This window comes from Myotis yumanensis, unplaced genomic scaffold, assembly GCF_028538775.1.
Source record: "Myotis yumanensis isolate MYYU_CA2020_CCGP unplaced genomic scaffold, mMyoYum1.0.hap1 SCAF_2, whole genome shotgun sequence".
In the NCBI taxonomy this organism is placed as follows: domain Eukaryota; kingdom Metazoa; phylum Chordata; class Mammalia; order Chiroptera; family Vespertilionidae; genus Myotis; species Myotis yumanensis.
This window is the reverse complement of record NW_027223753.1, coordinates 130348106-130492284: the sequence shown is the minus strand read 5'-3', so window position 1 is coordinate 130492284 and position 144179 is coordinate 130348106. Positions and strand designations below refer to the sequence as shown.

Genomic DNA, 144179 nt, shown 5'->3' with positions numbered 1-144179 from the left:
TCGGTATTTTGTGGAAGAGCCATACTCAAGGGGCCAAAGAGCCGCATATGGCTCACGATCCGCAGTTTGCTGACCACTGGTCTATGCCATACCTACCCATGTCTGCCTACATCACAAAAGCAGTTAATAAACTTTCTGTTGGAAGAACGCCACACTCTTTGTGAAGCAGTTTCACCAAGAAAATGTCATATAATCCAACCACTGCTTCACAGGAAATGCAAAGACAGGAATCAAGAGGTAATAAAACTCACCAACAAAATCTAAACTGTAGGAAACTCTATGGACAAATAATGAAGTTATTTTCAATAAAGAGATTGCAGGCGGGATATAGGAGGACATTGAAAGAGAGAAAACTTCTAGATTAAAAGAGAAGTAAGAAATTTATCAAACAGTTATACATCTTATTTAAATATTGGTTTAAACGAGAAAGAAATGACATTCATGAATAAATTGGTCATTTAAATCCTGACTGGATATTTGCTATATTAACAAATTTTAACTTTTTCTTTTCCAGTTGTTTTTTGGGGGTGAGGGAAGGAGTAAGGAAAGGTTTATTGATTGAGAAGATTGAAGACTTAGTGGTACCTACAATCCATCTTTAAAAAGTACAGAATTCAGGTTCTTTTATGTCATGGGACGGAGCAAGAGGTAATTGATCATTTGGGTACCAGCAGGGGTCTGAGGAGGGCTGTGTTAGTTGATATGAGTCAGGTTGCAAGGTTCTGAAAATCTTTGATAAGCAATACATACATCCCTTATTCTAAGCTGCATGCTAATAACTTCTGCTTAGTCATCCATGTAGACATGCTAATCATTAGAAGAATTCTTTTCCAGTTTTACTGAGAAATGATTGACATATATCACTATATCTATAAGTTTAATGCATATAGCATGTTGGTTTGATTTATATGTACAGACAGTTCCTGACTTATAGTTGTTTGATTTAGGATTTTTCAACTTAGTGATGGTACAAATGCAATTCATATTCACTAGAAACCATACTTCAAATTTTGAATTTTGACCTTTTCCTGGGCTAGTAATATGTGGTACAATATTCTCTTGTGATGCTGGGCATCAGCAGTAAGATAATTTTGGCTAGTGTAGGTGTTCTGAGCATACTTAAGTTAGGCTAGGTCCGTGGTTGGCAAACCGTGGCTCGAGAGCCACATGCGGCTCTTTGGTCCCTTCAGTGTGGCTCTTCCACAAAATACCACGTGCGGGTGCGCACGTACAGTGCAATTGAAACTTTGTGGCCCACGCGAAGAAGTCGGTATTTTGTGGAAGAGCCACACTCAAGGGGCCAAAGAGCCGCATGTGGCTCACTAGCCGCAATTTGTTGAGCCACAGTTTGCCGACCACTGGGCTAGATTAAGCTATGATGTTAAGTATGCTATGTATATTTTATGCATTTCGACTTACAATATTTTCAACTACCAATTGGTTTATCAGGACATAACCCCATCTTATGTTGAGGAGCATTTGATGCTGACCTGATTACCACAAGTGGTTCAGCTAACATTCATCTTCTCATATAGATACAATTAAAAAAAAAAAAAGAAAAACATTTCTCTTTGTGATGAGAACTCTTAGGATTTACTCTCTTAATAACTTTCTTATGTATTATGCAGCAATTACAGTCATCATATTGAACATTACATCCCTACTACTAATTTATGTTATAACTAGAAGTTTGTATCTTTTGACCACCTTTCTCCAATTTTCCCTCCCTTTACCTCCTGCCTCTGGTAATCACAAGTTTGACCCTTTCTTCTGAAGGTTTTTTAAAAATTTATTATTCTAGATCATACAGTATATATATCTTTCTCTAGGTGACTTATTTCACTTAGCAATATGCCTTCAAGGTCCATCCAGGTTATTGCATATGGTAGGATTTCCTCATTTTTATGGATGAATAATATTTTATTATATATATACTAGAGGCCCGGGGCACAAAAATTTGTGCACTCGGGGGGCGGGGGGGAGGGGGGTCCCCCAGCCCGGCCTGTGCCCTCTCGCAGTCTGGGACCCCTCGGGAGATAACGACCTCCTGGCTTAGGCCTGCTTCCCGGTGGCAGAGGGCAGGCCCAATCCCTAGGTACAGCCCCTGGTCAGGCTCAGAGCAGGGCCGATTGGGGAGTTGGGGTGCCGCCCTGTCATGCACAGAGCAGGGTGGATCGGGAGGTTGCGATGCCACTCTCAGTCATGCTCAGGGTAGGGTCGATTGGGGGATTGGGGCACCGCCCCCTGTCACACTCAAGGCAGGGTCGATGGGGAGGTTGCAGTGCCAACCCCTGTCATGCACAGAGCAGGGCCGATCAGGAGGTTGGGGCGCTGCCGCGTGTCACTCACAGAGCAGGGCCCATCAGGGGGGTTGGGGCTCCGTACCCTGTCACACACAGAGCAGGGTCAATCAGGGGGTTGGGGAGCTCCCCCCTGTCACGCACAGAGCAGGGCCGATCAGGGGGTTGAGGAGCTCCCCCCTGTCACTCACAGAGTAGGGCCGATAGGGGAGTTGGGGCACCGCCCCCTGTCACACACAGAGCAGGGGGGATCAGGGGGTTGGTGCGCTGCACCCTGTCAAACACAGAGCCGCAGGGCAATCAGGGGATTGGGGAGCTCCCCCCTATCAGGCACAGAGCAGGGCTGATCAGGGGGTTGAGGAGCTCCCCTCTGTCACTCACAGAGCAGGGCCAATAGGGGAGTTGGGGTGCTGCACCCTGTCACACTCAGGGCAGGGCCAATGGGGAGGTTATGGCTCTACCCTGTCACACACAGAGCAAGGCCCCTGGAGGGGGGTTGGGGCGCCACCCTCTATCACCCACAGAGCAGGGCTGATCAGGGGGTTGAGGCGTCGCCACTGTCACACTCGGGGCAGGGCCGATGGAGAGGTTATGGCTCTACCCTGTCACACACAGAGCAGGGCAATCAGGGGATTGGGGAGCTCCCCCCTATCAGGCACAGAGCAGGGCTGATCAGGGGGTTGGGGTGCCTTCCCCTGTCACGAACAGAGCAGGGCGGATAGGGAGGTTGTGGCCCCACCCCCTGTCACACACAGAGCCGCAGGGCGATCAGGGGGTTTGGGCACTGCCCCCTGTCACGCTGATCCCGGTGCTGGGAGTAATATTACCCTTTTACTATATAGGATAGAGGCCTGGGGCACAGGTGGGGGCTGGCCGGTTTGCCCTGAAGGGTGTCCTGGATCAGGGTGGGGGGTCCCCACTGGGGTGCCTGGCCAGTCTGGGTGAGTGGCTGAGGGCTGTTTTCCCGCTGGCTGTTGACTAAAAGCTCCCAACCACTCCTTGTTTTCTTTTTTTTTTTTTTTTTAATCTGGGCCAACTTGAGCTCTGAGGCCTCGCTGCTGAAAACATCGATACAATGTTGCGGTCTGGGGCTGACTGACAGCCGGTTTCTGGTTTTTTTTTTTAGCTTCTTATTTGCAACATAGTACATAGTTGCTTAGAGTTGCAGCTCAGAGGCCGGCAGTGAGGCGGGGAACGTTGGAGTCCGCAGTCACTGAAGCAAGCAAGCCTCATGTTCGCTTCCAGCTGCCTGGCTGCCGGCCGCCATCTTGGCTGACAGTTAATTTGCATATACTCACTGATTAGCCAATGAAAAGGGTAGCGGTCGTACGCTAATTACCATGTTTCTCTTTTATTAGTGTAGATATACACACACACATATATATATATATATACTGTGTCTATATATATCAAGAACTATCTACACTAATAAAAGAGAAACATGGTAATTGGCGTACAACCGCTACCCTTCCCATTGGCTAATCAGCGTATCCTTATGCAAATTAACTGTCAGCCAAGATGGCGGCCAGCAGCCAGGCAGCTGGAAGCGAACGTGAGGCTTGCTTCCTCCAGGGACTGTAGACTGCAACGTTCCCCGCCTGACTTCCCGGCCTCTGAGCTGGCAGTTTGAAACATTCTAACAAATATAGCCGGCTGGGATCTCAGAGCTGAAGTTATACATTGTTTTGATTATAGAACGGCAAACAAACCAGCAGCGGAAGCCTCAGAGCTAGAGCCAGAGCTAAAGCTGGCCCAGAAGAAAAAAAGAAAAGAAAAAAAGGAGTGGTTGGGAGCTTCCCGCCAGCCTGAAAGCAGCCTTCAGCCCCTCACCCAGACTGGCCAGGCACCCCAGTGGGGCCCCCCACCCTGAAGGGTGTGTGACCAGCTGCAAACAGCCATCATCCCCTCATCCAGGCTGGCCAGGCACCCCAGTGGGGACCCCCACCCTGATCCAGGACACCCTTCAGGGCAAACCAGCCGCCCCCCAGGCCTCTATCCTATATAGTAAAAGGGTAATATGCCTCCCAGCACCGGGATCAGCGGAGCCGCAAGGCCTCCTGGCACCAGATCAGCATGACAGGGTGCAGCGCCCAAACCCCCTGATCATCCTGCGGCTCTGTGTGTGACAGGGTGTGGCGTCCCAACCCCCTGATCAGCCCTGCTCTGTGTGTGAAAGGGGGTGGCGCCCCAACCCCCCCCCCCACGGGCCCTGCTCTGTGTGTGAAGGGGTAGAGCCATAACCTCCCCATCGGCCCTGCCCTGAGTGTGACAGTGGCATCGCCCCAACCCCCTGATCGGCCCTGCTCTGTGGGTGATAGAGGGCGGCACCCCAACCCCCTGATCCGCCCTGTTGTGTGTGTGACAGGGGGCGGTGCCCTAACTCCCCTATCGGCCCTACTCTGTGAGTGACAGGGGTAGCTCCCCAACCCCCTGATGGGCCCTGCTCTGTACGTGACGCGGGGGGGGGGGGGCACTGCCCCAACCCCCTGATTGGCCCTGCTCTGTGTGTGACAGGGGGCAGCGCCCCAACCCCCTGATTGGCCCTGCTCTGTGCATCACAGGGGGTGGCGCCGCAACCTCCCTATTGACCCTGCCTTGAGTGTGATGGGGGTGGTGCCCCAACCCCCCAATCAGCCCTATCCTGAGCATGACTGAGGGTGGCATCGCAACCTCCCAATCCGCCCTGCTCTGTGCATTACAGGGCGGCGCCCCAACTCCCCAATCAGCCCTGCTCTGAGCCCCACCAGGGGCTGCACCTAGGGATTGGGCCTGCCCTCTGCCACCCAGGAGCAGGCCTAAGCCAGCAGGTCATTATCTCCTGAGGGGTCCCAGACTGCGAGAGGGCACAGGCCGGGCTGAGGGACCCCCCCTTCCCCCCCGAGTGCACAAATTTTTGTGCACCGGGCCTCTAGTTATATATATATTTAGTTGTGACAATGGTTTTATAACCAAAGAAGTATTTATCTTGTAAAGATATATATGAAATATTTATGGATGAGGAGATATGATATCTGGGAAACACTTCAAAATAGTATGGGAGGGAAAAATGGGTGTGGATCTAGATAAAAGAACTTTAACTATGAGTTTAATAACTGTAGAAGCTGTTTTGTCTACTTTCATATATCTGAAGTTTCCTGTAATAAAATTAAAAAGAGGATAACATCAGGAAAGTGACAGTGTAATAATGAGTACTGTTTTATTAGAGGCATCTTAGCAGGAGATTATTGAGAAATATTGATGAAAATTACATAGCAAAGTGAGGATTAAAATAAGTCTATAGGATTTTTCAGTTGGGAAGTAGTATGTGGAAGATGAAGTTTGAGAACTGGCCGAAATGAGTAAGAGGAGTCAGCGTTATTCTTTCCTGTAGCCCACTGTAGAGGGAAGAGGAGAGAGAGTAGCATCTCTCTTCCTTCAGTAGAGCAGGACACTATGCCTATCTGAAACAATACAGGATTTTTTAAGGCTTTGCTTGAAATTACCACCTATTAGCTCCTGTCCTGGGCCCTCTTTTTCTGACCCTATTTCCTTTTGGCTTCATGATCATTTTTTCCCTGCCTAGCTGTCCTCATTGGCTCTATACAATTTCTTTAAAGAACTGCCTCTAAGTCCCATGTCACAAGCCAGGTGCCACATAGGGGGGATTGCCCGATTATGCTGCCGGAGGCTATTATTTCTTCTGACTTCATTCTTCACTTTCCATTTTCAACTTTGCCTTGCCTTTTTTTTTTTTTTTTTTTACTAGATTTTCAACATTATTCGCTTATCCATCATCTTGTTTACCTGTTTATCAAGAGTTAGATCCTTCCTAGACACTGCCGTGAACTGCTTATCTCAACCCAGCCCCGGGACCTATATGCTGTTTACTGAAGGGGTAGCAGTGAAGACCACACATTAGGTTGTTAACCGATGGTCTGGATAACCTCCTGGGTAAAGCCATGGCCATTTCATGTCCAAATTAAAACCTTCATGGCCAGCCAACCTGGCACTGGAGGAACACTAATCTAGCAACTGGAACCCCTGTGCTCCTTAACCATTAACAGAGACCAGGGCAGAACTGCTGACTCTGCATTCAGAGGCCCAACCCCTACAGCTCCGGAAGCTCGCAGAATTCTGTGCTTTATTCCAAAGCATCTGCGGAAGCATTTTCCCAGCAGTTCAGGCCTGCTCCTTTCTAATGTTTTGTGTATTGTATGCACAAACTACTTTTGCTGAATTATGAAGAACTGTGATGATTATCTTGAGAAAAGCACTTGGGCTCTAGTTTCAACTGCAAACTAAAGTAGCTGCTGCTCTTCATGGAATGCAATTTTTACTTGTGTCACTCAGCCACAATCCCTGCTGACTTAATGGAAGCCCTACAACTGGAGAAGTAAGAAGAAAGCACATTGAGACTGGAAGGAGGGGCGGAGGCACTGAACAGTCTGGTCCGACACCTACATGTGCTGTTTTTTAATCGGGAGGGAGAATGGCTCTGCAGAAGCCGCCCTTGAGGAGCTAGGGGTCCAAAACCCCCCAGCACAGGGTTCCAGAGCTGGGAAGAGAAGTCCCTGTAACTACAGGCTGGAAGACAAATCCTGGTCATTCAGATGTGGGCATTTTGCAGATGTTTTCTCAAAAATGAATGAAAGAAGCTTTTCACTTCAAGGAAATCAACTGATAGTATTTGTGCCAATGATAACTTTCAAGTGTTCAAGCAAGGGAGAGCACCTTATCCATGTGGAGTTTGTTTTTATTATTTTTTTCTACTTAACTTTCTTTCAATAATCCAAATCAAAGGCCAGAAAACAGCTGTCTTCAGTTAAGTGATTCTTCCCATATGATATTCAGTATTTGAGAAAATTCACTTGTGTAACTTATATTCCATTTGTGGTGAAGGAACAATTTCCTGTAAAATAGGATTTCAGTGCCAAGAACTATACTTTTAAAAAGTAACTTAGCAATTTCATTATCTTACCAGCAAGGGGCAGCAAACAACAATGTTTATTTGAAACACTAAGCTGTTACCTTAAGTTAGTTTAGAACTTGTCCTCTTATTATTTTGTTTAATGAATACATCTCTGATCCCTTTCCCACTCCTTTTAGTGATGCAAAGCTACAAAGACAGAACGAGAGGGACATCCAAAAGAGAAAAGAGAAAATTGTAACATTTAAAATATAATTCTAAGAAAAGGATAATATCTGCAAGTCCTTTGTGTTGACAAGTGGTAAGTCTCTTATAATTTCTAAGTTGAGTCCTAGTAACTCCCACTAATTAAGTATATCCACAGAAATTATTCACAGTGTGTTAATGAGAAGGAAAGGGTAAAGGTACTATCTTGTCATAAGTCTACATTTCTCACAAAATACAGGTTTCTCATCTGGGCTTTAATCATCTAGTGTATTTATTTATTTCATTTTAATAAGTAATTTTTGAGCATGTACCACAGGCCAGAAGCCATCCATATTGCAAATGCGCACTCTAAAATAGAAAATTCTCTACTGGAAGACAAATGATGAAATTGATAAAATATCTGTCCTCCCTGCTTCTTCTTCTTCTTTTTTTTAAGCTGGGGAAAATTATCTAAACTAAAAAAAGAGCTAGAGATAGAACAGGAGAAATTCGGAACAACAAGCATGAACAGAGAGTAAGATGCTAGTGAAGGTATGGAGAAATGTCAAGTCCTAACACTGGTGGTTTTTCTTCAGAAACTTCTTTTAAAATTTTCACTGTTGTTTTTTTTTTTTCCAATCATAAATGATGGTGTGAAAAAATATAACTGTTTTTCTTATAACTGGATGAAATATCTGTCTTAAGACTCGACTCTGCCTAAAGGATAGAGCTCAATTATTTCCAATAAACTTCATTGTTGTGGGGATTTCTGAGTATTTCATGTCTATTTCAAATTCAGAATCTGCTCTCAACACTGTTTCTTGCTAGGTTTGGGAAAATACATCTACCACTGATGTTTGCTCTGTCTCAATGCTGTGTTGTAATCTTTGAGATGTAACTCATTTGACATGGCACTCACGTGTTCCGTTTCTGTGCTGCCATCAACATCAAGATGTGATTCAACCAAGATGTGATCTGCTGTCTGTCTTCTTGTGCTCCTAACGTCCCCTGCAGGGCAGCTGGCTCTCTCTCTTACTCACCCATGATCTCTCTCATGCTCTCTCTCTCTCTCAACTTCTGCATCTTATTTGGGATCTTTGAGGAGCACTCTCATGTCACCACAGGCCATAGGATTCTCACTGGGCTCATTTATGCCCCCATATCCCATGTAATTATCTCTCTATATAAAAGCCTAAGTGACCATCCGACTATCCGACTGGTAGCTATGACATGGACTGACCACCAGGGGGCAGACATTCAATGCAGGAGCTGCAGAGCTGCGGTGACTTGGCAGCTGGGGTTCTTGGGTGACACACCTAGACCAGAGAGGAAGGAGCCTGATTCCAAGGTGCATCACCCAAGAACCACCCTCTCACAATCTGGGACACCTTGGGGGATGTCAGAGAGCCAGTTTCGGCCCAATTCCCACAGGCCAGGCCGAGAAACCCCACCAGTGCACAAATCTAGTATTTAACATATTGCAACTGCACACTCCAAAATAGAAAATTCTGTGGGAACTGTTAGATCAGGGTCTCAGAAGGAAAGCAAACTCAGAATCCTTCACTTTCAGAGTTCCCTCAATAAATTCTTGGCTGCAATTTTGGCTTCAGTTCTATTACCCACAAAGATACTTTGCAACTTAATCATTGGAGGGACTGAATGAAACAAATACCTTTTAAAATTTCTTCTGTTATACTTGTATCATGGCTTCTGAACTTAAAGGTCAATAATCAGCATTTATTCCAGAGAAATTTCCTTGAATATGGGAGGTTCAATTAATAAAGAAAATCCCTCGGGGGGGGGGGGGGTATCAAGTAATGTTTCACATAATGACCCATATGCTCGACTACACTGTTATTTAAAACAAACCCAAACCAACATAAAACTTCTACCTCAAGAATATCTTTTTCCTTTTAATGCTAAGCTCCTCAAAAGAGGTCTCCATTTCTCAATCATCTAACAACTAATGTAGTTCAGAGTCATATGGCATCTATGCATCAGAAAAAAATACTCTGAGATTTTATGAGCATTCGCATTTCAAATTCACTAATGTACATCTATATTGGAATTGTCCAACATAAACAAAAGTTAATTATGTATTCTGCCATGAAAGAATTTTTTTTTTTTTCAGAAAAAGAAGAGATTGCGATCTGGATCGTGCAGACATGTCAAGCCATGTGCATGAAAACAGGCCACGAAGAAAACAGGAGTCCTTTTTATAGAGAGGAAGAGGAAGTTAAGGCGAGAGGCTGTTACAGCCATTGAGCTTGTTGTAAACATAGAGTTCTTCTTGTAGGGCTTTTGTAACTGACTTAAAGTGTGAGAGCTCCTCCAAAGGCCCTTCCAATTCCTAACTATGTTATGTCTCTCATAAATGTTGGTAGAATACAGGGTGTTTATTTTCAGAATTCCAATAATTCCTGTGAGTTTTAAGTTAGCCAGCAGAGGGCAGCAAATAGTAGTGCAAAACCTCAAGCTTGTAGTAGCCGCTGATTATGAATAAAGCATGAGGGTTAGGTGACATTAGAGTCAATACATAAAGATTTTCTTGACACAAGGAAGATTTTTGGTGCTACTTCAAAAATAAAAATAAGTGATTTTTGGGAGAGAACCAAGATGGTGGCATAGGTAAACGCTGGTACTCACTGCCACCCACAACCACATCAAAATTACAACTAAAATACAGAACAGCCATTATTCAGAACTGCCTGAAAGCTGGCTGAATGAGTCCTACAACTAGAGAGACAAAGAAGAAAATACATCAATACTGGTAAGAGGGGCAGAGGCACGGAACGGGCTGGTCCAACACCCATGTGTGTTTTTAATCAAGAGGGATATCTTCATTGTGGAGCCCTTCTGTGAGAAGCAAGGGGTCTCAGCCCCACACCAGACCCCTTGTGTAGGGTTTCAGAGTTGGAAAGAGAAGTCCTCATAACTTCAGGCTGTAAAAACCAGTGGGGATTGTGGCTGAGTGACACAGAGGCTGCTAGAGATTCAGGCAGTCCCTCTTAAAGGGCCAGCACATGAACTTACATGATCCCACTCTCTCTGAGCTTCAGTGCTGGGTGGCAGCAGGGCAGAGTAATTGGGAGAACCAGGGACATATAGGTAAGAACTGGATTGCCTGGCATGGGGGTGGCTTTCTCCCAGATGGGGGTACTTGCAGGGGTCACTGTTCCTGTGCTGGGACCTCCCCACATTGCAGAGCTGTCTGGCAGGCATATCTGAGTTTCCATCAGCATGGCTCAGACTGTTTGTTCCACCCTGGTGATTCCCTGAGGCCCTGCCCCATCCAACTTTCAGTCCCACCCAAGCTGTTTGAAGGAGCTTTCCCATATGAATGGCCTGTCCTGGATCAGGTTACAGACTTTCCTAAACTCTCTTAAACAAGCAGCAACTGGTGTTAGTGTGCCCCATACCAATCAATTAAAAGGCCCAAGACTCAGCACTTGCACCAGCCTGCCTTGCTTCTCAGCTTGGCCACCGCTTCCAAGCCCAATACAAATAGCAGCCATTTGCAGATCACTCAGTAGCTCCCGCTGGGTGGCCCCAGGCAGTGGCTCACTTTGCACCTCCCAGGAGTCCCCAGAGCCAGTGCACCCAGTGTATAGTTTCAGACCATACCAGATTACAACTCTACACATCCACAAGTGACACACTGAAGGGGCAGACTCAGTGAGAACCAAAGCCCCACTGAAGCAAGTCCTACTCCATAGGGGTGTTTCCTGCACAGTAGCTCTCCCACTGTAGTTGCAGCTGGATCTCATAGCCAATTGGCCTGGAGGTAAATTCCTCCCAGTGATGCCAACAACAATCGAGGTTCAACTCTAACAACACTGTTGTGTTCTAGAATGCCCAGCTCAGGTGACTGCGGAGGCTGAGCCACTGGGCCCTACAGGACACCTACTACACAAGGCTACTCTACCAATTCCAGAAGACATAGTAGCTGCTGCTTGTTTAAGAGAGTTTAGGAAAGTCTGAAGCCTGATCCAGGACAGGCCATTCATATGGAATACATAGTAAAAAACACAAGGAAGCAGCCAAAATGTGGACACAAAGAAACATGTGTCCCTCTACCTGGCCTGTGTCCTCTCACAATCCAGGACCCCTCGGGGGATGTCAGAGAGTTGTTTCAGCCTGATCCTGCAGGCCAGGCTGAGGGACCCCACTGGTGCATGAATTCATGCACTGGGCCTCCAGTTAGAGTTATATTTGCATAAGTATGGCAAGTAGAATAGATAGTATTTAAACTTTTAGATTGATAGGAAAAATATAATAGAAAAGAAAATCAAGCTTAACACAAAAACTCATTTCTGAAACATCAACATAAATGAAAACATCAGATAAAATTTACCTTTTAGCCCTGGCTGGTGTGGCTCAGTTGGTTGAAATGTAGTCCCATACACTGAAAGATTACAGGTTTGATTCCGAATCAAGGCACATACATAGGTTGCAGGTTCAACTCCCCAGTTGGGGCACATATGGAAGGCAACCAATTGATGTTTTTTCTCACATTGATTTCTCTCTCTCTCTCTTTCTCTTTCCCTTCTCCTCTCTCTAAAATCAATAAGCAAATCCTTGGGTGAAGATTAAAAACACACACACACACATCTTTTATTCCCTTTTAAAAAAATATATGTAATTAGAACCTGAGTTTGTGGATGAAAGGACAACCATGACAGACAGTCTCTGTGGAGAACAAGCTCTGTTTGGTAGCCAGAGCTTATATACTCTGTTCCTCAACATCAGAGTAATTCTTGGGTTCTTGCTATAGAGTTGGGCAGCTTTAAAGAGTTGACATGCCTATGTTTGGTTAACTTAAGAGTACCTGAGCCACAATTATATAGAATGGTGAAGTTGGTGTGGGCTCCAATTACTTATTACCTCTTTCAGATGCTTGAGCTGAGGGAATATATTAAGAAATGCCGTTTCTCCATTTTTGGAAATATTTCTAGAGTTCTCCAGGAATTAAGAACTGTTTCTTTGTAGCTGAGAGATGTACTGCATTTTCTACTTCACTGCAGAGATATTTCCTACTCAAAAGTGCTATCCTTTTTTCATCCACATACAGATTGTGGAACAGAGAGGGACAAATCAGGGCAGGTGTATGAAAAGGAAGCCAATAGCTGAATTTTAATATGATCAAGTTTATTTATTTAGATCTATTTTAGAATAGTAATAAAAATATTGTCTTTAGAAGTAGGCAATTTAAAGAATTTTTATATAGTGCATAGAAGATTTATAATGTAAAACTACAAACAATTTATTGAAATTTATCATTATGCATAGATTTTTACAAAAAATTAATGTTTTATGAATTTCATGTATTTTATTGCCAATAAGATATTCCTTAATCATTGAAAAATAAGGACTAATTTTATTTTATTTTTTAAAGCTTTTTTAAAAATAATTTTTTTAAATTAAAGTTGACATATATTATATTAGTTTTAGGTGTACATCCCAGTAATTGGACATTATATAACTTACTAAATAATCATCCTGATATATCTCACACCCATTTGGCATCATACATAGTTATTAGAATATTACTCACTATATTTCTCATGCTGTACTTTACATCCCTATGAATATTCTGTAACTATCTATTTGTGCTTCTTAATCCTTTCATCTTTTTCACCCATCACCCTACCTCCCTCCCATCTGGCAACCATCAAAATGTTCTCCGTATCTATGAGTCTGTTTTTGTTCTGCTTGTTTATTTTGTTTTTTAGATTCAATTGTTGATAGATATGTATTTATTGCCATTTTATTGTTCATATTCTTAATCTTTTTTTGGTAAATATCTTTTTATTGATTTCAGAGAGAAGAAGGGAGAATGAGAGAGCAGTAGAAACATCAGTGATGACAGAGAATCATTGATTGGCTGCCTCCTGCATACCCTCTACTGGGGATCATGGCCACAACCAAGGCATGTGCCCTGACCAGGAATTGAATTGTGATTTTCTGGTTCATGAGTCAATGCTCAATCACTGAGCAACACTGGCTGCCTGCTGCTTTTTCCTCTTCTTAAAGACAACCCTTTAATATTTTATGTAACACTGGTTTGTTGATGATGAGCTCTTAGGTCTGGAAAGCTCTTTATCTGTCTTTTGATTCTAAATGATTGCTTTGCTGGGTAGAGTAATTTTGGTTGTAGGTCCTAGCTTTTCATCACTTGAATATTTCTTGCCATTCCTTCCTGGTCTGCAAAGTTTTTGTTGAGAAATCAGCTGACAGTCTTATGGGAGCTCCTGTGTAAGCCATCAACTGCTTTTACCTTGCTGCTTTTAAAATTACCTCTTTGTTTTTAATCCTTGGCATTTTAATTATGATGTATCTTGGTGTGGGCATCTTTGGGTTCAGCATCTTTGGGGCTCTCTGTGCTTCCTGGAATTGTGTGTCTATTTCTTTCACCAAATTAATGAAGTTTTCTGTCATTATATTTTCAAATAGGTTTTCAATTTCTTGCTCTCTCTGTTTCTTCTTCCAGCACCGCCAATGATGTGAATGTTGGTAGAGCTAAAGTTGTCTCAGAGGCTCCTTACACTATCCTAATTTTTTAAATTAATTTTTCTTTTTGATGTTCTAATTGGGTATTTTTTGCTTCCTTAAAATACAATTTGATTATCAGCTTCATCAATTCTACTGTTGATTTTCTATAAATTATTCTTCATTTCAGTTAGTGTATCCTTCATTTCTGACTGATTCTTTTTTATGGGTTTCATGTCCTTTTTAGTTTTCTATTTTTAACAAAGCACATATTCCTTTCTGATTACAATTCACATGTATTTCTTTTTATTAAATTTAGGAATAAAGATAAATCAACTATAGCTATATTTAAGTTACTAAGACATAGTAAAATGAACCAGGCTCACTCAGAATTCAAAAATATTTAAGATAGGTATGGAAGTAATGTAAATAAACAATCATATGTTCTTTGAGTAGCTTTCATTATTACTTTTAGTTGCTGTGAAACCAATCAATCAAGAAGGACTTAGTGATATTAAAAACAAATGAAGAATTACAGAAAATAATATTGTATCTTCACAATATTGAAACTGAATAAAAATTTAGTTTTAAGAAGGAAGTAGAATTTAAACTGTGCTTTTTAATATGTTGTGCCTTTAAACATCTAGGAAGTGGGAGGAAAAAACTAAAAGCAAAAAGAGCAGTGGAGACAAGAATGAGCAAGGCACATGTGAAGATAGTGATAGAGGGACCAGATTGGAGAAGAGAGCATTGTTGGGGCTGGGGCATAGTGAGAAATAAGATCTTTCAGCAAGTGCTATCTTTTGTTATTAATATTAAGACCCTAAAGTCAGGCAAGAGAGTTTGTGATGTAATAGGGGGCCATTATTGAGTAGTTTCTTTAAATTTTAATATTCTTGTACAAATTAGTAGTGTTTTTTCTTGCACTCAGTGGAACTGAAAATTACATCTTCTGACTTATTTTCATCAGGTGAGAATTCTAATTTTAAATGAAAATTTCCCCTTTAGTATATAAAGAATTAAAATAAAACCATAATCCTAAAACATAAGAGAAATTATCTCTGAATATTTTTATAGATGAAATTAATGCTGAAATAATTGCAGTTATAATTTTAATAGGGAAGAAGGATAGCATTGCATAGGGATGGAAGGATAGAGCAAAGGAAGAGACTGGCAAGTGCCCAAAAGGGTGGCATTTCTGTAGTTGTTGGTAGGATTGTTGGGAGTTACTGCTCACCTAGGATAGCGCTTACAGGGAGAGCCAGAAACAGGATGCCATTAACAACTTGATTCTCTTCAGACTCAGAAATAGGCAGTGCATTATGCAGAATACGAGGTTCCATTTCAATTGTCCTCTGACTCATTCCAGCCCTACCATAGTGAATAATAACAACAAAAATGCTAATTTATTTTGGATAGTCCTTTAGTGTTTTTCATATATATATTGATTTCAGAGAGGGAGAGGCAGGGAGAGAGAGATAGAAGCATCAATGATGAGAGAGAATCATTGATTGGCTGTCTCCTGCACACCCCCCACTGGGGATTGAGCTCATAACCCAGGCATGTGCCCTGCCCCAGAATCAAACTATGACCTCCTGGTTCATAGGTTGGCACTCATTCACTGAGCACACCAGCCAGGCTACTTTAGTGTTTTTCAAGAGTTTTTGCTTCATATCATTTTATCTCCTTAATCTTCGAACTGTAATCTAAAGAAAGCAGGATAGATAAAATTTGTTCAGCATTAAGTAATGACTAGCAGAATCAGGACTTTCACTAAGCCTTTTCTGATTTCAAATCTAGAAAGTTCTTCCTATGTGATGAAAAACATTTATTCCTTGCCCTAGCAAAGCTTAAATAATATGCTGATTGAAAATAGATTTTAATAGTTGTTTACTTCTTTCTGAATGTTTATAATCCACTCATTAATGTTGATGTGATTTTTACTTCTGTTCAATTTTGCATTAGGCACTTTTCATGTAGCAGCAAATACTTTTATGGATTCTGAACAACTTACTAGTGGAATGGTGGTGAAATTTCATTTTCAGTGCTAGAACTGTGTCCCACAAAACACTTAAATAGCTGACTGGGAGTTTTCCGTGGTCTCTAGAAAAGCTCTAAGCTCCACCTTCATTGGAAAACAGAACCTGGCTGAAGACAGATTCTTTGTCTCCACTCTGGACTTAGAGATTTAGAATCTTTGGAATCTGCCTTTGTAACCAGTAAGTATCTCAGGTGACTCTTCAGGTGATTTTAGTTTTAAAAATCTGAAACTTTAATTACTCCTCCTTTTTCTTGTTGAAGAAATATCCATCCATTCTTCCTCCATCTTAAAGTTCAACAGTGTGTGGTGCTAAAAAGACCCCCCCCCCCACCAATTCAGTGCTTAATATCTGCAAAATGAAACATACACACACACAATTTTTATGATTTCTAACCTAACCAGGGAGTATAAATTCTTTGAAAATTTTTAATTTTTTCCAGGTGGATTTCAAGTACTCTCATGTTTTGCACAGAGAATATATTCTATATCAATAACCAAACATCTATATATATAAAAGCCCAGCAACCAGAATGGCAGAACGACTAGAACAACCGGAATGACGTGGCTATGATGTGCACTGCAGCAGCCAACCAGCCTGATTTAGGCCCCAATTGCTCCCCCTGCCCCCAATTGGTCCCCAACACCCCAATAGGGGGTGGGGATGACTGGCTAACTGCCTTCAGGCCCCCCCCCCCCCCCCACTGGCTGGTGGGCTGGCCAGACCCCACCTGTGCACGAATTCATGCACCGGGCCTCTAGTTTATTATAATGTTTGGAAATATTTCTTCCAACAGGTTCCTCATTTTAACTAATGGGAGAAACCATATTGATTCACATGACCAAAAAAATTAATCACAATATTATAAGAAAACTTTTAATTTATTCATGACAGAAATATTAACTTGTCTTTAGAAATATTTTCTGACAAAATAAAAGTCTGAATATAACCATTGTAAGTTATTAGGAACATATTAGAAACACATTTTCTAAAACAAAATTAAGCAGACACATTTTGAATTGAGCAGAATTATTTTTTGAAAAACTTTAGATAAGAAAAAATCCTTCAAGTTTTCTTTCTACTAAAACTGATTCTCTGACTGTAAGTCAAATGAGGTCTTGTATAACTTCATGAGGAAACTGTTCACTCCTTGAAGTAGAGGAAAGCATGTCAACAAGAAGCATATGACCACCCCCACTTTCATAACATTTGGTAGAACAAGTCAATACATTTACTAGTAATGGGTTTCTAATTAATGCTCCATTTCTTTTTTTTCAATTAAAATATTTTTTTTCAATTACCGTTAACATACAGTATTATATTAGTTTTAGGTGTACAATGTAGTGATTAGTCATTATATAACTGACTAGGTGATCACCCCAATAAGTCTAGAACCCACCTGATACCACACATAGTTATTATATTATTGATTATATTTCCTATGCTGTACTTTACATCTCCATGATTGTTTTTATAACTGGCAATTTGTACATCTTTACTTTTTAAATTTGTATTAACTTTATTGGGGTGACACTGGTTTATAAAATTATATAGGTTTCAGGTGTACAATTGACAATTTATGTATCTAAACTATTATTGAAAGTATTACATATGTCCCCCCTACCCCTCATTGACCCCTTCTAGCCCACTCCCACCCTCTGCCTTCCACCCTAGGCCTTCACCACCCTATTGTTTGTGTCCATGGGTTATGCATATATGCATACAAGTTCTTTGCTTGATATCTTCTCACCTACCCACTCATCCCCACCTTCCCTCTGAGATTCGGCAGTCTGTTCCATGCTTCTGTATCACTGGATCTATTTTGTTCAACAGTTTATTTTGTTCATTAGATTCCACATCTGAATAAGATCATGTGATACTTCTCTTTCTCTGACTGGCTTATTTTGTTTAGCACATCTCCAGGTCCCTCCATGCTGTCTCAAAGGGTAAGAGATCTTTCTTTTATATTGTTGTATAGTATCCCATGGTGTATATGTACCACAGTTTTTTTTATCCATTCATCTACTGATGGGCACTTGGACTGTTTCCAGATCTTAGCTATTGTACACAAAACTCTTGGATATAGAGGGGCAAGTTTAAGATCGACCCTGTGCATGTGGGAATTATGCTCTGCTAAGGGAATTTTTTAATTTGGAGCTTACATAGCTGATATAATAAATAATGTAGAAATGGGTCCCAAAGAAGCTTTTATTCACTTGCAAGCAGGCACCCTAGAACACTTGCACCCTAGAGCACATGTGGGGTTGGAAGGAGGGAGAAGATCAAATTCACCATAATAGGGGAAGGAAGATTAGAGATTCAAAATGAAAATGGTCCTATATAAGGATTGATCCATCAAATGCCTGTACCTGGATAAACTGTTTATGCTATGGATTTGACTTCATGGATTTATTGTGAAACAAAACAAACTATTGATGTAGGCAATCCATAAGCTTACACCAGTTTTATAATAAAGACTAGGGGCCTGGTGCATGAATTCATGCATGGATGGGGCCCCTCGGCGTGGCCTGCAGAGATTGGGCTGAAACCAGCAGTCCAATGCCGCCTGCCACTCCCGCTCATCCCGGCCCTGCTGGGTCTGCCGCAGGCTCGTGTCCAGTCAGCCCTGATTGGGAGAGGCTCACGCCACTGCAGCACTGCTCTCCAGCCATGAGCCCTGCATCTGGTGCCCGTTCCAAGGGGGGGGGGGGGGTTGGAGGGTAGGGGCTGCAGGAGGTTGGCCGGCCCATGGAGGGCTGTGGGAGGTTGGCTGTCCCGATTGGGGCCATCAGGCTAGCTGGACAGGGGGTGAGGGCTCATGGGAGGTTGGCTGTGGGAGCATACTGACCACAAGGGGGCAGCTCTTGTGGTGAGTGTCTGCGCCCTGGTGGTTAGTGTGCATCATAGCAACTGGTCATTTGGTTGTTCGATCATTAGGTCACGTAGGCTTTTATATATATAGACTAGAGGCCCAGTGCACAAAATTCGTGCACAGGTAGGATCCCTAGGCCTGGCCAGAGATCAGGGCTGATCTGTGGGGTGACCAGTGGGGTGATCGGGGGGCGCCCCGCTGGCACCCACCTTGGCTGGCCTATAGGCTGGGAGCAGCTCCTGCATTGAGCATCTGACCCCTGGTGGTCAGTGTAAGTCATAGCAACCGGTCATTCTGCCGTTTGGCTGATTTGCATATTAGGATTTTATTATATAGGATACTAGAGGCTCAGTGGATGAAATTCATGCATGGGGGGGGGGGGTGTCTCTCAGTCTGGCCTGCATCCTCTCTCATCTGGGACTCCTCGGAGGATGTCCGACTGCCAGTTTAGGCCTAATCCCAATGCAGACATCCCTCTCACAATCCAGGACCACTGGCTCCTACCCCCCACTTACCTGCCTGCCTGCCTCACCCCCAACAGCCCTCCCCTGCAGGCCAAGGCCAGTTCGCCCCCAACTGCCCTCCTCTGCTGGCCTGATCACCTCTAATACCCTGCCAGCTGATCTCACCTTTAACCCCCTGCCAGCCTGATCTTGCCCCTAACTTCCTCTGCCTTGGCTCCCACCACCATGGCTTTGTCCGGAAGGAAGTCAGACGTCGGGAAGATGGCCTGTTGACCCGGGCTAATTAGCATATTACCCTTTTATTGGTATAGTTTATATTTCATAAGCAGTAGTGAATTTTCAAACATAATTTGTACTTAATCATAAAGTATTAGATGGAATTTAGTATCCAGTAGTTTGATTTCCTATCTTTCTTTTGTGTTTTGTCCCTGCCTTTTATACACCCTTCATTTGAAAATGTTTAGAAGAAGCAAAGCAAAAATAAAATCTCCATTTATTTTTCTAGTGCTGTTATATTTAAAATTGTAGCAGAAAATTAACTTTCATTATCTAATATTTAACCATTTTCTATGATATTTATACTTTCTTCCTTTACCTTATCAGTTAAGTTATAAACATTATTATAACATTACATTTGTTATCAGTGTGAAAAAATATTTTTTGTAAAAATCCTTAACTTTCAGTAACTTGGAAACTTTTCACTGACATTCTATTTCATTACATAAATCCTAAGTATTCAGGGAATAATATCATGTTATGTGTAATCTGCTTTTAGTAAATTTCAAAGAAAGTACAAATTGCACTTGGTCCTATATTACCTACTATTTAAATATATTAAAAATAAATCACTCATATTTGTTCATGAGAGGTGGCATGACCCTTACCTCCAGGACATGGGGGAAACACACGGATGAAGTGATAGTTACTGTATGTGTCATGGTAACTTTGATAGTTAATGTGTCATGGTTACTTTGGATAAAAAAAAGGTCTATGCACACAGAAATAATGAAGTTGATTAATCCCAGAGCTCTGAAGGGAGACTTGACTTCTTTGTCACTACATGTTCCTAGATTTTCACTACAGTCCAACTCAGAGTAGAGGGTGGTATGTGTATTTGGATAAACATACTCTGCTTCAGATTTGTTCCCTTGGGTTGATGGGCTGTGATTGGAGAGTTCTCCAAAATAAATATAAACATTTCTGAGGTGGGTTAAAAAAATCAGTTTAACAGATTATTTTAATTTTAGCAAGGCCTTTCATGGATAAATCACAATCAAATTTTGGTGAGAAGGGAAAAGAGAAATAAGCAGAGAGTGACAGGGACTAGAGCAGGCTTTGAATTGTCAACACAGCATAAGTTCCTGGGAGATAAAGAGAAGAGGACAACAGAGCTTTAGATAACCCTCATCATCTTGTTAGTTTTGCTTTGCTCATAGTGCCTGTGAGCTGACATGTCTTTATGTGTTTGACATACCCACAACAGAAGTCATCTCACCAGAAGGCAAGGGCCTTTCTCTTGCGTTTCTCATTTCAGTTGAGGACAAGTTATCTGACTCATGTCTTTTCATCTGCCTGCCTGCTTATTAACATATTTGCTATATCCTGTAGATTCTACTGCCAGACTATCTTTCATCAGTTTCTACCCTTTCCTTTTCATTGCCAGAATCAAGTTCAAGACTTCATTGCCTGGATTATTGATTTGCTTTCTAACAAAAAGTCATCATCTCCAAGTACCCTATTTGCTTGAATCCATGTCCTAAACTTATAATTTTTCTACTAAAAAGTTCCAGTGACCACTCATTGGCAGACAGTAACCAAATTGACAGTAAAGTTCTTTTTCTGACATTCAGAGTCAGCCACAATGACAGTCATTTTCTCTTTGAATATTTTCTTTTCCTCCTGTTTTAAATAGTTGCCAAACTCACTGATGTTTCATGAACATGTCCAACCAAATACTTGCAGGATGCAGTCTGAACTGATGTTGCCATACCTGGAGCATGCTCTTCCATTTCTCTTACCCAAATGTTGTTTATTTAATAATATTTTAGATATATTTTTATGAAATTTTCCTGATTTTTCTGAACCATACGTGATATTTTAAAAATTTAACCATTATAATTATGTAAGCAGTTTCCATGCCAGATCTTTGTTTTCTTTTCTATTATAGCATTCATCCCCCGCCCCCGCCCCCCACCTTTTAGATTGCAAACATGTTAAGGGAATAAACTGTATTCTAATATTTCGTGTCTTCTATATAGTACATAGTATAGTATTTCTTGTATCTTCTATGTAGTAATTCTTAAGAAGACATTATATAAAGTAAAAACTCTGTAAATATTTGTTAGATTGAGAATAATGTGTTATAGAGACATAAAAAATGTAATGTACTTTAAGCATCCACAAAGAAAGAATGTTTAGAATACACATAATGGTACAGCTTAAAAAAATGTGTTGTTTTTCAAATAGTCTTGGTTGATGGTAGGCCTTTCAAAAGGTGGCCTGTAATCTTCTCTATTGTTTTCAAATCTCTATCTAAATATGGAAGAGAAAATTATGAAATTGCTTTAGTTCACTGAACTAGTAGAATAATGAATTGGGAGGTATATACATATGTAATTATCATATATATATGTATATATATATTTATCATGATAATGAGTATCTGCTTATTCATTTCTACCAATTGGAAACTAGATTTTTTTTTAAGTCAGTGAAAAGTTCTAAAAGTTTCTATCACATTCTCTCTAATAAAAAGGAAATAATATTTCAATAGAAGGTATGGAACTGTTGAAGTGTAAAGGCTCATGAACATTTTAGTTAGAATTAAGCTTATTAACATGAACAAAAAGGAAATATATTTTACATTCTTAAAAAGACATTATGAGTATAATAACTATGGTGAATAGCCTAGTGTTCTTAGTGCTTTACATTTGATTTCTAAATAAACATGTGTAAGTATAACACCTTTCCTTGAACACCCTCACCTTTTCCCCTTGAGTTATTGCTACTTAGAGTAAGACTTTGATTTCAAATGTTGATAACAGATGGTTGGCAGACAACAGTGTGGTGATTGTGGGCTAAGGGCAGTGGATGGAAGTGGAAGAGGGTATAGGGGGATAAATGGTGATGAAAAAAATTAAATTAAGTTTAATTAAAACTACTCTAGGAATTCACATGAAACAAAATAATATGTTAAATATGCATAAGTTCAGTATCTAAAATTATTTCGCAGTCCCTAACTCACTTTATGATTACTCTACTAGTTAAATACAGAGACATTCTCTATCTCTGACTTCTCCATTTCCTCCAGTCATACTAAGAGTCTTGATAACTCCTTCCCTCCCATCCTATTGCCCATGATAAGATGGAAAGGGAACAAGAGTGGCCAGGTAGGAGAAAGATGTGCTTTGTGGTGAATTATATATTTTTAATAAAATAATTGAATTATATAATAAAACAGTAGGATTCTATAGACAGTATGAAAGGAGGTATGCTGTTAATTGAACACTCTTCTGTAATTTTTGTAAGATATAAATCTGGAAAACTACTGTTATTAATATATATATATATGTGTGTGTGTGTGTGTATATATATATATGTGTGTGTGTGTGTGTGTGTGTATATATATATATATATTTCCAGTTAGCTTTTTAGGAATACTGCATAGGCAAAATACTGCTTATAAAGAATAAATTATTTTCTAATTTTAAGTACTCTAAAATGATGGTCAAAAGTAATATCTTTATATCAATAAATTTAATATTCCTGTTGCTATTAAAATATAAACTAGTCTTATCATTTTAGCAGTTTTAATTTATTTCCTTCTAAAAGTTTAAATGCTTTATCATTTTTTTTTTTTTATATATACTTTATTGATTTTCCACAGAGAGGAAGGGAGAGAGATAGAGAGCCAGAAACATCGATGAGAGAGAAACATCGATCAGCTGCCTCCCGCACACCCCCCACTGGGGATGTGCCCGCAACCCAGGTACATGCCCTTGACCGAAATCGAACCCGGGACCCCTCAGTCCGCAGGCCGACGCTCTATCCACTGAGCCAAACCGGCCCCGGCAAATGCTTTATCATTTAGCATTCACTTAGTTACTTCACCTTAAAAAAAAATAATCACAACCTTTTAATAATAAATCTTTTTTAAACTAACATCGACATCGTACAAGTTTTTGGAATGCTTTCTTGAAATCTTCATTAAAGATTGTATAAATCAGTGGATTTATAAGAGAGTTGAGATATCCAAGCCATGTCAAAAAATTTGACATTTCTTCAGAAATTTTACATTTTTCACAGACATTAACAACCAATTCTTTTACAAAAAAAGGAAGCCAACATATGACAAATGCACCCAAAATTAATCCCAGGGTAGTGGCTGCTTTGCGTTCTCTTGTTCCTGAGATCTTTTGCCTTCTCCAAGATTTCTCATGCTTGAATTCAGACCTGGGACTCTTCATTGTGCTATGAATTTTATCAAAGTCTGTTGATGGATCAGATAAAGACTTTTCTAGCATGTAGGTTGTGGAGACCAGTCTGGTGCTTTTCTCACCACTCTCCAAAAGAACTTGACCATTAAGCTCCTCCTTGACAATCCTACTGGCTTGCCTCTTGTGGTATAACGTCTTTGCTGCTTTATATATTTTGTAGTAGAGGATCAAAATCAATGTCAATGGGATGTAGAAAGCTCCAAATGTTGAGTAAATAGTGGAAACAATGTGGTCGTGTTTGATGATGCATTCATCGTCTCTACTAGTTCCTTGGTGCCTCCAGAACAGAGGAGGCATAGAGATAAAAACAGATATGATCCAAACTACTGTAATCATAATGCCAGCATTCTTGGGAGTCCTTTTTCTGGCATACTCGACAGCATCTGTGATTGCCCGATACCGATCCAAAGCTATAGCAGAGAGGTGCAAGATGGAGCACGTGCAGCATGTAATGTCAACGCTTAGCCAAATGTCACAGACCACTTGCCCCATAATCCAGCTCTCTTTCACAATGTACACGATGCTGAAAGGCATCACCAGGACGGCTACAAGAAAATCTGTAACTGCCAGGGAGCAAATTAAATAGTTGGCTGGGTGGTGCAGCTTCCGGGTCACAATAATTGCAGCGATCACAAGAGAGTTGATGGTGGTGGTCATCAGCGCCAGCCCAGAGAGAGTGAGGGACACCAGAATCTTGGATGGCATTCTGTCTAATAGTTCTTCTGAGGTCAAATTTTGATCAGATGAGTTTAAGAAATCCATTTCTTTGTTTGAGAACATTAATAAAGCTGAAAAATAGATATCTGTAACAAAGGAGGGGGAAAACAGTTCAGAGAAAGCTTTAAATATTTTTCTCTTCCTTTCAGAATAAATTTGTAAAAAGTATATGTGTATGTTTTTCCAGAACATTCTATAGATTAAAAAAATGAATTGAGATTACTCATTTTCTTTTTTATTAAATTTAATTTAAGAAACCAATGAGAATAGTAACAAATAACTTTCAAAACATTTCTTTAAATATCCCTCAAATAAAATCATTTTTATGAGTAAACTAAACTATTATTCAGTAAAATCTCTACCATTATAGAATTGCATTAAAAACTATATTAATCCTAGCTATGATTTTCTCTGTTTGTGCCAGAAAAAGTTTAAAAGCACATATCATTAATATTCATTTGTGCATTACAAAAGAAAATATTATTTTTTAAAGGCAGTATTTAAAATCATAAATAATCTTGTACTTAATTCAAAGTTACATTGAGGACATTATTATTGGGTTTATGAAAACCAAAGGAAAATTTAATGCACTTTATGTCATAATATAAAGGTTATAAAAAGAAAAAATAAATAAAAATAAAATATTTTTAGTATCTCTCTAAAATTCCATGATTATTTTATGAAATTAGTAAAACATCAGAGTGTTTAGTAGTCTTTGTGGTTAGAAGTAGTTAATTTAGTTTAAAATGAAATAATATTAGATACAGTTAAATAACCGAACAACATTGCCCATTATTACAGTAACACATCTGACCAAATAACCCACCTACTAAGATGAATGTGACAGTAAGGAGAGCTCAGCATGGCACACATTTTCTGAAATGGAAATTATTTTTTTCTACAGATCACAATTATAATGACCATGTAACCTTACTTTTGAAAGAAGACCATCTAAACTGGCTTATGTTTTTTGATGCAGTACATGATATTATTTAATTACAAGTTAAATAAGAGCAATAAGAATGTAATCAAATAAAAATAATTATTTTTATAATAATTTTTTGCATCTATCATTCTCTCTTTCTTGAATAATTCTTTATCAGCTGCCTATATCTTAGGAAGAGAAGAAAGAACATGAAAATCTGAAACCTTATTCTTACTTATAACTCATAATAATTTTACCTCCATATTCCTTAAATAGTTTTTTACTTTAAATGGTTATGTTTCATTTGTTGGAACTAATAGAACAATAATTTAAAATACTTGATATTTTTATATCAAGTACTTCCTTTGAAGTGTGTGTTTATTATAAAACACTGGCATGCAGCATATTTAATATTCTGCTTGTATTTGGTTTACCAGCATTAAATTTAATTTTTATTTTTTCATATTTATTTAAGGCAGGTTCTGATAACTTCTAAGCAAATTGAGGGGCAGAAGAAATTTGAACACCTATTACCTGGAAAATGAGTATTTCTGCGGTGTGTAATTGAAAAGGAGTTGTATATCTACATTATAATTTATGTCAACACTTAGCTGTTTTTAAAGGGTAAGACAACTCCAGATGAAGAATGGAGGCTAAAGTTTCCTTTGTAATTCTAAACCAATTGTTCTGGATTTTAGTTTGTGTCAGAATCACCAGGGGGGCTTGGTAAAACACAGATGGCTTGGTCCCAGTCTCTGGAGTTTGAGATTTAGTAAATCTGGGGCAGGGAGCCCAGATTTGCATTTCTAACAGGAGCCCAGGTGATGCTGATGGTGCTGGTCCTGGGAGTCAGGTGGGTGGTGGGTAATCAATATGGTTGTTCCTCAGCTGTTTGTTAATCCTTTCACTGCTGTAGCATTTATGAGTTTCTCTCATTGACAGCAGCTGTGACATTTCTACTGTACAACTTTCTCAGCGTCTCTCTCACATTCCTAACTTACTTCTTGGAATGTCTCAAATAAACGATCTTACTCCTACTTTTCTTCTGATAGTTCCCTATTTTTTTTTAGGTCTTGGGCAGCTCTTGGACCTCCTGCTCTAGGCATTTTAACTCCCTTCTCCCTGCGTCATTTCCACTCTTTTCAGCCTGTAGGGGAGTTATGCCATATGACCCTATTTCCTAAAACAATATTGGATCTCAGGTCCTGAGGCATAATGGTGTGCTTATCAGCATCATCAGAACCGTCATGAAAATCCTTGATATATGCTTTCAGTATCAGTGGACCTCACAGTCTTTAGCTGTCTTCCCTAGAAACATCTCTGGGGTGGGTGTGAGGGGTCAATGGTCAGTGGTGAAATGCTTACTCCAAAGCCATTTCGGCATCTTGGAAACATGGTAGATTAATTAATTTCTACCTTCCTTCCAATTTTACCCCATTATCCCATAATAAAATTTGCACTATGTATTCAATAAAAGGGCTAAATATTTTCTTAACTGGTTAATTCTTTTGCAAGATTATTTAGTATTATGAGAATTCATTTAAAAGTGCTGATATTTCCCATGTTATAAGTTTTATAAATAACTTTCCACTTTAATTTGCCTGATAATTTTGGCACACAAGCCTCTTCAAGAGATAATCTTCAAATTACATTTTGAACAGAATATTAAAAAAAGAAACTGAAAATAGTTCTGTGTGTTTCCATAATAAAAAATAATTCTGTAGGAAAATGGACCAGCTTATAAAAAGAAAGTAAATTATTTAATAATTCAACTTATATCTCTAAGCATCACACTGTAGCATTCAAATTAAGTTTAATAAAATGGTATTTAGTACTAAGGAAAAAATGTGTCACATAAATTGTTACAGTTTATAAGAAATCTTTTCTTTATTAAATTTGGAAAAATTAATCTGACAGTGTATTTATAGAAAACAGAGAAAATGGGAAAACAAATGCAGCCAGTTGCAGTTGGGTTTCTTTACCTTTTTGTCTTATTTTTCTTGCCACTTCCAATTAGAATTTCAATAAATAATGTACCATTATTGATTCAAACACAGCCTGTAATTAGATTCGTTCATATTTCCTTATATCTGAAGTTCCCACTGTGAGTCCTCATGGTGCTAGGGACCACCTCTGGGTTACTGAACATAAGCAATGTCACTCAAGTTTCCCCTACTCTTAAAACATAGATTGTATTCTGTGTTTTGAATGTCTTTTTTGGGTAAGAGTCAGGATTACTCTTTAAGTGGAGCCTGTAGTCCCATTGACTATATGTAGCCTCTTTGATAATAAGACAGAGATAAAAACTTCCCAGGATTTACTCAGCATGAATATTTGCCAATTTATTGAACATGATACGTTTCATTCCTCTACTTACATACATTAAAAAAATCTAATGTTAATTTATATTCAGTTGTCTGTTTATCTTAATGTACAATTATATTGTTCCTGTTCATTTTAAACTATACACTCCTAGTTTAACTTACTTTAGATTATAAAGACCTGGAGGGGTTCATACACACATAGTTTTATTAATAACATGAAAGTAACATTCAATTCTCTCAAGAACTCATGAGAACCTACAAAGTTGGCTGCTCCAATTAGAATAACAATAATACTTGTCTTTTCTGAGTTTCTACTTCTCCAGGGAATGTTAACTGCTTTACATGTATTAGCCCACTTAATTGTCAGTGCTAATCTAAAAGATAGGTACAGTTATTCTCTCCCCTTCCATAGGCAAGAAAAATGAAATATAGAGGTTTAATTAATGTTTCTACAATAACAATATAACTGGCTTGTGGAAAAAACCATTTTACTGTCTGTGAGAGAGTTGTTACTTTGCTTAATAACTCTTCTAGTATTGAGGTGGATAAAGTAATTTCTTTTCTGTAAAATATTGTTACAAATGGAGGCAAGTATCCAATAGAATGAACTGTTTATTTCTTTCTGGGAATGTTTAAGATAATGACCAGGATTAAATGTGTATATTGATGTTCAAATTATAATGGTAGGAATGTGTTCATAGAGTTTTCAAACATCTTTTATTACTTTTTCAATTCTGAGACATTCCAATGTCCTTATTATACTTCTACTAGAGGCCCGGCGCACAAAAGTTTGTGCACTCGGGGGGGAGGAGGGGTCCTTCAGCCCGGCCTGTGCCCTATCGCAGTCTGGGACCTCTCGGGAGATAACGACCTGCTGGCTTAGGCCCGCTCCTGGGTGGCAGAGGGCAGGCCCAATCCCTAGGTGCAGCCCCTGGTCGGGCTTAGGGCAGGGCTAATTGGGGAGTTGGGGCGCCGCCCCCCTGTCATGCACAGAGCAGGGCGGATCTGGAGGTTGTGATGCCACCCTCAGTCATGCTCAGGGTAGGGCCAACTGGGGGGTTGGGGCACCGCCACCTGTCACACTCAAGGCAGGGTCGATGGGGAGGTTGCGGCGCCACCTCCTCTCACGCACAGAGCAGGGCTGATCAGGGGGTTGGGGAGCTCCCCCCTGTCACTCACAGAGTAGGGCCAATAGGGGAGTTGGGGCACCGCCCCCTGTCACACACAGAGCAGGGCGGATCAGGGGGCTGGGGCGCCGCACCCTGTCACACTCAGGGCAGGGCCGATGGGGACGTTATGGCTCTACCCCATCACACTCAGAGCAGGGCCCGTGGGGTGGGGGGTTGGGGCGCCGCACCCTGTCACACACAGAACAGGGCCGATCAGGGGGTTGGAGCTCCGCACCCTGTCACACACAGAGCCGCAGGGCTATCAGGGGGTTGGGGAGCTCCCCCCTATCAGGCACAGAGCAGGGCGGATAGGGAGGTTGTGGCCTCGCCCCCTGTCACACACAGAGCAGGGCGGACCAGGGGGTTGGGGCACCGCCCTCTATCACCCACAGAGCAGGGCCGATCAGGGGGTTGGGGTGCTGCCACTGTCACACTCAGGGCAGGGCCGATGGGGAGGTTATGGCTCTACCCCGTCACACACAGAGCAGGGCCTGTGGGGGCGGTTTGGGGCACCGCACCTTGTCACACACAGAGCAGGGCTGATCAGGGGGTTGGGGCGCTGCACCCTGTCACACACAGAGCTGCAGGGCGATCAGGAGGTTGGGGAGCTCCCCCCTATCAGGCACAGAGCAGGGCTGATCAGGGGGTTGGGGCGCCTTCCCCTGTCACGAACAGAGCAGAGCGGATAGGGAGGTTGTGGTCCCGCCTCCTATCACACACAGAGCCACAGGGCGATCAGGGGTTTGGTCGCTGCCCCCTGTCACGCTGATCCCGGTGCCGGGAGGCATATTACCCTTTTACTATATAGGATAGAGGCTTGGTGCATGGGTGGGGGCCGGCTGGTTTGCCCTGAAGGGTGTCCTTGATCAGGGTGGGGGTCCCGCTTGGGTGCCTGGCCAGCCTGGATGAGGGGATGATGGCTGTTTGCATGTGGTCACACCCCCTTCAGGGTGGGGGTCCCCACTGGGGTGCCTGGCCAGTCTGGGTGAGGGGCTGAGGGCCGTTTTCAGGCTGGCAGGTGACTGAGGCTCCCAACCTCTCCTTTTTTTCTTTTTCTTTTTTTATTCTGGGCCAGCTTTAGCTCTGAGGCTTGGCTCCAGCTCTGAGGCCTCGGCTGCTGAAAGCAGGTATCTGGTTTGTTTGGGTTCTATAATCGAAACACTGTTTCAACTCCAGCTCTGAGATCCCAGCTGGCTGAAAGCAGGTTTCTGGGGTTTTGTTTAGCTTCTATATTTGTAACAATGTTTCAAACTGCAAGCTCAGAGGCCGGCAAGGCAGGCGGGGAATGTTGGCTTCCTCCATCACGGAAGCAAGCAAGCCTCATGTTTGCTTCAAGCTGCCTGGCTGCCGGCCGCCATCTTGGTTGGCAGTTAATTTGCATATCGCCCTGATTAGCCAATGGGAAGGGTAGCGGAGGTACGGCTAATTACCATGTTTCTCTTTTATTAGATAGGATGCTCCCATTTACTTAAGAACTATTTATTAAGTGCTATTTATATGCTGATTAATTTTCTAGTTGTAAAAAAACAGAAGCAAACAAAAGCAAACCCCACCAAACAGGCAAACAAACCTATTCAGGAACAAAACTTTGAAATAATACCTTGTACTTGTCTTTAAGATACTAGCGTGTATATGAAAGAAGTTAAACACATACTTATAGTATAGTCAAAATGCAATAAGGGTATTAGAGAGTATGTATAAAGCGTCTTAGAAATACTGGTGAGGAAGAATTAATCATACTGTGGTTAGACAGTGAAAGCTGTTCTAGTAGAGGATAAAGTATGAGCAAAAGCAGAGGCATAAAGGCAGGAGGTGTTAGACACATGAAGTAAGTAGTCCGATGTGGGTCCTGCAAAGGCACAGCAGCACCAAGGTTGGAAGTAAGGAGTGAAAATTACCTAGGAAGACAGTGAAGGTCCTGGCATGATAAGAACACTGGGTTTTCTTTTCTAGGCTATAAGAAGTTTTCAAAATGTTTAAGAAGGTATGTGAAAGGATAGAAAATGTGTTTCGGCAGAGTGTGTTTTGCAAGTACAGTGATACAGCTTGAAGAGAGTTGTGCCACTGCTTTAGGGAGGAAGCTTAAGCAAAAAGATTATAGAGAACTGTTAAGGGTGTAGCTGAAATGAGAACCTGAGAAGGTCATTGGAATAAAATTGACCTAGGTTTTGTTATCCTCCAACAGTGCTCTAAAATTAGGGATTTATTCCCAGAGAAAAAGATAATTGAATTAATTCTGGATAGGATCAGGAATCGGGATGCAGACTGGGGCCAAGGGAAGATGTTGGTGATGATGCTGAGTCAATGGTAGTTTCAGAAAGGGGCAGATCAGAGAGGGAAATTTAATGAGAAAACATGCCAGGTTTGGGTAAATGGAGGTCTTGATGAGGTAAGGAGCAGGTGTAATGCAGGCTCAGGTAATATGCAAGGATGAAAAAAAGAAAGAGGTTGCAGTTACATTCAGAGTCTGAGATTGCAGAGTTTCAAATTTAAGAAGTGATTTGAGGGCTGGGGCGTGAAAATGTTAAGAAATACTTGAACTCCTTCAGTCCAGTGAAGATGTGCTTACAGAGAGCAATGTGGGTCTTCACAAGGCTTTGCAGCACTTTTGAAGTCAAAGGAGCGTTGCTCACATTTTCCATGTATATGAATAGATTTTCTTTACCTACTTCATTATCACTGCCTTTTGTATCTAATCTTTAAGTCTCCTGAACTCTAGGTTTTTATGTACCCTACTCAGATTTGTCAACTCAACTGCCTTTTTGGCTTTAGATACCCATTCCTTCTTGTCACATATTGCTTCAATTCTGCCTACAGATGTCTGATCAAGTTTCATTCTCACCTGTAGGATTATCATTCCCCTGGATTGTCTACTGGCTGCAATAATTCCCATTTCTCTCATATTCAAAATGCATTCACCTGGTCTCCTGGCTGCCCAAGACTCGTTCAATCATGGCAAAGTCTCAGAGCCCATAAGCTTGTGTTTTGCATAAGGTCAATAAGCAGATGAGGCTTTTTGAGGCTGCAGTGCCTCTTGATTCAGAGACCTGTGAACAAAAAAAACACAACAAGTTATCTGTTCCCTAGTTCCTAACATATAATGATCAGTCAGGGACAGGATAATTGTACTAGACTTCTCCTTTCAAAAAGATTAGGAAAATAGAGGCACATAGTAGCCACTCATCTGAAATTCACCCAGACAAATATCAGAGAGCTCTACTAGGAGGGTCAGAATGCATCTTCAAATAGGCCCACTTCTGCTCCCTAATTTAGTTGTCTAACCCAGTGGTCGGCAAACTCATTAGTCAACAGAGCCAAATACCAACAGTACAACAATTGAAATTTCTTTTGAGAGCCAAATTTTTTAAACTTAAACTATATAGGTAGGTACATTGTTATTAACTTAATTAGGGTACTCCTAAGGCTTAGGAAGAGCCACACTCAAGGGGCCAAAGAGCCGCATGTGGCTTGTGAGCCACAGTTTGCCGACCATGGGTCTAACCCACTCTACTCTGTGGCTCTTGAAGCCTCTCTCTGGGCTGTTGACTCAGCTCGCAGAGAGGTCCCGTCTTTTCTGTGAGAAGTAGTCTACATTTACAGCTAAGTAGACACCTCAGCCTGCATTCTGCCTATAAAAATCTTTTATTTTGAACTGTCTCTTTCCCCTTTGATCCAAGTCAGTATAATTCTCTTAAAAACTTTGTATTTCCCTTTGTAAATCTCATTGGAAGCCATGGTATGTCCCAAAATATCACATGCATAATTTTTCAAGACAGACTTCTGTCTATTATGCAAAGAATATTAGGGCTATGGGGCTGTATGATTAAGAATCTTAGAAGCGACTCCAAAATGGTGGCAGAGAAAATGGAAACTACACTGACACTCTCCCAGGACCAAACTGGAAATACAATTAAAATACAGAAAAACCACCCTGAATAATCAACTGAAGACTAGCTGGAGAGAACCCTGATAACTGAGGACAGAAAGTAGAGACCACACAGAGACTGGTAGGAAGTGCAGATGCACGAAAGGACTGGCTGAGTTCCCACAGACAGCAGCTGAAGTTCTGGAGGAATATCTCAGCTGTGGGGAGTTCCCATTGAGAATTTTAGTGTCTAAAGCTCAGGCTTGATTCCCCAGCCCAGAGCACAAGAACTAAGAAAGGTGCCCACATAAAATCTGGTTGAGAAAAGCAACGGGATTGCTGTCTGCCAGGGACAGACAGCTTGAAATGCAGGAACCCTCTTAAAGGGCTAATGCACAAAATTTCATGTGCAGCCACACACCGTGGGTTCCAGCTGAGAGAGGGCTGAGTGGACTGGAGCTGTGTGAACAGGACCCAGGCTTGGCGGCTCTGGGATTGGAGTTTGGAGAGCTGATACCCCGGTTTCCTGTGCTAAGCCATTCCCTCACACTGCAGAGGACATCTTTTTCCAGTGAACCTTTGGTATCCAAGCAGTTTTGCCTGGGGGAAAGCAGTTGCCCTACCTTGTTGGAGGACCTCTCAACCCCACCCTGTGGTCAATAACCTGAGGCTAATCAAAACTGAATGTCAATGGGACTGCAGGCAGAGGTGGGTATCAGGAGGTTTTGAGTCTTTGATCTAATCCTGGTCCTGGGCTAGAAAAAGCAGTCCCTGGTACAGATCTTGGGGAGAGCCACAAGCTGTGGATTGCTGATAGCTCCAAGCAGGCTACTCTGGACCAGTCACAAACAACGTCTGACTTTGTTCTGCACTAGAGATTGGGACTTGTAGAGGATCTATGTAATACACAGACTCAACCCCAAACACACAACCAAAATGGGGAGACAAAAAAACAAACCCCAATGAAAGCACAAGAGAATTCTCCAGAAGAGCCAAATGAAATGGAGATAAGAAATTTACCAGACATAAAGTCAGAATAATGATGGCAAAGATGCTCAACAATTTGAGAAAAGATATAGTAACTGAAGAATGACATAGCACTAATATAGAACACAGTGGAAGGGACACACAACAGATTAGGGGAAGCGAGGATTGGATCAATGAATTAGAAGACAGGGTGGAAAAAAATCACTCAATCTGAGAACCAAAAAGAAAAATCAATTAATCAACGAGAGTACATGGCATTAGCACAAGAACAGGCAAATAGATCAATGGAACAGAGCAGAAACTCATAAAATGACTCAACCCATTATGCTCAATTAATATTTGACAAAGGAGGAAAGAACATACAATGGAGTCAAGACAGTCTCTTCAATGAATGGTGTTGAGAAAATTGGACAAATAGATGCAAAAAAAAAAAAAAAAAATGAAACTAGACCACCAACTTACACCAGATACAAGAATAAACTCAAAATGAACAAAGGACTTAAATGTAAGTTGGGAAACCATAAAAATCCCAGAAGAAACAAACCATAGGCAGTAGAATCTCAGACATCTCTTGTAACAATATGTTTATGGATACATCTCCTAGGGCAAAACAACAACAAACAAACACACACACACACACACACACACACACAAAACAAACACAAAAAACCTAAGGTGAAAATAAACAAATAGAATCACATCAAAATAAGAAGCTTCAGCACAGCAAAGAAACCATCAACAAAATGAAAAGGGATCTCACTGTATGGGAGAACATATTTGGCAATGACACATCTGATAAAGGGTTAATATCCAAAATATATAAGGACCCTCTATGTAACAAAAGAAAGACAAACAATTCAATTAAAATATGGGCAAAGGACCTAAATATTCACTTCTTCAAAGTAGACATACAGATGGCCAAGAGACATATGAAAAAGTGCTCAAAGTCACTGATCATCAGAGAGAGGCAAATTGAAAAAACAATGTGGTATCACCGCACACCTGTCAAACTGGCTACCATCAACAAATCAACAAACAACAAGTGCTGGGGAGAATGTGGAGAAAAGGGAACTCCAGTGCACTGCTGGTGGGAATGCAGACTGGGCAGCCGTTATGGAAAACAGTCTGGAGTTTCCTCAAAAAATTAAATATAGAACTTCCATTTGACCCAGTGATCCCACTTCTCGAATTATATCCTAAGAAACCTGAAACACCAATCAGAAAGAATGTATCAATTCCTATGAACATAGCAACACAGTTTACAGTATCTAAGATCTGGAAACAGCCCAAGGGCCCATCAGCAGATGAGTGGATGAAAAAGCTGTGGTACAATTCCACCATGGAATACAATGCATCAGTAAAAAAAGAGAAAGATCTCTTACTCTTTGAGACAGCATAGAGGAACCTGGAGAGTATTATGCTAAGTAAAATAAGTCTGTCAGAGAAAGACAAGTATCACATGATCTCACTCAGATGTGGAATTTAAGTAACAAAATAAACTGATGAACAAAATATATCCAGAGACATAGAAGCATAGAACAGACTACTGAATCTCAGAGGGAAGGCAGCAGTGGGTGGGTGGGTGGGTGGGAAGAGATCCACGAAAGAACTTGTATACATAGATCCATAACTCATGTACACAGACAATAGGGTGATGAAGGCCTGGGGCGGGGGATGGGTGCAGGCCAGGAATGATCAATGGGGGGGAAAGGGGACATATATAATACTTTCAACATGAAATATTTAAAAAAAAGAATCTTAGAAGCCCTTTTGTGTATCTGAGAGGTTCTACTAGGCACTTTCTTAAACTTTTTTGAAGTCCTAATATACAAATTTACTGCCATGCTCTTTTTAAAAAATTCTCAAGGATATATATATATATATATATTTATATAACATCAATCAATTTGCCTTCCATATGCCCCCTGACTGGGATGGAGCCTGTACCCCAGGTATGTGCCCTGACTGGGAATTGAACTATCAACCTTTTGGTTTACGGGATCCTCTTTGCCAGATTCACAAGTTCATCAAACATATTTTATCTTTTGGATTATGGGAGACAACTCTCTTACAAATTGTTTTCTTACCACAAAACATAGGTTGCCTTCTTTCTAGTCTCCAAGATTGTTTCTTCACTTTCTTGCCAGACACTACTAAAAGTTTGTTTACTAATAGTCTCCTCATTATTTTTTTAGTCTCTCCAGGCTACCTGGTCTTAAAGCCAATGACATGTGTATTGATGCAGAGTTGACCAGGATGGGTTGTGCTGGATTATTTGCTGTCAGTTTGGCATCACTAGGGGAAAACTGCAGTACATACAATGAGCACTGTGAAACTAGCACCTGCTATGGAAAAGGAAGCAAACACACACACACACACACACACACACACACACACACTCAGTATTCTGTCCTATTTCCTTTGACTGTGGCTGAAACTTCAAGACAGAGGAAGCTGAGTGCATGGTCAGAGGAGGAGACGGGGACATGGAGAAATGGGGTTGTGAAGGCAGTCAGAACTGAGGTTTATTCCTGAGAGTGAGGCTTCAGCTTACTAGAAGACTATCAAGCACTATGCATGAAACCTACAAATGCTAGAGTTGAATAGAACTTCAGTTGAAGCCTAGTCTTCCCCATTTACTAGTGTGGTCTAGGAAAGTCATTTCCACTTTCAAAGACTCATTATCTGTAAAGGGAAAATAAAGAATCAAGCCTTATAAGATGTTGTTGAAGATTAAAAATAAATCCCTTAGGTACCTGGCAACCTAATAAGCTTGCTATTTATATTTGTCATCTGTGGTATGGAGCTAGCAACTTCTGTCTTCAGGATTTATTAAAAAAATTATAGTACCATAGGTCTATCAGGGTAAAAAGTATTACTTTAATTTTTCCTCAGTCAACATTTTATAGTACCATCATTGTCTAATACCAAGTTTTCTAATTCCTCTTTAAGAACCTGGTGGTGGGAGGAAACACATACAATTACCATAAATGAGGACATACATATATTCTCTCAATATTTGAATTAAAATGGAAAACAGGTAATATGTTAGCAGGCTATACATGGAAATTTTGAAAGAACATTTTCATGATCTTTCCTTCTTTGCCTAACATTCCTTCTCTTTGAGTATTTAGTAAGACAAATAGGTCACTCTGTGGTGACACTGGATACAATCTATAATAATAAAAGCATAATATTCTAATTAGACCAGACAGCTGAACAAACTTCTGGACATCCTTCCGGACAACCTTCTGGACGAAGCCAGGGCTCTGAGGGCCAGGGCAAGCTGTGACTGGGAGGGCGGAGCCCCTTGCATGATTTTCATGCATCGGGCCTCTAGTAATGAAATAATGTCTTATGTAAGTGATTATCACCAGGAACTAGATTAAAAATCTGAAAATTCTGTACCCTTATGGAAAATTACTGAAAAAGTGAGATTTGGCTATATACTAGAAGTGAAAATTATTTTTCAAAATTTCTTGCTAAGGGATGGAAAAAGATATTGCATGAAAATGGAAGCAAACAAAAATAGCTGGGGTAGCACTACTTGTATCAGACAAAATAGACTTTAAAACAAAGGCTATAACAAGAGACAAAGAAGGATACACTTCTGGGTATTTTTCCAAAAAAACCAACCACAAAACACTAATTTGAAAAGACACATGTATTCATATGTTCATTGCAGCATTATTTACAATAGCCAAGATATAGAAGCAACCTAAATGTCCATCAATAGATGAATGGATAAAGAAGAAATGGTTCATATATAAAATGGAATATTAGTCATAAAAATGAATGAAATTTTGCCATCTGCAACAACATGGATAGATCTAGAGAATATTATGCTAAGTGAAATAAGTCAGACAAAGAAAGACAATATCATAGGATTTCTCTTATATGTGGAATTTAAAAATAAAAAATGAACAAACACAACAGAAACAAATTCATGGAAACAGAGAACATTTTTTAAAATATATTTTATTGATTTTTTACAGAGCGGAAGAGAGAGGGATAGAGAGTTAGAAACATCGATGCGAGAGAAAAATTGATCATCCCCTACTGGGGATGTGCCCGCAACCAAGATACATGCCCTTGACTGGAATCAAACCCAGGACCCTTCAGTCCGCAGGCTGACACTCTATCCACTGTGCCAAACCGGTCAGGGCAACATTTTGATCATTGCCATATATGAGGGGGTTTGGAAGGATGGGGCAAAAAAAGGGAAGAGATTAAGAAGTACAAAGTGGTAGTTCCAAATAGTCATTGGGATGTAAATTATAGCAAGGAAGAATAGTCAATAATATTGTAATAACTATGTATGGTGTCATATTTATCAGTATGATCATTTTGTAGGTCATATAAATGTCTAATCACTATGTTGTACATTGGAACCTAATATAATATTGTATGTCAACTGTAATTGAAAAATAAAAATTTTAAATTATTTCTAAAGTTAGTAGTAACAATATGATAAATAGCTTAATTATGCATTTTCTTAATCTAGAATAAAATATTAGATTAGACAGTCTATCTCAAAATTTGAGCCAAGTTTACATAAACATAAAATAAAAACATCATTGCAAATTATTTGAAAAAATATATTACATGTTTGGGATGTGTTAAAATTCAATGAAAGTTATTATTGTGAAGTTAAAAGATTTAATTTTAGTGATATCATTTTATTTAACAATTTCAATTTTCTTGATGCATAATAACTAGTTAACCAAGCTAAGATGGCAAGGTTTAAACAATTTCAAGTACAACAATCTCTCCTTTCTTTTTATTCTCTCTGTCTGTCTTTTTTTTTTTAAACCAGAACTTGAAAGGCATTAGAATGCTACTTATATTTTATGCAAATGTACTAATGGAATTAAATGTATTTCACTTGAACATGATGTATACTCTTCTATTTTATTCTACTTTCTTTTGTAAGTATGTTAAAATGAAGCATTTTTCTTCCTCTTCTTTCAACTTAAATCCACTTTCTCTTTTTTGACCCACTTGACTTAAGCTTTATAAAGTATATATTTACATCTGGTAGATTTAGGAAGTACCAAGTGATGAAGTGTGTATCATAAATCAAACAAATTATTAATATTGACATTTATTTAGTGCCATAGGATTGGTAGAGTTAATATTCAAAGCAGAAATCTAGCAAATAGTGTGAGTGCTTAATAACTGTCAGATCAAATTGGGTAGTTGATTTGTCATCTTCGACTAATGATATAGAATATTCAGCACTGAACAGAAGGCAGATGTTATATAGCCATGAGTTGGAGCTCTGCTTAAGTGCAATCTGGTCTCCCAGTCAGCTGGTTAATCAAAGCTATTAACTAATATATGAAGAAAACCTTAACTTTTAAACTTGGATAAAATAGGCAGTGCTTAACTGAGACATATTTAGCTTAAATATATACTGGTTTTATATAAATATAAGGTATTAAGTAGCCATGATTTTAAATAAAATAGATATTTTCTATTTTAATTTTATTTGGTTGGCTTTACTTAATGCTGTAGCACATATCTTTGTCTCTGTTTTACACAGTAAATTATCATAGAATGCCAAGATATAAATTAAAGTGAAGAAGATGATTAAGATAACAACACCTTGAGATTCAAACCCAAAATGATTATGAAAAATCTGTCTATATTTGAATGTTCAGAAAGGAGAACACCTCTTCATGTACTTTGACTTAACATTGTTTTTCCATCTGAGAATATTGAAATTCCTACCAAGAAGTTTTTTTCTTCTCCAAGATATTTGGTTTAACTTAAAACATAAAAGGAATTGCCTAGAACAGGGGTGGGCAAGCCGTGGCACACGTGCCAAACATAGCACAGCAGTAACTTTTGCTGGCACTCGAAACCCTCTCTTATAATCTTCCATTTACAATACTTTTCTTAATATAGACTTTTTTATTTTTAAGATAAATTCAGTGTAGGTGCATCTTAGATAAATAAATAATTTTACATAACAAGTTATCTTAAAGACCATAGACATGGATTGACCAGAGAGGGGCAGAGCAATTTCTATGCCTCTGCCTTAACTCTCCCTGCCTTCTTAGATCTGACCAGTGTTTTGGTTTCATCCACATACGCTTGTGAATCTTTGTTCTCAGTGATGAAGTTTGTTAAGTCTCATAATAGGAGTAGCCTGACGGATATGTTCGTGCATATCTCTGAAGGTCACGAAATATAAACCTGATGTAAAATCTCTGTCATCAGTGATGCAGCAGCAAAAGTCCCACTGATAATATCAAACGGAGTCATAAAGTTTTCTGTCGGACTATCAGTGTACATGTATACATTAAAAAATAAATATATTTTTCATCATCATATACTGTGTTTTTGTTGCTCGAATGAATTTCATTATTTCTTCAAGGTTCTTCACATACGTACACCTCAAGAGATATCAAGTAGGTGTAACATGTTCTCAAAAGACTAGGGTTGACACGCAGAAGAATTCTGAATCAGAGATTTTGCTGGTTTTGGCACGCACTCACAAAAAGTTTGCCCACCCATGGTCTAGAAGGTAGATCTGAATTGGAAATTTAATTTATAATTCATCCAATATTACTTGAAACCCTGTGCATCTATAAAATTGCCAAAGATTGGTGAAGACAATGCATTGAAGAATGAATGGAAGATGAATAAATGGAGAAAGTCAATGTGAAGTATTTATTTAGAGGTTTGGTTACTAATAAAAAATTTAAAATTTATAAACTTTAAAAAAGGCAAAAAAAAAAAAAAAAATAGCCCTAGCCGGTTTGGGTCAGTGGATAGAGCATTGGCCTGAAGGGTCTCGGGTTTGATTACAGGTGGCAGGCTCAATCCCCAGTAGGGGGCCTTGGGGAGGCTGCTTTTCAATGATTCTCTCTCATCATTGATGTTTCTATCTCTCCCTCTTCCTTCCTCTCTGAAATCAATAAAAATATATTTTAAAAAGGCAAAAAATAGATGAAAACTCAAAATTGAGGTCTTGGATTGAACTGTTTTTAAACACAAAAATAATTTGGTATATTTGTGCAATAAGATGCTAAGCTGTCAGATAAAGTAAAAAGTTAAATTATAAATTTAGCCATAACTTATTAATTTGTTTATTATGACTTTCCTCATTAGAATGTAATGTATATAAGAGCAGAGATTTTAATCCCTGGGCCTGGGACAAAATTTGGCTCATACAGTAAGTCAAAAAAATTATGAATGAATGAAAACCACTCCATGTTAATTGAAAGTTAAGGAAAACATGCATTCATTCACATTGCTGACATATGTTGGTACAACCCATAGAAACAATATTTGATACAATCATTTTATTTTCAATAATTTATTCTATAAATATATTTCCATGTGTGAAAAAGAAGTATGCACATCAATAAAGGTAAATAAATTATTGTATATACTAACAATAAATAAGGAATCTATATTTTTATATGACAATATTTTCAAAACGTTTTAAAGTAAAAAAGTCAAAGTGAACAAAATATGTATAGTATGTTACAATTCATGTAACATAAAGAATACCTATGTGCCCTAGTGCCCTAGCTGGTTTGGCTTAGTGGATAGAGCATCGGCCTGTGGACTGAAGGGTACCAGGTTAGATTCAGGTCAAGAGCACATACCTGAGCTGCAGGCTCAATCCCTGGCCCTGGTTGGAGAACATACGGGAGGCAACCAACTAATAGATGTGTCTCTCTCACATTCATGTTTCTCTCTTTCTTTCCCTCTCCCTTCCATTGTATCTAAAAAGTCAATGAGAAAATATCCTCTGGTGAGGATTAATAATAACAACAAAAAAAAATACTTATGAAAACATTTGCTTATTTGTACATAGAATATCTTTGGAAAGATACACAAGAAACTGTCAACTGTGGTTCTCTCCAGAGAATAGAAATGTATGGTGAGGGAGATAAGGTTTGGAAAGATACTAAAGTTTTACACACATTATGCATTTGTTACCTGTTTTTAAAAAGAAATAATAGTAAAACTAACTAACTGATCAAACAAACTTATTGAGTATATTAGTTTGTGTCAAACACTTTCTTAAGCACTTGTATGGAGTTATTTGAGACTTGGAGAAAGGAGATAAGTGAAGAACATAGATTTGTAGCTGGTGAATATGTGAACATGGATGTATTGGGGGAGGTGAAAAAAACAGGAACTTGGAGTTTTCGTGTGTCATAGACTCTTGTTTTCACTTTGGAAAGGAGACTGTGTCATCTATTGAGGGGGAGGAGGCAGGAATCATGAAAGGCAAGACGGACATTTGGCACAGTGGCTATAGAGAGAAGGAAGGGAGGTTATCAAAGGCAGAGAAAGTATTCTGTGTATTGTTTAGAGCTGTATGAGCATAAATCTTTGCTAGGTTGCATTTTTCTCTATGGAAATGCTCAGTAGTTTTTAGTATAAGAGTGGAAAATGAACATTGTTGGATTACATATCTTGTTGTGAGAGAAGCATTGGGTAGCAAGGGAGTTGAGGATATTAGTCAAAAAGTCATTAAAGTCAACTGATAAAGATACGAATTGAGAAATAACTTTAGTTTACAAATAGAGGAGGTAGTATCTTGGAAGAAGGAGTGAATTTAATTAGTTAAGTGAGGATTTCAAGACAGAGTTCTTTTTTTTTCCATATTATTATTTTATATATAACTAGAGGCACGATGCACAAAATTTGTGCAAGAGTAGGCCTTCCATCCCCGGCTGCTGGTACCGGCTTCCCTCTGGCACCTGGGACCCGGGCTTCCCTCCGCCCACCAGCAGGCACCCGGGACTTGGGCTTCCCTTGCACCCTGGCTTCATCCGGAAGGACATCTGGAAGGATGACTGGTCTAATTAGCATATTATGCTTTTATTATTATAGATTGTTGATAGTATTACAGATATATCCCATTTCCCCTCCTTTTTTCCCCCTTTCAGCTCCAACCCATACATCCAAGTCTTCACTACCCTATTGCCCATGTCCATGGGCTATGCATATCTACACTAATAAAAGAGAAACATGGTAATTGGCGTACGACCGCTACCCTTTTCATTGGCTAATCAGTGAGTATATGCAAATTAACTGTCAGCCAAGATGGTGGCTGGCAGCCAGGCAGCTGGAAGTGAACATGAGGCTTGCTTGCTGTGGACTCCAACGTTCCCCGCCTCACTAGCTGGCCTCTGAGCTACAACTCTAAGAAACGGTGTACTATGTTGCAAATAAGAAGCTAAACAAAACCCCAGAAACTGGCTTTCATTCAGCCGGGCTTTAGCAACATTGTATCGATGTTTTCAGCAGCAAGGCCTCAGAGCTAAAGCTGGCCCAGAATGAAAAAAAAAAAAAAAGAAAACAAGGAGTGGTTGGAAGCTTCAGTCACTCGCTTTCAGAAAACAGCCCTCAGCCCCTCACCCAGACTGGCCAGGCACCCCAGTGGGGACCCCCCACCCTGATCCAGGACACCCTTCAGGGCAAACCAGCCTGCCCCCACCCGTGCACCAGGCCTCTATCCTATATAGTAAAAGGGTAATATGCCTCCCAGCACCGGGATCAGCGGAGCAGCAAGGCTCCCGGCACCGGGATCAGCGTGACAGGGGGCAGCACCCAAACCCCCTGATCAGCCCTGCTCTGTGCCTGATAGGGGGGGAGCTCCCCAATCCCCCGATTGCCCTGCGGCTCTGTGTGTGACGGGGGCAGGGCCACAACCTCCCTATCCGTCCTGCTCTGTGTGTGACAGGGGAAGGCACCCCAACCCCCTGATCAGCCCTGCTCTGTGCCTGATGGGGGGAGCTCCCCAATCCCCTGATTGCCCTGCGGCTCTGTGTTTGACAGGGTGCAGCACACCAACCCCCTGATCAGCCCTGCTCTGTGTGAGACAGGGTGTGGCGCCCCAAACCGCCCCCCCCAACGGGCCCTGCTCTGTGTGTGACAGGGTAGAGCCATAACCTCCCCATTGGCCCTGCCCTGAGTGTGACAGGGTGCAGCGCCCCAAGCCCCTGATCCGCCCTGCTCTGTGTGTGAGAGGGGGCAGTGCCAACTCCCCTATCGGCCCTACTCTGTGAGTGACAGGGGGGAGCTCCTCAACCCCCTGATCGGCCCTGCTCTGTGAGTGACAGGGGCAGGGCCCCAACCCCCTGATCGGCCCTGCTCTGTGCGTGACAAGGGGTGGGGCCACAACCTCTCCATCGACCCTGCCTTGAGTGTGACAGGGGGCGGCACCCCAACTCCCCAATTGGCCCTGCTCTGAGCCTGACCAGGGGCTGCACTTAGGGATTGGGCCTGCCCTCTGCCACCCGGTACCAGGCCTAAGCCAGCAGGTCGTTATCTTCCGAGGGGTCCCAGACTGCGAGAGGGCACAGGCCAGGCTGGGGAACTCCCCTACCCCTGCCCCCCGAGTGCACAAATTTTTGTGCACCGGGCCTCTAGTAAGTATATAAGTTCTTTGGTTTATCTCTTCTCGTTCCCCCAACCCTACATCAAGGTATGTCAGTCTGTTCCATGCCTCCATGCTTTGGGTCTTATTTTGTTGGTCAATTCATTTTGTTCATTAGATTCCACAAATAAATGAGATCATGTGATATTTCTCATTCTCATTTTGGCTTATTTCACTTAGCATAATATTTTCCAGGTCCATCCATGCTGTCTCAAAGGGTAAGAGATCTCTCTTTTTTACATTTACACTATGGAATATACTCAATATAGTAATTTCCATAGTATAAAATGTCCCACAGCTTTTTTATCCATTCATCTACTGATGGACACTTGGGCTGTTTCTAAATCTTAGCTATTGTAAATAACGCTGCTATGAACATAGAGGTAAATATATTCTTTCTGGTTGGTGTTTTGGGGTTTTTAGGATATATTCTGAGAAGTGGGATCGCTGGTTAAATGGAAGTTTCCTTTTTAACTTTTTTAGGAAACTCCATACTGTTTTCCATAATGGCTGCACCAGTCAGCATTCCCACCAGCAGTGAACTAGTGTTCCCTTTTCTCTATATCCTCACCAGCACTTGTTTGTTGATTTTTTTTTTTTTTTATGATAGCCATTTTGACAGGTGTAAAGTGATATTTCATTGTGGTTTTAATTTGCATTTCTCTGATGATCAGTGACTTTGAGCATTTTTTCATGTGTCTCTTTGCCATTTGTATGTCCTCTTTGGAGAAATGTCTATTCAGGTCTTTTGCCCATTTTTTAGTTGGATTGTTGATCTTTTTGTTGAGTTGTATGAGTACTTTATATATTTTGGATATTAACCTCTAGTATACTATTATACTATTACTAGAGGCCCGGTGCACAAAAATTTGTGCACTTGGGGAGGGGGGCCCAGCCCGGCCTGTACCCTCTCGCAGTCTGGGACCCCTCAGGACATAACGACCTGTTGGCTTAGGCCTGCTCCCGGGTGGCAGAGGGCAGGCCCAATCCCTAAGTGCAGCCCCTGGTCAGGCTCAGAGCAGGGCCGATTGGGGAGTTGGGGCGCCGCCCCGTCATGCACAGAGCAGGGCAGATCGGGAGGTTGTGATGCCACCCTCAGTCATGCTCAGGGTAGGGCTGATTGGGGGGTTGGGGCACCATCCCGTCACACTCAAGGCAGGGTCGATGGGGAGGTTGTGGCGCCACCCCCTGTCACGCACAGAGCAGGGCCGATCAGGGGGGTTGGGGCTCCGTACCCTGTCACACAGAGCAGGGTTGATCAGGGGGTTGGGGAGCTCCCCCTGTCACCACAGAGCAGGGCCGATCAGGGGGTTGAGGCTCTCCCCCCTGTCACTCACAGAGTAGGGCCGATAGGGGAGCTGGGGCACCGCCCCTGTCACACACAGAGCAGGGTGGATCAGGGGGTTGGGGCACTGCACCCTGTCACACTCAGGGCAGGGCCAATGGGGAGGTTATGGCTCTACCCTGTCACACACAGAGCAGGGCTGACCAGGGGGTTGGTGCACCGCACCCTGTCAAACACAGAGCCACAGGGCAATCAGGGGATTGGGGAGCTCCCCCCTATAAGGCACAGAGCAGGGCTGATCAGGGGGTTGGGGTGCCTTCCCCTGTCACAAACAGAGCAGGGCAGATAGGGAGGTTGTGGCCCTGCCCCCTGTCACACACAGAGCCACAGGGCGATCAGGGGAATGGGGAGCTCCCCTCTATCAGGCACAGAGCAGGGCTGATCAGGGGGTTTGGGCGTTGCACCCTGTCACACTCAGGGCAGGGCCAATGGGGAGGTTATGGCTCTACCCTGTCACACACAGAGCAGGGCAGATAGGGAGGTTGTGGCCCTGCCCCCTGTCACACACAGAGCAACAGGGCAATCAGGGGACTGGGAAGCTCCCCCTATCAGGCACAGAGCAGGGCTGATCAGGGGGTTGGGGCGCCTTCCCCTGTCATGAGCAGAGCTGGGTGGATAGGGAGGTTGTTGCCCCGCCCCCTGTCACACACAGAGCCACAGGGCAATCAGGGGATTGGGGAACTCTCCCCTATCAGGCACTGAGCAGGGCGAATCAGGGGGTTTGGGCGCTGCCCCCTGTCACGCTGATCCCGGTGCCAGGAACCTCGCTGCTCCGCTGATCCCGGTGCCGGGAGGCATATTACCCTTTTACTATATAGAATAGAGACCTGGTGTATGGGTAGGGGTTGGCTGGTTTGCCCTTAAGGGTGTCCTGGATCAGGGTGGGGGTCCCCACTGGGGTGCCTGGCCAGTCTGGGTGAGGGGCTGAGGGCTGTTTTCCGGTTGGCGAGTGACTGAAGCTTCCAACCGCTCCTTGTTTTCTTTTTTTTTTTTTTCATTTTTTTTTTAGCTCTGAGGCCTTGCTGCTGAAAACATCGATACAATGTTGCGGTCTGGCTGGCTTTCAGTCTGGCTGGTTTCTGGGGTTTTGTTTAGCTTCTTATTTGCAACATAGTACATAGTTGCTTAGAGTTGCAGCTGAGAGGCCGGCAAGTTAGGCGGGGAACGTTGGAGTCCGCAGTCACTGAAGCAAACAAGCCTCCCTGCTCGCTTCAGTGCATGGCTGCTGGCCGCCATCTTGGTTGTCAGTTAATTTGCATATACTCACTGATTAGCCAATGAAAAGGGTAGCAGTCGTACGCTAATTACCATGTTTCTCTTTTATTAGTGTCGATACATTATGTTGGTTTACATTATATACACCTTACAATTATCTTTAGGGACACTGACAGCATTGCATTTTCCATTGATTCTACTTTGAATAAACTTTATATGCTCATAGACAGATCTGTATTGATATGGGAGCCCAGTTAGATTTGTCTTCCAGACTCTTATCCACTCCTACCACTGCTTACTTTGCATATATTCATATTTCTGCACATCAAAAGTATAATAGCCTTTAAAAACAAAATTGACTTTATTATATGAGGATGGTATTCTATTATGATAAATGTCTATAATATTACTCAGGAAACTAAATATATCTAAATTTTTTTTTAGACACTTGTTTCCAGAACAGCTCATTATTGAAGTAGTGATCTTTTTGCTCAAAAAGTTAAAAAAACCATAAACATGAGTATTATAAATAAAAATTAAATTAATATCATTTACCTGATTTCTATTTACATGTTATTGCTACTCAAATAGATTTAGGTTAATATTTTAATGATTTGTGCTGTAATAAGAGTTTTCAATGTCTATAAATCATGTAAATAATTCTGAGAGCAAATTCCTTTTGTGGGTTCAGCAAGCAGAATAATTAAGAGTATATGAGTTAATGCATTTGAAAGATTTTTCTAAGCCCTGTCAAAGTTGAGTTGTCTTTTATTTTATGAGTTTTAAAAAGCATGTAGAATAATTTAATTAATCAACAAATATCTATTTTAGTTCTTAGATTACTAATAAAGTATTTTTTTGTCATTTGGATTCAGTCATCAACTTAAAATTTAACTTATTTACCATTTTCTGTCAAATGTCAATTATCATAAAATGATGAAAGAAATTACAATACAAAAGATGTCCTTGTGACAGACCATTATTTTTCTATCAAAGCTGAAGTTTAACATGCAGTAGAAATAAAATACCATATTTAGCCATCAATTTTCTCTTTTGGATGGAGAAATCTCACAAAAGTGGGAAAAATAAATGTTTCATAAGTTAAATATGCAACAGTTCTGATACCTTTCTGGTTGTCCTAGTCTGTCTAAGAAAAGGAGGGCATAATATAAAGTTCTCAAAGAGCATTTTAGTAGAGAATTCAAAGGTCATCTGAGATACAGGGCCACTAAGGGAAAGAGTAGAGTGTTAGCAGTTTCAGCTGATGTGGCTCTAACCTGGGTAGGGATAGCCTTAGGCAGTATAACCTTTTGTCACTGATTATAGAACAATCCATGGGCACATGGATATTCCTTGCTTTTATCTCTCAAGCCTAAATTTTGAATTGCACAGCCATCTAAAATGAGTGGTTTATGGGTATAATACTTAGTATTTGTGTTAATTCAATGCTTGTTTAGTATCATCAAGATGTTTGACTTTGTAAAACTTTTTTTTAAATTAAATCTTTATTGTTCAGATTATTACATTTGTTCCTCTTTTTCCTCCCCATAACTCCCCTCCTTCCAGCTCCCACCCCTCCCTCTGCCCTCACTCCCCACCCACTGTCCTCATCCATAGGTGCATGATTTTTGTCCAGTCTCTTCCCACATCTCCCACACCCCTTCCCCCCCAAGAACAATCAGTCCATTCCCTTTCTATGTCCCTGATTCTATTATATTCACCAGTTTATTCTGTTCATCAGATTATTTATTCACTTGATTTTTAGATTCACTTGTTGATAGATGCATATTTCTTGTTCATAATTTGTATCTTCACCTTTTTCTTCTTTTTCCTCTTCTTAAAGGATACCTTTCAGCATTTCATATACTACTGGTTTGGTGGTGATGAACTCCTTTAGCTTTTCCTTATCTGTGAAGCTCTTTATCTGACCTTCACTTCTGAATGATAGCTTTGCTGGATAAAGTAATCTTGGTTGTAGGTTCTTGGCATTCATCACTTTGAATATTTCTTGCCAGTCCCTTCTGGCCTGCAAAGTTTCTGTTGAGAAATCAGCTGACAGTCATATGGGTACTCCTTTATAGGTAACTGACTGTCTTTCTCTTGCTGCTTTTAAGATTCTCTCTTTGTCTTTTGCTCTTGGCATTTTAATTATGCTGTGTCTTGGTGTGGTCCTCTTTGGATTCCTTTTGTTTGGGGTTCTCCACGCTTCCTGGACCTGTAAGTCTATTTTTTTCATCAGGTAGGGGAAGTTTTCTGTCATTATTTCTTCATATAGGTTTTCAATATCTTGCTCTCTATCATCTTCTGGTACCCCTATAATTCTGATGTTGGTACGTTTGAAGCTGTCCCAGAGGCTCCTTACACTTTCTTCATATTTTCGGGTTCTTTTTTCATTTTGCTTTTCCAGTTTGGTGTTTTTTGCTTCTTCGCATTTCAAATCTTTGACTTGATTCTTGCGCTCCTCTGGTCTGCTGTTGGGAGTCTGCATAATATTCTTTATTTCAGTCCGTGGATGCTTAATTTCTAGTTGGTTCTTTATCACAGCATCGAGGATCTCATTAGATTTCTTGTAGATCTCAATAAGTTTATCGGCGGCTTCTAGACAGTTCTTGAGAGACCTTAAAAGTGTGGTTCTGAATTCAATATCCTCCCTTGATAGTTTTGTCCTGTTTCTTTGTCTCCGCATTTTTTACGCTTTCTTGGTGCACCCCCTTGTGGTCTTTGTGCGAAGTCTTGTTGTAGTTAAGCCTTGATTGTTGTAGATAATACTAGAGGGATTTGACCACCAGGCCGACTGGCTGTGAGAATCAGCTGTGTCTGCAGTGGGAAAACTTCTGTCCTCTGGAGAGGTGCTAATCTAGCCTTTGCCTGAGGCTATCCAGCAAATGGCTCTGTGCAGGGCTTGGGCGGGTCGGGTCGGGTCACAGGGGATCAACAGGGCGGGCAAAGGGAGCAGTTATGGCTGCTCTCAGTCCCATTCCCAGAGACTCTGCTTCTCAGAACCCCAGCAACCGCTGCAAACCTTGGAGAGAAAGCTGCCCTCACGTTCCGACCGATGCCAGACAATCCTGCTTCTACCGTTTGAGTCTGAGTCCCTAGAGACTTGCCCGGATCTGGAGCTCAGAGTCTGAGACTCCCTCCTGATTGAAAACAACAACTGCAACCTCAGCCACCAGCCCGCTCCACGCGCACCTCCGTACCTTTGTATTTTCCATACTGCGCCTCCTCTGAGCCTTGGTATGCTATTCTCTTTCCTTCTAGTTGAAGAATCTCTCCTCAGCCAGCTTTCCTGTGGTTCTGGGTGATGTCCATTCCGTCTTTTAGTTGTATTTTTGAAGTGGTTGTTCGAGACAGCAAACTCCGGTGTTTACCTATGCCGCCATCTTGGTTTTTGACCTTGTAAAACTTAATACTCATAGGATATATTTCCAGTTATTCCCCTAAAGATGTACTTATTAACTAGCATCCTTAGCATGTCTACTGACTCCACCTTTAAGAAGGCAGCATATGATCGATATGCTTTTTGTCTGTATGAAAGGTCCAGAATGGGATCTCTCCTGTATCTTGCTGTGGTTTGTATGGTCCAATTCAATCTTACAATTTCTTTTTCTTTTCTTTATAAAATTACTTTACTTTTATTATTTCTGTTCCTTTTATGATAGCCTATCCCCACATACTTTGTATTTTATTTCTTAAAATATGTCTTTATTGCCCCACCGGTGTAGCTAAGTGGTTGAGTGTCGACCTATGAACCAGGAGGTCATGGTTCAATTCCCAGTCAGGGCACATGCCCAGGTTGCTGGCTCGATCCCCAGTGTGGGGCATGCAGCAGGCAGCTGATCGATAATTCTCTCTCATCATTGATGTTTCTCTCTCTCCTTCTCTCTTCCTCTCTGAAACCAATAAAAAAATATATTTTTTAAAAATATGTCTTTATTGATTTTAGAGAGAGAGGAAGGGAGAAGAAGAGAGAGAAACATCAATAAGAAACATCAATGAGCCATTTGATATTGGCTGAATGGTTGGATTTCTTATCTTAGATAATCACTAGAGGCCCGGTGCACAAAATTTGTGCATGGGGGGGTCCCCTCAGCCTGACCTGCACCCTCTCCAATCTGGGACATCCCTTTTGCAATCTGGGACCACTGGCTCCTAACTGCTCACCTGCCTGCCTGCCTGTTCGCCCCTAACCACTCTGCCTGCCTGCCTGATCATCCATACCCCCTCTGCCTGATTGCCTGATCACCCCTAACTACTCTCCCCTGCGGGCCTGATTGCCCCAACCGCTCTCCCCTGCCTGCCTGATCGCCCCTAACCACTCTCCCCTGCTGGCTTGATTACCCCTAACCACTCTGCCTGCCTGCCTGATTACCCCTAACCACCTCTGCCTCAGCCCCTGCTACCGTGTCTTTGTCTGGAAGGATGTCCGGGAGATGTTTGGTCTATCCAGTCTAATTAGCATATTACCCTTTTATTAGTATAGATGCCCTTCAGAAATCCTGATTAATTCAATTAAAACATATGAATTCAATTAATGACATGAATTTGTAGAAACTTTGAATTTATTTAAAGATAAATAAAATGTAGTGAGGGCAACTTTGAGTTTCTTAAATTCTTCATGTTTAGGCAATTAGGCAAGTTAGCATCTCCATCCTGCCTAATATTCTGAAATATACTAAAAGGATTTTTAAGAGATAGTTGTGGCAGAAACGTTTTTTTTCCCCATAATGCAGGACTTTTTCAGAAGTAGATAACTACTTATAATTATTTTCTCAAAGCAATCTTTATTGAGGAGGCATGCAGCGACCTGCATAGCGGGTTCAGGAGGAACTGCAGGAGAGCTGACGCACAATGAAGACACTACTCAAGAGATAAGTTTTAAGCATGGGAGCCAGGTGGAATCTCCTTTGGGAGAGGAACCACAAGTCCTACTCTTGCCTGTTTTTATTCAGTGGGATCAGGCCTAAGCCAGAAGTTGGACATCCCTCTCGCAGTCTGGGACCCCTCAGGGGATGTAGCAATGTGCCAAGCTGCAGGCGGCCAGGGAGGAGCCCAGATTGGGGCTGGGTACTGTGTCGCTCACGCTTATCCCAGCCCACTGTGCCAGGTGCCACGGAGTCGCGCTCATCCTGGTCCACTGTGCCTGCTGCCATAGAGTTGGGAGAGGCTCCTGCGTTGGCAGCTGTGCTCGCCAGCCATGAGCCCAGCTTCTGGCTGAGCAGCTCTCCCCCTGTGGGAGTGCTCTGACCACCAGGGGACAGCTCCTGCATTGAGCGTTTGCCCCCTGGTGGTCAGTGTGCATCATAGTGACTAGTCATTTCGATAGTTCCACCCTAACAGTCGCTTAGGCTTTTATTCTATACTAGAGGCCCAGCACGTGAAATCGCGCAAGACCCAGAGTCCCACCTGCTGGTGCCGCGGGACCCAGAGCAGAGTCCCGCCTGCTGCTGCTGCTGCAGTTTTTACTGCAGGATCCATCAATGCACCTCCTGGTGAGTCCTGTCATATGTAAAATACATTTTTATTGATGTCAGAGAGGAAGAGAAAGGGAGAGATAGAAACAACAATGGTGAGAGAGAATCATTAATCAGCTGCCTCCTGCATGCCCCCTGCTTGGGATCAAGCCCACAACCCAAGCATGTGCCCTAGACCGGAATGGAACCTGGGACACTTCAGTCCACAGACCGATGTTCTATCCACCGAGCCATACCAGCCAGGCTACTATTGGTATTTTAATAGGGATTTCATTGAATATGTAAATTGCTTTGTGTAGTATGGACATTTTAATGATGTTGATTCTACCAATCCATGAGCACAGTATACTCTTCTACTTGTTAAGGTCTTCCTCTATTTCTTTGTTCAACGTCCTGTAGTTTACCGAGTACAAGTGTTTTACCTCCTTGTTAAGTTTATTCCTAAGTATATTAATTTTTTGTTGCAATGGTAAATGGGATTGATTGTTTAGTTTCCCTTTCTTGGAATTCATTATTGATGTATAAAAATGGCATCAATTTCTGGGTATTACTTTTGTATCCTGCTACATTGTTGAACTCCTTTATTAAATCTAATAGTTTTTTGGTGGAATCTTTAGGGTTTTCTTATGTGCAATATCATGTCATCTGCGAATAATGAGTTTTACTTCTTCCTTTCCAGTTTAGATGCCTTTTATTTCTTCTTCTCTGATCGCTGTTGAATAAGAGTGGTGAAAGTGGACATCCCTGTCTTTTTCCTGTTCTTAGGGGAAACGGTTTTAGTTTTTGCCCACTGAGCATGATGTTGGCTGTAGGTTTGTCATATATGGCCTTTATTATATTGAAATATGATCCCTCTATTCCCACTTTTCTGAGAGTTTTTATAAGAAATGGTATATGATTTTGTCAAATATTTTTCTGTGTCTATTGATATGATCATGTGATTTTTGTCTTTCAGTTTGTTTATGTGATATATCACATTTACTGATTTGCAAATATTGTACCAGTCTTGCATCCCTGGAATAAATCCCAGTTGGTCATGGTGTATGATCTTTTTAATACATTATTGGATCCAATTTGCTAATATTTTGTTGGGGATTTTAACATCTATGTTCATAAGGATATTGGCCTATAGTTCTTTCTTTGTAGTTTCATTATCTGGTTTTGAAATTAGGATAATGCTAGCCTCATGAAAAGAGGTTGAAGTGTTCCTTACTTTTGGATCTTTTGGAATAGTTTCAGGAGGATATGTGTTAGTTCTTTGAATGTTTAGTAAAACTTGCCTGTGAAGCCGTCTTGACTAGGGCTTTTGTTTGCTGTGAGGTTTTTGATTACTGCTTCAATTTCATCAGTTGTTATTGGGCTATTCAGGTTTTCTGATTCTTCCTGATTCAGTTTTGGAAAGTTGTATTTTTTTAGGAATTTGTTTATTTCATCCACATTGTCCAGCTTGTTGGCAAATAGTTGTTCATAGTATTTTCTTACAATCCTTTGTATTTCTGTGGTGTCAGTTGTTACTTCACCATTTTTGTTTCTGATTTTATTTATTTGGGTCCTCTCTCTTTGTTTCTTGTTGAGTCTGGCTAATGGTTCATCAATCTTGTTTATCTTTCTAAAGAAGAAGCTCCTGGTTCCATTGATTTTTGTATTGTTTTGTTTAGCCTCTATGTCATTTATTTCTGCTCTAATCTTTATAATTTCTTTCCTTCTACTTATTCTGCACTTTTTTTGTTGCTCTCGATCTAATGTTTTAGTTGTAGGGTGAAATAATTTATTAATTTTTCTTGTTTTTTGAGGTAGGCCTCTAGTGCTATGAACTTCCCTCTCAGAACTATTTTCACTGTGTCCCAGAGATATTGGGTTGTTGTGTGTTCACTTTCATTTGTTTTCAGGAAGTTTTTATTTCTTTCTGGATCTTATTCATAATCCATTCATTGTTTAATAACATGCTATTTATCATCCATGTGTTTGAATGTTTTTGAGTGTTTTTACTGTAGTTGATTTTCAGTTTCATTCCATTGTGATCTGAGAAGATGCTTGATATGACTTCAATTTTCTTGAACTTGTAGAGGCTTCTTTTGTGTCCTAATACATGGTCTATTTTTGAGAATGACCCATGTGCACTTGAGAAGAATGTATATTCTGCAGTTTTGTGGTACAATGTTCTATAAATGCCAGTTAAGTCCATCTGATCCAGTGAGTCATTTAGGGTCTCTGTTTACTTGTTAATTTTTTTGACTGAAATATCTATTCTGTGAAGTCAGCAGGGTGTTAAAGTCCCTGTCTATATTTCTGTCTATCTGTCCCTTAAAGTCCTCTAGAAGTTCTTTTTATATATTTAGGTGATTATATATTGGGTGCTTATAAGTTTAGCAGTTAGGCATCAATCAGGCTGGCAGGGGAGTGGTTAGGGGGTGATCAGGCTGGCAGGCAGAAACAGTTAGGGGCAATCAGGCAGGTAGGCAGGCAGGCGAGAGGTTGGGAGCCAGCAGTCCTGGATTGTGAGAAGGATCCAGGTGGGATTGGGCCTAAAAAGACAGTTGGACATCCCTTGAGGGGTCCCATATTGGAGAGGGTGCAGGCTGGGCTGAGGGACACCACCCCTTCCTTGCACGAATTTTGTGCACCAGGCCTCTAGTATTATGTGAATAGTATTATGTTTCATGTTGTCCCACAACTCCTTTAAGCTGTCCTCCTGTTTTCAAATTGTTTTTTCCTTTTTGGTTCTCTGATTGAGTGATTTTTACTATGCTGTCTTCTAATTAACTGATACAATCCTCAGCCTCTCCTAATCTGCTGTGTATGCCTTCCACTGTGTTCTTTATTTGTGCTATGTCATTCTGCATAGTTACTATATCTTTTCTCAAGCTGATGAGCACCCTTGTCATCATTACTCAGAACTCTATGTCTGATAAATTTGTTATCTCCATTTCATTTAGTTCTTCTGCAGAATTCTCTTGTGTGTTTTTTGTTGTTGTTGCTTGGTTTTTTTGTTTTGTTTCGTTTTTTGTCTCCCAATTTTGTCTGTGTGTGGTTTGAGTATGTGTATTCAGTATATCTGCTATGAATCCAAATCTCTAGTGGAGCACAATGTCAGATGCTGGTTGTGACTGGCCCAGAGTACCCTCTTTGAAGCTATCAGCAAGCCACAGCTTGTGGCTCCTCCTGCTGTGGCTGGGTGCCTTTGAAAAGGACCAAGATGTGCAGCAGGATCTGCTTATCCTAGCCTCAGGGCCCAGGATTAGATCAGGCAAAAACTCAAAGCCTCCAGAGACCCACTTCTTCCTGAAGTTCCATTGACACTCAGTTTTTATAAGCCTCAGATTATCAACCACAGGGCCCTGGGGTGAGAGGTCTTCCAACAGAGTGGGGCAATTGCCTTACAGCCCAGGCAAAAACCACCTGGAAAGCAAAGGCTTGAAGCTGGAGAAAGATGTCCTCTGCAGTGTGAGGGAATGACTCAACACAGGACCGGGGTGGCTGTCCTCTGGGCTCCAACCATAGGGCTCCTAAATCTGGCTTTTGCTCACATAGCTCCAGTCTACTCTGCCATCCCTCTACTAATGCCCAGGTTGAGTGGCTGCTCATAAAATTTTTTGTGTTGGCTCTTTAAGAGAGTGCCTGCATTTCCAGCTGTCTCTCACTGGCAGACAGCAACCCTGTTGCTTTTCACAGCCAGATGTCATGTGGGCATCTTTCTCAGTTCTGATGCTCTGGGCTGGGGAGCCTAACTTGGGGTTTAGAACCCAGAGTTCTCCATGGGAACCCCCCAACTAAGATATCCCTCCAGATCTTCAGCTGCTGTCTGTGGGAGCCTGGCCAGTTTTTTTACATCTCCACACTTCCCACCAGCCTCTCTGCAGTCTCCACTTTCCATCCTTGGTTATCAGGGTTCTCCCCAGCTAGTCCTCAGTTGACTTTTCAGGGTGATTCTTCTGTATTTTAATTGTATTTCTTGTTTGTTCCTGGGAGAGTGTCAGTGTAGCTTCCACTTACTCTGCTGCCATTTTGGAATCCCGAAATCATTCTGTTACTTGTATTGTTTTTATATTTTTCCCCCATAAGTCAGATACTATAATATGTCTCTTAATATAAATCTGAGGAATATAAATACTTTTTAAAAATATATTTTTATTGATTTCAGAGAGGAAGGGAGAAGGAGAGAGAGCTGGAAACATCAATGATGAGAGAGAATGCCCTCCACTGGGGATCGAGCCTGCAACCCCAGCATGTGCCCTTGACCAGAATCGAACCTGGGACCTTTCAGTCTGCAGACTGACGCTCTATCCACTAAGCCAAACCAGCTAGGGTGTGAGAAATATAAATACTTAAATAAAATGCCTATCAATTCAATTGATATAATTTAGTTTTCAAAATATTTTCTGATGACTGCATATCTTACTAATTTAAGTATGAAGGAAAAAGCTATTAAGTTTGTAATGAGTTAATTTATAACACATATATATATTTAGCTTCCATTTTTTAGAATGACTTTGACAGTACAATACTCATGTTGACTTAACTATAATGAGCTTCATATTTTCATTTTGCATATGAACTTCTCTTTTGCCTTATCTTCAATTTTATGCTGAAGAAAGTGTACATTTATTTACATACAAGCTGTTTTTGGGTGTATGACTTTTTAAAAAATTGTAGTTTAAAGCCTTTGCAGCCCTGGCCAGTGTAGCTCAGTCGGTTGGGTGTTGTCCTCTGCACCGAAAGGTTTTGGGCTCTATCCCTGGTAGGAGGTGTGCAGTAAGCAGCTGATCAATTATTCTTTTTCATTGATGTTTCTCTCTCTCCCTCCCTTCCTTTCTCTCTCTAAAATCAATAAAAAAAGAAAGAAAAATAAACAACATAGCCGTTGTAGCTGTTTCTCACATTATCTCCATTTCCTAAAGCATTTTTTTTCAAAATTTAATTAAGAGTTGCCTATTGGTTTTCCATTTTTTGCCTTTAAATATTGCTGTTCTTAGTAATTGCCAAAGCAGCAATTTTGAAATCTTAGATAGATCCTAATTTCTGTCATCCCTTTGCAAGAAATTGAAGTTGCTTTTCTTTCTTCCTTTTGTGGCATGTAAATATTTAAAAGCTAAAGACTTACCTATTTTCATTATTTGTATTCTATGTATGTCACTTCTGATGCATCTTAGGTATTTAAACATTTAAGTTGCCAGATTTAGCAAATAAAAAATAAAATGCTCAGTTAAATTTGAATTTCAGATAGAATGCTTATGCTGACAAAAATATTTCTTGTTTATCCGAAATTCAAATTTAACTTGGTGTCCTGTATTTTATCTGGCAACTTTAAGACATTTTGCCATATTTGGTAGAGTTTGTAAACATTGCATTTCTTTTTAGATCCTATCTCCTCTTTTATATTATTTCCATTACTTGCCATTTTTAGATTACAAAATGAGAAAACAATGAATTCAGTTATATAACTTCTTTCATACAGTGAAGTTGTCTTCATGGGTAAGATATCAGATACTATGTTTATGCACAATACATTAAAGTCATAAAAAAATTCAACAACACATCAAGTAGCCACAATCCTGGTGATACTTTTCCTCTAAGTCTTCAGGTTAACATTTTATCTCAGAATTTACTTTAAAACCTATAACTCTTAGGTTTCCTCCCTTGATTGGAGTTGTCTGGGAATGAGCTCTTTGAATGACAAGGAGGAAAATTAAAATTAGTTTTCTGGCTTTTGACTAGTCATCAATAATATCATGTAGCATTATTTCTCAAGTTATATTCCTTGTACTTGAACCACTAAAGCTATTAATGAATGCCTTTGTGGGGAGGGAATATTGAAACTGGAATATTGTGGGTTAAAGGCCCATCTCTACTGTAGAACTTCTCTGAAACTTCAATATGCTACTTTTCACTAGGCATCTGAAGGTGGGGAGCACCGTACAGTTTTCCTGCCTTTTTTTTGGCCTATAGACCTTTTGTGTGTGTGAGAGACACACAAGTAAGACACTAGAGTTCTAAGAAACACTATTTTGGAATTCTGAAGGAGGTTCCAACTAATTTTCATCTGCTTTCCAGATCAAAGGTGGTTTGAAGACTAGAGTAGTGTGATAGTCATCAGAAACCAGTTTATCACAATCTCGTTCAGGCTGCATCAACCAGGATAGATTTCAAATGGCCAACTCTGATCATTGGTGGGTTAATTTAAATAAAGTTCACTCAATTAGGGAATAGGAAATGGGGAAGGCATAGCAATTGGAGAAAGGAAAATTGGAAATAACTTTTGTTGAGCACTTAACTATGGTACTGGAAACCAGGCACGATGTCTTGTAGAGCCTGTTTATATGATTTTCATAATATCCCCACAATAAAAGTGTTACACCCATTTACACATGAAGAAACTGTGGCTCAGAGAAGTTTATTGTCAAATAAAGTTTGGTTTATTGTCAAATATAGTTAAATTGTCACAATTAGGATTAGATACAGGTTTTTTAGGTTTTAAAGACATAGTCTTTCCTACTTGTGGGACTCCACAAAAAGTCAGTTTCTTTTGGCGTCTTGTATCCTTAGAACTACCCATACTATTCCTTCAGTTTTGAGAATTTACCACTCTAATACCATCTCTAATCTAATAAAAAATGATTGTTAATGATCTGGACAGCTACCATTTTCTGATAATTTACAAATACCACTTGTTTTTGTGACTCATTTAGGATGTTTCTCAAACTGCAGACCAGTAACTACTCACAGGGGTAAATAGAGGTTCCTCAAGGAGTGAAATCCCAAGTAAGAAAAGGACTTAAGGAAAGTCACATTTCAGTTCTCTTTCCAGCTGGTATTTTTTTATATACTGCTCTTTTAATATCACTATTCCAGGACTATTCTGAGAAGACTGTGATTTTTAATTTTATATTTCCTTTTCAATAGCAGTTATAGAATCTTGCTTCAGAGGTACTTAATAAGCCATGATAACACTCTGGATGCTGTTAAACATTGAAACCTTACTCTGAGATACTTACTAAGGTCTATAAAAAAGGAAGTATAATATTTTCAGATTAGTTACATAGACTATTCTGTTTTAAACCAAAATTTGTATCTCTCAATTCAGCCATTGTTTACTTTAGCACTGGTTTTGGAAATGACATTTTTTAAAGACAATTCTCAAACCAGACTCCTAACTTGTTAAAATGTATATGCAAATTTGTTCTTCATACAAATACCCAACAATAGAAGTTAATTGTACTGTCAACTAGACCAAATATCTTTTTTTTAAAATATATTTTATTGATTTTTTACAGAGAGGAAGGGAGAGAGACAGAGAGTTAGAAACATCAATGAGAGAGAAACATCCATCAGCTGCCTCCTGCACATGCCCTTGACCGGAATCGAACCCGGGACCCTTGAGTCCACAGGCCGACGCTCTATCCACTGAGCCAAACCGGTTTTGGCAAGACCAAATATCTTTTATGGGATAGTTTCTAACGTTGCCTTACAAATAACTCCATTCTAAATACTCAGGAAATGATTAATTACTTAAGCGCCGCACTGACAGATCAGTCAGTTCCTAAGAATAGCAGCAGTTTGAATGTATGAATCTACATCTCAAGAAGAGGTTATTTTAGGATATGAATCCATGCTTCTTTTGTACCAGTCCTTGGGGAAGGGCATCTCCCTCAGAAAGATGTGCTACTGTAAAGGACTGCCAAATTTCTTCAAGTCTAATACAAGTTTAGAGGGAAAGAAGTGACATTGGGAAAAGTAAACAGCATAATCTATACTAATAAAAGGGTAATATGCTAATTTGACTGGCTAGACCAGACATCTTCCAGTCGTCCGGTCCTCCTTCCAGACAAAGCCATGGTGGCAGGGGCTAAGGCAGAGGCAGTTAGGGGCAATCAAGCTGGCAGGGGAGGTCATTTAGGGGCAATCAGGCCAGCAGGGGAGGGCAGTTAGGGGTGATCAGGCCAGCAGGCAATGGGGTTAGGGGCCATTAGGCAGGCAGGCAGACACAGTTAGGGAAGATCAGGCAGGCAGACAGAGGGGTTAGGGGCGATCATGCAGGCAGGCAGAGGCAGTTAGGGGCAATCAGGCAGGCAGGCAGGTGAGCAGTTAGGAGCCAGCAGTCCTGGATTGCAAAAAGGATGTCCAACTGCTGGTTTAGCCCGATTTCCCAGGGAAAGTTCTGTTTAAACTAAAGTGACTAAGATTTTCTCCCTAAACCGGCAGTCAGACATTTCCTGAGGGGTCCCAGATTGGAGAGGGTGCAGGCCGGGCTGAGGGACCTCCCCCCCACCCCCCGCACAAATTTTGTGCACCAGGCCTCTAGTAGCAGGTTATAAAGTTCAAATAAAAACCATTATCATCTTTCTTCTCTCTCCTAGAACCAGGAAGACAGGCTGAAATTCTCCTAGTTTCTTTCTACCACTTGCAGATCTTTACTCTCTTATGTTACTCCACAAGTGGATTGAACATTTGTGTACAAGGCTTTTTGTGAACATGTTTTTGTTTGTTTTTAATTCTTACCACAGGATATGCTTATTGACTTTTTAGAGAGAAGGGGAAGAGAGAGAGAGAGAGAGAGAGAGAGAGAGAGAGAGAGAGAGATCAAGAACATTGATTGGTTGCCTTAAGTACTTGCCCTCACTGGAGATTGAACCTGCAATTTAGGTATGTGCCCTGACCAGGAATTGAACCTACAAACTTTCTGTGTACAGGATGACACTCCAACCAACTGAGTCACACTGGCCAGGGCAACATATGTTTTTATTTTTCATGAGTAAAGACATAGCAATAAGATTACTAGGTCATATGACATGTACATGTTTTACTTTTTTCTAAAAATGCAAATAATTTTCCAAAGTAGTTGTATCCTTTAATATTTCCATTAATAGTGAATTAGAATTTAACTTGTTTTATATTTTCACCAACAATTGGTATTTTTCATCTTTTTAGTATTAGGCATTCTAATGATAATTTCATTATCATTTTATTTATTTATTTTTCATTATCATTTTAAAAACCCTACCCTGTTAATTATGATGTTGACAATATTTCATGGTATCCAGACTATTCAAATACCTTCTTTTGTGAAGTGTATGTTTAGACTTTGTGTCTAGTTTTTAAAAATGATTTATTTTTCTTAATAAATTGTAAGAGATCTTTGTATATTCTGGATACAAATATTTTGTCATTTATATATTAAATGGATATTGTCTCCCATTCCATGGCTGTACTTTTTATTTTTTGACAGTGCTTTTCAGAAATCAAAGGTTAAAACATTGATAAAGTATAATGATTTTCTTCAACTATGGTTTGTACTAATTTATCCTATCAAGGAAAGTTCTGTTTAAACTAAAGTGACTAAGATGTTCTCCTATGTTTTGTTTAAGAAGTTTTAAAGTTTGGGCATTTACTTTTATGTCTATGATCCATTTCAAGCTATTTTTTTGTGTATTATGAAGGATTGATATTCTCTTTTCCCCATATGGATAACCAGGTATTCCAGCGCAATTTATTGAAAAGACCTTAGAATTGTCTTAATTTCTGATATGTCATTCCTTCTTGGTTTCTGTGAAATGCCCCAGTATCCAAATATCCTTTTTAGTTAAATAGCTATAATTAGATTCTGTTAATTGAAACCCAAAGAACCTTAGCCAACAGAATATTATAGAAAGTGCATTGGGTAAGTAGGATATCTGGGATTGTGTGTAGAATATTGCTTAATGTCTGAAAGACCTTAAGAGTTGGGGAAAAAACAACTAAAATGGCAACTAGGGAGACTCCCCCCACTCTCACTGACACCACATTTTCATTGACATGGCAAAACCAGCGAGGAGAAGCAGCTTTGCCCTGATGCCAAACTGTATCACTGTTTTTCTGAGGATCACTGAACTTTCTCTTCCAGTCAAGTGCCAGGGGCCAAGTACTTTTCATGGTTGTTGGTTTTGGTCTAAATGGGAAACACCCTCACTGTCGAACATTGCTTCCAGACCACAGCTTATTCCTGTTAGATTCTAGTTCTTGCTCCTCAAATCAAAATCCATTATGCCTCATCGCCCTGTCTACATGTAGTTGACAAGGTAATATAAAAAGTAAGGCGTCTCATTTCTCTAAACTCACACATTGCATTCACCACAATTAAAATGGATATGTTTTCACTAAATAACAGGTACAATGAATACTGTCAGAAATTTGTTTATTTTTTAAAATGGTGTGGTTATTTACCACTAGTAATATCAAAACTATGACCAGGATTGTTTTGATACCTATATTTATTATAAAAAAATCTTGGGAGAAAGGTCAATGAATTTCTGCTAAAAGTTGTTTCTGAGTGTTACATGTAACAGACATGGCAAATATTTGTTCACAGTCATTGTGTGACAAGCCATGCATTTAAGTTTAAGTGAAATCAGCAAAAAAGAAAATAGGTGTAGGGATATGTTATTTTGAGATTAAAGTTGGTCTTAAATGTAAATAAAATGTGGATCCTGTTCCAAGAAAAATTTATGTTTTCACCACATTTTACCCAGTACAGGCGCTCTGAGGAGCTGTTGAACTCAAGGGTTCTTTTTCACTGACAACTTTCTTGGCACCTGGACATGATTATGTTGCACCTTGACACACAGAATGTGTATTTACTCCCCTCTCCCTCTTTACAAGTTTGTGGATACCTTTTCTTCTGATGAACAGTGGTCTTGTCTAAGTTTCTGTGTTCATTATCTCACAGGAGGAAAATTCAGCTCTTGAAAGACAAATGGGTAAACAGAAGAAGGAAAGGACTGAAACCAAAACATAAAGTGAAAATAACAACCCATGGAAGGCAGTTCATGCCAGCAATGTTTGTAGAGGGTAGTAAGATCACATAGCAAACAGCAGGACTTGTTTCTGGTACATAAATTGACTCTGGACAAGTGGATTGTATGCATGCAAGAGCAAAATTCATTTTATTTATTTATTTTTTTAAAAAAAATATATATTTTATTGGTTTTTCACAGAGAGGAAGGGAGAGGGATAGAGAGTTAGAAACATCAATGAGAGAGAGAGAAACATTGATCAGCTGCCTCCTGCACACTCCCTACTGGGTATGTGCCCACAACCAAGGTACATGCCCTTGACCGGAATCAAACCTGGGACCCTTGAGTTCGCAGGCTGACACTCTATCCACTCAGTCAAACTGGTTAGGGTGCAGAATTCATTTTAGAAATACAGGAATCATATTTAAACACATAATAAAAAAGAGCATATGAACAAGTGACCCAAAATCACCTAAAATATTATTTAGGACTGTTAGAGCACCCAAATAAATAAAGCATATTCAATTCACAAACTTCACCATAAAGCCAAAGAAACCATATATGCATTTTTCATTTAGAAGTAAATGAAGGTTATCTGAATTACTGGTATTTGTACACATAATTTAAAGCACAGAAAGTGATTCTACAAAATAATTTGTTAAGATACTTGTGAAGATTATTTAAACATTTCATAATTACATCTGATGCAAAATTTTGAAAAATGCATTAAAATTAATGCACTGTAGAATCACCACCTGTAAAATTAACTGTGTTAATGTGTATTGAAGCCATTGCTCCCTGTCTTCCTTACTTTTGTATCTCCAGTATCAGCTCTATGATTCGCACAAGAAAGGCATCAATAAATATCCGTTGCATAATAAATGAATAAATGCAATAATTCAGTGAATGTATTTGAAAATCCTGATTGGTATGTGTACAAATAACACGAATGTTTAGAAAGGAAAATCAGAATAAATCTACACCACAAAGGTTCATAGAACAAATAGCTTCATAAATGTGGCAATCGAGATTCCAAAATATAATATACTATTTGTGGTTCCCAAATAGTCTAGAGTAAAAAGACTAGTTATCAATGTTTCAACAGAAGAGATACACAGAATAGGGGACATATAAATAAAGTAATAATTAGAATATTATAAGTATTCTGATAAAGATCAAAATGGAATGCCATGGGACCATATAGAAGAGGCACCTGCCTGAGGTTGTGCTGACAAGTGAGATATGTTAAAGACACTGTTTCAAGAAGAGTCTTGTATGTACACATATCCTAATTTGACCTATTGTCTAAGGTAAAGCACCAGGTTAATCTGAAATTCCTGCTAAACTTGAGAGTCAGTACTAAATCCCTGAAGGAAGTACATTTTAAGGGAATTGTGGCCTTAACTTCAATGACTCAATTCATGCAGGTCTATCAACTTCAGCAACTTAGACACTCTCATTGTGGTCATGTAAAGGAATGCAAACATGCAAATATGATTATATTGCTGTGAAAGAAACTCATATAAAAATATGAAATGAATATGTCTGCTTTTGAAAAAGCAAAGAGTAAGTAATATATTTCAAGTTAAAATGTTCATGACTTTCTAGAACTTGCCTTGCAGATAAATTAAAGAAATTATTTCTTTTTTTTTTCTTTTTTATTTTTTAATTAATTAAATCTTTATTGTTCAGATTATTACATTAGTTACTCTTTTTTCCCACCATAACTCCCCTCCACCCAGTTCCAACCCCACCCTCTGCCCTCACTCCCCACCCACTGTCCTCATCCATAGGTGCACGATTGTTGTCTAATCTCTTCACTCACCCCCACACCCCTTTCTCCCCCCCCCCCAAGATAGTCAGTCCATTCCCTTTCTATGTCCCTGATTCTATTACAATCACCAGTTCATCAGATTATTTATTCACTTGATTTTTAGATTCACTTGTTGATAGATGTGTATTTGTTGTTCATAATTTGTATCTTTACCTTTTTCTTCTTCTTCCTCTTCTTACAGGATACCTTTCAGCATTTCATATAATACTGGTTTGGTGGTGATGAACTCCTTTAGCTTTTCCTTATCTGTGAAGCTCTTTATCTGGCCTTCACTTCTGAATGATAGCTTTGCTGGATAAAGTAATCTTGGTTGTAGGTTCTTGGTATTCATCACTTTGAATATTTCTTGCCACTCCCTTCTGGCCTGCAAAGTTTCTGTTGAGAAATCAGCTGACAGTCGTATGGGTACTCTCTTGTAGGTAACTGATTTTCTTTCTCTTGCTGCTTTTAGGATTCTCTCTTTGTCTTTTGCTCTTGGCATTTTAATTATGATGTGTCCTGGTGTGGTCCTCTTTGGATTCCTTTTGTTTGGGTTCTCTGCACTTCCTGGACTTGGAAGTCTATTTGTTTCACCAGGTAGGGGAAGTTTTCTGTCATTATTTCTTCAAATAGGTTTTCAATATCTTGCTCTCTCTCATCTTCTGGCACCCCTATAATTCGGATGTTGGTACGCTTGAAGCTGTCCCAGAGGCTCCTTACACTATCTTCATATTTTCGGATTCTTTTTTCATTTTGCTTTTCCGGTTGGGTGTTTTTTGCTTCTTCGTATTTCAAATCTTTGACTTGATCCTTGCGACCCTCTGGTCTGCTGTTGGGAGTCTGTATAATATTCTTTATTTCAGTCAGTGTATGCTTAATTTCTAGTTGGTCCTTTATCACAACATCGAGGGTCTCATTAGATTTCTTGAGGATCTCACTACATTTATCGGCGGTCTTACCAGTCTTTTCGAGGGCTTCTAAACAGTTCTTTAAAGACCTTAAAAGTGTGGTTTTGAACTCTATATCCAACAGTTTGCTTTCCTCCAATTCTGTCATTTGTGTCCTGTTTCTTTGTCTCGGCATTTTTTTATGCTTCGCTGTGTCGATAGAGTGCCTTTCTGTGCTAAGTGTCCCAATTACCTAAGGTAGACACTCTTGGTGCACCCCCTTGTGGGCTTTGTGCACAGTCTTGTTGTGGTTAAGCCTTGATTTTTGTAGTTATCACTGTGAGGAATTGACCTCCAGGTCAATTGGCTCTGAGAATCAGCTGTGTCTGCGGTGGGAGAACTTCTGTGCTGGAGACACCCCTCTGGGGCTAGACTTGCTTCGATGGGGCTTTGGTGCTCACTGAGTCTGCCTCCTGAGTGTGTCTTTTATGGTTCCACGGAGCTTAAAGCTGGATGGTCCCACTCTGACCTCTGGGCTTCCTGGCTCCTGGATCTCTAGGGAGGGGCTAATCTAGCCTTTGCCTGAGGCTATCCAGCAAAAGCCTCCCTGCAGGGCTTGGGCGGGGCGGGTCCCACGGGATCAACAGGGCGGGGTTAGCAATTATGGCTGCTCTCAGTCTTGCCCTCAGAGGCTCTGCTTCTCAGTGTCCCAGTAGTCGCTGCAAGCCCCATGGAGAGAAAGCTGCCCTAGGGTTCTGAGCGATGCCAGACAGTCCCGCTTCTCCCGTATGAGTCTGGGTCCTTAGAGACTCGCCCGGAACTGGAGCTCAGAGCCTGAGACTCCCTCCCAATTGAAAACAACCGCGCCCTCAGCCTCCAGCCCGCTCCACATGCACTCCGAACCTTAGTATTTTACTTCAGCACTGCGCCTCCTCTGAGCCTCGGTATGCTTTTCTCTTTCCTCCTAGTTGTAGAACATCCACTCAGCCAGCTTTCCTGTGGTTCTGGATGATGTCCGTTCCGTCTTTTAGTTGTATTTTTGAAGTGGTTGTTCGAGGCAGCAAACTCCCGTGTTTACCTATGCCGCCATCTTGGTTTCTCCAGAAATTATTTCTTAATACCTTGCTTTTGTGGAAAATTTCCAAAAAACTCAATTCTTATGATAATGTATCATCTCCTCACATTAAAGAATGTAAGTTAAATCCATAAATATGTACTTATACCCTAGGTGCTCTGCTATTTTTTATTTTCTTAGGCTGTTAATGCAGAAACAGAATTATGTTCTCATATTGGTTTATTCTTAATTTTAATAATTCATCAAAACACCCATCAATAGATATCTACTATTGGTGGGTCATCTTTAAATATGAAAAATAAGCTTATTTTTTCAGTGATAATGAAAAACTCAGTTGTGTACATAATATGTAGAAATATATCAAAAACCAAATTTTGATCTGGGGAGGATACCACATGAATAGTAAATTAAACACACAAAAAGGTGTAGTCAGAGAGGGAAAAGGAGAAGCAGGAAGAAAAGAACTCTTTCAATTTGGAAGAGTTTCAAGTTGTAATAGGTGCCAATAGGATTTAGAATAGAAAAGAATCAGGGCATTTGTCAAGAAAAGAGGAAAGGCATAGTACATAAGAGAGCAATATCAATATGTATGTGGAGGATGAGTAGGGATGGGAGTTAGATTTTAAGAGGTTAAAAGGATATTTATATAGAAAATTATTATAACCAACATAGGATAGAATCCTTGCTAAGGGGTGTGGCCCAGATTGTAGTTGCTATCCCCCTTTTAATTTAAGCTAAAATACTGTATTTCCAAGCCACATTTGTAGGTCATGGAGTTTATGTGTCCAAGTTCTGGAAAATGAGTTATAAGAAGAAATGTGGGGAATTTCATGGAAGAACCATGAAATGAGGTTAAAGAAAACTGAATAGGATACTCTTGTCATTTTTCTCTTCTCCCACTACAGGTCTGGATGCCAGTTCAATGGATGGAGCTATAGTAGCCATCTTAAACCAAAGAGGTGACCTTGAAGATAAAACCATGAACTGAGGAAGGTAGAACAGAAAGATAGGAAGCTAGATATTTGAAGACACTGTGAATCTGCCATACAAGCTTTAAATTTCAAGTTCAGCTTCTTTTGCATAAAAGAAAAATAAACTTCTATCACGTTTAAGGAAAACTTATTTTTATTACTGTTTTATAGCTGAACTTAATCCTTCTCATAGGGACTGATTCTGTATCTCCAGGGCCTTTCAATTTCTACAAAATGTCTGCCATCTTGTAGACTTCTAAAGGGAAAAGGAAAGGGAAATTATGATTTGATGATATAAATCTACTGAGTTGTTCTACCTTTAAATCAAGGAGATAAAGCATATCATGAACTATCTGGGTTTCTTTCACTCTTCATGGATGTATGCATGGTCTTAAAGACAGACTCTGTATGTAGAGACCAATCAGAGGCATCCTGAAGCGTATGAGTTAGGTGATGCTGTGGCAACAAACAATGACAAAATGTCAATGACTTCAAATAAAATTTCTTGCTCACTGTACATGTACAAGATGGGTTCATGGGGGACCATATTATATTTCCCTTGCACAGAAAGCAAGAATGGGCTAGTAGTGGGCCATCATTTTTCATGCTGGTGACACTCATCTCCCCTCACATTGCAAGTGTCAGCCACTTGCATGTAATCATAGCCATTACATGGCTATGATTGTCTTGAAGGGGTGGGAAAACATAGTCTTTCTCATACCCAGAAGTAGAGGAAAAGTAGGCATTGGAGAATATGAATAATATCTAATACCTTACACAAATGTAAAAAAATCTGTGGAAAAAAATTGTTTAAATACATTTTTATTGATTTCAGAGAGGAATGGAGAGGGGGAGAGATAGAAACATCAATGATAAGAGAGAATCACTGATCTGCTGCCTCCTGCATGCCCCCCACTGGGGATTGAGCTCACAACCCAAGCATGTGCCCTTGACCAGAATAGAACCCGGGACCCTTCAGTTGGCAGGCCAGGGCGTGAAAATTTTTAATGCACAATAATAATGTTTTTACCTTTTGGATGAAAACGGTAAATTACATTAATTTCTTAAGAAAAGATTTTCCTCCACAAAGAAAAATATAAACAATTTACAGATAAGAATTGTATTAATACTAATATCTCTTTAGTAGGTGTAAGGCAATTTAACTGAGAAATAACAAGTCTCTGCCTGAGAAGATGAGCACTACAATCCTATAGATTCACAAGTACCCAAACATGTTAATTCATCCATTCATTTAGTAGACACGGATAAAGCATTTGTTAAATACAGTTCAGATAAACCTATTGAGACTAGGGCATAGGGAGAAGGATTTGAAATAGGAAATGGACATGACTCGAAATATTTCTAGAATTCTCTTTTGAAATATAATTTTATTCAGAATACAGAAACTATATTATAGTCTCCAAATACATTTAGGTTATCAGATGGGTCTTGGAAACTAATTACATCACCATGATTAAAATACAGCAGTAACATTTATCCCAGTTGGAGAATTTTTAAAAGAATGTATCTAAGTAAACAAAATTTCTCTGTTTATAAGATCCCGAGAAGACTTTCCTGACTGGCTGACGCTTGCTAGCTGCATAAACATTTTGTAACAATAATGTAACAATGCAGCTATTTTTCACAAAGTACAAGATTCACTGCCATTTTAATTTGAATCATCAATCTAATTATTTTTGGTCCCGTAAAATGGTATTTATTGAGCTGCTTAAGTAAAGTATTACCGCAAGAATCTTTTATGGCAGATTCTTAGCAATAATAGCAACATTTAAAAGTATAATTATGCTAAGTGAAATAAGCCAGACAAAGAAAGACAAATACTATATGATCTCACTTATATATAGAAACGAAACAAGTCAAACTCATATAAACCAAAGAGTAATATGGGGGTGGCCAGGAAGGTAATGGGTAAAGGGATGGTAAGATAGTAAAAGGTTACAACCTTTCTGTTATAAGATAAATAACTTCTGGAGATCTAATGTACAGCATGGTGATTATAATGAATAATACTAGATTGTATACTTCACATTTTCTAGGAGAGTAGATCTTAAGTGTTCTTAAACTACCCCCTCCCCAAAAGGTAGCTGAGGTGGGTGGATGTGTTAATTAACTTGATTGTAGTAATCATATCACTATATATATATGTATATCAATTATAATATTGTAAACTTTAAAAATAAGTCACATGTACAACTTAAAAAAGAATAACTTGGGAAAATCTATGATGGGCAATATCTCAATAAAAATGCTGTCAATTATGCTTTTATGTTTTAAATGTGTTGGCATAACATCTTTGGAAATATTTAAAAAGTATTTTTCCCAATTCTGATTGTTTCTCTAGAATAGATGACTTGAAATGGAAATACTGGTTTAAAGTGTATGAACACAAATTTGAAAGAACAAATTCAAAACACACTTTTTTTTTCAAATTGCTTCCAAAATATTCTAATTTAAACTCCAATATATGATCAGTTTGTTAATAGCTCTTTATTTTGGTTTAAAAATCTCACCAAAATTATTCTATTTCTTTGCTTTTTCTTCCATTACTTTTATGCTTAAAAAGTCCCTACCTATTCAGAAGCCATATTATTATTATCTATATTTAATTCTAGTATTATGATCCGTTTTATTCTCTTTCCTTTTTTTCTAGTTATTTAATATTTATTTTACTTATTCCTTCTTTCATGCACATCCTTTAACCTAGAATAGTTAGCATTCTCATTGAGGCATGGTATAAATGTTTCTAGAACAGACACCAGTGGGTCCTCAGCCTGAACCTGTGCACCGGAAGAGACCGAGCCTGGACCCCATGCCACCGCCATGCGACCACTGGCAGGGGTCTTGCCCTGCTGTATATTTTCCTACTGCTGTGCAGCCACCACTGCCCTGGAACCCAGCTGTCCAGCTCCACTGCCAGGGATTAGGGGCGGAAACTGCGCCCTGACCGGGACCTATTGAACTGAGTATCTGAGGAGACTGAAGAGGCTGCAGATCTGTAGGCGAGATGGGAGGGCCTGGGACTGAGAGGAGGCCTGGAAGGCACTGGTTGTGGAGTGAGTGCACTGGAAGCCTGGGGCTGAAGTCCCTGGATAGAGCAGTGCTAGCATCCCCCCATCCTGCAGCTCGGGAAGCTCCTCTGACCAGTGGGAAGGGCCATGCAGTAAAGCTCAGGGCCAGCCTACAATGGAGGGGTTGAAGGACATACTCAATATTGAATGTGGGGGGCACTCTATTTCTTGGAGGAACTCATGCTGGTGAGCAGAAAGGGGGCTGGACAATAGTTCCAGGAAGAGATCAGCCCTGCCCACCTGGAATGCAGGGGAGGTCGCCTCTTTCCCGCTGACAAAACAGCTGCTTCTAACCCAACCTGCAGCAACCTGAGTCAAGGGGGAACAGCCCAGGGTTGTGACAGGGAGGAAGTGTCAGCAAACCAGACAGAGCTGAGGCATTAGAAGGAAAAGAAGGATTTCCCCCACTCCCACCCCCACCCCCAACACACACAAGCTACTGGCACCACTCCCAACAGGAGTCTGATTAAACCATCCTGGCCAAGACCAGAATACACAGGCAGAGCCCAGCTCAGTCAGGGAAGTACAGCTCAGAATAACTAAGGCTTGAGACTCCAGGCAGACCCAGCCTCTGGGCTAAGGATCCCTGCCCACTGGACTACTAGGGGCTTCAACCACTCAGACCTCAGTCAAGGTTCCCAAGGCCAGAAAGGGACAGTGACAAACATTGACCTGCGCCAGAGAAGCTCCCTGGAGGTCCAGGATAGATAGGGATCAGATTCAACAACATCAGAGCAAAATCCAGTGAGCTCCACAAATAGTGGACACAAAGGTTTTTCAGTGTGTGAGTGTGTGTGTGTGTGTGTGTGTGTGTGTGTTTTGTTGTTGTTTATTTGTAATATATTTTTATTGATTTCAGGGAGGAAGGGAGAGGGAAAGAGAGATAGAAACATCAATGATGAGAATCATTCATCAGCTGCCTCCCACACACCCCATACTGGGGATCAAGTCTGTAACCCGGGCATGTGCACTGACTGGGAATCAAACTCTGACCTACTGGTTCATAGGTCGATACTCAACCACTGAGCCATGCCAGCAGGGCTGTGGTTTTGTTTTTTGATCTGTGTGTTTGTGAGTGGATATTTTTGGTTTTGATTTTTTGTTGTTTGTTTGTCTCCTCCCCCTTTTTTCTTTCTTCTCTTTTTTCTTGCATATCTCTAATTTCTTTCTTCCCTTTGATTCTATTCTACTTATTGTTATTAATTTTTCTCATTTTATTTTGTTTTTCTCTTTTTTCTCATTTCATTTTTCTATCTATATCTTATATCTAATATCCATTATCACTATATATATATATTTTTTTTTGTGTGTGTGTGATTGTCATAATACAATTTATTGAATAATCCATCCTTTGATTTCTTTATTCCCTTTGTTCCCTTTATTTTTTTAATTTTTATTTATTTTTTTATTAAATCTTTATTGTTCAGATTATTAAAGTTGTTCCTCTTTTTTCCCCCCATAGCTCCCCATCCACCCAGTTCCCACTCCACCTTCCACCCTCACCCCCCCACACTGTCCTCATCCATAGGTGCAAGATTTTTGTCCAGTCTCTTCCCGCATCGCCCACATCCCTTCCCCCCGCCCAAGAATAGTCAGTCCACTCCCTTTCTATGCTCCTGATTCTATTATAATCACCAGTTCATTCTGTTCATCAGATTATTTATTCACTTGGTTTTCAGATTCACTTGTTGATAGATGTGTATTTGTTGTTCATAATTTGTATCTTTACCTTCTTCTTCTTCCTCTTCTTAAAGGATACCTTTCAGCATTTCATATAATACTGGTTTGGTGGTGATGAACTCCTTTAGCTTTTCCTTATCTGTGAAGCTCTTTATCTGACCTTCAATTCTGAATGATAGCTTTGCTGGATAAAGTAATCTTGGTTGTAGGTTCTTGGCATTCATCACTTTGAATATTTCTTGCCACTCCCTTCTGGCCTGCAAAGTTTCTGTTGAGAAATCAGCTGACAGTCATATGGGTACTCCCTTGTAGGTAACTGACTGTCTTTCTCTTGCTGCTTTTAAGATTCTCTCTTTGTCTTTTGCTCTTGGCATTTTAATTATGATGTGCCTTGGTGTGGTCCTCTTTGGATTCCTTTTGTTTGGGGTTCTCTGTGCTTCCTGGAGTTGTAAGTCTATTTCTTTCACCAGGTAGGGGAAGTTTTCTGTCATTATTTCTTTAAATAGGTTTTCAATATCTCGCTCTCTCTCTTCTTCTGGCACCCCTATAATTCGGATGTTGGTACGCTTGAAGCTGTCTCAGAGGCTCTTTACAAAATCTTCGTATTTTTGGATTCTTTTTTCATTTTGCTTTTCTGGTTGGGTGTTTTTTGCTTCTTCGTATTTCAAATCTTTGACTTGATTCTTGCGATCCTCTAGTCTGCTGTTGGAACGCTGCATAATATCCTTTATTTCAGTCAGTGTATGCTTAATTTCTAGTTGGTCCTTTTTCATAACCTCGAGGGTCTCACTAGATTTCTTGAGGGTCTCACTACATTTATCAGTGGTCTCACCAGACTTTTTGAGGGTCTTACTAAATTTATCGGTGGTTTCTAGAAAGTTCTTGAAAAACCTTAAAAGTGTGGTTTTGAACTCTATATCCAACAGTTTGCTTTCCTCCATTTCTGTCATTTGTGACCTGTTTCTTTGTCTCTACATTTTTTATGCTTTCCTGTGTTGGTAGAGTGGCTTTGTGTGCTAGGTGTCCTATAGGGCCCAGTGGCTCAGCCTCCCCAATTACCTGAGGTGGACACTCTTGGTGCACCCCTTTGTGGGCTTTGTGCACAGTCTTGTTGTAGTTAAGCCTTGATTGTTGTAGGTATCACTGGGAGGAATTGACCTCCAGGCCAATTGGTTGTGAGAATCAGCTGTGTCTACGGTGGGAGAACTTCTGTGCTAAAGACATCCTTATGAGGCAAGACTTGTTTCAGTGAGGCTTTGGTGCTCACTGAGTCTGCCCCCTTAGTGTGTCCCTTATGGATCTGAAGAGTTGTAATTGGATGGTCCCACTCTGACCACTGGGTACACTGGCTCTTGGATCTAAGGAGGTGCTAATTTAGCCTCTGCCTGAGGCTACCCAGCAGGAGTTATGAAGAGATCTGCAGATTCCCCTTCCTTGTTTGGGGTTTGCAGGTGCCCAAATGAGGCCCAGCTGTGAAGCAATGCAAGCTGCTGTGGGGCCTTGGGCCTTCTCTTGGAAGTTCTGGGTCTGTCTGGCCCAGCTGCAGTTTGTTAGGTACTTTTCAGATTGCAAAGGGCCAGGGCATTCATATGCAAAAGCCTCTGCCGCAGCTTGGGTGGGGTGGGGTCTTAGGGAATCAACAGGGCAGAGCAAGCAGCTATGGCTGCTCCTCAGCCCTGCCCTAAGGGTCCCCGAGTCTCAGTGTCCCGGTAATCGCTGCAAGCACCTTTGAGAGAAAGCTGCCCTCAAGTTCTCAGTTCTGCCCACTGCCAGACAGTCCAGTTTCTCCCTGTATGAGTCTGGGTCCCCAGAGACTCACCCGGAACTGGAGTTCAGAGCAGTCAGGGGCTTGTGACTCCCTCTTGATTCAAAAAGACAGTAGCGCCCTCAGTTGCCAGCCCTTGCCGCGTGCGCCTCCATAACTCTGCACTTCAGCACCTCCTCTGAGTCTCAGTGTGCTTTTCTCTTTCCTTCTAGCTGTAGAATATCCACTCCATCAGCCTTTCTGTGGTTCTGGATGATGTCCGTTTTGTCTTTTAGTTGTATTTTTGAATTTGTTGTGGGAGGCAGCAATTTCTGGTGTTTACCTATGCCGCCATCTTGGTTTTGTCCATTATCACTATATTTTATTCAATACTATTATTTCCTTTATTTTCTGTTTCCTTTTCTTTTTTCCTCCTACACTAATTCTTTTAGCTTCCTCCTTGCTTCCATATAGCCATTTTTTTCATCTTCTTTCTCCCTTTTTCTTTATATCCCCTCCAAGCCTTTGGTCAACCTGTCTTTTCATATCCTTCTTATTTTTTATTCATTTTGTTTTCTCTTCGTTTTCCTTCTTAGTCTTTCTATTGTTGTTGCATTGAGTAGTTTAATTTTTTTGGTATTTTTGTTTTGGTCCTGTTGTATCTTGTTCTGTTCTGTCAGCATCAGTATAATAGTTGGAATTATTGACAACATTGGGATTGAACCTCACAGGCAGCAAGTCCCTCCCATGAAGAGGACATCAATAATCAAGTCCCAATTACAATAGGAGAGCCCAAATAATGCACACAAGGGGAACTCCTAGAGCATCCAGATCAGATGAACAAAGAGACTGCACCACTGGACCACTCAAGACACTTTCTACATAAGGCCATCCCACGAAGACTGGGAGGAATAACAATTTATATAGAAGCAAATACAAAGAGATAGCTAAAATGGGGGGGGACAGAGAAACAACCCCAAAATGAAGGAAAAGAAGGAATCTCCAGAAAAGGAACTAAATGAAATGGAGGCAAGCAATCTTCAGACATAGAGTTAAAAGCAATGGTTATAAAGATGCTTAAGGAATTTAGTGCAAATTACAACAGCATGAAAAAGGAAATAGAGGCCATGAACAAGAACCAGACAGAAATGAAGAATGATATGTATGACATCAAGAACACACTGGAACGAATTACAAGTAAATTGGATGAAGCAGATGATCAAATCAGCAATTTGGAAGACAAGGTAGAAATAAATACTCAATTAGAGTAGCACATAGAAAAAATGAATTAAAAGGCAGGAAGAGACATGGGACAACATGAATTGTAACAACATTCACATTATAGGAATACCAAAAGAGGGAAAAGGTAAGCAAGGAACAGAGAACCTGTTTAAAGAAATAATGACAGAAAACTCCCCGAACCAGGTGAGGAAAAATGTCACCTGGAGGCACAGAGAGTCCCAATCAAGATGAACCCAAAGAGTCCACACCTAGACACATAATAATTAAAATGGCAAATGTTAAAGACAAAGAAAGAATCTTAAAGTCAGAAGAGAGAGAGAGACAGAAAATAACCTACAAAGGAGTTTCCATTAGAATGTCAGCTGACTTCTCAATAGAAACACTTCAGGCAAGAAGGGAGTGGCATGAAGTACTCAAAGTAATGAAAAGCAAGGGTTTATATCCAAGAATACTGTATCCAGCAAGGTTATCGTTTAAAATTGAATGAGAAATAAAAGCTTTCCAGACAAAAAAGGTTAAAGGAGTACTTTGCCAACAAACCAGCAATGCAAGAATTGTTAAAGGGACTGCTTTAAGAAGAAGAAGAAAAGGAGAGAGAGAGAGGATCATAGGCATAAAGAAAATAAAAATGACAATAAACAAATACCTATCAATAATAATCTTAAATGTAAATGAATTAAATGCTCTGTTCAAAAGATATAAGGTGACTGAATGGATAAAAAAATCATGGCCCATATATCCTCGTATGCTGTCTACAAGAGACCCACCTTAGAACAAAAGATACATACAGACTGAGAGTGAAGGGATAGAAAAATATATTCCATGCAAATAGAAAGGAAAAAATATCCTGGTGTTGCAATATTCATATCAGACAAAAGAGACTTCAAAACAAAGGCCATAACAAGAGACAAAGAAGGCCACTTCATAATACTAAGGGGTATGATTCAATATGAAAATATAACCCTTGTAAACATATATGCCCCCAATATAGGAGCCCCCAAGTACATAAAATCTCTGGATGGTCTTTAAGGGAAATAGTAACAGCAATGCAGTCATAGTAGGGGACTTTAACAATGCCCTGACACTTCTGAATAGATCTTCCAGACAAAAAATCAACAAAATGAAAAGAGAATGCACTATAAGGGAGGACATATTTGGCAATGATATATCTGATAAGGGGTTAGTATCCAAAATATATAAAGTACTCATACAATTCAACAAAAGGAAGACAAACAATCCAATTAAAAAATGCGCAGAAGATTTGAATAAACAATTCTCTAAGGAGGACATACAAATGGCCAAAAGACACATGAAAAAATGCCCAAAGTCACTAATCATCAGAGAAATGCAAATTAAAACCACAATGAATTATCACCTCACACCTGTCAGAATGGCTATCATAATAAAATCAACAAACAATAAATGCTGGCAAAGATGTAGAGAAAAGGGAATACTAGTTCACTGCTGGTGGGAATGCAGACTGGTGCAGCCACTATGGAAAACTATCTGGAGTTTCTTCAAAAAATTAAAAATAGAACTTCTGTCTGACCCACTGATCCCACTTCTGGGAATATGTGCTAAAAACATTGGAACACCAATCAGAAAGAATATATTCACCCCTATGTTCATAGCAGTATTTGTATAATAGCTAAGATTTGGAAACAGCCCAAGTGCCCATCAGTAGATTAATGGATAAAAAAAGCTGCAGGACATTTACACAATGGAATAATATGCAGCAGTGAAAAAGAGGGATCTTTTACTCTTTTGAGACAGCATTGATGGACCTGGAGAATATTTTGCTAAGTGTAATAATCCAATCTTAGAAAGACAAATATCACATGATAACACTTATTTGTGGAATCTAATGAACAAAATGAATTGACCAACAAAATACCCAAAGCATGGAGGCATGGAACAGACTGACATAACTTGATGTGGGGTTGGGGGGACGAGAAGAGATAAACCAAAGAACTTATATACTTATATGCATAGCCCATGAACACAGGCAATAGGTTGGTGAAGAACTAGGAGGAAGAGGCCCAGGGGAGTGGGGAGAGGAGTGGGAGACACCTGTAATACTATCAACAATAAAAAATATATATAAACAAAAATCAATATTCAGAATTTGGTGGCATTTGTATGCACCAATAATGAAGTACCGGAAAGAGAAACTAAGAAAGCAATCCCATTAAAAAAAAAAAGGTATCTAGTAATAAATTTAACCAAGAAGGTAAAAGACCTATACTCAGAAAATTATGATACCAAAGAGAGAAACTGAGGAACAGGCAAATAAGTAGAGGCATATCCTGTGTTCATGAATAGGAAGAATTGAAATCATTAAAATGTCCATATTACCCAAAGTGATATATAGAATCAACTCAATTCCTATCAAAATACCAGTGGCATATTTCATAGGACAAGAACAAATATTTCAAAAATGTATATAAGACCACAAGAGATCCTAAATAGCCTCAGCAATCTTGAGAAAAAAGTACAAACTTGGAGGGATCATACTACCTGATATCAAACTATACTACCAGGCCAAAACAACATGGTACTGGCATCAAAACAGACATACAGGTCAGTGGAACAAAGTAGAGAGCCCAGAAATAAACCCATGCCTTAATGGTCAACTAATATTTGACAAAGGAGTCAAGAACACACAATGGGGTAGTAACAGTCTCTTTAATGAATGGTGTTTGAAAAATTAGAAAGATATGTGTAAAAAAATGAAACTAGACACCATACAAAGAAAAAACCCCCAAAATGTATTAAAGACTTAAATATTAGACTCAAAATCATAAAAGTCCTACAAGAAAAAATAGTCAGTAAAATCTTAGACATTTTTCATAACAATATATAGTCTGATATATCTCCTTAGGCAAGGGATACAAAAGAAAAAATAAACTAATGGGACTTCATCAAACAAAAAAGTTTTGCACAGCAAAGGAAACCATCAACAAAATGAAAAGACAACCCACTGAGACTTATTTGCCAATAATACATCTGATAAGGGGTACATATCCAAAACTTATAAAGAACTCAAACATCTCAACACCAAAAAACAAACAAATAATCCAATTAAAAAATGGGCAAAGGACCTGAATAGGCACTTCTCCAAAGAGGATATACAGATGGACAATAGACGTATGAAAAAGTGCTCAAGGCTAATCATCAGAGAAATGTAAATTAACACCACAATGATATATCACCTCACTTTCAATGAGATATTACTTCATACCAATAAATATGATTACTTCATATCAATGAATTCACAAATGACAACTGTTGGCAAGGATGTGGAAAAAAGATCTGGTTGGAGCGTAGTCCCTACACCATAAGGTGGAGGGTTCAATTCCTGGTCACAGCACATACATGGTTTGCAGGTTTTATGTTTGATCCCTGGTTGGGGCACATACCACAACTGATCAATGTTTCTCACATCTATGTCTCTCTCTCTCTCATCAATAAACATATCCCCAGGTGAGGATTAAAAAAAATAAAAAATGAAACTGTCTTGGAATATATCTGAAGAGCCTCCAAACACTAATTAGAAAGAATATATGTACCCCTATGTTCATTGCAGTACCATTTACAGTAGCCAAGATTTGGAAGTAGCCGAAGTGCCCATCATTAGATGAGTAGATAAAAAAGCTGTGACACATTTACATGATGGAATACTAATCAGCTATAAAAAGAAGGAAATCTTACTTTTCACAACAGCATAGGTGGACCTAAAGGGTATTATGCTGAATGAAATAAGCCAGTCAGAGAAACACAAATACTGCAACTTCACTTATATGTGGAAACCAATGAACAAAATAAATAAACACAATAGAAATCACTCAGAGATACAGAGAACAGTTTGACAGCTGTCAGAGGAGAGGGTAGCTGGGTAGCTGGGTGAAATATGTGAAGGATTAAGCAGCGGGGGAAAAAATCATGAACACAGACAATGGTATGTATGGTGAGTACCAGGGGAAAGGGGAGTGGGGGCAGGCAGAAAAGGGTAACCAGGGGAGAAATGGTGAAAGAAGGAGACTAGTCTTTGGATGGTGAATGTACAATTCAATGTGCAGATGACATATTGTAGAAATGTACACTTGAAACCTATATAATTTTATTGACCAATGTAACCTAAATAAATTCAATAAAGAAGTAAAAAAAAAAGAAAAGAAGTTGCTTTAGTTTCTTTATACATTATTTGGCTACTAGCACTGTCAAAGGGCAATGCTTGTGTTATTTAAATTAATTTTGAGAAATGAAAAATTCATAAGGCTAAAAGAGGGCCATAGCAGATAAAAATTAGTTCTGTTACAAAAAATTGATGTCATGCTTACTCCCTACAGAGAGAATATATGTTTCATTTCTCACAAAAAAATCTTGTTACTATTTCTGAACGAGCAGGGAAATAGTTCCCTTGTAAAGGGACTGGCTGTATCTGTCAGGTAGGAAAAAACACACCCAGGAAGCAAATGTTTTGCTTTAGAAATAACTGTTATATCAGGCTCGCAAATACACAAACATATACTTTTAAAATATAATTTTAATATTTAGGTAACTTTGACCAACAGTTTTTAGCTCTAGTAGTTTATTTTTAACAGAGAATTATAAATTAGTGTAGACATTTATAAAAATATATATATATATATACAGATATATAATTTGAATTTCTCCCCAGTTATTAATAAACAACATTTCTTATAAGAATAATTTCAGCTGGTAAATAATTATAACTCAGAAGAATAAATAAAAATATTATATTTATGTAAATCAAAAGCATTAAAAAACAGGTAAAAGAAAATAGCCCTCAAGAAAAAAAAGGAAAGTGATAACTACTATATCTCACTAGTTATATCAACCAGCCTAGCACATGATAGGTACTAATTTCATATTTTTTATAAAAAATAAATTCTTTTTTAAATAAAATATTTTTTTTAGTTTAAAACTAGAATGTTAGAGAAGAACCAAATCATATTGCAATAACATACTACCTTAATCTTTTTTAAAAAATCTTTACCTGCAGAAACCAGTTTGGCTCAGTGAATAGAGCGTAGGCCTGTGGACTGAAAGGTTCCGGGTTTGATTCTGGTCAAGGGCATGTACCTGGGTTGTGGGCACATCCCCAGTGGGAGATGTGCAGGAGGCAGCTGATCGATGTTTCTCTCTCATCGATGTTTCTAACTCTCTACCTCTCTCCTTTCCTCTCTGTAAAAAATCAATAAAAAAAATATAAAAAATAAAAGTAAGTTTTAAAAAAAAAATCTTTACCCGAGGACACGTTTTTATTGAGTTTAGATAGAGAGGGAAGGGGGAGGGAGGGCGGGAGAGAAGGAGGGAGGGCAAGATAGAGAGAGAGAAACATCAATGTGAAAGAGAAACATCTATGGGTTGCCTCCTGTATGCAACCCAACCTGGAACCAAACCTGCAACCTAGGTATGTGCAATGACTGGGAATCGAACCCGCCACCTTTTTGGTGTATGGAGTGATGCTCTAACCCACTGAGCCACCTGGCTGGGGCCATACTACCTTAATCTTAAATTATGATTTAGATTTACTGGTATGACATATGCCCACTTATTCTTACCCATTTTCTCTGTGCCTATAGAGAAAATATCAGCATGAGCTGAAACTTATTAAGGCTTCAAGGGATTTAGTATTTCTGTGCCTCATTTTCTTTCTACATATTAAAATTAAAGGCCAGAAGACCTAAGATGAATTTCAGGCTCTACCACTCCACGATTCTAAGACTACACAATTAACTCACATGATATGGAGCTGTATTAACTTATCTCAGAGACCTTATCACACACTATATTGTAATTTGTGTTCTTTCACTTATTATTTTATTTTCAGTCCGTATTTTTCTGGGTAAGAATTTAAAGCAGCTTGTTTTGTCTAAATTCTCAAGACTGTGAGCCCCTGGAAGGTTAGGACTGCATCTGATATGTTTGTGTCTCCAATGCTTGATACCTTACCTGGTACATAGGGATATAAGTCGGCAACCCACACTTGTATCACAATGTGCTGGCTACTCTCTTAAATTCTTTTTTTAATTTTTTTAATTTTATTCAATCTTTATTGTTCAGATTATTACATTTGTTCCTCTTCCCCTCCCCCCCATAACTCCCTTCCTTCCAGTTCCCACCCCACCCTCCGCCCTCACTCCCCACCCACTGTCCTCATCCATAGGTGCATGATTTTTGTCCAGTCTCTTCCCGCATCGCCCACACCCTTTTCCCCCCCAAGAATAGTCAGTCCATTCCCTTTCTATGTCCCTGATTCTATTATAATCACCAGTTCATTCTGTTCATCAGATTATTTATTCACTTGATTCTTAGATTCACTTGTTGATAGATTCATATTTGTTGTTCATAATTTGTATCTTTACCTTTTTCTTCTTCTTCCTCTTCTTAAAGGATACCTTTCAGCATTTCATATAATACTGGTTTGGTGGTGATGAACTCCTTTAGCTTTTCCTTATCTGTGAAGCTCTTTATCTGACCTTCAATTCTGAATGATAGCTTTGCTGGATAAAGTAATCTTGGTTGTAGGTTCTTGGCATTCATCACTTTGAATATTTCTTGCCACTCCCTTTTGGCCTGCAAAGTTTCTGTTGAGAAATCAGCTGACAGTCGTATGGGTATTCCCTTGCAGGTAACTGACTGTCTTTCTCTTGCTGCTTTTAAGATTCTCTCTTTGTCTTTTGCTCTTGGCATTTTAATTATGATGTGTCTTGGTGTGGTCCTCTTTGGATTCCTTTTGTTTGGGGTTCTCTGCGTTTCCTGGAGTTGTAAGTCCATTTCTTTCACCAGGTAGGGGAAGTTTTCTGTCATTATTTCTTCAAATAGGTTTTCAATATCTTGCTCACTCTCATCTTCTGGCACCCCTATAATTCGGATGTTGGTACGCTTGAAGCTGTCCCAGAGGCTCCTTACACTATCTTCCTATTTTTGGATTCTTTTTTCATTTTGCTTTTCCGGTTGGGTGTTTTTTGCTTCTTCGCATTTCAAATCTTTGACTTGATTCTTGTGCTCCTCTGGTCTGCTGTTGGGAGTCTGTATAATATTCTTTATTTCAGTCCATGTATGCTTAATTTCGAGTTGGTTCTTTATCACAACATCGAGGGTCTCATTAGATTTCTTGTAGATCTCAATAAGTTTATCGGTGACTTCTAGACAGTTCTTGAGGGACCTTAAACCAAGATGGTGGCATAGGTAAACACCAGAGTTTGCTGCCTCGCACAACCACTTCAAAAATACAACTAAAAGAAAGAATGGACGTCACCCAGAACCACAGGAAGGCTGGCTGAGGGGAAATTCTTCAACTAGAAGGAAGGAGAACAGCGTGCCGAGACTCAGAGGAGGCACAGTGCGGAAAATACAAAAGTGCGGAGGTACGCGTGGAGCGGGCTGGTAGCTGAGGGCGCGGTTGTCATTTTCAATTGGGAGGGAGTCTCAGACTCTGAGCTCCAGTTCTGGGCAAGTCTTTAGGGACCCAGACTCAAACGGGAGAAGCGGGACTGTCTGGCATCGGTTGGAACGTGAGGGCAGCTTTCTCTCAGAGGTTTGCAGTGGTTGCTGGGACTCTGAGAAGCAGAGCCTCTGGGGACAGGACTGAGAGCAGCCATAACTGCTCGCTCCGCCCGCCCTGTTGATCCCATGTGACCCACCCCGCTCAAGCCCTGTGCAGAGCCATTTGCCAGATAGTCTCAGGCAAAGGCTAGATTAGCACCTCCCCAGAGGATAGAAGTTTTCCCACTGCAGACACAGCTGATTCTCACAGCCAGTTGGCCTGGAGGTCAAATCCTCCTAGTATTAACTACAACAATCAAGGCTTAACTACACCAAGACTGCGCACAAAGACCACTAGGGGGTGCACCAAGAAAGCATAAAAAATGCGGAGACAAAGAAACAGGACAAAATTGTCAATGGAGGATATTGAGTTCTTAAATTCTTTATGCTTGTTTTTTTTTAACTTTCTTTTATTGTTGACACTATTACAGATGTCCTCATTTTATTTTTTTTTATTTTTTAGTCCTTTACCTTTTTTTTTCCTTGAGTATAGAAAATACTGTTAGAGAATTCTATTTCACTAGGTATTTTAGGGCAGATTACAACACGGACATTTGCAGAGTAATAATGAAATTATAGTAAATGTAGTCTCCTGATATGTTGAAGTCTCTAGATTGACTGTAGATAATTACTAATCTAGAAACCCAAGTGCCCCATTTAGGATAATGGATAATATTCACAGATAATAATACTATACTAACCTACACTATACTATAAAATATACTGTATTATAAAATTTAGTGACAACATGATAAAAGCTATAAGTAGTGGGTACACAAGCATTTAAAATATTCTAATGAATATACAGCACAGTTGATCTGAAACATTTTTAATAATGTATTTAATATTTTTTCCTGAATGATAAATTGTAAGCAGTTCATATAAATGCCTATAATATTTTTTCTTCTTTAAAAAATTTATCTAGGATATAAACCACTATCAATGTTGACTTTTTCTGATATTTTGAACACTTATTCATCATTCATACTTCTACATATAGATTCTCATTTAGAGAGCAGAACCTTGTGTCTTTAGAATGAATGGAGTTCCTTTGTCTTAGAGAGTCCCATACTGCCATCCAGATATGCACCTAGTTATATATTCATCTATTTTTTTCATTCATCTATTCATTCATTCACCTATGCACCCATTATCCAAACATTGATTGATCCATCCACTCACTCATTCATCAACTAATTATTAAGCACTTAATGTATGCTAGGTTTACACTTCACCATGTATGTTGAAGAGACATACATTATTACAATTATAAGATACCAAGATAAATATAATAAGCAGATTGCATGAAATTATATGCATCACAAAGTTGGTTGGGAATAGATAGGAACAATTTCCTATAAGAGGTACAAGTAAGACTTTTCAGAATGGTGTGGGAAAACAGAAAGAAAGAGGAGAAATGACACATGCAAGGGTGCAATAGAACATGAGTGGATAAAGCAAATTGTTGCTTCTGTGAGAGTCCATGTGTTTGTTCAGGGGGAGGCATGAAAGACAAAGGTAATTGGAATTGGGGCTGGAAAATTTAGTGCCATCAGATCACAAAAGGTTCTATATGTCATATGGGTACTATTAAGTTAAAATAAAATCTTCATGCCGAAACCGGTTTGGCTCAGTAGATAGAGTGTCGGCCTGCGGATTGAAGGGTCCCAGGTTCGATTCCGGTCAAGGGCATGTACCTGGGTTGCGGGCACGTCCCCAGTGGGAGATGTGCAGGAGGCAGCTGGTCGATGTTTCTCTCTCATCGATGTTTCTGACTCTCTATCTCTCTCCCTTCCTCTCTGTAAAAAATCAATAAAATATATTTAAAAAAAAAATCTTCATAGGACAGATGTTAGTTAATAAGCTCCAAAAACTAATCTTCTCGTGGGATTATTATATCCATTAAGAAATTAAAAATGGTTTTCACTTTTTACATTAAAACCAAATTGAATAAGCACTCTTATCTGATAAGGTTGAACTGATTATGTGGTCTCCTATGTGAAATCTAATGAACAATATAAACTATTGAACAAAATAGATCCAGAGACATAGAACCATGGACAGACTGACGAATCTCAGAGGGAAAGGGGAGGGTAGGTGGAGAAGAGATTAACCAGAGAATTTATATGCATATATGGATAACCCAGGAACACAGACAAAAGTGTGTTGAAGGCCTGGGGGTGGTGTGTGGGGTTCAATGGGGCGGGGGGGAGGGATAAGAGGGATATCTGTGATACTTTCAACAATAAAGATACACTTTTAAAAAATAGTAAGATTAGTCAATTGGGCAATAAAAGCACATACTTTCTACTCTGCTAATCTAAGAAAACCATTTGAAAGATTTCTGTTTAATATTAAAGAAAGAATACAGATAGCTGTCCTGTTGAATTTACAAAACAGATCAACACTCATAGTTACAAAAGATGCATGGCACAGTCCATGTTATGCATTGTTCCAGAATGGAGAACTGTAGAACTACATAACACTGAATTGCCTAATTCCTAGAAAGTCTGGCTAAGAAACTGAGTGTATATGTTCAAACACACATTTACACACACACACGCACACACACACACACACACACACACATATAAAATGGGGGAATTATAAAAAAATGATCCACACAAAGGCAACATACTAAATTGAGAGATTTAACTAATAACAATACTGTAAATAAGTTGAACACTGGGCTAAAAAGACTGATTAATAATTGTTATTTCTGAGGAGTAGATTATAGGAAACTTTCACATCTTTATTTATAGACTCTGATGGTATTCATATTTTTATACCAAAAAATTATATTAATTTAGTATTCATATTTTTATACCAAAATTATATGAATTTAATTATCAGAAAAAGTGAAATAATTTTCAATTTGATGAAAAGCATGAAAAATATTATCTCAATGGGATATTCTAAAAGCTGAAAGAAACTCAGTTTAAATTTCAGCTAATTTGTTAAAATTTTCTTATTTGATGTAAGCTATGTAGATTTTTAATTTCAGCAGTGTTGCAATCATAAGAAGTCCTCTGTGTAACAGAACTATACTCTTAACAATTTCAATTAAAATTCACCTTAGAGAGCATTCGGTATTATTCACTATAGAAATGAGGACTTGAAATATAAAGTCACCAAACATACTTTGCTTAACTAAAATAATTATAGTAAAAATAAATAAATAAATTGATGATAGTAAAGATCCACCAATATTATGAATCAGCGCAAACTAATTTAGACAAAACTTTTGTAAAATTTCCTGGAAAAATCAAAATTACTTTCAAAATCCCTTTCAGATAAACAAACTGTTTCTACAACTAGATATCTATATATATATATATAAAAACCTAATATGCAAAGTGTCCCCTTGGGAGTTCAATTGTTCATTATGATGTGCACTGACCACCAGGGGGTGGCGTGGAATGAAGGAAGGCCCCAGGTGGCCGCCAGCAGCTGCTAGGGACCCTACTCATTCAGGAATTTCTAGCACTGGGCCTCTAGTTTTAAAATAAATGTGACAGACAGTAGAGAACAGATCAACTTTTTAAATTACAATTTTGATGCCAAGAATACTTTTATGTAGTCCAAATACTTTTACAGAGTCCAAAAATTTAGGTTAGGTAGACCTATTTTTAAACTTAAATATCTTTAGTGTTCTTTCAGTTAATTAATTTGGATAGAGTACAAAACAGATTCTATTTTGGGCATCATAGTATAGTATTGTCTAGCACAGTGCCTGGCACACAGACAATCAGACAAAATAGTAAATGGACTCAAATCCACTTCCTTGATACCTGATGAGGTTCTAATCTAGGTCCTTTCCCATGCTCAGGAGGATGCCCGGTCTCTGCTGGAACCATTAGTATATACACCGAAGAGGGAAAGCCCCTTTTAGTTAATGGCACTGGGTGAAATAGACTGACAAGTAGTCAAAAAGGTCCTAGTGGCCAGCTCTGGGAGAAAGCAACATTCAGACACCAGTCCACAATCTGTGATTCCCTAGCAATGTCACTGTCCCAAATGGAAAAAAAAAAAATCAATGATTCACAACAGTTTCTCATTCCCATTTTATTTTTTAAATATATTTTTGTTGATTTCAGAGAGGAAGAGAGAGGGAGAGAGAGAGAGAAACATCAATGATTGGCTGCCTCCTGCATGCCCTCTAATCATGGTTCGAGCTGCAACCCCAGGCACATGTCCTGACCTGGAATGGAATCGTCACCTCCTGGTTCATAGGTTCATACTGAGCCATACCAGTCAGAGTTTCCCATTTTATTTTTTAAATTATTTCTAATTTAGCAATATAGGTGATGTTTTTAAAGCACTCTTTTGGTAAATACATCTTTTGAAAGGGCTTCAATTCATTATTATTAGTGATTTATAATAATAATGAATATAAATCACTCACTCATCATACCACTTGCCAGTGTTTCTCTCTCTCCACTTGTCTTTTTTTGCTATTAACCTGTATTTTACTTCAATTCAATTTTATGAATTTTTAGAAAAATGCAAAAATTCAGCAAAATCTTAACTTCATATTAAGAATTTTAAAATTATGAATGCTCACTAAATACAAAGCTTTTTATCTACAAGTAGGATATATTCATCAATTTAATCTGGCAAATAACAGGCAACTTAAAGATGATAGTTGGATACTATAAGGAGCAGAAATCACTTAGTGGAACTTAATTCCTTTTTGCCTATAATCTGAACTTCCTATTGGTTAAAATCCAAAGATGTGTTTTGTATGTTGGGGAAATTAGTCCCAAGAATCAAATAAAAAATTTTTTGAAAGGAGGGTAGGAAATAACATTGATGAAGTACTTACTTTCTGCCAGTATTTCATATGCATATCTCATCAATTTTCACAAGGATCTTATAGGATCAGTATCTTTCACTTCATGTTAACTATAAAGATGTCAGTGTTATGCAACTAGTAAAGACAAATGCACATCTATTTGACATCAAGTCTATGCCCTTTTCATCATTGCTGCTTCTGATGTTTTTTAAAAACAGTTTTTGAATTCTGCAAACCATTAAACTTCCTTTAATCCTTTAGGACAAATACCCAATTCACTATTTTCAATCTGTAGTAATGATAGTAGTATTAGTACTATTCACTGAGCCTTAGTCATGAGCCAGCATCCTGATAATAATGCTATACGCAGTATTCTATTCTATTCTCTCAAAAATTTTTAGAGGTGATTAACAATAACCAATATTTGTGTATCTCTTCTAATGTGCTAATGACCATTCTTAGGACTTTATACATATTAACTCACTTAATCTCATATGATGGTGATTATTTTACCCCCATTTACAGTTAAGGAAACAGAAGCACAAGAAGATTAAATTTCTTGGTCAAAGTAACCCAGCTGAGAAATGCAGAGATGAGATTCACATCAAGATAGTCTGACTCCAAAGTCTTTTCTCTTTACTTTTCTTACTTTGAAGATGTACAAACAAATCGGAAAAGTTAAGTAATTGGAAGGTAAGTAAAAGTTAAGTAAATGAGGGTTCCTTTTTCTCCACAACCTCTCCAACACTTGTTATTACCTTTCTTGTTAATAATAGCCATTCTAACAGATGTGAGGTAATATCTCATTGCAGTTTTGATTTGCATTTCCCTAATGGGTAGTGAAGTTGAACATCTTTTCATATGTCTATTGGTCATTTGTATGTCTTCTTGGGAGAGATGTCTGTTTGTTCAGGTCCTCTGCCTATTTTTAATTGGATTGCTTGTTTTTCTGTTGCTGAGTTGTATGAGTTCTGTTTGCAAATATCTTCTCCATTTAGTTAGTTTCCTTTTTGTTTTGTAGATTTTTTTCTATGCAGAAACTGATTAGTTTGATAGAGTCCCATATATTTATTTTTGCTTTTACTTCCTTTGCCTTTGTCAAATTCATAAAATCCTCTCTAAGACCAAGGCCCATAAGTTTAGTATCTAAGTGAAACAAATTTTTAGGGGTAAAAATACAGGATTTAGGAAATTTTGGAAATTAAGGGGACCATGGAGGAAGCACAGGGCTACAAAGCAACAGAAGGTATATTTCCATAGAATAGGGAAGCTGAAAAGTTGCAACACGTACATTTCCATAGAATGAGGGAGCTGGGAACAGCAAAAGGTCTATATTTACAAAATAAAGGGAAGGAAGCCCTTCATCCAGAAGAAGAAGAAAGCCCAAAGGGAATAAGAAAACAATAAGGAAGGAGGGAGCCCAGGAGTAACTATAGTAACCAGTCTAAGGGAATAGTGACCAATCAGAGGGGATATCAAGGCCCCAAGATCTGCAGCCTTTATACGCCATAGGGAAAAGTAACTCTGTGGGACTCTTCCCCCTCCCTATGTGGGAGTCTGTACTTGTTCTTTAATAAATTTCCACCTTTGCTATACCATCTTCTGTCAGTGGATTCATTCTTCGACTCTGGCGGACAAAGAATCCAGATCTCTGGCTAAAAATTCTGTTTCATAAGTTTAGTATCTATGTTTTATTTTATACTAGAGGCCTGATGCATGAAAATTCATGCAAGAGTAGGCCTTCCTTCCCCCGGCTGCCGGCACCGGCTTCCCTCCGGCCCTGGCTTTGTCGGGAAGGACATCCAGAATGATGTCTAGAAGATGTTCAGTCTAATTAGCATATTACCCTTTTATTATTATAGATAATTTACTGTTTCAGGTTTTATATTTAGCTTTTTGAGTTAATTTTTGTGTATGGTGACAAAACAGTTAAAATGGCCATATTACCCAAAGAAATATATAGATTTAATGCAATCCCCATCAAAATCCCAATGGTATTTTTAAAAAAAAAATAGAGCAAAAAAATTATCCAATTTGTATAGAACCACAAATGACCCTAAGAAGCCAAAACAATACTGAGATAAAAGAACAAAGCCAGAGGTATCACACTCCCTGACTTCAAATAGTACTACAAAACAACAAATCAAAACAGAATGGTATTGGCAGAAAAACATACACACAGACCAATGCAACGGAACTGAGAGCTCAGAAGTAAAACTACATGCATATGGGCAAATAATTTTCCACAGAAGAGCCAAAAACACACACTGGATTAAACAAAGAGGGAATATCATGAAGGAGATCCTTGTAGTGATGGAATAGTTTTGTATCTTTTTTGTGGTGGTAGTAACATGAATCTACACATTTGATAAAATGACATATTAGTATGAAAGCACATTTTAACAAAGCTAATTGGGTGAAAATTACATGGGACCTCTTCCTCCTATTTTGTACCTTCTTATGAATGTATTATTTCAAAATGATAAAAAGGACCATTATTATTATTATTACAAAATAAACAGTCATTAAATAACTTGAAACTATTACCCATGTAAAAGTTTTTAATTTAAGATGAAGCTTTAAAGCATTCAGCCATGTATTAGAGATACCAAATAAATTTGTATTTGAAGTCTTTAAGTCCATCTTTCATAAAATAAAAAAAATGTATTTTGTGTTCAATCACCTCCTCTGCCTGTTATATTACAGTAGTTTCATGATTTTTTTTACTAGGTTTTTCTATATAGACTCATAAAAATTTCCTTTGTGTCTTATTCATTAAAAAGGGAGATGTCAATATATCTTTTCTTTTGGAGCCTCTATATAGACTGAAGATTTAAAATGATATATATGATATTGTATTTTCTACAGGGTTTATAGTAGAAACTCATGGGCCTTAGACTAGAACTCTGTTCAATTTCTGGCTAGCTTAGTGTTTTGGCTAGTTATAATGCAGTGAAAGGGTAAAAACCACTTTGAAGTGGGGTAAGGTAAATAAAGCAAACAGTAATGAGATCAGAGGGATAATTAAATTTTTATTTATGGAAATCAGATGTGAAAATAATTCAAGAATATGTGAGTCCTCAGTCTTAGCCAAATTATCTAAGAGTTTAAATAGCATGACGATCCACAGCATCTGCTGGAATTGGCAAATGCATGGCCACTGTAATTTTGGTGGAAACAATTTTAGTTTAGTGATGATAGTACTTGAGGAATAAATTAAAAAGTGGAAAATATCAAATGAAATCATTTTCAGGATTATAGATGCCAACCAAGTAAATAAGAGATGATGCATAGTAGAAAAAGATACAGAGTGAGGAAGGTTCTTATGAGTAGAAGAGACAAGATCTTAAGAGGGTTGAAGATAGAGAGGCATGGGAGGTAGTTGGTAGATCAAGGTCCATGAAGTGGCTGGAAAAGATGGAATTAAAAGAAAAAGGAGTATGTTTATCCTGCTTCTACAAGGGTCCCTCTTTCATTGAGAGAAAATAGAGAATTATAGGGATGGTGTTTTGATTAGTAGTTGCTTCCTCTATCATTTATTCCACCCTTAACATCTTTTCTCCTTCATGGTCAGATCCTATTAGGAATTATTATATCATTAAGATTCCTTCTGAGTTGGTTTTTGGCATTTTTGGAAACTTAAATCTGGTTAATGTCAGAGATCTCAAAATAAACAACCCCCTTACTTTCTGAAATTTTCCAGTAATCTCAGTTGTTATTTTCAGATACTATTCTCACAGATAAGTGAATTCTAGAAAAATATTAAGTAAATAGAAATACAACACTGATTTTGAGTAAAAGATAAAATGAAAAGATTCTTCAATAAAGTTAACTATGACAGGGTAATAAGATTTTATCTAAACTGAACACATATATGTAATTTAATACAGGGTAATGAGTTAAGTACCATTGAGTTAAAAAAATGTGGTATTTACAAAAGAAAATATGAGGCAAGAATTTAGAAACTTGTCAGCCAATATATAATATGCTTTCCTACAACCTGGTAATACATTACCAGAATTAATTTGGGGTCTTTAAGATTCATCTACTTCTATTGTTAAAGTATGGAGGACATTTCTTTATTTTCCTCCATGGAGAATACATTATTCTCACTCCCAATAACAGCACCTTGATTTTCCTAGGTAACTACTCCTCTTCATTCTTTCTCTCTGTAGTTCAGGTGAGGTGGGTCATGTACTTAGCTTCTCAATTGTGAACATGCCTCAGGATGGCTAATCAAAAAATTGCAATAATGGCCTGGCTGGCATGGCTCAGTGGTTGACCAGGAGGTCACAGTTCGAATCCTGGTCAGGGCACATGCCCGGATGAAGGCTCGATCCCCGGTGTGGGGCATGCAGGAGGCAGCCAATCAATGATTTTCTGTCATTATTGGTGTTTCTATCTCTCACTCCCTCTCCCTTCCTCTCCGAAATCAATAAAAAAATATTTTTAAAAATGTCAATAATGCTCAATCCCAGGATTATTGCTGGAACTATTAGAAAATAGGTTTGGTTTGGTTTTGTTGGCATTGCTAAACTAGTCAAATATTAGCCTGAAGTTGCTGTGATTATATTATTTCTCCAAAGAAAATGAAGGCTTGATAATAAAGCTAACACAGAGGAAAGCAGAGGTGAGAATATGAAGAAAAAACTGAGTTTTTATGACGTGTGTGAGACTCTGAACCCCTGGCCTGCTCAGTTATGTGAGTTAAATTCTTCTTCTTTATTAACAGAAGATAGTTTAATTGGATTACTGATATTGTAACTAAAAAGTCCTATTTAATATTCTTGAAAGTGAATATCCATGACCTTAGGGAACTAGTGAGAGGCGCCAATATAATCAGGAGGGTCAGAAGGGGCAGATGGAACAAACGGCACCAGGGTAATCAGGAAAGGTCAGAAGGGGCAGATGAAACAAACAACTTTTATGGGAGACAGCTGCAGCCAGGGAGGTTACGGGAGATGGCTGCAGCCCGGGAGGGAACTGAAGAACAGACAACTTGATAAGAAACCAGACAGGCATTAACTCACGCGGCGCCAGATCTCCAGTAGAATGACCCCAGATTACTTCCCCCGTTTGCTAGAAAGTATATAAAATGTGCTTAAACTCTTGGTCGGGGCTTGCAGCCGCTGCTCTGTGCTCAGAGTAAGCTGTGAGCCCCAGCATGCTGGAAACAATAAACCCTTTGCTTTTTGCATGAGAAGCGTCTCTTGGTTCTTTGTGACAGCGGCTTGCGTCCAGGGCGTTACACTAGTAATCGGATATGTTAAAAAATCCATGTCCCTCTGAATTCCTTGCATGCATGATAAATCTGTGAAAAAAATTGATCTTTATTATTACAAAAAATCACAATATATCATTAATATTGATAGCATGAAACGTTCTTCCTATAATCAACAAAATATTATTTTTGTAATGATACTATATTAATAATTCAAAGTTAAAATTTGCCATCATTAATTTATAATTAAGTGACTAAGGCTAGGAATGAGTAGATGCTGGAGTACAATAGTATCTGGAGGATCTGTTAGTTGTTTCTGTACAATACTGTCAGCTTCACAGAGATGGGGGCATTACAAATACAATTTGGATTATAATTTTATGGGAGATAACATATCAATAAATGTCAGTCTTCATAAATTATGAATTAATTACAATTAAAGTATTGATTCTGAATTAGGAAAGAGCAGTTCAGAACCTGGAAAGAAGGGCTTGCATCGAGGAGCCATTGTGGACTGTGCCTGAAAATGTTTACCTCCCATTGGTATTTTACATGGAAGAGGGGCAGGAGGAGTGCAGACTTTCATTGTATGGAGATGCACAGCCACACCCTTATTCAGCTGGAGGGGTGGTTCTCAGCCACCGGCCAGACACACCTCACTTAGTCACTTAGTCGACCACCCCAGGCCAGGCAGTGGCTGTTCCTCATGATCAGGAGCTTGTGCAGTGGGGACTCAGACAAGCAGGCCCGAGGCCTTGAGATGCTGCAGCAGCTGACAGAGAATGACTCACAGCAGTCCTCAGCATTCAGCTGCACCCCACAACCCTGACTTTACCAGTCAGGATGGGAAGTTGTATTTCAGCTCCAGGTCCAGAAAAGCAGCAAAATCAGACCAGTGAGTGACCTCATGGCTGACCTCAGGACCAGCTGCATTGAATGATGGCCCCCTGCCCTGGTGCCAGCCCGTCAATCAGTGGAGACCACAACCCTGAAAGGACACACCTGGAAAGCTGCTGAATATTCTATTGAGATCATCTCCTGGGACCTCCCCTAAAATCTCCACCCTTAAAACCCTTAGGATGGAGGACTCAGTGAGCTCTTCCTCCCGGGAGCGCTCCTGTGCCTTTCCCTTTCCCCCTCTTCCCTCCCCCTCCCTGCCCCAGGCAGGTTACCATTAGCTTCCTCACCCCCAGGCTCTGTGGGCCCTTCCTTTACCTCTGTAACTTATTTCCTAAACCCATTTCTTCTAAGAATTACTTTTCATACCTCTGTGATTAACCAAATAAATATTCTCTTATAAAAATCAATCAAATTAAAGTATTAATGAATTCTGTAGCTTCAACTTTAGTCAACACTTATTGAATGCTTTTATTATTGAAAAAAAGACTAGTTTTTATTTTTTAAAAAGCCACTTGTGGAAACTAAAATGATTTTCCAAATAAAAGTTGAGTGTGACTCAATGTGACGAACAACAAAATTACTTGGAAATTATTATTTACTAGGATACATTATTATGTGACTCTTAAGCACAAAAAGCAAAAACTACAAGAGCAAATTATCTTCCTCATATTTAAAACAACCAACATCTAGGATGGTGAGATAATCTTCTTGCTAATGGTACTTTTATGAGTACATTGAGTTTATTCACAATTTTACTTTTCTAGGGTAAAAGAATATAAAATTATGGCCTTCTTTTCTATAGCCGTGAGATGGTTATGTAGAATCACAAAGATCCCTTAAAGGAGCTGAACACCAATACGGAATTCATCTGACCAAGAGGGCAGTTGTATCCACTGACAGACATGTGATGACGTTCATGCTAGGAAGTAATTTGTTTTCAACTTAAGAATAGGGTGATGATATTTAGTCCTTTATGATAGGGATAATACTTCTTGATTCAGTCCTGGGAAGCAATACTGGAAATTGAAAAATAGCCAGAATATTGCTAATTGCTTTACGGTCTATTGTGACTTCCAAACCACATCGTATCACTGTGCAAACTGGGGCTCAGGTACATTTGTTAATTTGAGAAGGCCTCATATCTGGTTATGTAGTAGAATCAGGGCTGACTTCATGGAAGGAAAACCAACATGACCGGCTCAGAAAGGTCCCACACTGGGGTTTAACACTCTGTGTTGCTGGCTTAAGATTCTCAGTTATTTTATCTTTTAGCTGGGGACTGGGTAGCCCTCTCCCATATTTAGCACATCCTGTTTGCCATGAGATGGGTCTGCGTTCTCTGGCCAGTGCTTAGCATTTTCATTTTGCTCTGGACCCCACTCATAATTTAGCCAGTTCTGAGTAGAGTTAAAGTGCGAATTCAGTTCTACTAAACATCAAGAATCAAGTGTTTATGGTTCAAAACGGAAATCAATTTTTCTGGCTTAATATAGTATGGAGCTAAAAACATTACATTTGGGGTCAAGGCCTGGCTGGGTGGCTCAGATGGTTGGAGTGTCATCCAGTACACCAAAATGTTGTGGGTTTGATTCCTGGTCAGGGCCCATACTGAAGGCAACCAACCAATGTTTCTCTCCCACATCTATGTTTTTCTTCTCCCCTTCTCTCTAAAATCAATAAAAACATATGCTCAGGTGAGGATAAAAAAAAAAATTGGAGTCTAAACACTTCACTGTGATTTCAGATCTACCATTTATTTTTTGTAACATCAACTTTCCGACCATATGGTTTCTGTTGCAACTACCAAGTCCACCACTGCAGCACAAAAGCAGCCCCTGACAATCCCTAAACCAGTGGTTCTCAACCTGTGGGTCGCGACCCCTTTGGGAGTCGAACGAACCTTTCACAGGGGTCGCCGAAGACCATCGGAAAACACATATATAATTACATATTGTTTTTGTGATTAATCACTATGCTTTAATTATGTTCAATTTGTAACAATGAAAATACATCCTGCATATCAGATATTTACATTATGATTCATAACAGTAGCAAAATTACAGTTATGAAGTAGCAATGAAAATAATTTTATGGTTGGGGGTCACCACAACATGAAGAACTGTATTAAAGGGTCGTGGCATTAGGAAGGTTGAGAACCACTGCCCTAAACAAATGAGCATGGATGATATTTTTAAATAAACTTTAATCATAGACAGTGGAATTGGAATTTCCTTTAATTTTTATGTCATTAAATATTACTTTTGATTTTAAAATGTAAAAACAATTTTTACAAACAATTTAAAAATATTACTATTTGATTTTTGAAAACAATTAAAAATGTAAAGACCATTCTTAATTCCCAGACTATTTAAAAATAGTTTGTAGGATGGATTTGGCCTGCAGACTACAGTTTGCAGATTCCTATCTATTCTCATATGATACATACAGAAAGTGATAGAGCAATATGGGGGAAGGTGGAATTGGAAGAATAAGAATGGTGATGATAACAGTGTGTATTAGTTACTTCTACTGTCTTCAAAAGAAGAGTAATATCTACTAAGAGGGTTAAATATAAAAATAAAAATTACTTTGTAAAGGCTAAATATCTACAGAAATGCTAGTAACTATTATCTCTAGTAATTTTCTCCAGAAATTTAATTATTAAACATTGGTTCTCTCCAAATATAAAAAGAAAGATTGAACAAATGGGACTACATTAAACTAAAAAGTTTTTGCACAGCAAAGGAAACCATCAACAAAATAACGAGACAACCCACTGAATGGGAGAACATACTTGCCAATAATTCTGATAAGGAGTTAATATCCAAATTTATAAAAAACTTATAAACTCAACACCAAAAAAACCAATCCAATTAAAAAATGGGCAAAGGACCTGAATTGACACTTCTCCAAAGAGGACATTCAGATGGCCAATAACCATATGAAAAGATGCTAAACATCACTAATCATTAGAGAAATGCAAATTAAAACCACATGAGATATCACCTCATACCTGTCAGAATGGCTATCATCAATAAATCCACAAATGACAACTGTTGGCGAGGATGTGGAGAAAAAGGAAGCCTCATGCACTGCTGGTGGGAATGCAGACTGGTGCAGCCACTGTGGCAAACAGTATGGAGATACTTCAAAAACTTAAAAATGGAGCTGCCTTAAGAACCAGAGACTCAACTTCTGGGAATTTATCTGAAGAAACCCAGGATATTAGTTTGAAAGAATATATGCACCCCTATGTTCATTGCAGCATTTTATACAATAGCCAAGATTGGGAAGCAGCCCAAGTGTCTATCACTTTAGGCCCGATCTTGGGGATTGGGCCTAAACCGGCAGTTGGACATCCCTCTCACAATCTGGGACTGCTGGCTCCTAACTGCTCACCTGCCTGCCTGCCTGATCACCCCTAACTGCCCCCCTGCTGGCCTGGTCACCACCAACTTCCCCCCTAGAGGCCTGGTTGCCCCCAATTGCCCCCTGTGCCTACCTGATTGACCCACGCAGCCTGTTGTTCAGTCATTTGGTCGTCCCTACTAACCCCCCTGCCAGCCTGGTCGCTCCACACAGCCTGCTGTTCAGCCATTTGGACGTCGCTCACTAACCCCCCTGATGACCTTGTTGTCCCATGCAGCCTGCTGTTTGGTCTTTACTGTTACTGTGATGGCATCCCGGACAATTTGCATATTCCTCTATTATTAGTATAGATTTTCCATATGAACAACTGTAAACCTATTTTTGCCCCACCTGGTATATTTTGAAGATAGAACAAAATAACTTTCCTTTAATCAGAATTTTACATATAAGCCCTGTTTATAAGTTACTTATTTAAAATGCAAATTGATCCTATATAATAAAAGCCTAATATGCTAAGTGTCCAGTTGTACCATTGTTCATTCAACCAAAGTGTAACATGCTAATGATATGCTAAGGCCACTCAACCGCTCGCTATGACATGCACTGACCACCAGGGGGCAGGCAGTCAACCAGGCAACCAGTTGCTCTGACATGCACTGACCACCAGGGGGCAGACACTCTGACTGGTAGGTTAGCTTGCTGCTGGGGTCTGGCTGATCTAGACCGAGCAAGACGGGCTGGACACACCCTGGGTGCTTCCCCGGCTGGCCAACCTCCGTGTCCCTCTAAGGCCCCAATTGTGCACTGGTGGGTCCCTTGGCCTGTCCTGCACCCTCTCGCAATTTGGGACCCCTCAGGGGATGTCGAAGAGCTGGTTTCAGCCTGATCCCATAGGCCAGACCGAGGGACCCCACTGGTGCATGAATTCGTGCACGGGGCCTTTAGTTATTAAATAATTTGAAATGGGTTTGTTAGATACTAATCGCATACTCCCTTGCCTTGTTTAGTTGTCTTAAATAATTTTTCTTAATACCATTTAATATACAAGGACCCTGTAAAAGTTAGTCACTACTAATATTTTTATTATTATTACTAGAGGCCTGGTGCACGTAATTTGTACATGGAGGGGGTTTACCTCAGCCCAGCCTGCACCCTCTCCAATTGGGAACCCTTTGGGGGATGTCCAAATGCCTGTTTAGGCCCGATCTTTGTGGCATTCGGACATCCCTCTCACAATCTGGGATTGCTGGCTCCTAACTGCTCACCTGCCTGCTGGCCTAGTTGCCCCCAACTGCCCTCCTCTGCTGGCCAATTTGGTTCTGATTGGTAGGTTCCTATGCCAGTCAGGGTCGAAAGCTCCACCTCCTAGTTAGCCATTGGCTCCCCACAGCACCCACATTTAGTTCTGATTGATCAGTTTCTATGCCAATCAGCATCAGAAGCTCCGCCTCCTAGGCAGCCATTGGTTCTTCACAGCACCCACATTTGGTTCTTATTGGTTGGTTCCTATGCCAGTCAGCATCTCTGGGCCATCAACGGGGCCTGATCAGAAAGGCAGGGCTGATCAGCAGCCCCAGTGGAGGCCTGGAGAGGAATGGAGGCATGGCTGCTGGCCAGACTGGGAGAGAAAGAGAGAGGCAAGTGCTGATCAAAAGCTGCCACAGAGGCAACGGATCAGTACCTGATTCTCTTTTCAGGCCTCTCTCTGGCCCTGATTCACAGCCCCCTCAGCAGGCAGTGCTGGGGCACCACTCCTGCAGTGGAAGCAGTCAGCACTGGGTGCTGATTGTAGGACTGACTTCCGGTTGGTCGAGCCTCGGTTGTTACTGGTCATTATGACCCAGGGTTTTTATATATTAGAATATATTTTGTAGGGCAAAATGTTTTGTTTACTCTAATTAGGCTATCACTTTACAGTATTATAGTGCTTGTCTATCACATTAGCAAATTCCTGCAATGCACATAAGAACACCTAAAGAGTTACTTAGGCTATCCTGAGGTCATGGACTACTACTACTTATAGGAACCAGAAGGATAACTATGGATTTGCCTTATATATTGATTGTTTTCCCATTTATCAACTATTGATTAAATGCCAGACTATGGATACGGCACTGAATAGGACGTAGTCACTTCTTTCAGGAGACTGTAACTCATATTTAGTTATCCTATCTAATAATAGACAAAGATTGAAATTAACTGTACCTCCTCTATGCTTCCCATTGGCTAATCAGCGAGATATGCAAATTAACCGCCAACAAAGATGGCGGCCGGCAGCCATGCAGCTGAAGCGAGCAGAAGGCTTGATTGCTCCAGTGATGGAGGAAGCCAAGCTTCCTCCCTGCTGCAGCCGGGCTCTGAGCTCCATCTAAGCAACAAAGTTGCAATTATAGAAGCTAAACAAATCCCAGATACCTGCTTTCAGCAGGCTGTGGCCTCGGAGCTGGAGCGGCAACAAAGTTTCAATTATAGAAGGTAAATAAATCCCAGAATAAAAAAAAAAAGAAAAAAAGGAGAGGCTGGGAGCTTCAGTTGCCGGCTGGCTTGGCCAGCCTGAAAACCCTCAGCCCCTCATCCAGACTGACCAGGCACCCCAGTGGGGACCCCCACCCTAAAGAGGGTGTGGCCAGCCTGAAAACAGCCATCAGCCCCTTATCCAGGCTGGCCAGGCACCCCAGTGGGGACCCCCACCCTGAACGGGGTGTGACCAGCTGCAAACAGCCATCAGCCCCTCATCCAGGCTGGCCAGGCACCCAAGCGGGACCCCCACCCTGATCCGGGACACCCTTCAGGGCAAACCAGCCTGCCCCCACCCGTGCACCAAGCCTCTATCCTATATAGCAAAAGGGTAATATGCAAACTGACCCTAACAGCAGAAAGACTGGGAATGACTGGTCACTAGGACACACACTGACCACCAGGGGGCAGATGCTCAATGCAGGAGCTGCCCTCTGGTGGTCAGTGAGCTCCCACAGGGGGAGCTCTGCTCAGCCACAAGCAAGGCTGATGGCTGCCAGTACAGCGGTGGTGGTGGGAGCCTCTCCTGGCTCCTCAGCAGCGCTAAGAATGTCCGACTGCAGTTTAGGTCCGCTCCCCGCTGGCAAGTGGACACCCCCCGAGGGCTGCCAGGCTGCCAGAGGGATGTCTGATTTCCATCTTAGGCCCAATCCCCCGGGGAGCAGGCCTAAGCCGGCAGGTGGTCATCCCCCGAGGGGTCCCAGACTTCGAGAGTGCACAGGCCGGGCTGAGTGACCTTTCCCCTGCCCCCCAAGTGCACAAATTTTTGTGCACTGGGCCTCTAGTATGTAATATTATTTAAAACTCATTTCTGCCCTGGCCTGTATTGCTCAGTGGTTAGAGCATTGGATTGTGCACAAAAGGTCTCAGGTTCAATTCCCAGTCAAGGACAGGTACTTAGGTTGCAGGTTCGCTCATTGCCCTCAGTCAGGACATGTTGGGGAGGCAACCGGTTCATGTGTTTCTCTCACATCGATGTTTCTCTTTCTCCCCCTCTCCCACTCTCCCTCCTCCTTTCCATCCCTTCCACTCTTTCTGAAAAGCAATAGAAAAAATATCCTCAGGTGAGGATCAAAGAAAACACACACAAAACAACAAAAATCTTCATTTCTACTTCAAATGTCCATACATGTGCGCTATAATCATTGACTAGAAAATGAACCCACAGTAAAGCATTTTTAAGTGAAATCTATTTTCATTCAGGAACTTCTTTTTTTTTAATCCTCACTGGAGGATATTTTCCCCATTGTTTTTCAGAGAGAGGGTGTGGGAGGAGAGAGAGAGAAACACAGACATGAGAGAGACACATTGGTTGGTTGCCTCCTGCAAGCACCCCAACTGGCAATGAGGTATGTGCCTTTGACTGGGAATCAAACCCATGATCCTTCTACCCACTGGGTGAGGGTCTAACCACTGAACAACTGGCCAGGGTTATCCAGAAACTTCTTTATACAACTTAAATTATCTGCAGCTGATCCACCACAGTTTTCTAGTTCAGTTAGCTAGATACAGTTAGCTCTGTAATGTCAGTGCTCACAGTTGCAGCTCTCTAGTTCTGCCCATTTATTTTTTTAAACATTCAGAATATTTTTTGCATTTTAAAATAAAGTAACCAGGATTCAGGAATATGTCACTACATACACATTAAACACATTTTCTCAAATCTATTTGTTGCCATTAATTTAATAATATTTATTTATTCATCAAAGAAATTTTCCCATAAAGTGAATAAGAGAGATCATGAGAAATTAATATCTTTATGATGATAAACCAGAGCATAGTAAAATATGCTAATGAGTAATAAAATTGTATAATTATTACACATATAATTTATGTTATGACCAAGAATATCTCCGTACTGAAGAGAGATGTATGTACATGTGTTGAGGGACTCATCTAATTTTTCATACATTTCAGTGAGTCCACAAACAAGGATATTTCTCAGTATTAAAAACCACACACTGCCCTAATTGGTTTGGCTCAGTGGATAGAACATCGGCCTGCAGACTCAAGGGTCCCAGGTTCGATTCCGGTCAAGGGCATGTACCTTGGTTGCGGGCACATCCCCAGTGGGGAGTGTGCAGGAGGCAGCTGATGGATGTTTCTCTCTGTTCGATGTTTCTAAGTCTCTATCCCTCCCCCTTCCTCTGTAAAAAAATCAATAAAATATATTTTTTAAAAAAACCACACATGCATAGAGGACTTTATATACAGTAAGTGGAATTTACTTTGTACCATGGTTCTGAGGAAAGGTTTTTTTACTCCCTCCCCACCCCCCCACCAAGGTGAGATACATAAAAACATGACATTTTTGCAAATAATTTCAAGGGGCCCACAGATCCTCCAGAATTGTCTTCTAAAGTAACAAATATACTACAAAACACTTGTATGTACATTAAACTTAAATGCCCAGGGAGAATTTAGTTTTTGTGCCCTGCCAAATTATTTTCAAAATAAAAATGTCATTTTCTAATCTAATAATAGGACTCTATTTTGTATATAAGTCTGAAGGTTAAGTTTATTGTATATGTCAGACTAAAGACTATTTTTGAGTTAAAACTTAAAGATAAAGTATAGTAGTTATTTCATTGAGATCATGACTATATTTCTTTTGCAAACATCAATTATTGGTTTTAACTGAGGATATCAGTAATTTCCAAAGTATTTACAAATTGAATACACCTTTGATTAAACAGGTCTTCATAATTTTCACACATAATTTATTTATTCATTTATTTCTAATCCTCACCCAAGGATATGTCTTTTTATTGATGAGAGAGAGAGAGAGTGAGAGAGAGAGAGAGAGATGAGAGAAATATGTGTGTGTGTGTGAGAGAGAGAGATGTGAGAGAGAAAAATCAATCAGTTACCTTCCGTATGTATGCCAACTGGGGATCGAACTCACAACCTAGGCATGTGCCCCAACCAGGAATCGAACCTGCAACCTGTGTATGGGATGATGCTCCAATCAACTAAGCCATCTGACCAAGGCTCAAACAATTTAAAGAAATGATTCCTTTCCAAATGAGGACCTATTTATTATCTCCATGAAAATATTGGTGTGTCTTGTTTACTCGAAGCAGCAAAGAGTAGTAATTTACATACTTGGAATGGAAGTTAAGTGTGAACACCTAGATGCAGTGCTTCTCAGTCCCACTCACTCTAGGGAAAGGTAATCAAGGGATCCCTAAGGAAATGGGAACTCCCAGGAGGGAGATTGTGAGGGGTACTGCTCCAAATGCCTTCTCATGAATGGAGGATTTGAGTTTTAGCTTATTAAGAATGAAGATAATTCCTGTAGGCACATTCAACATGCCATGTATGCTTCATTTGACAATTTCAATGCTGAATTTCAGATTCTGCATGTTACATACAAATGATAATAAATGGAAATAAATATCCTTTTAGAAATCAAATGGATCATTAGCATGAAGTTACCCAACCAAAATTTCAGAGTTTGGAGACAAAACGGAGGTTTTTTTCAATGCACAGAAGGAAGTGTTGGTGAGCTTGTTATAAGAAGCCATCTGTGGTTGCTGCTGTGTTTGCTCTATTGTTTGGAGCTGGTTGGGTGGTGATCCTTTCCAAAGAGAGAGGCAGACCTAAAGATAGCATCAGAACAGATCTTGTTGACTTGTTTGTTTCTTTTTGCATTCTGACTTTGCACAGCAAATAAAAAAACATTACTCGTCTACCTTTGAAATGATTTTCTGTTGATAAACTACACTTGAAAAATCCAGAAGGGAAACAGAGAAAATGTTTTTGTTTTTGTTTGTATTGTTTTGTTGCTTGGGAAAAAATGGATTGATAAAATATGAGATAGTTATTTGTATTTTCTAATCCATAAAGTTAAACCAAAAAGTACTAATCTATATTTTCAAATGACAAGAAAAGATCCTTTTTAGAAAATTCACACTCAACATGCTTTGTATTTAGTTCTTAGAATGTCTATTTATATTATAAAAGTCAAAATGCAGATTTATTTCATGTTGAATTTTCAGGGCTTAGATATGAATTTTGTGTTTGACTAAAGTCCTTTGATTTATGATTTCACTTTCCCCCACTACTTTCTCCTAGTAACTAATTTACTGCTGATCAGCTCCTCCTTCATGGGTGAGGTGCCATATTTAAAAAGATAGAATCCACACAAATTAATTTTCAGCTCTGAGCAAAGTTAAGAAGCTCATTGGGAACTAAGATTCAATGTGCTTTTTAAAAGAAAATTTTGGATTATCTATAGATTTCAATTTTCCATTCACCATTGTTACAGATAATTAAGAGTTATGTTTATACTTAAATTGAATTTGTTATAAAATTCCTTTTCAAGTAATAAAAAGGGCCTAAAAAAATTCTTATCTTTCCCCAAGCATGATATTTTTTAATGCTTAACTAATTGAACAGCTGGTGTTATGTCAGAAAGTACAAAGTTCCCACTTCATCAGTTATTTTACAAAGTGGGGTTTTGAAAATTCTCATGCCCAAACTGAAGAATGTAGAGATATATGTTAACCTATCAGATTTCTTAAGAGATGGAAAAGAATTTATAAAAGGACCTTAAAATAATGTAAATAATATAACACACATCACAAGTATGGAGACAGTTCAATTGCCCCCTATTCCCAGATGGAATTATTAAAATTTTCAAACCTTCTGGTCTAGATGTACAGGAAGGTAGCCTTATTGGCTAGATGTTTAAATTCTCTCCTCTCTCTTACCTTGACCTCAATGCTAAAGATCCTGTGCAGGGAACCACAGAAGTTCATTATGTACTGTAGGGGAGAAGTATATAGATCTAGGTATGTGTGGTGCCCTTTGTCCTGGCTGTACTGAGGTTAAACTGGTACAATAGCTAGATGTCAGTTATTCTTATATCCTTTCATCTTTTTCCAAGTAAGGAGTTTTTCTCCCCTTAGGACTATCAAAGTAGGGATATATGTTTTCTGAAATAAACTTGCAATATGAAAGAACTCTGGTAATGAGTGTTTATTTTGAAGTTTATTAAAACTATGCTTCATTGCTTTCCAATTTATTTATTTAATAAACTGCCTAAAATATGATTAATTTTTTTAAGGTTTTATTTTAAGAGGGCTTTGAAATTTCTCAGCTTTGAAATCGCAATGGCTGAATCTTATTTTCATGCAAATAAAATAAGTACACATACCAGGGTATGTGCATCTAGGTTTTTAAATCTTGGTGTTCTGAATTATATGAAAATAGCAATTGCATATAAATCATATTTGTTTAAGATATAGAATACAAAATGATGGCGCAGTTTGACAAAGAAAATCTAAGAAAAGAAAAAATGTTCAATAGTAACGAAAATAAAACCTTCATTACCCATTAATATTTTATGGACCTTCAAGTACATTTTAATATATTTTTTATTGATTTTTTTAGAGAGAGGAAGGAAAAGGGATAGAGAGTTAGAAACATCGAACAGAGAGAAACATAGATCAGCTGCCTCCTGCACATCCCCCACTGGGGATGTGCCCGCAACCAAGGTACATGCCCTTGACTGGAATCGAACCTTGGACCCTTCAGTCCACAGGCCGATGCTCTATCCATTGAGCCAAATCAGTTAGGGCATCAAGTACATTCTAGATACTGTGGTACTGTCATCCATTCAAGGAATTTGTATGATATTGGATAAGACAAATAGTATACAAATAGAAGGAACATTACAAGATAGATGCTTATAGAGACATATCGAAGTGTAAAGGGTGCTTCTGGTCAAGATGGCAGTGTAGGTAAACGTGGTACTCAGAACCTCCCACAACCACATCAATTACAGAACAACCATCATTCAGAACCACCTGAAACCTAGCTGAACAGAAGCCCTATTACTAAGGATAAAGAGAAGAAGCCACAGTGAGACTGCTAGAAGAGGGCGGAGAAGCTAAATGGGCTGGCCCCACACCCATGTGTGGTGATTAAAATTGAGAGAAATATCTCAGTTCCCTGTGAGGAGCAAGGAGTTCTAGCCACATACCAGGGCCCCAACCCATGGTTCCTGGAAGAGTAGTGCTTATAACTTCTGGCTGTGAAAACCATTGGGCAGTCTTAGCTCATGCTGCTGACTTTCCTAATATCTCTCAAACAAGCAGCATCTAGCCTTGGTGTGCCCTGTACAGCAGGGAATGTGGCTGAGTGAGCTAAGGCCTGCTGCAGTACCAGGTGCTCCTCTTAAAGGGCCAAATGCACAGACTTACGTGGACTCACTGGCTCTGAGCTCCAATGTTAGGGCAGCAGCTTGAAAGGCACCAGAGACATGTAGGGAGGAATTAAAGTGTCTGGCATCAGGGTAAGAGCTGGGGGACAGCTGTCTTCCAGACAAAAGTGCTGGCAGAGGCCATTGTTCCTTTGCTGAGCCTTCCCCTAACAGAGCAAGCATGGGGGTACCATATCTGAGTTTCAATAAACCTGGCTCACACTGTGTGCCCATCCAGGTGATTCTCTGACACCCAACACCACCCAACTTCTGGACCCACTTAAACTGTTTCCAGTGACTTTTCTAAAACCTCTTAAACAAGCAGCACCTAGCCTTGGTGTACCCGTACCTCTTACTAAGTGACCTCAGGCTTGGCACTATTGGAAGGTGGCCTTGGTTCACAGCTTAGGCTCTATTGGGAACCTCCAAGTCTAGCACAAGTAGCAGCTAACTGCAGAACTCTTTATAGTTCATGTCGATGGCCTGAGTAGGGCACAGGTGGTGGCTGACCTTGGTCTGCACCTCCCAGGAGGCCCCAGAACCAGTGCACCAAGTAGACAGCTTCAGACCATGCCAAAGTTTCACCTAACCATCTATATGAGCGACATACTCAAAGAATGAACTTGGCCAATACCTGAGCCTCGTTGAAGTGAGTTCTGCTCTGTGGGATCATATGCACAGCAGATGCGCCACAGTCCTTATAGCTGATTAGTACATCCCTCCCATTGAGGTGCCAACAGCAATCAAGGCTCAACTACAGCAGCCCAAATGGGAGGCACACTTGGAGAGCCTAGCTTGGGTGTCTGTGTCACTGGACCCTACAGGACTCCTACTACATTAGACCACTCTACCAAGACTGAGAGATGTCGCAGATCTATCTAATACATGGAAACAATCACAGGGAGACAGCAAAAATGAAGAGACAAAGAAACATGTCCCAAATAAAAGAACAGAGCAAAACACCAGAAAAAGAACTAAAAAAAATGAAGACAAGCAATCTACCAAATGCAAAGTTCAAAATATTGGTTATAAGGATGCTAATGAACTTAGGGGAAGAGTAGAGAAACTTAATGAGAATATGAACAAAGAGATAGAGAACATACAAAAGAATCAGTCAGAAGTAAAGAATACACTAACTGAAATAAAGAATACATTACAGGGAATCAATGGTAGAGTAAATGAAGCAGAAGGTCACATCAGAAATTTGTAAGATAAGGAAGCAGAAAACACCCAAATAAGAACAGCCAAAAGAAAAAAATTAAAAATGAGGATAGTGTAAAGAGTCTCTGGGACCACTTCAAAGAAACCAATTTTTGTATCATGGGTGTGCAGAATGGAGAAGAGAAAGAGCAAGAAATTGAAAACCTATTTGAAAATATAATGACAGAAAACTTCCCTAACCTGGTGAAGGAAATAGATATACAATCCAGAAAGTGCAGAGAGTCCCAAACAAGATGAATTCAAAGAGGACTACAACAAGACACATCACAATTAAAATTCAAAAGTTTAAAGACAAAGAGAGAATCTTAAAAGCAGCAAGAGAAATGCAGTTAGCTACCTTCAAGGGAGGTCCCATAAGACTGTTAGCTGAGTTCTCAACAGAAACTTTTCAGGGCAGAAGGGATTGATAAGAAAGATTCAAAGTGATGAAAAGCTAGGACCTACAACCAAGATTACTCTACCCAGCAAAACTATTATTTAGAATTAAAGGAAGAATAAAGAGCTTCCCAGACAAGAAAAATCTAAAGTGGTTCATCACCACCAAACCAGTATTCCAAGAAAAGTTAAAGGGTCTTTTTTAAGGAGAAGAAAAATAAAATAAAAAATATGAACAATAAAATGGCAATAAAAATTTTCTATCAATTTTATTTTAAGTGCAAATGTATTATATGCTCCAATCAAAAGACATAAGGTGGCTGAATGGATAACAAAAAAAACCCTTTACATATGCTGTATACTTCAAGAGACGCTTCAGATCAAAAGACACACAGATTGAAAGTGAGGGATAGAAAAATATACTTCATGAAAATGGAAACAAATTAAAAACACTGGGGTGGCAATACTTAAACTAGACAAAATAGACTTTAAAACAAAGGTAATAACAAGAGACAAAAAAAGACCCAGCAATTCCACCTCTGGATATTTATCCAAAGAAACCCAAAGCACTAAATCAAAAAGACATATACATACATATGTTAATTGCAGCATTATTAACAACTAGGGGCCCAGTGCATGAAGTTTCGTGCACTGGGGGTGGGTCTCTCAGACCAACCTGCACCCTCTCCAATCTGGGAGCCCTTAGGGGAGCCCTCTCCAATCCGGGAGTTTCTGTCTGTCTTTGCAATCATATGAGCGAATTGTCTGAAACCCCCAACCCAGTTTGGTTTGTTGCTCACAGAATAATAGAGGCATTTTTTTTTCTTTGCTTCACTGGTGAAGATTTCCTGGAAGTTTTAGGATATCTTCTCTTTAATTTTTCCTAGACACTCTTATTTTACTTATGTCTCTCACCTTTGCTTTCTCTCCAAACCCCACTGCAAGAGTAACTTGCTCCAGGTTAACTTTGCTCTAGTGTCTAGGAGATCCCTCTGCCACCAGAACTACTATTCCCAAAATTCTTGGTGCTCCCTGCGCTCTTGGTTTTCTTCCTGCTCTGTCTCTGTCCCATGGCCTCCCACTCTGCCAAGTCCTCCAAGCTGCCAGCTCTCCCACTCTGCTCTCCATCCGGCGGCTTGGGGAGGGCGTGGCTCTCCCGGTCGCTGGGAGTGACCATGGGAGCCATGTTCCCCAAGCCTCTGGCTCTCCTGTTCTGCTCTCCATCTGGTGCTTGTGTATGCAAATTAACCCTCCATCTTTGTAGGGTTAATTTACATACTCACTCCTGATTGGCTGGTGAGCGTAGCAGAGGGATGGTCAATTTACATGTTTCTCTTTTATTATATAGGATAGCCAAGATATGGAAGCAACCTAAGTGTCCATCAATAGATGAATGGATAAAGAAGTAGTGCATATAGCCCTGGCTAGTGAGCTCAGTGGTTAGAGTGTTGGCCTGCATACCAAAGGGTGACAGGTTCGATTCCCAGTCACCTGTACATACCTGGGTTGCAGTTCAATCCCCAGCCCTAGTCTGGGCATGTTCTGAAGGCAACCAATCGATGTGTGTCTGTCACATTGATGTTTCTTTCTCTCTTTCTCTCTCTCCCTCCTCCCTTTCACTCTCTCTAAAAATCAATGAAAACATATCCTCAAATGAGAACTAACAAAAAAGAAAAAAAAAGAAGTGGTGCACATATATAAAAGAATCAAATATTGCCATCTGCAACAACATGGATAGATGTAGAGCAGGGGTGGGCAAACTTTTTGACTTGAGGGCCACAATGGGTTCTTAAACTGGACCAGAGGGCCGGAACAAAAGCATGGATGGAGTGTTTGTGTGAACTAATATAAATTCAAAGTAAACATCATTACACAAAAGGGTATGGTCTTTTTTTTTTTTAGTTTTATTCGTTTCAAACGGGCCGGATCCGGCCCGCGGGCCGTAGTTTGCCCACGGTTGATGTAGAGGGTATTTTTCTGAGTGAAGTAAGTCAGACAGAGGAAAACTAATGCCAGATATTTCACTTATATTTAGAATCTAAAAAACAAAATTAACAAACAGACTCATAAAAGCAGAGAACATTTTGACAGTTGTCAGATGAGAGGGGCATTGGGGGATGGGTGAAAAAGGTGAAGGGGTTTAGAAGTACAAATTGGTAGTTACAGAATAGTCACAGGGATTAAAACACAGCATAGGGAATCCTATATAATAAAAGGCTAATATGCAAGTAGACTGAACGGCAGAACAACTGAACACCTGGTCGCTATGACGTGCGCTGACCACCAGGGAGCGCACAGAACATGGCGGGTGTCGGCTGAGGCGGGATGGTGGAGCAGGTGAGTGAGGGGGAGGGGGGTCAGACCAAAGTGGGGGGCATCAGTCGCTGTCATCAGGACAAGCCTCTGGTGGTTACTGAAAATTCTTTGCTCCTGTGCGCTGCAGTCCCGCCCGGCACTTGCACCTGCTGCTGGCCCTGCTAGTACCCGCTGCTGGCACAGGAGCTGCCACTTGCACCCAGTGCCAGGCACTGGCCCCAATTGCCCCTGAGGGCTTCTCCACCTCCCTTGCTCCTGAGGGGTAATCGGGGCAGCAGCCACCACTTGCACCCGCTGCTGGTGCTGGCTGTCAGCGGGTGCGAGTGGGACTGGCAACATCAGCGCATGGGAGCAGTGGTGGTGAGATTGGGGCTGTGAGCAGATAGGGGACAGGGGGCAGTGGCGGGAGGGGACAGGCAGAGGTGCGGAGGATGGACCGAGACCCGTCCCTGTGCCCATCACAGCCTTTCAAGGTGCATGAATTTGTGCACTGGGCTCCTAGTCCTATCTAATAAAAGAGAAACATGGTAATTAGCTGTACCTCCGCTACCCTTCCCATTGGCTAATCAGCATATCCTTATGCAAATTAACTGCCAGCCAAGATGGCGGCCAGCAGCCAGGCAGCTGACGCGAACAGGGAGGCTTGCTTGCTTCAGTGACTGAGGAAGCCAGGTTACCTGCCTGCTGCTGCCTGCTTCTGAGCTTGCAGTTTGAAACATTGTTACAAATATAGAAGCTAAACAAAACCCCAGAAACCTGCTTTAGTCAGCCGGGCTTCAGTCAGCAGGATCGCAACATTGTTTCAAATACAGAATGTAAACAAAGGCCAGAAACCTGCTTTCAGCAGTGGAGGCCTCATAGCTGGAGCCGAGCCTCAGAGCTAAAGCTGGCCCAGAATAAAAAAAAAAGAAAAAAAGGAGCAGTTGGGAGCTTCAGTCACCTGCCAGCCTGAAAACGGCCCTCAGCCCCTCACCCAGACTGGCCAGGCACCCCAGTGGGGACCCCCTCCCTGAAGGGGGTGTGACCAGATGCAAACAGCCATCATCCCCTCATCCAGGCTGGCCAGGCACCCCAGTGGGGACCCCCACCCTGATCCAGGACACCCTTCAGGGCAAACCAGCCGGCCCCCACCCGTGCACCAGGCCTCTATCCTATATAGTAAAAGGGTAATATGCCTCCCAGCACCAGGATCAGTGGAGCCACGAGGCCTCCCGGCACCAGGATCAGCGTGACAGGGGGCAGCAACCAAACCCCCTGATCACCCTGAGGCTCTGTGTGTGACAAGGTCCAGGGCCACAACCTCCCTATCCGCCCTGCTCTGTTCATGACAGGGGAAGGCGCCTCAACCCCCTGATCAGCCCTGCTCTGTGCCTGATAGGGGGGAGCTCCCCAACCCCCTGATCGCCCTGTGGATCTGTGTGTGACAGAGTGCAGCACCCCAACCCCCTGATCGGCCCTGTGGGTCTGTGTGTGACAAAGTGCGGCGCTCCACCCCCCCCCCCCCCACACACATGGGCCCTGTTCTGTGTGTGACAGGGTAGAGCCATAACCTCCCCATTGGCCCTGCCCTGAGTGTGACAGGGTGCAGCGCCCCAACTCCCTGATCTGCCCTGCTCTGTGTGTGACAGGGGGTGGTGCCCCAACTCCCCTATTGGCCCTACTCTGTGAGTGACAGGGGGAGCTCCTCACCCCCGTGATGGGCCCTGCTCTGTGTGTGACAGGGGGGAGCTCCCCAAACCCCTGATCGACCCTGCTCTGTGCGTGACAGGGTACGGATCCCCAACCCCCCTGATGGACCCTGCTCTGTGCATGACAGGGGGTGGTGCCCCAACTCCCCAATCGGCCCTGTTCTGAGCCCTACCAGGGGCTGCACCTAGGGATTGGGCCTGCCCTCTGCCACCCGGGAGCAGGCATAAGCCAGCAGGTTGTTATCTCCTGAGGGGTCCCAGATGGCAAGAGGGCACAGGCCGGGCTGAGAGACCCCCCCTTCCCCCGAGTGCACAAATTTTTGTGCACCGGGCCTCTAGTATATTATAATAACTATTACAATATGGTTTCAGATCTGTACTAGATTTATCAGGGTGATCATTTCATAAGTTATACAAATGTCTAATCATAGGGTTGTACACTAGAAAGTAATATGATATTATATATACCTGTAATTGAAAAATAAAAAAAAGTATTTTATAAAAACTGTAATGGAAATACTAAGTTGGGAAAAACTGACTTCCTGAGATGCAGCAAAGGTTCATAAAGCTTTATAGAGGATTTTATCTGAGAATATTAGGTATTTACTAAACATACAAGGAGGGAATGGAATTCCAATTGGAAAGACTGGCCATGTAGGGCACAGAGCAGTAAAGACCATACACTTTATGAGAAAGCCAAGTAGTTAAAAGAATACGTGTCAGAGCTGAGTTTTTAAAAATATGCTAAGGTGTAGTAGAGAATGCTAAGAAATCTGCATTTTTGTTTGTAATTTAGGGGAACTTATTGATATATATTAAAGGAAGAAAACAACATGAAGAGAAATCATTTTCAACTATTGTAGAATGAAGATTTGCAGAAGCAAATCGTTTCCTTAGAACAGGATTTTACTCAGGTTCCTTCAACCTCATTGAGAAGTAAGGAAGTCTTTAGTAGAAGATATCAATCAGTACAAGGAGGCTAAGAAAGTTTCTGCAGGTGTGTTTCATTAACATGATGGTGCCTAAAAGTGGTAGGAGAATGCAAGAGAACTAACATCTGGTGAGCATCCAACACATGTGAGGAAATACCTTTCAGTTCATATTATCTTATTTAGTTTTCATAACAACCCTATGAAGTGCGAAGTCTTACCTCAAAGTTAAATATGGTTCCAGAGAAATAAATTCACCCAAGATGATCCACTGGTAGAGGCAGAGACAGGATCTAAAACCCTGCCTCTCTGGCATCACAATTCATATTCTTTTGGTAGAATCTCCTACCTCAAGTGACATCTCTGAAGTTTAGTGCATATTAGCAAGATGATTGGGCATTCTCAAAATTCTACTGCCTTTCAGAACTTTGGGATATGATTCTGAGCTGACTCTCCTTTGGTTTTATGGAGAAGAGATGGTGTAGAGAGAAGACAAGTGAATGTGTCTCTATAAGACTAGAATGAGTCAAACTTTAAGAGCCATGGTGCTGGAGAAGGAAATAGATGCCAGAGATATTCTGTAAGCAGAACTGAGAGGATATAGTGACTCATTTGATATAGGACATGAAGGACAGCCAGGCATTAAGGAATTACTCTTTTAGCTTGAGACTAGATAAAAGAAGGTACTATCAATTGACACATAGAATGTGGGAAGAAGAACAAGATCCATGATTAGGAGATTAAATTTGACCCCCAAAACATTGTGACATTCTTTAGTAATTACCTAAATAAACTCGTGAGAGAGAATCAGGGATTATACAAAGCATATTTTTCACACATTTCCTGGTAATTAATTTACTGCAGGCCAAGGCAAATAAATACTATAAAATTCACTTTCAGTCAGGTCAGAACCACCCAGATGAGTATTACTTAGAATTCTCTAAATATATAAAAAAATTACTTTAAGATCTGAAATACACACTACTTTTCTGGTGAGAGATATGCAACCCACACTGAAAAGGTAATTTATTATGGCAAATAAGACATTGTGAAGAATAAAAAACAGATTTATTATCATAACATATTTTTATTGCATGATTTGAAATGATCTGGCAAAGTAATATTTCTTATGATCACTATCATCCACTCTGAACATCATTTTTGACTATGGGAGGAAAGACAAAATATGTTCCTAACTACAAAAATTCAAGAGGTAGGGCAGGATGATTGGAGAAATGGATTGTTCAAACATAAACAAAATGACTTTCCCTTACCTCATTTTTGAGAGCTTTCATTCTTATAGAATTACCTTGAGTTGAAAATAGGTAGAATTATTTCTTTGAAATAATATGACATTTTTGCTCTCTGTATTCAAACACCAAAAATGTATTTTATAAACAAAGAATGTGTTTATAAAAGCACATCTAGCACACTGATGATCATGTATTGTTGTCAACCTGATTCCCATCAATTCTAAGGCCATTCATATTATGGCTATGAATTCATTAATTCACAAGTATTATTGAATGTATACAATGTGATAGCCAGCATTCTAAGTATGGATCTGAGGATAAAAGTGAAAAAGTCCTTCTGTAATAGGGGAAAGAGACAATAAATAAATAAACAAATAAACAAATAACTATAATTTCAAGAAGGACTTTGTGCTAAGAAAAGTGATAAATGAAAATACATATTTTACATAGATGAGCTTGATATAGTGGCCAGAGATCCAATCATGTAGCATTTTATAGTGCATAATAAGGGATATATACTAGATTAGGACCAATAGGACTTGCTGATGAATTAAATGGGGGTGAGAGGAGAAAAGAGGGGTCAAGAGGGAGAAGAGATGCTTTTGGGTGCAATATGCAGATCTTATAACATAGAAACCCATGCCTAAAACCTATATAATCATGGTGACCAATATCACCCCCAATAAATTTAATTTAAAAAAGAATAACACCCATATTTTTGGCCTAAGCAACCAGTGTTTTATTGGTACTTTAAGAAACAGAAAATATTTTTGAGTGGAACAAGTTTAGATGGAACACTGAGAAGTTGATTTGGGACATGTTTATTGTGAGATGTAGACTAGACATATACAGAAAGATGCGGCAGAGCCATTTGTATCTAAGTCTAGAGGTCATGGGAAATTCAAGGCTGGGGCTATAAATCTGGAAAACTGTAAGTTTTTTAAGCCATGGGAACTGTTGGGTCAACTCGAGTGTGGATAAACAAGGAAGGAGGTTGAAGGGAGACTCCTAGAGCATTCAACATCTAGAGGTCTTAAAAAGGAGGATGAGCTGCAAAGCAGACTGTGCGTGGACAAGAGGTTCTTGAATCAGAATACTTCTGCTTTCTACATTACTTCTCTCTACTGAGACTGGCAGTCTACTACAGCTTAGAAACTGTGGATATTTTTCTATCATAGCACAGAATCAATTCACTGGGAAAATAAAAATATTTTTAAAAGAATATTAGGAAGAATGGGGTCCACTGCGATTTCAAAATCTAATATATGGAATTATGAATTAGTATAAACTTAGTATTTTTCAACAACGGTAACATTATGGCTATTTACTGAACCAAAAGAATAGTTCATTTATTAAACAGATACTTCTAGCTTTGGAATTAAAGCTACATGATATAGGATGCCCTGCTATCTCTTAAAAAAAATTGATATCTATATATGTAGCAACATGGTTATCTGATAGTTTCATTAATATCATAGTAATAAAAGGCCAAGCGTCATCAAGACTGAAACAACCAAACAACCGGTCACCATGAGGGGACCCCCACCATGATCAGGGGCGTGGCCAGCCTTCAAACCACCTGCGGCCCCTAGCCCAGGCCGGCCCAGCACTCCAAAGAGGACCCCACCACTATCGGGTGGATGGCCAGCCTTCAAACTGCTAGCGTCCCAAGCCCAGCATCTACAGGAATTGCTGCAAATTTACTTCTTGGTGGAAGAACCTTTCATTCCCAATATAAGTTATCAATTCCATTAAATGAAACTTCAATTTCTAGACTCAATATAAAAAGTGAAGTTGCTAAAACCGTTGAAAAGGCCCAACTTGTCATTATTGATGAATGCACCATGGCATCCAGTCATGCTATAAACGCCATAGACAGATTACTAAGAGAAATTATGAATTTGAATGTTGCATTTGGTGGGAAAGTTCTTGGAGGGGATTTTCGACAATGTCTTAGTGTGCCACATGCTATGCGATCAGCCATAGTACAAACAAGTTTAAAGTACTGTAGTGTTTGGGGATGTTTCAGAAAGTTGTCTCTTAAAACAAATATGAGATCAGAGGATTCTGCCTATAGTGAATGGTTAATAATACTTGGAGATGGTAAACTTGATAGCAGTTTTCATTTAGAAATGGATATTATTGAAATTCCCCGTGAAATGATTTTGTAACAAATCTATTATTGAACTTACCTTTGGAAATAGTATATCTATAGATAAAATTAAAAATATATCTAAACGTGCAATTTTTTGTCCTAAAAATGAGCACGTTCACAACTTAAATGAAGAAATTTTGGATATACTCAATGGAGATTTTCATACCTATTTGAGTGATGATTCCATTGATTCAACAAATGATGCCAAAAAGAAAATTTTCCCATCAAATTTCTTAATAGTATTATCCTTCAGGAATGCCGTGTCATAAATTAAAATTGAAAGTAGGTACAATCATCATGCTACTGAGAAATCTTAATAGTAAATGGGGTCTTTGTAATGGTACTAGATTTATTATCAAAAGATTGCGACCTAACATAATCGAAGCTGAAGTATTAACAGGATCTGTGGAAGGAGAAGTTGTTCTGATTCCAAGAATTGATTTGTCCCTGTCTGACACTGGGCTCCCATTTAAATGGATTCGACAACAGTTTCCTGTGATGCCAGCATTTGCAATGACAATTGATAAATCACAAGGACAAACTCTAGACACAGTAGGAACATTCCTACCTGAACCTGTTTTCAGACATGGTCAGTTATATGTTGCTTTCTCTTGAATTCGAAGTTTGTGAGATGGCATGGCAGTGGTTGCTGTGAGGGCCGGGCCGAGGCTCAGTGGCGGCCAGCAGTGGCAGCAGCAACGGCGTGATGGGGGCATCACCTTGGCCCAGTCGCCTCCTGCAGAGGGAAGCCAGAGGCAGCAACAGCAAGGGGGTGGTAGGGGTGGTGCCTTCCCATGATCAGCCAGTTGCCTCCCACAGAGGGAGGCCTGACTGCAGCTTAGGCCTGCTCCCCTGCCTAGGACATCCCTTGAGGGCTCCCGGACTGTGAGAGGGGGCAGGCTGGGCTGAGGGATCCCCCAGTGCACAAATTTTTGTGCACTGGGCCTCTAGTCTATATAATAAAAGCCCAGCAACCATTATGCGGGAACGACTGGAACAACAAGTCACTATGACACAGGCCGCTACCAGCACTGCTACTGAGCCCAAGGGCCCCGCGGCTAGTTGCGCGACCATCGCCAAGGTGCCGGTAAAGAAGAACACAAAGGTGGCCAGCATTAGCGTGCAGCTTGAGATGAAGGCTCTGTGGGATGAACTAAATCAGATGGGCCCTGAGATGATCGTCTCCAAGGCTGGCAGGTCAGGGTGCCCCTCTCCCTGCTGTGACCCTCCCCATGTGGCACCAGTCTTGGGGAGTGGGCTTTGGCCCGATCCACACGAGCGAGACTGAGAAGCGGTGTGGGTGGCTCGGCCAGGTCACCTGCGGGTCCCTCTTGGCAGGGGCCAGTTCCTTCGCTCTCCAAGTCCTGGCTCTAGCAACAGCTGCCTGGTGCGCCAGGCTGGAGAGTACTGCCAGGGAGGCCAGGAAGGCAGTGGAGAGAAACCCTGTGGACCTGCCCCCTGACCAGCAGCCCAGGACCCAGCACTGCCAGAAATGGACCAGCTCAGAGCACACCAAGCTTTGGGGGGAGGCAGCCGCCTGTGAGGGGCCTTGCCACCAGCCAGCTCCCAGTGGAGCCCACCTCAAAGCAAACCCAGTCTTTGGTTCCTTAGTTCAGTCTATCCCAGCTAAAGAGGAGAAGCTGGGCACATGTTAGGGGAGAATTAAGTCTCTAAAACAGTGTGTTCTGTTCTGTGGAGATTGCTACCCAGTTGTCTTAGGCCTAAATCTGGGTGATTGTAGGGCCTGGCTCTGCCACTGGGGCCCGCGTCTTCCAATTGGCCTGTATTTGTTGTAAGGGCCCAAAGAGAAAAAGAGGAACAAGTTTTTAGATGCAATGGATTTGACCGACAGGATGTGTCTAATGTGCACACAGAGACACCAGCTCTGAGTCTGCCTGGCCAAAGGGAGCTCAGGGCCTTTTTGCAGAGCCTTCTGGTGGTTTCTGTTTCCTTACTGAGGCCGTCCTTCCTGGGGCCCATGATCAGCTCCAGCTCAGTGGGTCTTCTCCAGACCCCTCCCCCCAGACGGCCCCACCTCTGATAGGCCCCTCCCCAACCCCAATCGGGGGTGAGGCTAGCCGCCCAACCTCTCATTGCCCCTTCCCCCGGCTGGCCCAGCCAGATCGGCCCTGGTCAGGGTGGGCTGGCCGGACCCCACCCTTGCACAAATTCGTGCACCAGGCTTCTAGTTTTAAATAATAATGTGCATTTCTATAAAACCTGACATTTTAGAAAACATTCTTTGATTAATTCAGACACTGTTTAAATTTGAAAGATGAATATTATTATCACCATTTTGTTAATAAGGACACTAAGATTCAGAGAAATTGATTCATTTGAATAATGTAATCCAGCTAGGAGCTAGCAGTCCCGTGATCTGAACAAGGATTTTATAACTCCTAATCCACTGCTTTTTCCAATACCATTATTATTTAGTCTGTTTCTTATTTACTTAAAGTTAAAGACATATATGTGGGTGGTACAGGTTGTGTATTGCATGAATAAGCTATGAACCATTCCCTCACACTAGGTGGGCAGTGGGGGGGACCAGGCTGCCAGGGGAGGGAATTTAGGGGGGACCAGGCCTGCAGGGGAGGGAAGTTAGGGGTGATCAGGCCAGCAGGGGAGGACAGTTAGGGGTGACCAGGCTGGTAGGAGAGGGCAGTTAGGGGCAATCGGGCTGGCAGGGGAGCAGTTAGGCTTCGAACAGGCTGGCAGGGGAGTGGTTAGCGGGTGATGAGGCTGGCAGGCAAAAGAGGTTAGGGGCAATCAGGCAGTCAGGCAGGCAAGCGGTTGGGAGCCAATAGTCCTGGATTGTGAGAGGGATGTTCGACAGCCCATTTAGGAGGGCAGTTGGGGGTGACCAGGACTGCAGGGGAGGGCAGTTGGGGGGGACCAGGCTGTTAGGCACCTAAACGGGCAGTTGGACATACCTCGAGGGGTCCCAGTCAGATTGGAGAGGGTACAGGCTGGGCTGAGGGATACCACCCCCCCCCCCCCGGCACAAATTTCGTGCACTGGGCCTCTAGTTCTATATAATAAAAAACTAATATGCAAATTGACCAAAAGGAGGAATGATTGGTAGCTATGATGTGCACTGACCACCAGGGGGCAGACGCTCAACAAAGGAGCTGTCCCCTGGTGGTCAGTGTGCCAGAAGCCAGGCTCATCCCTCAGCGGCAGCACTAGGGATGTCCGATTGACGGCTTAGGCCCCCTCCCCATGAGCTCCTGGACTGCGAGAGGGTACAGACTGGGCTGGGGGACCCCCCTGAGTGCCCAAATTTCATGAACTGGGCCTCTAGTTTATAATTATATGCTTAAAAAAATACTTTGACTATTACTTCAAATAGCCCTAGATACATGGAGAGATAAGAGCTAAAACCCATTTGTCATTCCACCAGGGATTATTATCAGCCCTCTAAATAATAATAATAAAAATTGGATTTTCCAAAGGATGATAAAGATTATTTGTTAAAAATTTTGTAGGTTTTCTTTCTGATATAGTAGCTTATGTCTATTTGTCATTTCCTAGAAACAACTTTTTAAATTCACTTTATCCTTAATTCATATTTACTCATTCACATGTTTCCTTGGCAACATTTCTAAGTTTCTAGCCTATCTTCTTCTAGCAGGCTCTTGGATCCTAACTTCCTTTCACCTTTAACTGCCACTGGTCATTAGTGAACCAAGCAATCAGTGGTAGTGGTCTTTCCTGGAAACAGTACTTATACTGACTTTAATCCCCAAGTGTCAATTCTGCTTTTAGATTCTTGATTTACCATATGGTTTTTTTCATTTTCTCCAAAATTCTCAACTCTATGAGCAGCCTTCATGGTGGCATACTGGCAGGCTGGCTCAGACATAGGGAATACACAATGTTGCTTTGCTAACCACTGGACATAACTTCTCATTGTCACCTTTCCATCAGCCCCAACACCTTGTACATGGATTATTTTTAAAGTTCCCATCACAAACTCTCTGGTCTCTAGACCAGTTGGTATCAATACTAACAATACTGTCTTACATGTATATGTATTTAGTACAGCTTTCACAGGTTCTCTGATTCATTCAGAGGGCTACTGCTTTACATCTTAGCTGGGGTCTCTCTGTTGAGAGCTCCTCAATTGTGAGGCAAATAAATATGTGCAGAATTCCAAGATTTACATTGCATTTGTATAATTCTTTAGAGCAACAATTTGGCATTCCTTTCTGAAAATAATGTCATTTGGGGCCCTACAAAGGTGTGGTGTCATTTCTGAAGGTTTTCAGTTTCCACAGAATCTGTACTTGTTAATTCCATCTCTGACAAAGAATATCACTCTGTTAACTCTCCTGAATTTGATCGAGTTGTGCTTTATATAGCATGACTACATCAGTGACATGAGCAATAGTACTGAGGTAGCATCTGTAAAACCAATGAATGATGAAAAATTTGACATATATTTAAAACACTTCAGCAATCTTACTGTTTGTTTTCTTTTTTGTTTAAATTAATAAATCTTTATTGTTCAAATTATTACAGATGTTCCTCTTTTTCCCCCCATAGCTCCCCTCCACCTGGTTCCCACCCCACCCCATGCCCTTAACCCCTGCCACTGTCATCATCCATAGGTGTACGATTTTTGTCCAGTCTCTTCCCGCACCTCCCACACCTCCTTCCCCCAAGAATTGTCAGTCCACTCCCTTTCTATGCCCCTGCTTCTATTATATTCACCAGTTTATTCTGACTTAATTTCTAGGTTCACTTGTTGCTAGATATTTATTTGTTGTCACTTTGTTGTTCATAATTTTTATCTTTACCTTTTTCTTCTTCCTCTTCTTAAAGAATATCCTTCAGCATTTCATATAATCCTGGTTTGGTGGTGATGAACTCCTTTAGCTTTTTCTTGTCTGTGAAGCTCTTTATCTGACCTTCAATTCTACATGATAGCTTTGCTGGGTAGAGTAATCTTGGTTGTAGGTTCTTGCTATTCATCACTTTGAATATTTCTTGCCACTCTCTTCTGGCCTGCATGGTTTCTGTTGAGAAATCAGCTGACAGTTGTATGGGTACTCCCTTGTAGGTAACTAACTGTTTTTCTTTTGCTGCTTTTAAGATTCTATCTTTGTCTTTAGCCTTTGGCATTTTAATTATGATGTGTCTTGGTGTGGTCCTCTTTGGATTCCTCTTATTTGGGGTTCTCTTCGCTTCCTGGACTTGTAAGTCTATTTCTTTCATCAGGTAGGGGAAGTTTTCTGTCATGATTTCTTCTAATAGGCTTTCAGTATCTTGCTCTCTCTCTTCTTCTGGCACCTCGATAATTTGGATGTTGGTACGTTTGAAGTTGTCCCAGAGACTCCTTACACTATCTTCATATTTTTGGATTTGTTTTTCGTTTTACTTTTCTGGATGGGTGTTTTTTGCTTCTTCGTATTTCAAATCTTTGACTTGATTCTTGGGATCCTCTAAACCTGTATGTGTTGCCCCCCACAACAACATTAAAACTACAACTATAAGACAAAACAGCTATCATCCAGAACCACGGGAAAGCTGGCCAAGTGGAAGTTCTACAACTAGAAAGAAGGAAAAAAACGCATTGAGACCGGGTAGGAGGTGCAGAGGCACCAAGAACAGAAGTACGGAGGCATGCAAACCGGGCTGCACCTAGGTGCGCAGTTTTTTTCAATCGGAAGGGGATACAAGCTCTTGAATGCACTAAACTCATTTACGGTGAGACTCTGGGATCCCAGACTCCTACAGGGAGAAACTGGACTGTCTTGCAGTGGGTGGGAAAGCAAGGGTGACTTTCTCACAGAGCTGCTGGCAGGGATCATTGTTGCTGTGGGGGCGAGGGACTCTGGGACGCAGAAATGTGGAGTCGCGGAGACGGCTGACGACAGCCATTGCTGTTTGCTCCCCTCTGGTGATTCTCTGAGACCCCGCCCCACTCAATTTACATCCCCACCCAAGCAGGGCAAAGGAACTGCCTGCCCTTTTGCAGCCTAACCTAACAAACTGCAGTTGGGTCAGAGAGCTCCAAAACTTCCAAACCCCAAACAAAGAGGAGAAATCTGCTGATATCGCTGTAGCTCCTGCTGTGTGGACTCACACAGTGGTTGACTTGGAGATCCAGGAGCCAGGGTACCCCTGGTCAGATACCAGATTTCAACTCTTCACATCTATAAAGGACACACTCAAGAAGCAGACTCAGTGAGCACCAAAACCCCACTGAAGCAAGTCTTACCCCATAAGTGTGTCTCCAGCACAGAAGTTCTTTCACTGTAGACACAGTGGGTCTTCACAGTCAGCCAAAATGCGGAGACGAAGAAACATGTCACAAATGAAAGAAATGGAGGAAAGCAAACTAATGGAGGACATAGAGTTCAAAACCACAGTTATAAGGCTACTCAAGAATCTTCTACGAACCTCTGAGGAACTTAGTGAGACCTTCAAGGATCTTAATGAGAATGCCAAAAAATGGAAAAGGACCAGTCAGAAATTAAACATACACTGACTGAAATTAAAAATAATATACAGAGATCCAACAGCAGACTAGAGGATCCCAAGAATCAAGTCAAAGATTGGAAATACGAAGAAGCAAAAACACCCACCTGGAAAAGCAAAATGAAATAAGAATCCAAAGGAGCCTCTGAGACAACTTCACACGTACCAACATCCGAATTATCGGGGTGCCAGAAGAAGAGAGAGAGCAAGATACTGAAAGCCTATTAGAAGAAATCATGACAGAAAACTTCCCCTACCTGATGAAAGAAATAGACTTACAAGTCCAGGAAGCGAAGAGAACCCCAAATAAGAGGAATCCAAAGAGGACCACACCAAGACACATCATAATTAAAATGCCACAAAGGCTAAAGACAAAGAGAGAATCTTAAAAGCAGTGAGAGAAAAACAGTTTTAGTTACCTACAAGGGTGTACCCATACGACTGTCAGCTGATTTCTCAACAGAAACCATGTAGGCCAGAAGAGAGTGGCAAGAAATATTCAAAGTGATGAATAGCAAGAACCTACAACCAAGATTACTCTACCCAGCAAAGCTATCATGTAGAATTGAAGGTCAGATAAAGAGCTTCACAGACAAGAAAAAGCTAAAGGAGTTCATCACCACCAAACCAGGATTATATGAAATGCTGAAGGATATTCTTTAAGAAGAGGAAGAAGAAAAAGGTAAAGATAAAAATTATGAACAACAAAGTGACAACAAATAAATATCTAGCAACAAGTGAACCTAGAAATTAAGTCAGAATAAACTGGTGAATATAATAGAAGCAGGGGCATAGAAAGGGAGTGGACTGACAATTCTTGGGGGAAGGAGGTGTGGGAGGTGCGGGAAGAGACTGGACAAAAATCGTACACCTATGGATGATGACAGTGGCAGGGGTTAAGGGCATGGGGTGGGGTGGGAACCAGGTGGAGGGGAGCTATGGGGGGAAAAAAGAGGAACGTCTGTAATAATCTGAACAATAAAGGTTTATTAATTAAAAAAAGAATATATTGAGATACATAATGTTGGCTATTAATTCAGAAAAATAATATTAATAAGATATAATACTCAATTCTTATGAGAATATTGTGATAGAATTATGCAGATTTTTATTTTATCCTTTAACTCATTTTATATATTCATGCTTTCAACAATGAGGAAAATATTACTAGAATAAAATTGCATTTTTGCATATTAGAAACACCTGTAAAAATACCTTTTAGTCTTAAGTGTAAATTTTGCAATTTATTTTTGTTTTAAACCTAACAATAAAAATAATAAAATGCATCTTAAAAAAATGAATCCAGAGGAGGATGCAGTTTTTTTCTCAAATACTTTAGGGTCAAATGGCAACATATTCTACAGATGCAAGATAATTGAATTGAGCTGAAATGTGAATTTGTTCCCTTAGTTCCAGGATTTATGAGCTCTCAGCTCTAGGAAAAACCATTTAGTTTTGGGAATAACTTCCCTCTTAAACCAAATGGGGATAATCATTCCTGTCTGGATGTGAAGATAAAATGTAATAATATATTGGAATGCAACTGAGAAAACTATTAAACAGTTCTTGTTCTCAAGCCATTATGATTGTACTCATGGAATTATGTATATGTACATCTAATTTTTGTCAATATTCCAGTTACTCAAGTAGTTTGTATATAGGGCAAGTGCATTTCTTCTGTTTCCTTTAGTGAGGTCCGGTACCACTTTTGTATGCTATAATCATAAATTCATTCATACAGAAAGCATTTTTTCCCCTCCTGCTTCAGTATGCTTTCTACATATTTGTAACAGATCAAATTATACATTTTTTTCTGAGAAAACAAATGTGCCAACGTGTGAAGCTGACTTTAATGTACCCTTCTTTAGCCATTACAGAATTATTGTCTACCTACAACTTTACAATAGTGTGATGCACTTACATACTATTTAAAAAAGAAAATACTATTGACAGTGAAGATTTTCTCCACTTAGGTCCTGAAGTAGCAATGATGTTTAATGAAAGGTTCCAACTGCTTTTAGCGGGAGAGCATACTGTGAGGCTAAACATAGAAAAGAAACGTATAGATTGGAGCTATATCTTGGTAAAATTTAAGACAAAAATGAAGTTTGTCAGGATTCATTTGAAAGCCCTTTCCAGGATTATGACTATGAAGGGAAGAATATTAGTTTCTCTCTTCTGATATCTTCTTGAACTAATGGTGGGTGACTGAACCTAATCAGGAAAGGGGAAAGAAAGATCCACAGATGAATTGGAGAGAAAATGGTGCTGTATTTGAAATTCTTTTCTGAAAACAGAAAGGTTCCAAATCACTAAGTCTAGACGTTAGTTATGAAAGATAAGAATAGAGAGCCCCCGTGCTTTTATTTCAACTAGAATTAACAAGATTGAAAGGGAAAGAAAAGATTGAGCGTTCTTGCCTTGTCAAACACAGCTGCCAAAATTCCAAAGAACAGCTAAACGATGCCTTGACTTATCAGTGCTTTGTTGTAGTGGCCACATTGAATAACACCCAGATAAAATGCTGAAATGACCACATCCCAAATCTGGAACTCACCATTTTAAGTGTTATTTAGCAAGAAGGTATGAAAATATGCAACTAACTACTCATTGTTACTTGTACCACATAACTAAATCACCCCTTCCTGTAAGCATGAGCTAAATTCGTCTTTTCCTGAAATTATCTTAGCTATAAATGCAGTAGTCAGGAATATATCTTGCTATGGCCATTAGAAAATAAAACCATACTTATATTCTTTTCAAAACATCACAAATGCCTTAAAAAGCAATTACAAGACCAAAATATAATGATAAAATTAGGGCTTTTGATGGTTAGGTATTTGCACATAAATTTGATTATTGGTTCTACTTCTACGAAATATCAATCTCAATTATTTTATTTGACTAATTCTTACTCTGAGTTTTATACATTGTTAATATAATGCTATACATTAATGGCAAGATGGAGAAATAACACAAAAAGAGGAAAGATTGAAGTTGAAAGTCAAACATTTGAATGAATGAATATTTATAACACTTGATTTAATCGGGATATTTTTGTTCAATATTGACACTGTTTTGAAATAGATGAAAGATTGATATAAGAAAAATGGGCCACATATTACCCATTAAAAAAAGTAGACACAACTACAGCAAAGTCAATTTATATCATATAAAAAATAGATCTTTTGAACAATAAAGTGTGTTACCAAGTGAGGTTATATAATTTTCTTCACTTGAGGTTTTATTATGTATTAAAAAATGGTCCTCTGTTTTGGAGATTGTGAGTATAGAAGATTAAGTTAGGAAGCTCCTCTGAGTTTTTTGGTCCTTTAACTTTATAAAATAGCTTGAAAGAGTAAAATACCATAGAAAGAGTCACTAATAAATAGAGAAAAAGATGTTTTTGAAATGATTTTAGAAATTCACTCCCACCCAAGGGTATTTGTGCACTGGTCCATGCTGTGGCTTGTTTGCAGGTGGTTTTACCCAGGCAACACAAGAGTCAGAGAAGTTTCCCTTCGATGGCATTGTGCCCGTGGTTCACTCAGGCTAGTGAAACGAATGAAAAAGACTTAATTCCTGCCTCCAGGACTTGCAATCTAATTGGAAAGATGTATGTAAATAAATAAAATACAACAGCATGGGGAGTGCAGCAGAAAAGCTTGCAAAAGGTTCATTCAAACTAGTGTATAGGAGTGGGTTGTTTTCGGGTTAAGGAAAGGGTCTAAGAGAAAGAAAAACACATAAATCTGAATTTTGTCAACTGACTAAAAATTTGCCAGGTGGAAGGAGGGATGGACATTCAGAACTAAGTGAAGAACAGGGAGTAAACCGCATGTGTCAGATAAGCACGTGTGAATAGTTTCCTATAGCTGAAGCATAGCTGGCTGGTGGGCAAGGTTGAGTGGCAGGAAGTGAGTTGGGGCAGAAATCCAGATAAAGGAGGAGATAAGGAGGGCTGGAAGAGTGAGCTACATGGCTTGGCTTGTTCCCAGAAGGGAATGGGGGCCACCTAAGGAATGCAAGCACCTTTGAGTCTAAGGAAAGAGAAGGGTTGAGTGGTTAATGGTTAACTTTGTTAAGTGCTCCTATCATAGGTCAGGGAGCTGACCTTTCAGGGATCAGTAGTCGCTGATTTATATGTTGACTGTTGCCAAAAGAGTTTCATGGGGTGATGGTTGTGAGAGCCAAACTATGGTGGGAGAGGAAAGGAGTCAAGAGGATGGGAGGAGAGTATGACAAGAAATAAAAATTAAACTTTTCTAGAAGTTGGCTGAGAAAAGGAAAAATGAATCGGAGACTAAGCTGTAGGGGGAAAGTTCAGGCTGCCCCTATAAAGCTATGACAGGCTTTTCTGTCTGTTTGTTTTAAGGGGGGATGCATTATGATCTTAATAAACTTAAAGCCTGGCCAGAGTGGCACAGGGATTGAGCATCAACCCATGAACCAAGAGGTCAAACTAAGAGGTTACCAGTTTGATTCCTTATCAGGGCACATGCCTGGGTTGTGGGCTTGATCTCCAGTAGGGGGCATGCAGGAGGCAGCTGATTGATGTTTTGCTCTCATTGATGTTTCTATCTCTCTATCCTTCTCCCTTCCTCTCTCTCTAAAATCAATAAAAATATTTTAAAAACAAACTTAAATAATGAAGCCATTAAATGAAGAAACTAAAGTTGCAGGTGATAAAAAAAAGAATGTTTTCTGAGCCAGGTTCAGATTAGAGACGGGCAGTTGTGGGATCCAGAGCATAGAGGGAAGTCAGTTTGACTACAGATAACAGTGGAGGGAAGCAGAGCAGCGGAGCAGACAAATATGAAGGACGGAGAACTGGTGAGGGAGCTTCATTCCCAGGAGTCTCTGAATTTCCGGTAAAGAAGAATCCTCCTGAGCGTGAAGGGGCCAGGGGCAGAAACAGAGTTACTTTTGAGATTGGTGGCAAGCTGCACTCCAGCTGCTAAGGAGAGCCAATGGTCAAATAAGATTTGATGGGAAGTCCATATAACATTAGAGCTAAGACTTCAAATTTGCACCAATTGAAATAGTTTATTCAAATGTCCCAAGCAGCACTTGGCTTTAGGATTGATCCAGACCTGGGCATTTGTAGGAAAAGCCACTATCTCTAGTCATACTAGTTTCCTGCCTCACTAATACCTGCAAGGGCATCCCTTACCATTTATTAAAGGATTGTGCTCCCATAGTTGTCCTCTATTTTTTTTTATCATCAGCGTTTCCTTCTGTCTGGTTCATTCTTATTGGTTTAATTGCCAAAAGTAGTACCTCCCATTTTAAAACTAATGTCTGTGGCCTGCTCCAGCTACCTTTAATCCTCTTCTTGAAAACTTCTTGAAAGTGTTTATACAGGGTAGTCACTGCCTCACCTCCCATTCTTTCTTTTCTCTTAGTACTTTAAATTACAATTTTTCTCAGATTTATGTAGAAAGTTGTAGTTGACATTTTAAAAAATATTTGTTGAATTTATTGATTTTAGAGAAGAAGGGAGTAGGGGGAGAGAGAGAGGGAGACAGTGAGTGTGAGAGAGGAGAGATGAGAGAGAGAGAGAGAGAGAGAGAGAGAGAGAGAGAGAGAGAGAAATTGATTTGTTGTTCCACTGATTCATTCATTCACTGGTTGCTTCTTGTGTGTGCCCTGACTGGGGGATCAAACCCACAACCTGGAGAATTGGTGCAATGTTCTAACCAACTGAGCTATCTGGCTAGGGCTTATTTGGTATCTTGAATAGCTAATCTATGTGCACCTGATTCAAAGGTGTTAAAGTACACACAGGAGTTAATCTCCCTCCCATTATTGTGCCCTATCACTCAGTTTCTGTCCTGTAGGCAATTATTATTAATTTTTTGTGTGTACTTTCATATATAGGCTCATTTTTCTTTGTTATTTAATAAATGATAATATACCATGCACATTGCATTGCAACTTTTTCTCCTTACTTAGTATACTTTGAAGGTCTTTTCATATTAGTACATAGGAAACTTCTTTAATAATTTTAATAGCTGAGTAGTATTCCCTTGAGTGGATGCACACAGTTTATTTTGCTTGTTTTCTAGGTATTTATTGTTTTCAATCATTTATATATAAAAATGGCAGGGAGTAACTGTAAGCATATATTATTTTTCCTAATTACAAACATATCTGGAAGATAAATTCTTAGGATGAGAATCATAATGTCATCAGTCTTAGTTCAACCCGTATCAGTCAATCTTTTGTCACCACCATTTCAACTGAAATAGCTCTTACCAAGCTCATTTAAAATTCCTAGATAATTCTTTGTCCTCATATAACTTAACTCTTCTGCAGCTATTGGCCATAGCTGATCATCACTTCCTCCTTCTCAAAATGCCTTCTTCTGTGGGCTCCCATGATATCACACCCTCTGGATTCCCCCTATTTCACTGATTGCTCCTTCTCAGTTTCCTTTTCTGGCTCCTGCTCTTTTCAATGTCTGTATTTTGGACTGTTCCAGAGCTCTTTTCTCAGTCTGATCCTTTAAATACAGTCTTTCTTAAATCATTTCATGAAGTCCCATTGTCCTAAATACTATTTATACACTGATGTCTCACAAATGTTTATCTCCAATGCTGGCTTTTCCTTTGAGCTCTGTTCTAGCTACCGTTGTGATGCCTGTACCTGAATATCTGTTAGGCACTCAGTTGCTCTGGCCATAAATCTAGGCATGAGCCTGATCCATCAGCAACCATATCTAATCTAGTATCAAGTCTTGTCTCCTCTACCTCCAAATATATCCTGAATTGGCCACTTCCCATCATCTCTACTGCTCTCACTCTAGTTAAAGGCAAGGCTAGGAAGCTCTAGTAGCTTCTTAACAACTTCCTTGCGTACCCTCTTATCTTCCAACAGGTCATCTCGACCCAGTAGTGAGAGGATCTGGTAAACAGTTTCCCACTAGTAATGTTTTAATGGTTTCCCACTATACATAGAAGAAAACAGAAACTCTGTACCATGGTTAAAGGGCCACTCAACTAATTCTGAGAGAAATACCACCAAGGAGTTGGAAAATTATGAGATCAAAACAGTCCCCCCTCTTTAATGCTCATGTACACTCATTAATATAAGTTTTGCCTATTTATGTTCATTCTTAGGCTCCAAAACATTTCTCTATGTACCTTTTTCAAGAGGAAGTATTTTTTGTTACAATGCCAGATGCCAACTCTGAGTTTTCCTGCTGCACTTTAAGAGTTTTCATCTTAGAGTAGAGATGAGCATTTCTTGCCTAATGTAAGGCTGAGGAAATAGAAGAGCAAGTTTTCCACTGTGGGGCATGGAGCTGTGATTCTCTATCAGGCCACTACAGATGCCGCTCAGGGGTCTGGGACTCCATCACCTAAGGATTAGAGTGCTTTCTGTTAGAGTAACCAGGAAGCCACACACTGCATCTTGTTTACTCTGCCTCAAATAACATCCCTCCCACCTTTTAAATTAACATTAAAAAAGAATCCTGTCAAGGCCTGTCAAATATTATCATGTCCCTGTTGTTTTACATTAGTCATTTATTATTACTAGACTAGTGGCCTGTTGTACGATATTCGTGCACATTAAAAGGGAATTAATTAGAGGACATATTTTAATATTGGTACTTGCCTTTTCTCTATAATAGAAGTGTCAGAGATGAAAGAAAATTAGTAAAATGTATATGAAAATAACATATAAATTTATTAACAAATAAAGAATAACAGCATGATGTCCCCTGGCTGGTGCTGGGCAGGGGACGCAGCCTTATGTCCCCAGGCCTCGCTGCACAAGCAGCCCCACCCACCCACGCCTGCCACTCATGCAGCCTCCTGCTGATTGGTCATTACGGTGTGAGGGTGTCACGACCATTTGCATATTAGCTCTTTATTATATAGGATTATAAAGGGCCCTTTAAAAATCTTTGAAATTATTTCAATAACAGTTATTCAAATTCAAAAGAGACCATATTTACTAAATAAGAAAATTCAAACTAGCACTCCTCTCATTTCCATTTAAGAATTAAGTTAGAATTTTGCAAGTCTTTGAAAAGAGACATGCATCAATTTTAAATTAAACATACAAAAAATTCTTGAGAAAGTTTGTATTATGAATTAGCAGGTTTATGGTAGTCTTTATAAGAACAATATGCCTAAGAACTTTATAAAACTGTTAAGTAATACATTTATTTATTTAAAACAGTGAAAAAGCTGCCTCTACAAATGTGCTCTTGCTCAATCCCAGGAATCTATAAAATATGCCTAATGAAGCAAAGTGGCAAAAAAATGCGATTCTTTAAATCTTCATTTCTATGAAGATCTTTATATACTGCTGAAAGAGAACACCCCTTGATATAACTTAGGCTCATTAGCTCTGTAATAAGTCTCAGTGTATGAAGCTTCACAAATTATTTATGCTGACCAAAGGGGGTGTGGAAAAATATACTAAAATTTCTTGACCAAAATAAGTAAACTAAGTTATTTTTCATAGTTGGGCACTCCTAAGCTAACACCAGGCAGATATAACATTTGTTCTAGATTGGATGCCGAAATGCCTGGGACCCGATGTTCCCATCCAATGCCTTATCAAGGGCCACGTCTAAGTGCAGATGGAAATAACCCAAACCCCAAATCCAGAATGGGGGCACTCCAAATGCTAATATCCCTATGTATTTTTTCCTCACCTCCTCCATTTCGGCCCCTAATTAACTGGAGACACAAATGTGACTCTCCAGCCCCTTTGAGGACAGGAACCCAGAGCATGACCCCTCCCTGGGATGCCCTTTTCTCCTTTGCTCAAGCGCTCCTCCAAACAGGAAGGCACCTTCCTCTGTTGGGCAGGACCTGCGGCAGCCGAGGCAGGATGCTGCCGCGGGTGGAAGGTCTCTTCTGCCCTTTTATTCCGTGGTTCGTACCCTCAAGAAATCAAGTTAGAAAACTGCAATTTTTTCCCAATTTACGCCTTCGCCCAGCTCCTCGTTTATTTATCTCAGCCCTTCCTCCAGAATCCTTTCCAGATCCCACCAGGGCTGGATTCTGTGATTCTCCTGTCTTTCCAGTGCTGAATCTTGGCCTGTGCCCCATCTCTCTCCACACCAAAGACCCCTCAAACCAGGAGCGCCAGCAGCCTGCGCCCTCAGTGTGGTGCCGCCGGCTGGGACCGCCACTGCAGCGCCGGGCCTCGCCCTCCCCTCCTGGCCCACCTGCTCCACCCAGGACCACGCCTGCTCCCCGCAACTTCACTCCGGGGCGCAGAGGTTGCCAGTAGAATGGGGAAGGGCAACTTCGGCACTGCTCCTTCCCCCTGAAGTGCCGGAGGGGACTTGGGCTCCTGCCCGTAGGTCTTCCCCTCGCGCCCTGGGCGTGCGCTGCCCCGGCTCCGCGCTCCCCTCCCACCTGCGCGCCAGCCGGGCGCCGGGCGCTCTTCCTCCCGGGCACGGAGCGCACACTCACCGCGAGCGCCACTCCGCAGCGGTCCGGAGCGGGAAAGGTGGTCCCAGATCCGGGGTGGGGAACGGACGGGGGCGGCGGGGAGCCAGCCAAGGCCGGGCGGAGGGTGGAGAGTGGCGCGTCCTGGCCGTGCGTTGCGGGACTCGGACGCCGCGCCCGGGCGGGTCCCAGACGCGGGCGGATGGGCGGGCAGGCAGGCGCCCTCGGCTCGCCGACACCCCTAACGCTCCTCTCTTCTTGCGTTCATCTCCTCCTTCCTTCCGCACCCCTTTCTCATCCTGCTTCTCTCACTTTCCCCCTCCTCCCTCTTCTCTCAGCCGTCGCCACCCTCCCTTCCTTCCAGTGATGCGTGGACAAGGACAGAGGAGGGAAAACGTCCCGTCTCCTGAACTTGAGTGATACCTTGGAGATTATCTGTTCATGGAATCTGGAAATGACGCGAACAACCTTTCTGAAAGCATCACACACACACACACGCACACACACACACACACACACAACGACTTTTAGTCTCCTTTTTCCTTTTCGTCTTTGCACCTCCTTCCCAGGGGCTCTTTGCATCAGGTTGGGTGGCTAGGAATGAGGTGAGGTCAGAGGAGGAAAGCTAAGAGGAAATTAGAGGCAGCAGTCTTCCGATATGGGGTTGAGAACAGCAATTGAATAGGCCCAGAGATATGTTTAGTCACAACCTGACAAAGCAGGCTTTTCCGGAGAAAGAACTAATGTTGGGTGAGGAAGAGAGGTAGGCAGGGTCATGGGGATTTTTTAAGACTCTATTCTAAGGTGTCCATTGTGGTTTGCTTTCTCTTGAGATGCCTCAGAATACATCTCTAGTGTTTTGACCTGGATTTGACCTTGAGAAAATACTTGACCTTTTCTTGCTTCTGGCCTTAAATCTTTTCTTCTTTTTTTCTTCAGACTAACGTTTTATAGCCCAGTAGACTGAGTCCCTTCAGCTAACCTACCAGAGTGTCTGCAAACCTGTTCTGATGGACCCTGGAAACTCAAGTGCTCTTCTGAAGGTCGCAGTTCTGCAGCACTGGTCCAGGATATGGAAGGTGGGACAGATTTCTGTGCACAGCACCACCCACAGTCCACAGGTTGACCCTACCAGGACTGTTTCACCCTGGGCCTGACTGTCTTAGATCCTTTTTCCCAGAAAATAACTCCTCTCATCAAAGATTCTTTCTGCTCTTGCACCTCCTAATACTTCCTGCCATTCAAAGACAACTTTATATAAATCTCCTTATAGACAGAACCTGTATTTTCCAGCCCATCTTTCTTCTGTTGTTGAGGTGCTCCTTGCTCTCTGGCATCATATATATACACGAGGGAGGCAAATAAAATACTAAACAGGATGCTTGACACTTAGTACTCAAGAAATGTTAGCTGAATTATCGTGGGTAGTGACTTCAGATTATCATTAACATTTGTTTCATGTTTTTATTCTCTCATGTAATTCTTTTTTTTAAAAAATATATTTTATTGATTTTTTACAGAGAGGAAGGGAGAGAGACAGAGAGTTTAGAAACATCGATGATGAGAGAAACATCGATCAGCTGCCTCCTGCACATCTCCCACTGGGGATGTGCCTGCAACCCAGGTACATGCCCTTGACCGGAATCGAACCTGGGACCTTTCAGTCCGCAGGCCGACGCTCTATCCACTGAGCCAAACCGGTTTCGGCATCATGTAATTCTTAAACCTCGATTCCCTGTGCCATGATTTGCACAGTCCCAGCCTTTGTCCCTTGTAAATATCTATGTGGTTATGGCTACTCATTTAGGAAAGCACAGTAAAAACAATACCAGAAGGAGTCAAGATTAATAACTTTCCTAAGAGAACACAGTCATTTCCTTAGAAGATATGATACTGACCACATTGATTTTACACTTGTACCCAGAGTACTTTGTAACATATCTTGTAGTTGTCTAAGGAGAGTCCAAGGTTATAACACTTCAACATGCAGTTAAGAATCTCTCCACCTTCTACACAGAGGAATGTTTTCAGATGCCATATTTGGACTTGAGCGATTGCAGTTAACAATTCTATGGCACATCTGGGAAATAAATTATATTAAGAGATGTGGGAAAGACCTCACTTATGATGCAAAGGGCATCTAAGGTTTCAGATCTTTCGGCTATTGCTACTGTAGCAAATTTGCTTAGGTATCAGTGATTAAACTGTACCCTGAATGCTACAACAGGATGCTGTGCCCTAGAGATATTCCATTTGCTATTCAGTATACAGATAACTAACCCAACAGGCAAGACATAGTCATAGTACTCAACATAGTTATTCTGAGTAAGTAGAGGTGAGTAACTAGGCTGCTTCTTTAGTGACCTTAAGCCTAAATTTCAGTGAGAAAGAGACCAAATTCTCAGTCAGTTTTTACCAGTAATTTCACAAATTTTAAGTCGTTTAGGATTAAGTTGTCACAGACAAGTTCTTTTCAAAATTTAGATGAAAAATCCTGTGCTTAAAGATCTTGTTTGGTTTTAATCTGAAATATGCAGGACACATATTTATAGGTAAGACACTAATAGTCTATTTCTTGAGCTTTTGACAGAAAATTTCATTCAGGACAAATTGTACTAGTTTGATAATATTGATCTCAGTTTAAGACTAAGTTGAAATTCCCTTGTTTCTTTCAGTTGAGTTGACTACACTGTTAAGATAACTGTAAAAGCCCACCATAAAAATGAAAAATTAAGGAAAAAGCTGAGAAGTTGTAAAAGGATATTATGGTAGGCAGAATTAACACGAACAGTGTAGGCCTCAATGATGTAACCTTTCCTTAGGGGCTTATTTTTTCCTGTCTTATTTGGGTAATTACAGAAAATTAACTTGACCTCATAAACCTCACAAGCAACCTCTACTGGCTCATTCCACATCAAAAGGTCATTTTTTAGGAGCATTATTTTAAGTTCCTTTTTCTTCTATTTTGGAAAAAATACTGCAGAGAAGAATGAAACCTTATGATCAAATAAGCAACCTCTCCTTAAGTTTATGGAAAAGCATTTTATTTTGGGTAATAATTTAGATTGACTATTTATTTGTTAAATTAATCAGGTAATCTTTCGAAAGTCATATAGAAAGGTATGCAGAGGTTCAATAAATACAATTTACTAATTTTATAATACACAGAGAAGACTGAATTGGGAAATAATTCCTAAGATATAATAATGATTATTTTCTTTTAAATAGAAACTATGCCCAGGCAACTCTGAGAGAATATGAGCATATCTAAAACACCAACAGAAAAAATGAGTTCTTTAAAATTCTTTTCCCATAAACTTAGGGATAGGTTGCTTATGGGATTGTTTTAATTGCATCATGAGTTTCATTTTCTTCTGCAATATTTTTCCCTCCTCCCAAAATGGTACTTAAAATAATGCTTATAACCGGTAGCCTTTTAGTGTAATTTAGCTAAATTTATTAATCCTTTTTCAAACGTGGAATATGATGTAACCAAAAGGCCACTTAACTAGAAGGTTCTAGGTCTGTCACTCTGGAGCAATTTATTGTAGCTGATGTAGTGTGGGAGAGTAGTGCACAAGATAAACTCAAACTCTTAACTGAGGTTCTTATCTGTAGCCACATTGTTCTTTAGTTCCACAAGTGAAAGAGTTGCAGCACGGTGTTTTGCACACTCTATAGGTAATAGGGCTGGGCAAAACCTTGAAGACTATGTGATGTGTAAAAATGAGTAGTTAATAAGTCTACTATAGCGGCATGATAGCAAAATAACTGTTGCTCAATTAAGTTAAAGAAGTACTAACAACATTAACCTACTATGTAATCAAACCCTTCAGCTAAAATCTCAAGTTTTCGTGAGAGATAGCCAATACCAATAAATCTGATTCTTAATAATTTTGTGCTATTCTCAATTGTATTATAATTATATTTTACTTACAGCCATTGTTTATATCAGTCTAATATTTTCAGTATCACTTTATAATTTCTCATTTATTTTGTATTTGGTAAGGCAGGAGGAACACTGCAGTTATATCTCTGCATTCATAAGAAAACTATGCATAAAGGTCATGGAGGAGCTTTGCATTAGAATTGAACTAACTTGACTCTTAATTCTGTCTGGTCATTAACCAGTTTGGTGACTGAAAGAAGGTATTTAATTTCTCCCAATTTTAGCTTCCTAAAATTTCATATGGAAATAATGCCAATTTTTTTTTTAATATATACAGAAGTTACCCTGAGTATACTGGAATATAGTATATGAACTTTCATAGAAAGGATAAAGTATTACACAATATAAGATTAAATTTATGTGAAGAAAGTTAGCAAGATCAGAACAAAATCATCAGGTTTTGACACTTAATGAGATACCTTTAAGGTTGTTAATCTTTTAATCAGAATCTTGTCATGTCAACACATATAAACCAAATTTTAAAGTGAAGATATTTGTGGAAATGTAATTGCAGCTGTGCAGCTTCTGGACAGCCAGCTAGTGAGCTCTGCATGCGCACCTGTAGCAGTGAGTACTCAACCAATTGGAATACTGAAAGGCAGCATTAAAGCGAAACAACCAGTATGGAGTTAAGATTCATAGCTCTTTCGCTCTTGTCCTCACAATGTCCTAACGGTTATTTCTACATAATAAGAAGATGTAGAAGTAAGGATATTTCTACATTGGAGATGATGCCAATGGAAACAAGGATGCTTTTAAAAAATCAAGGTAAAACCCTATCCTGGATCTTTGCCATTTTTTAATAATATGTGCATGTTAAATAGGCTTTACTGTAATTAAGGTCTTCTCTTTGAAATTTACTAGAACAAAAAAGTAGATGCCAAGTCTAAAAAATGGAATAAAATTATCTCCAAACATTAGTATTTAGGAGATTGATTAATATGTGTTCTTAATGGAGAATAAATGGTGATTATTTAAAAATAATATATTTGTTATATTTTTGTGTGTATGCTTCTTATGAATGTGAAATGAGACTAATTACCTAGCAGCTGGCCAAAGCCATTGATAAATTAGTATTCTTTAATTAAGTGCAATTCCCAAAGGATTTTAATACAATTTGTTCAAAGCTCCATGCAAATTCTGTAACCATTTAAAATGCCTTCATAGTAATAGTCCAAAGAGAGAGCCCAATGCAGCAGTTAATTAATATGAATAAGCCTGCTGTTATAACAGGACTCCTACCAAGAACATTTGATGAAATAGACAGTTTCTTAGAACTTGGGCTCACCCATAAAGATTTTAGTTTCCAAAGACAAAAAAATTTCTCAATATTTTTAAATTACAAATTTTTTCCTTTTATTACCATAAAAAGCACACATTTACATAGTTAATAGCATTAATGAGTTTGAGTTACACTGTGTCTCAATTCTGCTTTGAGAAGGAGACTCTCCCAAGCATTTAATTATCTTTCCTAGATGATTTCTGTGACTGTGCCCATCCTATTACTTTGTCATTTATCACACTTAGTTGTAATTTTTTTGTGTTTGTCTCTTTTCTTCTAGATTGTGGGCTATTTCAAGGAGCAACTGTTTTATTAATCTTTGCTTACCCTTCGTAATTTACCTAGTGCCTAGAAATTAGAAGATGCTCAGTAATTTTGCAAACATATGAAAGAATAAATATATAAGTATGTATTTTTAACTTTTATTAAATATAACTACCTGAGGGAAGGGGGTGGAGGTTAGTAAAAGGTAGGGGGGGTCCAGGTATGCGGTGCCAGAGGGCAATTTGACTGTGGGTGGTGGGCACACAATGCAGTGTGAAGATCATGTTTCATGGAGATGTACACTTGAGACACGTATGATCTTGTTGACCAATATCACCCAATAAATTTAATTTAAAATAAATAAAACATATTAATTTCTTTTTCAAAAACAGCATTTTTAATTTTTTCAATTTACATTTAATTTTATTTTGTATTAGTTTTAGGTGTACAGCATAGTGGTTAGACAATCATATAGTTTACAAAGTGTCCCCTTATATTTCCAGTATCCACTTAGCACCACACATAGTTATTACATCATTATTGACTGTATTTCCTATGCTGTACTTTACATCCCCATGACTATTTTATAACTGACAGTCTGTACTTCTCAATCCCTTAATTTTTTTAATCCAATCCCCCAACTACCATCAGTCTGTTCTCTGTGTCTATGAATTTGTTTCTGTTCTGTTTGTTCATTTATATTGTCTTTTAGATTTCACATATAAGTGAAGTCATATGGTATTTGTCTTCCTCTGACTGGCTTATTTCACTTAGCATAATACCTACTAGGTCCATCTATGCTATTGCCAATGGTAGGATTTTGTTCTTTTTTTATAGCTGAGTACTATTCCATCGTTTAATCCACTCATCTACTTGGGTTGCTTCCATAGCTTGGCTATTGTAAATAATGCCGCAATGAACACAGGGGTACATATATTATTTCAAATTAGTTTTGGGGGTTTCTTTGGATATATACCCAGAAGTCAAATCACTGAGTCATAAGGCAGTTCCATTTTTAATTTTTTGAGGTAATTCTATACTGTTTTCCACTGTGGTGGCACCAATCTGCATTCTTACCAACAGTGAGCAAGGGTTCCCTTTTCTCCACATCCTTGCCAACACTTATTATTTGTGGTTCATTGATAGTAGCCATCTGGCAGGTATGAATTGATATCTCATTGTGGTTTTAATTTGCATCTCTCTGATGTTTATTGATGTTGAGTATCTTTTTACATGTCTATTGGCCATTTGTATGTCCTCTAAGGAGAAGTGTTTATTCACGTTCATTGTCTGAAAAAAGGTATTTATTAAGTAGTAAAAGTTATTCAGTGCCTTTTACAGTGTAATCCAATGATACTATCCTATAGAATAAAACCCTAATATGCAAATCAACTGAACGATGGAATGACTGGTTACTATGAACTGACCACCAGGGGCAGACGCTCAACATAGGAGCTGCCCCCTGGTGGTCAGTGCACTCTCACAGGGGGAGCGCCGCTCAGCCAGAAGCCAGGCTCACAGCTAGCGAGTGCAGCGGCAGTGGCGGGAGCCTCTGTGGCAGCACTAAGGAGCAGCGAGCCGAGTGGTAGGGAGCAGCAAGCAGGCAGGCAGTAAGGAGCAAGGGGTCCTGGACTGCAAGAGGGCATAGGCCAGGCTGAGGAACCCCCCCCCCCGCCGCCACCCCCCAGTGCATGAATTTTGTGCACCAGGCCTCTAGTATAAAATATTACTCTTTTCTCTTCCCCCACTGCCACTGTCTGCTTTTCATGTTGAAGTGGGACACGAGAGGTCTGTGTGTCAGTTAGTTTGCACCTACCTAAGAGTAGGCCTCATTAAAATTGATGGGAGAATACTGTGTACCCCCTGAAAAGTATCTATTTCCTGGGCCTGTTCAGTTACTACAGAGAAGAATCTCCCAGTCTCTTTTTCTGGAGGCACTCTGAGAATAGTAAGGGGTAAGGGAACTGGGATTTCACTCTTTATTATGTAAATTTTCATTTAATTTTCCTATGTGGTGCCTTGTGCCCAATAATTTCTCTGCAGAAAATCTCTGGTGCAGTTTTCCTAGAGAACACATCTCCAGTCGCTCCCCTGGGATGAGGATAGAGAAATTATTGTCCAACTACAACATGTGGTCACAGGTCCTCCCAGAGTTTTCTATTACATATAGAAGACATACCACACCTGTTTCTGATGCTGTGCTACATTCACTTTCAGAGATGTCTTGTGCTTTCCAATTCTGAGCCTTTCATGGGTGTGGAGGGGCCAGCAGACACTCATCTGTCTGCTTTCAGTTTTCCTGTATCCTGTTAAAATTTGGAAATCTCACATCTGCTCTTTTGTTATTTTGTTCCTTGTGGCTTAATGCCTGCCATTTTATATATTTATTTATTTTTAATCTTCACCATTTAAAAAAAATTTTTTTTTTAGAGAGAGTGGAGGGGAGGTAAAGGGAGGGGAGAGAGAGTGAAAAGGGTGAGAGAGAGAAACATTGATGTGAGAGAGAAACATCAATTGGTTGCCTCCTCCACAAGCCCTGACCAAGGCCAAGGATCAAGTGTGCAGCCGTGGTATGTGCCCTTGACGGTATATCAAACCCCTGCCTCTTCAGTCCGAAGGTCAACATTTTTTTTTTTTTTTTAAATATATTTTATTGATTTTTCACAGAGAGGAAGGGAGAGAGATAGAGAGAGTTAGAAACATCGATGAGAGAGAAACATCGATCAGCTGCCTCTTGCACATCCCCCACCGGGGATGTGCCCGCAACCCAGGTACATGCCCTTGACCGGAATCGAACCCGGGACCTCTCAGTCCGCAGGCCGACGCTCTATCCACTGAGCCAAACCGGTTTCGGCCGAAGGTCAACATTTTAACCACTGAGTCAAACTAGCCAGGGAACCATTTTGTGTCTTTATCACCATTGTAGCAGAGACATTATGGAGAAATGCCCAAATGTTTCATTAACCTTTTAAGTTAAAAGAGGATCTCTCTGTAAAAGAGGCAAATGTTTGGCATTAATTATTCTGTATTATTACATACTATCTATACTACTAATAGCCTAGGGGCGTCAGGACAGGATGACCCAACAGTGGGCCCCGGGCGGCTGGGGTGTGGTGGCGAGAACACCACTCCCCGTCTCTGTCCTTTCCCTAGCCGGCAGCTCCCAGCCCTCAATGGCGAATGGGGAGCCAGGGGTGGGTGGCAGGGGACTCGGGCCATGCCAGGCCAAGGCCTCCGCCCCGCCAGTCCCCACACACAGAGGGCGACCCTCGGTTGGGGTGGGCTGCCGAGCAGGTGGGAAGCGCTCTTGGTCCCTCCCCCTGGCCTTCAGGCTCCAATCCCCGATGGCGAATGGGGAACTAGGGGAACCCGGGGTGGGTGGCAGGGCATTTGACAGCACCAGGCCAAGGCCCCGCCCCCCATCACCCCCCACACAGAGGTTGACCAGCGCCAAGGGCAAGGCGGGAGGGGGGTGGGGGGGAGGGAGGTGGGGGGTGGGGGGGCGGGGGTGGGGTGGCCGACCTCTTGGTCCCTTTCCCCAGGCCCACAGGCTCTGATCGCCCATGGCATACCAGTTTCCATTAGTGGGAAAAAGATACAATAGAACAGCCTGGAAACCGCAAGTCTTTTTCCTTATTGATTCTTTATCGCTGGGCTCTAGAGAAATAATGGCCAGGTCCCTTGTTGGGTCCCTTGGAGCCCCGTCTCTCCTCCTCTGCTCAGCCCTGCTGATCATCGGGTGTCCCAGAGCAAGAGGGAGAGAAAAGCTGGACTTAGCAACGCCACCCACCCAAGGGTTGGGGGTAGCAGAGGGACGTGGTGACGATATACAGACTTTGGAGTCACACAGACCCCGCCAGTTAGAGCTGTGTAACCTCTCTGAGCCTCGGTTTCTTCATCTAGAAAATGGGTATGATAATAGTACCAGCCTCAGTGGAATGTTACAGGTGTGCATGAGATTGTGCACATAAGGCTCTCAGCCTTGTGCTTGACAGGTGCTAAGCACTCACTGTTGCCGCTGTGATTATCTGCCCCCTGTCCTCCCTGGGCTTACGAACCCCAGTGTTGAACTAGCAATGTAGGCAGGTGTGGAAATTGCCTGCTCCGTGTCCTGGGGTCCCTGGGAGAACTCGGATTCCGGATTCCGGATTCCGGGGCAAGATGGCTCTGCAATATGAACCCCCTGAGGGTCAGGAGTCCAGCCGGGTCCCCGCATGTGCTCCCGGGATCTCCGGGGCAATACCGCTGCCTTCCCTCTCTTCCCGGCACTGTCCTGTCCTGCCTCAGTTGTCACTCACGCTGGGAATCCCTGCGACATCTGTGTGCACATCTGTTCCCCAGCAGCCCCCCCTCCGTGTGCCTCCCAGCTCTGCCCTGCACTTGGGCAAATCACTTAACCACTCCACGCCTTTGTTTTCTCATCTGGAAGCTGGGAATAATAGTGCCGGCCTCCTGGGGTTGTGGATCAAACCAGGTCACCAGGTGAAGCACTTAGAAGAGTGCTGGGGCCTGTTTTAAGTGGCCATTCAGTGTCAGCTGTTCTGTTATTGCTGTTGAAAGGCAAGTCTTCTAGGAGTAGGGGCTCTGCAAGGTGCCACTGTCCTGTGAAAACCCTGAAGGAGAATCTTCAGCCTCTTTCAGACACTGTGAGCTCATTAGCATAACAAACCACCTGTGAAGGACCTTTGACTCCTATAAGCATTAACAACAACCAGTAAAAAGCCTGAGGCCTGGGCCTGGATGTCTGTCCTGTATACCAAGAGGTTGCTGGTTAGGTTCCCTGTCTGGGCACATGCCCAGATTACGGGCTCAATGTTTCTCTCTTTCTCTCTTCCTCTCTCTCTCTCTCTCAAATAAATGAAAACACATTTTAAAAAATAAAGTTAGAGGTGAAGCCATTATGGTCCCATGGCTGCAAACTAGAAGAAAATATAACTCAACAAGAATAAGAGACTCTTTAAAAAAAAAAAATTATAGCAATAAAAATAACATAGAATTCCAATGAGGAAGAAAACAGGCATCTAAAGGAATCCATGTGGCTACAGGGGAAATTGCTAATGAGCCTAGATTTTAAAAGACAGACTGGGAAACATGTATTTGCAGCAAATATTCGATCAATACTTAGTATCTTTAACATGTAAGAGCTCACACAAATCCTATATAATAAAAGCCTAATATGCAAACCAACTGAACTGCAGAAGTACCGGCAAAATGACTGGTCACTATGATGCACACTGACCACCAAGGGGCAGATGCTCAACACAGGAGCTGTCCCCTGGTGGTCAGAGTGCTCCCACAGGGGGAGCGCTGCTCAGCCAGGAGCCAGGCTCACAGCTGGCTAGCGCAGCAGCAGTGGCAGGAGCCTCTCCTGCCTTTGTGGCAGCGCTAAGGAGCAGTGAGCCAAGAGATAAGAAACAGCGAGCAGGTGGGTGGTAAGGAGCGAGGGATCCCAGCACAGGCCAGGCTGAGGGACCCTCTCCCATCCTCCAACCCCCAGTGCATGAATTTCATGCACGGGGCCTCTAGTGTGTTATAATATTGTATTATAGCATATAAAATGTATGTTATTTTTGCCTTTTTATATTATTGTAATTACTGAAACTATTTTTTAAATTGATGAAATAAAAATAGTTCTTTGCCCTCAGTTACATATATTTTTTTTAGTCTTCCTCTCCTTTTTGAGACTTAATTTCTATTAGCCTCATATTTTTTTTTATACATCTAGCTGTATATTTATTTCACTTTAATTTTCTTTTCTAAATAGTGATACTACTGTGTAATCTGTGGTGATATCAAATTTATGTTATCCTATCTAATAAAGAGGTAATATGCAAATTGACTATCAAGCCAACACACAAGATGGCCACCCCCATGTGGACACAAGATGGCCGGCAGGGGAGGGCAGTTGTGGGTGATCAGGCCAGCAGGGGAGCAGTTAGGTGTTGATCGGTCTGGCAGGGGAGTGTTTAGGGAGTGATCAGGCTGGCAGGCAGAAGCGGTTAGGGGCAATCAGGCAGGCAGGCAGGCAGGTGAGTGGTTGGGAGCCAGAAGTCCTGGATTGTAAGAGGGATCAGGCCTAAACAGGCAGTCAGACATCCCTCTAGGAGTCCCAGATTGGAGAGGGTGCAGGCTGAGCTGAGGGACACACACCACACTGCACCTCCCCTCCGCCCCTGCACAAATTTCATGCACTGGGCCTCTAGTTGTATAATAATATACTGTTGGGCTGCATGTAAGTGTTTTATGTATTTTGTTTTCTCTCATGTTTTCTTCTACATAAATATCTTGACAAATATTTGCTACTTTATAATTTTTTGATGTAAAATAGAAAGAAAAAAACTTTTAAAGCTACATCTTCCTATAGAACCTAGAAATAATACTCTATGAAGTAACAAGTTTTGGATTATTCAGTAGAATATGGCAAACTGGTAGTAACTGTCACTTCATGATTATGTTGATCACTACTACTTCTAAGAGCTGAGAGCAATACCATGCCAGGCACAAGCACCTGACATGCATCGTGAGACTTAGGGAATATATCAATTTCCCTATTTCACCAAGAGAGAAACTGAAGATGAGAGTAGCTTGTAACTTATGTAAGGTTAACCAGTTAGTAAGTTGACCAGCAGACATTGGGTTGAATCCATCTTATGACTGATTCCAAAGTATGCCTTTTCCCGCCAAAACACCATTATTAAAAACCAGTTACCTGTATTGATTTAATTCTAAAGTCAAAGGTATTATGTGGTGCTGTACAGGAGACATTTCAAAGTTGGAGTTTTTATTTTTATAAAATCTCTAGTAGCTTC

The 144179-nt window shown here is 40.3% G+C and overlaps 1 protein-coding gene across 4 annotated transcripts; it reads right to left on the bottom strand.

The window, feature by feature from the left end:
- Window positions 1–23108: 23108 nt before the first annotated feature.
- Window positions 23109–132233, bottom strand: HTR1F (5-hydroxytryptamine receptor 1F). Of its 4 annotated transcripts, none has more exons than XM_070403503.1 (3): window positions 131900–132233; window positions 31807–31934; window positions 23109–24555 (listed from the first exon to the last, which is right to left on the bottom strand). In XM_070403503.1, exon 3 carries the CDS (start codon window positions 24530–24532, stop codon window positions 23414–23416), a length of 1119 nt encoding a protein of 372 aa, XP_070259604.1. In that variant the 5' UTR covers window positions 24533–24555; window positions 31807–31934; window positions 131900–132233; the 3' UTR covers window positions 23109–23413. The 4 variants fall into 4 exon arrangements, with proteins under 4 accessions (XP_070259604.1, XP_070259605.1, XP_070259603.1 ...); XM_070403504.1 differs by lacking the exon at window positions 131900–132233 and adding an exon at window positions 62828–62864 and having other exon boundaries at window positions 31730–31934; XM_070403502.1 differs by lacking the exon at window positions 131900–132233 and adding an exon at window positions 62828–62864.
- Between the last annotated feature and the right edge of the window lie 11946 nt (window positions 132234–144179).

What these genes read in the sequence shown, in the direction of transcription:
- HTR1F (XM_070403503.1), bottom strand. Translation starts at nt 24,532, where the DNA reads ATGTTCTCAAACAAAGAAATGGATTTCTTAAACTCATCTGATCAAAAT.